The sequence below is a fragment of the Sarcophilus harrisii genome, chromosome 3 (genome assembly GCF_902635505.1).
Source record: "Sarcophilus harrisii chromosome 3, mSarHar1.11, whole genome shotgun sequence".
Classification (NCBI taxonomy): Eukaryota; Metazoa; Chordata; class Mammalia; order Dasyuromorphia; family Dasyuridae; genus Sarcophilus; species Sarcophilus harrisii.
This window is the reverse complement of record NC_045428.1, coordinates 453,665,392-453,792,206: the sequence shown is the minus strand read 5'-3', so window position 1 is coordinate 453,792,206 and position 126,815 is coordinate 453,665,392. Positions and strand designations below refer to the sequence as shown.

The window sequence follows — 126,815 nt, the reverse complement described above, 5'->3', positions numbered from 1 at the left end:
TTCCTTACTATGGGGTGAGTTAGGGTGAGGAACAGCTCATAGGCTAGTATGCTGAAAGAGCATTAAATAGGTCAGACTTGAGTCCTAAATTCATATATTAGCCAGCTTAATCGCCTTGAGTAAATAGTGGGAACTTTCTAGACCTCATCTTCCTTATTAAAATTGGGGGGAGGGTATGCTCTGTGTGGACTACGGTTTCTCATTCTTAGTAGCTCCCAAGTGTTAGGCAGTCACCATGGATTCTTGTCCCAACTAACAATCTCCTGAATGAGCCTTCCTTCCCCTATACATGGGCCAATTCTGCTGAATAACTACCTTCATACTCAAATTAACGGCTTTTTGTATCTAATTAGACAGTCACTATGTAAAAAAAAAATATTGCACATCCTTCAGGAAAATCTGATTGCTTTATCTTATTAAGCCAGTTGCTATCCTGAAACCCCATAGCACAGCTGCCTTATCTTCTGCCCCCCCAAATCTGGTATTGCGAGTTTTTTCATTCACTGGGCGTTTCTGTTTCTATGACTCATTCCCTGACCTCAAAAGAATGTGGTCCTGCCACCTTCTTCCAGTCTCAGTTGCCTACAGATTTTTCAGGTAAGTTTTCCTGTCTGTAATTGATAACAAGCCAGAATTCTAACAGGTGTTCAAATCAGATCATGTGCATCAACAGAACTCTGGTAGAGGTCAAATCCTTAGGTTTCAATTACCATAACAGGAAACTTTAGTAAACTAAAGATTGAGATGTTGAGTTAGAACATAAATGTGCACTTTTGATGGAACAAGCTCAAGGATCCGTGGAAATGGTCCCTATTTCAAGCTATGCTAAAATAGTGGTTAGCTGATAGGAAAAAAGAATAAGGGGATACAAAATTCATACAATTTTAGACCTAGAAGGAATTCAGGATATCATTTATTTGCCTAGTTTTGAAGGTAGAATTTTTTGGCCCGCATTTTCTTTAAACTTGCCCCTGATATGATTAGAATTATGCTGTAAATCACCCTGAAAAACAGTAATTTCCCCCTTAATTCCAAGTTCTAGAACTGGAAAGGATCATCTTTCTTTTCTCCCTAGCTTTCAGGGCTTGGAGTGAACCAATGTGCTGATTTAGTTTAATGCCACCCTGAAATTTACCCACCGCTGCTCAATGTCCTAGGCTGATTGGTTGAGAGCAGACACATTTTCACTTTTATCTTTCAGTGTCTGAGATAAAAATGTTTGATTGGTTCCTTAGGAGAGAGAAATAAAAGATGGTAAATATGTAGGCGAAACAAAAATAGTAGCAAGTTGGGAAAAATAGGGAAATTAGGTGACCATTGGTGAGTATATTTAGATGACATATATATCCTATGTGCAAACTGGGGAAAATGCAGTAGCAAACAACTGCTGGGCCAAGTAGTTTTGTTCATAAGAATCTCCAGAAGAAGTTTAGGAAATTGAAATGCTAGGTTTTATGGAGAAATGGATTGAGTCCTATCATTGAAGGATCGCGTTGTACTTGATTTCAATCAATTGATCAGTTTGTTTTAGGGCATAAATAGATATGGGGATAAAGAAAAATTGCAAAGCCAGATTTATTTTTACTTTGAAAAATTGGATTGTCATGTATTCAGAGAAGAAAAATTTAATTAATGTACAACAAAAGTAGGAATAAAAGATTCTTTCTCCCTGCACCTGCAGGTCCCACCCTTCTCTTTCCCCCACCCACCCTTCCCACTTACTTTCAGTCCTTATGTTCTTCACTAGATCTACTTTTGCTTTGAAATCTTCCAAATCCTTTCTAAGCTGCCCTACCCTGTTGTAGATATAATTACAATACAGCAATAATTCACTTTCGTGTTTCCATTCCTTCTGTTCTGTATTAGAGTATCATTTTTTTTTTTTTAAGTCCCTTTGGCTTCCTCTTTATGAATCTGCTTCAAATTACCAAATGCTTTCCCCCTCAGCTATCAGTATAGCTGAGAAGACTATAATAAAAAAGGCTTATACAACATCCTCCTGGGTAGGATGGTACAACCAAGATGGGAGCATAGTTTGAGAGCTAGAAGGGAATGTGGAGATTAGGTAGTCAGATCCCTTTTATTTTACAAATGAGTAATTGGGAAGCCCAAAGAATGTAAGTAACTGTTTAAGTCTCAGATATAGGGAGCATCAGAAGCAGTCTCTGCCCTTAAGGAACTTGCACTCTATTGGGGATAGAACAGGTACATAGATATGTAAATATGAGATACTTTGAAGAAAAAATACTAACTAGTAGATCTCGGAGGCTTTGCATGGGAGGGACAGCATCTGGGTTGAGCCTTGGAGGAATCTAAAGATCATAGGAAAAGATTACATTCCAAGCATATGAGATAGTTGTGCAAAGTAAGAAACAGAAGATGGGAATTTCTCTTTTTTTAAAGTAGTCAGGGTTAAGTGACTTGCTCAGGATCATATAGCTAGTAAGTGTCTGAACTCAGATCTTCCTCACCCCAAGGCTAGTGCTCCATCCATTGCACCACCTTGCCGACGCAGAAGCGGGAATTGCCAACTTCAGAGAGTAGCATAGGCCAGTTTAGCTGTAATGTCAAGTATTGGAAAGAGGTTCAAATGAAATAACCAGAGAGAGCTGCTGACACCAAATTGTGAAGAACTTTATGTGCAAACATCTAAGGAATTGTATCCTAGTGGTGACAGTAAGCTACAGAATAATTTTGAACAGGAGAATGGCAAACAGGGTCAAATATAAAATATGGGGTGAAGTGTAGTGAAAGGATCAGATCTGTGCTTTAAGAAAATTGTCTTGGTAGGTATGTAAAAGATGAAATAGAGGTAGGAGAGATTTGGAAGAAAGAACAATTAAAAAGCTGTTAAAAAAAAAAAAATCCAGGTGAAAGTGATGGGGTAGCTATGTTAGTGGAGAATGGGATAGATAGAAGAGAGTTGAAGTGATAAGGTCCTGCATTGAGGTTCAACAAAGCAACTTGCAAGTACCGGATGGGGAAATATGCCTAGATAATAGTTCATATGAAAATGATCTGCAGGTCAGAGTATACTTGCAAGCTCAACATCAGTCAGTACTGTGTTGAGAAATGTTGGGAAAGTTCATGCAATCTTTAGCTCTGTTTGTAGATGTATATAAATTGAAGGGTGATTATTTGGTTGGTTTTTATACTAGCTCTAGTCAGACCACACTTGCAGCAGTATTGTGTTCAGTTCTGTGGCCACATTTTAGGAGTGACAAATTGGAATTGATAATGTTACAGAATGTGTAAAGGACTGCACTCAGTTGTTAGGAAAACTTTTGTTCCCAGGGTGATCCTGACTAAGTCACAACTTCTCAATATTTCAGTCAGCTTTTATAGGTATGTTTGCCAGATTGCATTAATAATAGGTAGCATATATATAACATTCAAAGTTTGCAGAGTGCTTTATGAATATTTTCTCATACAATAAAACTGAGAGATACCACTATAATTTATCTCATTTTATAGATGAGGAAACTAAGCTGAGGCTCTGGGCTTCTTGACTTCAGTTCCAGGTGCTATCCATCTAGTTACTTAGTTTCCAAATCTGTTCCAAAAAATGGTGAAATGCATTCGGAAAAAGTTTGCATGAATGGAGAGGGAATACGATACAATGAGGATACAAAACTTGACACATTCAAAATTTTTTGGCTTTTTTTGTCATAGAAAATACTTGAAAACAGAATTGGGTACCCATCGATTGGAAAAAGGCTAACAAAAATTACATGAAAGTGTCATATTCATGTATCATAAGAAATAACAATTATGAGGAATTTAGGAGACATGGAAAAACTATGAACTGATGTGAAGCAAAAAAAAAAAAGAATCAATAACAGTAACAATAGGTAATATTTATATAACACTATGTGTGCAGTACTCTGCTAAGCCTTGACAATTTTTGATTTCCATTTGATCCTCAAAACAACCCTGGCATGAAGATGATGTTATTTCCCTCGTTTTGCCAAGGCAAATGAGGGCTTCCACAACTGGCAAGGGCCTGAAGCCAACTCAGTGTTCTAGGCAGTATAATGCCATCTAGCTGTAATAATAGAATAGAATAACTATAAAACAAATGAGAAGAATAAAAGGCAGCTAGTTGTAGATTAACTGAATTGATCAAATCAAGATCTTGGAGGACAAGTGATATAATGCCCTTTTCTCCACTCAGTAGAAAGGCAGGGATCTGTGAATATAAAAATAGACAGCTTTGTTGTTGGTTAGTTTTACTTACTTGGTTTTTCTTTGTTATAAGAAAAGGTTTTATGCAGTGGCCGGGGGTGGGGGGGGCGGAGGGAGTATATTGAAATGGAGTATAGCTCTCTTTCTTTCCCTCCCTCCCCTTCAGGAAAAAAAAAAAGTTATAAGTTATCATGTTCAAAACAGGATTCCTTTTCTTTCTCTCTTAAATCAACCTTCTTACTGCCCTTCCCTTTTACTGTAAAAGACTGCACTATCCTCCCAATCCCTCAGGTTCAATTTAGGAGGCATCCTGGATTCTTCATTATCTCTCTCATCCATTCTGTTGCCAAGACTTAATATGCTCCCTTGCTACACTGCCACTGCCATCACATCTCCTCACACAAAAACCTAATAGTGGGCCAGCCTCCCTCAAGTCTCCCTGCTCTAATCCACCTTCCATTCAGCCACCAAAGTGATATTCTTTTATTTTTTTGAATTTTATTTTTTGAATTTCTCTTTTTATTTTATTTATTTTTTTTTATTAAAGCTTTTTATTTTCAAAACCTATTCATGGATAATTTTTCAACATTCACCCTTGCAAATCCTTGTGTTCCAAATTCCCACCCCCCTTCCTCCACTGCTTCCCCTCCAGCCCCTTCCTTAGATGGCAAGTAGTCCAATATATGTAAAATACATGTAAAAAGTATGTTCAATATATGCAAACATTTATACAATTATCTTGCTGCACAAGAAAAATCAGATCAAAAAGGAAAAAATAAGAAAACAATGTAAGCAAACAACAATAGAAAGAGTGACAATGTCATCTTGTGGTCCATGCTCGGGTCCCACAGTCCTCTCTCTAGGTGTAGACGGCTCTCTTCATCACAAGATTATTGGAACTGGTCTGAATTACCTCATTGTTGAAAAAAGCCACACCCATCAGAATTGATCATCATTTAGTCTCGCTGTTTCAGTGTACAATGATCTCCTGTTTCTTCACACTTCACTCAGCATCAGTTTATGTAAGTCTCTGCAGATCTTTTTGAAATCATCCTGCTGATCATTTCTTATAGAACATTAATATTCCATAACATTCATATACCATAACTTATTCAGCTATTCTCCAACTGATAAATATCCACTCAATTCCCAGTTTCTTGTCACTACAAAAAGGGCTGCCACAAACATTTGCACATGTGGGTCCTTTTCTCTCTTTAATGATCCCTTTGGTAGACAGGCCCAGTAGAAACAATGCTGGATCAGAGTATGCAGTTTGATAGCCCTTTGAGCACAGTTCAGAATTGTTCTCCACAATGGTTGGATCCATCCACAATTTCACCAACAATGCACCAATGTCCCATTTTTCCCATATCCCCTCCAATAGTCATCATTATCTTTTCTTGTCATCTTACCCAATCTGAGATGTGTGTAGTGGTATCTTACAGTTCTCTTAATTTACATTTTTCTGATCAAGAGTGATTTAAAGCACCTTTTCATATGGCTAGAAATGGTTCCAATTTCTTTATCTGAAAAGTGTCTGGTCATATCCTTTGACTATTTATCAGTTGGAGAATGGCTTCAATTCTTATAAATTTGAGTCAGTTCTCTATATATTATTTTAGAATTGAGGCCTTTATCAGAACCCAGGAATGTAAAAATGTTTTCCCAGTTTATTGCTTCCCTTCTAATTTTGTCTGCATTAGTTTTGTTTGTACAAAACTTTTTAACTTAATATAATCAAAATTATCTATTTTGTATTCTTGTATTTGAGTTCTTTTTTGGCCACAAATTCCTTCCTTATTCACAAATCTGTTAGGTAAACTATCCTTTGTTCTACTAATTTGTTTATAAAGTCACTGTATGTCTAAATCACGAATTCTTATCCCAAAAGCTGGGGTCTTTGGGTTTGTCAAACACTAGATTGCTATAGTTATTGACTATTTTCTCCTGTGAATCTAACCTATTCCACTGATTGACTACTCTATTTCTTAGCCAGTACCAAACGGTTTTGATGACCACTGCTTTATAATATAGTTTTAGGTCTGGCACAGCTGGGCCACCTTCATTGGCATTTTTTTTTCATTAATTCCCTTGAGATTCTTGACCTTTTGTTCTTCCAGATGAACTTTGTTATTATATTTTCTAGATCTATAAAATAATTTCTTGGGAGTTTGATATAGCACTAAATAAGTAGATTAATTTATTGTTATTTTTATTATATTCCTTCAGCCTACCCATGCACACTTAATATTTTTCCAATTGATTAGATCACAGTGATGTTCCTACAGCACAGTTCAACCCTACTCAACAAATTCCAGTGGTTACCTATTGCCTCCAAGAACAAATCAACAAATATAGTCCACACTACGTCCCAGTTAAAAGTCCCACATTTCACAGGAAGTCTTTCCTAACTCTTTTTAATTACAGTGCCTTCCCTCTTTAACTTATTTTCTATTTATCATATATATAGCTTGCTTTGTACATATTTGATATTATCTTTGTTTCTCCCATTAATTTGTGAGTTTCTTGAGGACAAGGACTGTCTTTTGCCTCTTTTTGTATCTCTAGTGTTTAGCATAGTGCCAAACATATAAGTACTTAATAGATTAGTTTTGATTGATAACTTTTTTTAAGTACCCTTATCTCCAAGAAGAAAGGTATAGAAATGATTAAGATATAGGCCTTCCTCTTAGAGTAGGGCTTCTTAAACTTTTTTTCCCCACTCCTGACACTTTTTTGCCCAAGAAATTTTGATATGACTCTGGATAGATAGATAAGTATATAAAATAGATATACAAATCAAACAATTATTGATGATAAATCAAATTTATTTTTAAAAATTCTTTGGTATATGTTTAATTTTATAATTTGTTAAAAATGAAAGCAAATGGGCATACTAATGAAATGGATATGCTTGTTTATATTTACTTAAAGAATTAAATTTTGGTGAAATATTTGACACTTTTTACTGTTGCTAAGTTTTTCATGACTCCCTATAGGGTTATACAAACCCTATTTGGGGCTGAGACCCACAGTTTAAGAAACTATGTTCTAGAGAAAAGAGCTTACAATAAAATACATAAAGACATTAGTGAAACCAGCAGGAAGGACGTCAGAAGTGATGAAGCATAAGTACTAGAGGGCAAGGCCAAAAACAACAACAACAGAAACCAGGAAATCCAACTGGACAAGACAGGGAAATGGGTAAGGCACCCTGTATAAGGTACCAATCCCATGGAGACCTTTGAAACTGAGGCAGTCTGTGGTTAAGGAGTGTGTATATGTGTGTGTGGAGTGGGAAGGGTGGTGAGTCACATTTATTCTCCTTGGCCCCAAGGGTAGAAGCAGGAGCAAAGTGTGCAAGTTATAAGGAAGTAAATTTCAGTTCGATGTAAAGAATTCCCTAATAATTACAGCTGTTCAGTTGGCTCTGACTCCCACTTGTCCCTGAGTAATTTAGGTACTGGAACAAAATGAGACACTCCGATTGTTCAGCAGTTAAGAAAGGGGGAGATTTACTTAGCTGTGGGAGAAGATGGATACTTAACAAGAATAGATATTGAATACATTTCTGATTGATTTGACTGAGCATATCTCCCTTGTCTATAAATTACTTATTATTTTAGAACATTCAAGCATTAGAGAGCTCTTGGAGTGTTTTTGTGACCAGGAAACTATGTCAACTGAAGGCCAATCAAGTTTCTAGGATGGTCTCAATATATTTTTAAAGAAAAACTAGCCTCATTTGCATGGACAAGAATTTGAATATTTTTAGTAGTATACTAGTAAATATTTAGCAACAGATTCTATTTTTTAAAAAGTGTTAAAGGAAACACACATGTGCAAAAATGTTTGTAACAGTTTGTAGGGCAAGGAACTGGAAACTGAATGGATGCCCATCGGTTGAGAAATGGCTGAATAAGTTATAGTATATAATTGTAAGGGAATATTATTATTCTATAAGAAATGATCAGCAGAATGATTTTAGAGAGGTCTGGAGAGACTTACATGAACTGATGTGAAGTGAAATGAGCAGAACCAGGAGATCATTATACATGGCAACAGCAAGATTACATGATGATCAGTTCTGATGGACGAGGGTCTTTTAATTAGTGAGGCAATTCAATCCAGTTCTGATAGACTTGTGTTGGAGAGAGCCATTTACACCCAGAGAAAGGACTGTGGGAACTGAGTGTGGATCACAACATAGTATTTTCAGTTATTTTGTTGTTTACTTGCTTTTTTTTTCCCTTTTTGATCTGATTTTTCTTGTATAGCATGGTAAATGTGGAAATATGCATAGAAGAATTACACATGTTTAACACATATTGGCTTATTTGCTGTCTAGGGGAGGGGAATGGAGGAAGGGAGGGAGAAAAATTTGAAATATAAGGTTTTGCAAGGGTAAATGTTAAACTACCTTTGCATGTATTTTGAAAATAAAAAGCTAATTTTTAAAAAATATGTTGACACATTTTAAAGTTATATCTGCATTACTTGCATTTTCTCTATCACTTTCTTAAATCTAGCTGATCAATAGCACAATAAATCAGGTTCCAAATTATGGTATTTACCGATTTCTAAGGTGTGAATACTCCCAGTTTAAAATTTAACAAAGGGTTTTTGAAAGCTGAGATGAACTGACTCTAGTATTCCACTGCTGTCACTTCTATCACAAATGGATAGGATTTGGATAGGTGGAAAGAAGGGAAATATTCCATAGAAAATTGAAGTTGCCATTAAGAACTTTTCCACCTATCTTCGGCAATGAGAAGATCCAACTCAGTTCCAATTGATCGATGATGAGCAGAACCAGCTACACCCAGAGAAAGAACACTGGGAAATGAATGTGGACTACTTGCATTTTTGTTTTTCTTCCCAGGTTATTTTTACTTTCTGAATCCGATTGTTCTTGTGCAACAACTGTACAAATATGTACACATATGTTGTATTTAAGATATACTTTAACATGTTTAACATGTATGAGACTGCCTGCCATCTAGGGGAGGGGATGGTGGAGGGAAGGAAGGGAAAAGTTGGAACAGAAGTGAGTGTAAGGGACAATGTTGAAAAATGACCCGTGTATATGTTCTGTCAATAAAAATCTATAATTTAAAAAAAGAACCTTTCCACTTCATATTCTACAATTCTATGAAATATAATAACACAAGGCAGAGCCAAAATTGTCTTCACCTGTTGTTCAAGACTCCTTATAATCTATCCCCAACTTGTATTTCAGCTTTATCTTCTACTTGTCCTTCATGTAACACCTCCCTTTGACCAAACTGCTTTGATTACTGGGCCTCCCCTCTAATTTCACTCAAGTCATTGCCTTTCCTATGATATCCTTCTTTCCAGCTCCTCAAAATCTTGTCCCTCCTTTTAAGACCCAACTCCTTGTGGTTTCTCCCACCTTTGAATTCAGAGCACTCTTTATCTAGAGTAGTTATTTGGGAATTAATCCCATATAATTTTGTGGCAGCTCTTTTGGGAATTAATCCCATATAATTTTGTGGCAGCTCTTATATTGTTTGTATTCTTAATAATTCTTTCCTTGCTTATGTATTTTATATTAGATATTAAGATTCTTCAGGTCAGTGAAGTGACCTCCCCTCACAGGGTTCCATGTTTCATCTTTTGATCTACATGCTCCCTTGCTACAATTGCCCTCCCATATTTTCTAGCGGGGTTGTCCCCATTTTCATCCCTACCCTCTAGTCTAAATTTAAAAAAAATTTAGGTCTGATATTCTTTCTTCTTCCCTCTCTCCCTTTCTTTGTCTTTTTCTTTCTTTTTTTTCCTTAACAATATTTTTTTTTCTAATTATATGTAAAGATAGCTTTCAACATTCATTTTTGTAAGATTGTGAATTCCCAAAGGTTTTTTTCCCCTCTCTCTTAACCACCCTTTTCCTCCCAAGACAGCAAGAAATCTGATATAAGTTATACATGTATTATTATTTTGAACACATTTCCATATTAATCATATTATGAAAGAAAAATCAGAACGAAAGGGGGAAAACCACAAGAAAGAAAAAGCTAACAACAACAACAACAACAAAAAAAAGGTGGGGGGGAATAGTATGCTTCTATCAGTTGCTATAGTTTTCCTTCCAGATGTGGATGGTATTTTCCATCCCAAGAATATTGGAATTGGCTTATATTGCTAAAAAGAGCTAAGGCTATTGTAGTTGATGATTATACAATCTTGCTGTTGCTGTGTACAGTTTTCTCTTGCTTCTTCTTACTTCACTCAGCATCTGTTCATATAAGTCTTTCTAGGCTTTTCTGAAATCAACCTATAGAACAATAATTACATTCATGTACCATAACTTACTCAGCCATTTCCCAGCTGATGGGCAAACAGAATAAGACCAAAACAGAATGTGCCATTCCCCTATATCTGTTCCTTTCCTAAACTTTCTGTCTCACCATTGTGGGTATCACCATCTATCCAGTCCCTTAGATTCTCAAGATAAAAATTATCTTCAACTCTTCACTTTGTTTTACACATAGAGCCAGTCAGTGGCCAGGCCACATCACTATTACTTCTATCCCATTTCCCATTTCTACTCCACTCCAACCAGCCTCCCAATCCCAGCCTCACACCTATCATCCTAATTCAGGTTCTGATTACCTCTGACCTGGACTATAACAATAAGCTTCTAATTAATCTTCCTGCCTCAAGTTTCTCCTCCAGTCCATTCTCGATGGGTTTTGGGGTTTTTTTTCCCCTAAAGCATAAGATTGATTATATCACAGACTTTCCTCCCAACTTAATAAACTCCAGAAGCTTAATATTAGCTCCAGCATCAAATATAATTTTGACATTTGAGTTTTTTTTTTTTTAAAGTGGCTCTTTCCTACCTTTCCAATCTTCTTAAACATTATTCCCCTTCCTCTATTTATAGTTCAGCCATTCCAGCTTAATTGTTATGCCTCATATATGATCTTCCATCTCCTATTTCTATACCTTTGTCCTCCATGTTTGAATTGTTCTCTCCTACTTTTTAGAATCCCTGGTTTCCTTAAAGTCTCTGTTTAAATGCAACATTCTGCAGGAAGCCATTCCAGATTTCCCTAGTAGCCAAAATGCTCTCGATATTTCCATTGTCTATTCTGCTTATTCATGTATATAACAACCCATTTGGGGCTATTCCCCCATTTTGTGAACTCTAGTTGAGTCTCTAGGGTCCAATTCATCAAACTATATGCCAATGAAACTGACAATATAAAGAATAAATGTTTATAAAAATATTAATTGCCCAGGAAATAGAGTCCTTAAACAGCCTTACTGCAGAAAAAGAAATTGGACAAATCATAAATAAACTGCTAAAGGGAAAAAACTCGGACTTAGATGTTTTTCCAATTGAATTCCATCAAACATTTAAAGAAATATTTATTCCCATGCTTTGTAAACTGTTTGGGAGGAAAATAGATAAAGAAAGGCTAAATTCCTTCTAAAAATTTTGATATTTAAACCACAGTGAGTCCAAAGAAAAAGAAGACTGTGGACCAATTCCCCTAATATATACCACTGCATGAACAAGAAGACTGTAGCAATGTATCACCCAAGATGACCAGGCTGGATGTGTGTTAGACCTATTGAAGACCTTAGCCTAGAAAGGCCAAGATCTCCCATTGTGTTCAGGGCCATTTGCAGCTGTTTGATCTCTATCTGGCCCCTGGACCCTGATAGCTGTGAATGGGAAAGTGAGATGGGTGACCTTGCAGAGATGGTCCTTTTTGAAAACAAGGACAAACAACAATAAAAAGCAAATGGGCACACTAACCTGGTTTTTGATAAATCTAAGGATCCCAGCTACTGCACACACACACACACACACACATATATATATGCAATTTTTTACCTTCTCAATGAGTGATGAACAGTGAAGGAGAGAATTTGAATTTAACAAACCCTATCAGAAAACTGGATAAAGTGGTATGGCCAAAACTATGTATAGAACAACATCTGATACCATATATCAATATAAGCTCAAAATGAGTACATGATTTAAACATAAAGAGTGATATCATAGACAGATTCAGTGGTGGGGAAATTCAGATCTGTGGGGGAAGACATGCAAGAGGTAAAAGTGGATAATTCTAATTACATAAAATTGAAAAACTGTACATAAAACCAAATGCAGCTAAAAATTAAAGGAAAGCTAGGAAATATCTGCTATAAGTTTCTCTGATAAAGGTCTCACTTCTCATATATATAGGGAATTGAGTCATATTTACAAGAAGAAGAGCCATACTCTAGTTGATAAAATAGTCAAAGGATATTAATAGGCAGTTTGCAGAGAAAGAAATCCAAGTTATTAATAGCCATATAAAAATGTTTAAAAACACTGGTGAAAGTGAAAATTAAAACAACTCTGAGGTACCATTTCACATTATATTGTCTTAAATGACAAAAAAGCAAAATAACATGAAGAAGATGTGGGAAAATAGATACACTGATGCTTTGTTGATGGGGACTAGTTTAACCAGTCCAGAAAACAATTTGGAACTGATCAAAAAAAGTTAAACTGTTGAAATTCTTTGACTCAGCAATAGATGGTTGGTGTTTATCTCAAAGAGGAAATGGACCTATATGGACAAAAATATTTATAGCAATTTTTTTGGTGTGACAAAGAATTGGAAACAAGGGATGCCCCTCAATTGGAGAATAGCTATAGAAGTTGTGATATCTGAATGCTATTGAATACTATTGTTTTTTAAATGTTGTATAGGAGATGGTTTCAGAAAAATCTAAGAAGATTGATATGATTTGATGCAAAGTAAAGTGAGTAATACCAGGATAATAGCAATACTGTAACAATAATCAGTTTCAAAAGATTAGTAACTTTGATCAATAAGATGACGAATCACAGTTCCAAAAAACTGATCTTGAAATATACCTAAAATAGAGAACTGATTGAATTAGAGTGGAGATTGAAGCATATTTTTTCTTTTGGACATGGTTAATGTGAGAATTTGTTTTTGTTGATTTTATATATATGCAATTTTTTACCTTCTCAATGAGTGATGAACAGTGAAGAAGAGAATTTGAAAATGCAAATAAAATTGATTTAGTATTTTATTTTTCCCACAGTTAGTAAAAAGAAATTTTAACATTTGTTTTTAAAGCTCTGCATTCCAAATTCTCTCCCTCTCTCCCCACCCCCTTTCATTGAGAAGGTAAGCAATCTGATACAGGTTATACATATATAGTAATTGCAAAACATTTCCATAACAGTAATATTGTGAAAGAAACAGGAATACAAAAAAAAAAAAAAGCCTCAAGAAAAAATAATTTTTTTTTAATTATGCTTCAATTTATTTTTAGACACCATCAGTTCTTTCTTTGGTTGTGGATAGCATTTTTCATCATGAGTCTTTCAGAGTTGTCTTTGATCATCACTATATTGCTGAAAATAGATACCTGAGTCATTCATAGCTGATCATCTTACAATATGCTGTTACTTTGTACATAGTACATTTGACTTCACATCAATTTGTGGAAGTTTTCCCAATTTTTTTTGAGAGCATCCTGCTCATCATTTCTTATATAGCACAATATCTCATCATAATCACATACCATAGTTTGTTCAGCCATTACCCAATTGATGGGCATCTTCTTCTCAATTTCTAGTTCTTTGTCCCCAGAAAAGAGCTTGCAATCAATATTTTTGTACATATAGATTTTTTTCCTTCTTGGTTTTTTACGTCTTTTGGGATACAGACTTAGTAGTGATATTGCTAGGTCAAAGAGTATACCTGGTTTTATAGTCTCTTGGGATAGTTCCAAATTTTTCTATAGAATGGTTGAATTAATCCACAACTATACCAACAATGCATTGATGTCTCATTTTTCCTGGATCCCTTCTACTATTTATCATTTTCTTTTTCTGTCCTATTAGCCAATCTAAGAAGTTTAAGATAGTACCTCAGGATTGTTTTTAATTTGTATATATTTGGTAAAGATTATCAAAATGCAAGGGATGTAGAAGACCCTTACCCAAAATGACTACTCAGAGATCCTTCAATAGAAAGCAGAAAGGTTGTTTATTAAAACCTCTGAGGGATGAGCTGTCCCATCCCATCACGAGATAAGAAAGATAAAGCTCCTGGTAGGAGGACTAAAGAAATAGTAAAGATACACAGCTTTTTATACAAGAGATTACCTCACAAGTAAAAGAGCATTGAGAAGGGGAGGGGGAGGCATCTAATTGGTTATTGCTATCCAGAGAGACTGGAGTGGAAAGTTTCTGTTTCCCCAAAATCACCTGATTTCTAGGAAACAGAAAATCAGGCCTTCAGCCTTAAGCAAGCAGATAGTGGTCAAACTAATACACTAAATATTGGTAAATGTCAAATACTGATAATGTCATCAGCTCAGGTTAAGTAAATATGTTTATAAATGGCCAAGGCTCAAGTAAATATGGTTCTGCACATATTATACAAGTCATAGGGGAAACACAGAAATAATGAAAATAAAATACAAAAAAAGAATTCATACATTCCTGCAAGTTCACCTTATCTCTCTATTCCACACAATAGTGAGGTAGAGCATTTTTTCCATATGGCTATAGCTAGCTTTGTTTCATATTCATATCTTTTGATCATTTATCAATTGGGAAATGGCTCTTTTTTTTATAAATTTGATTCAGTTTTCCATATGTTTGAGAAATGAAGCCTTTATCAGATAAACTTGCTTCAAAATTTGTTCCCAGTTACTATTACTAACTGTATTTCCCACCATCCTATTCCTTCCACCCTATTTTATTCTCCTTTTCCTTTTAGCCTGCTCCTCCTCAAAAGTGTTTTACTTCTGACTATCCCTTTCCTCAATCTGCTCTCTCTTCTCTCATCCCCTCCCTTTTCTTTTATTTCCTTCCCCTCTTTTTTCTTATAGGTAAGATAAATTTTTATTCCTAATTGAGTATGTATGTTATTCCTTCTTTGAGCCAATTCTGATGAGAATAAGTTTCACTCAATTCTCCCTGACTTCCCTCCTCTTCCTCTCTACTGTAAAAGCTTTTTCTTGCCTCTCTTATGTGAGGTAAATTACCCTATTGCATCTCTCCCTTTCTCTTTCCCATAGTCCATTTCCCCTCTCACCTCTCAAATTTTATTTTTTAAAATATAGCATACCATCATATTCATACCTGTGCCCTTTGTCTATACTCCTATTTTAATAATAAGAAAGTTCTTATGAGTTATAAGTATTGCCTTCTGGGATAGGAGTGTAAATAGTTTAATCTTTTTAAGTCTTTTATGTTTTCCCTTTCCTTTCAACCTTTTTATGCTTGTCTTGAGTCTCATACTTGAAAGTCAGCTTTTCTTTCCAGCTCTAGTCTTTTTGTCAAGAATACTTGAAAGTGCTCTATTTCATTGAATAGCCATTTTTCCCCCTGAATGATTGCATTCAGTTTTGCTGAATAGGTGATTTTGATTGTAATTCTACCTCCTTGAAAGTAATATTCCAAGCCTTCTGATTCTCTAATGTGGAAGCCACTAAATCTTATGTTATACTGGCTGAGGTTCTATGATACGATGATACTTCTATGATAATTGTTTCTTTCTGGTTGCTTGCAATATTTTCTCCTTGACCTGGGAGCTCTTGAATTTGGCTATAGAATTCCTGGGAGTTTTCATTTTGGGATCTCTTTCAAGAGGTAATGATTGGTGGATTCTTTCCCTTTATTTATTTATTTTTTAGTTGTTTTTATTTTATTTTATTTTTAATAATTATAACTTCTTATTGGCAGAGCCCATGCCTGGGTAACTTTTTACATTATCTCTTGCACTCACTTCTGTTCCGACTTTTCCTCTCCCTCCCTCCACCTCCTCCTCCACAGAGCAAGCAGTCCTATACATGTTAAATATGTCATAGTATATCCTAGATACAATATATGTGTGCAGAACCGAACAGTTCTCTTGTTGCACAGGGAGAATTGGATTCAGAAGGTAAAAATAATCCGGGAAGAAAAACAAAACAAAAATGCAAACAGCTTACATTCATTTCCCAGTGTTCTTTCTTTCGGTGTAGCTGCTTTTGTCCATCCTTTATCAATTGAAATTGAGTTACATCTTCTCTTTGTCAAAGAACTTCACTTCCATCAGAGTGCATCCTCATACAGTATCATTATTGAAGTATATAATGATCTCCTGGTTCTGCTCATTTGACTTAGCATCAGTTTATATATATCTCTTCAAGCCTCTCTGTATTCATTCTGCTGGTCATTTCTTACAGAACAATAATATTCCATAACATTCGTGTACCACAATTTACCCAACCATTCTTCAATTGGTGTTTTCCTTTATTTCTATTTTATCCTCTAGTTCTAGAAATCAGGGCAGTTTTCCTTGATAATTAATTTGTTCATTTTTTTCTTTTTTAATATTTTAAAAGGGTTATTCTTTTTAATAAGTTTTTTTTTAAGATTGAGTTCTTGGTTCTCTTCCTTATCCCCACCTACAAATAACTACATATAGTTTACATAACTACATAAACTACATATAGTTTATATGTGAGGTTATACAAAATATTTCCACAAAAATAAAGTGTTGAAAGAAAACATAAATCTCTCACCCTAATGAAAATAAAAACTCTCAAGAAAAATTAAGTTAAAAATAGAGAAATGGAGAGTGCTTCAATCTATATTCAGACACAATCAGTTCCTTTTCTGGGTCTGGATAACATTTTTCATCATAAGTCCTTCAGAGTAGTTTGGATGATTGTACTACTGAGAATAACCATGATTTACAACTGGTCATCCCAGAACTTTGTTATTACTTTGTATACAGTACATTTCACTTTGTTCATAAAGGACTTTCCAGGTTTTGTTTTTTTTTTTTTTTTTTTTTTTTTCCTGAGAGCATCCTGTTCATCATTTCCCAGAGAACAATAATTTTACATCAGAGAAATTTGCTTTGAAAAAAATTTTTTTAGAATGACTATTGCTAAGTGTATTTTCTCCCATTTATTCTCTCTCCTTTCACCTTGTCCCTTTTTAAAAGTGTTTTGCTACCAATCATTCCCTCCCCTAATATGCCCTCTCTTTTATCACCTTCCACCCTTCCTATATCCCATTCTTCTCCTATTTTCCTGCAGGGTAAAATAGAGTTCTATATCCCTATTGAGTATGTATGCTATTTCCTATTTGAGCCAATTCTGATGAGACAAAGGTTCACTCACTACCTCTCCAGAGTCCTCTACTTGAAAATTAAATTTTCCATTCAGCTCTGATCTTTTCATCATGGATGCTTGAAAATCTTCTGTTTCTTTGAATGACCACCTTTTCCTCTGAAGGATTATACTCAGTTTAGCTGGATAGGTTATCCTTAGTTGCAATCCTAGCTCTATTGCTCTCCAGAATATCACATTCCAAGCACTTTAGTCCTTTAATGTAGAAGTTGCTAAATCTTGTGTTATCCTGATGGTGGCTCCACTATACTTGAATTGTTTCTGGATGCTTGCAATATTTTCTCCTTGACCTGGGAGTTCCAGAATTTGGTTATAACATTTCTGGAAGTTTTTATTTTGAGATCTCTTTCAGTAGGTGATCAATTTCTATTTTAACTACTGGTTCTAGAATTTCTTAAATATCAAGAATTTCTTGAAAGATGATGTCCAGGTTCTTTTTTTTTTTTTTTTTTTTTTTTTTTTTTTTTTTTTTTTTTTAACATGACTTTGAGGTAGACCAATAATTTTAAAATCATCTCTCCTGGATCTATTTTCCAGCTCAGTTGTTTTTCCATTGAGATATTTCACATTGTTTTCTATTTTTTTATTCTTTTTGTTTTGTTTTAATGTTTCTTGACTTCATTAGTTTCCATTTTCTCAATTCTAATTTTTAAGGATTTTTTTCCTTCAGTAAATTTTTGTTCTTCTCTTTCCATTTGGCTAATTCTGCTTTTTTTCTTCAGTGGATTTTCGTACATCCTTTACCATATGGGCCTTGTCTGATTTTTAAGCTATTATTTTCTACAGTATTTTTTTGTGTCTCCTTTATGAGCTGTTGACTTGTTTTTTGTAATTTTATTGAATCACTCTCATTTCTCTTCCCATTTTTTCCTCTGTCACTCTTTCTTGATTTTCAAAATCCTTTTTGAGGTCTTCTGTGGCCTAAGACCCATTCATATTATTCTTGAAGACTTTGAATATATGAGCTTTGACTTTATCTTCTTTTGAATGTGTGTTTTGATCTTCCTTGTTACCATACTAAATTTCTATGGTCAGAATTTTTTTCTGTTGTTTGCTCATTTTCCCAGCTTATTACTTTTAACTTTTTGTTAAAGTCAGGCTCTGTTTTCAGAGTAGAGGGTGCACTGTCCCAAGTCCAGGATTTTGTGCATTTGTTTTCAGGGATGTTTTTAGAGGGTGTTTACCACCGTGAGGGACCAAAAGCACTCTTTTTCCACCCTGGAACTGTGAGGAGGGTTCCTGCTCCAATGTGGCTGCAAACTCTACTGTGTTAATGCTCTTCCTCACCCTGGGAGTGTCACCCATGACTGTGACCTGGATCTAAGCATGGGCAAAGCAACTTCAGCGCTAGTAAAGAGATGCCCTGTAATCCCCTCCTGACTAGCTGTTGGACCGTTTTACTATCTGTGGGGTGAGACCTCTGGAAGGAGGTCTGCTGATGATGATGTAGTGGCTCCTAAGGCTTATTCGCTGAACAGGAAAATTGTTTTAATCCATCTTTTTGTGGGTTTTGTGGGTCTAGCATTTCTTTAGATTTATTATTTAATATATGTGAGTGGAGTTTGGAGGAAGAGTTCAGGCAAGTCCTTGCCTTTACTCCACCATTTTGACCCAAAAAAATTGAATTTAAAAAAAAATGTCAATAGTGGGGAAGATTGAAGATGGTGCAAGAGAAGATAAGAAAAAGAGGAAGGGAGATAAGAGCCTCTCCCTTGTGAGAGTAAGATCCTATCTTCAGCTCTCAAAATGAAAATTTCCAGTGCTGCACTGCCCCACTGTGGAAGTATTTTCAGCTTTTTAGTTTACAGAAATGTGGTTAGCTTATTTGGTTATCTAATTAGCTGTTCCTTTCCTGATTCAATAAAAAAATTCAAAAGACTTTGACTCATCTTGTATATATATATTTAAAATTTCATATGTGTTACTATATTTTGTGAATACATTAACTGATCTGAGGGAAAATCATATCCTCATTCCTTCCATACATGGTTTCTTCATTAGAATGTGAGCTCCTTGAGTCAGGGTCTGTTTTTGTTTTTGTATCCTCAGTTCTTAGAGCAGTGCCTTACAATGTTTCATTTAATGCAGCGCTTACTGATTGATCAAATACTCCACGTGAGGTTTATAATGGTCTGTAATCTCTGCTAAGTCTGATATTGATCATTTTCCTACTTTTTGAAATTCCTGAAGTGTTTTAAAGGTTTTTCTTTCTCTATTTGGTCCTCATTTTTTCTAACTGGTCTTTTTTTTTTTTTTTTCTTCCTATTTCCACTGTGGATATTTCTCCTGCTGCATTTATTCATTCCTTCAGAAGATTTATCCACTCACTTCTACTTTCCCCCATATACTATTCATTCCTAAATCTACATGTCTAGATTCCTACTTTCCATCCTTAGTTCATCTTGCCTAGATGACCCAAATTTTCCTTATCCCCACTTCCAAATCTGAAGTATATGTTGCTGCCATATTAATCTTCCTAACAGAATGCTGAAGTATTTTATTTCCATTACTATTAAAATGTAACATAAAACATGTAACCTCCTGTTGCACATTGGTTTTGTCAAAGAATCATAGGATTAAGAGCTGGAAAGTTCCAAGGCCAGTAATGCAAAGTCCTCCAACAAGTGAAACCACTGTACATATTCTGTTATCTTCCACTATACCATACTTTTTTCCATTAGATAGATTGCCAGTCTGTGCCCCTGACAAACATTCAACACACACACACACACACACACACACACACACACACATACACACACAGCTCATTCCTCTGTGTTTTCAAGCTATTCCCCATCTAGAGTTCTTTCCCCTCTACCTTTCCTCTCTTCTCTGTCAATCATAGAATCATAGATTTAATACTGGCTATTCCAATCCCCTCATTAAACTGAGGCTCAGTAATCCCTTTTTTTTATTAAAGCTTTTTATCTTCAAAATATATGCATGGAGAGTTTTTTTTAACCATTGACCTTTACAAAACTATGTGGTCCAATTTTCCCTTCCTTCACCCTTATCCTCTCCCCCAGACAGCAAGTAATCCAATATATGTTAAACATGGTAAAAAAAAAATATGTTAAATCCAATATATACATACTTACTTTATGATCTATCTTGAGTCTTACCTATTTCCCTGAGAAACCCACAAGAAGGAAAATTATATTGTCCCCTGCGGAATTCCTGTACTTTAGATGGTAAGATTAGATAAGACATTTATTAAAGCCTTAACTATGGGAGGCGGGGAAGATGGGCGGGGAGAGATAGACAGAGATTTAAGAGGAGAGAACACATGTTGTTCTTCCTACATTTTTGAAGAGGAATGTTTAGGTCAAGGTACAGTGTGTTTGGTTGTGGCTGATCAGGCCAATACAGATTCAGAAGGCTCTACCACAAGTAGTCCCTCAGAACAATCAGCTCAGCTTGAGCAAGAACCTCAGTGTCCAGTCAGTACCGCATTCTGCCAGGTGATCTTCAGAATTTTCCTTAGACACTTCATTTGGAAGTGCTTCAGTTTTCTGCCACGGTGCTGGTAGTAAAATGCCCAGGTTTCAGGCACACAAAATTGAAGTTACACAACGTCTCTGAAGGCCTTCCGTTTGGTAAGTGACCAAATACCCCGCTGCTTTCTTACCCTTTTCTTTTGGAGCCTCCCAAACAGTGAGCTAGGGCTAGCACTGTAAGTCAACTTCATTATCTATTTGTACATCCCTGCTGCCAAGTAAATAACTTATCCATCATTTACTGAGGCCAATGGCTCCACATCTGGACAGTGATGCTGGTTGGTGGGGATGCTGGCCGGTGGGGATGCTGGCTGGTGGAGAACTTCTGAACTCCTGAAGTTGTCAGGCCAAAACCAGCACCAGCAACAGAGAATCATTTCAGGGGGTGGGCAGCATCTCAGCCTCAGAGGCTGCATCGAATGCACACTCCTCTGCCAACCACAAGTCCAGCCCCCATCTCCTCTCCATTCAGTCCTGGCCTGCAGCCTATCACTCTCCTCCCACCCAGGACTCCAAGAAAGGATGGCATGGGCTGAGCACCACACCTCAGTAACACGTCTTGGCAGACAGGCTCAGCTAGACTGAGGTAACTGTTGGTGAGTTAGGGAGACATCATATAAAAAGGGAGATGAAAAGGGAAGGCACTTGCCCGGTAGAAAAGTCGTGTCATATGATCTGCCGTGCCCAGCTCTCCCTGACCCCATTTGGGGTTTTCTTGGCAAAGACACTAGAGCGCTTTGCCATTCCTTCTCTGGCTCATCTTTACAAACGAGGAAATAGGAAGAGTTAAGGGTCATATAACTAGTAAGTGAATGAAGCTGCATTTTAGCTTAGTGAGGTAGAGTCTTTCCTGATTAAAAGCCCAAGGCTGTCTCCTGCACCACCTTGCTGTCTCTTAGAAAAGTAGTTCAGAGAGTAAGCTCTGGGGTTAGCATGGGGGCTCTCCCAAACTGAAGTTCAGACAAAGACCTCACCCACCAGTGGAGGGAGCTGCAGGAGCTTCTCCAAGAAGAGAAGGCAGCAGGGTTGTGCCTCACAATCTGGATTTTTGATTATGCCTTTGGGTCATTCTTTGTTTGTTTTTTCCCCACTGGGTCTTTTTGATCCTCTAGGAATATAAAGTCCCAGAGTATGGACTTTTATCTTCTATATCTTGTGCTTTCCCAAGACTTTTGAATAATACCGGACTTGATAGACATGCATTTACTTATGGAATTTACAAATTGGTAAGATTTTAGAGGATGTGTCAAATTGATTGGTTAATCTATGAAGAAACTTACTGAGCCTCCCTGTGGACATAAATCACTGTGCTTCCTTCTTTTAGGCACTTCTTCCAACAACATAGATTATAGATGTCCCCTCTGCCCCTGCTTCCAACTATGCCTTCTCATCTTGAGTGAGTTTTTCCCAAATATTCTAAGTGTAAGTGTCTCACCTCAGTCTAAATTTGCAAAGTTAGTAATGCAGTCTAAATTTAACAAAGTTCAAAGCCAAGAAATAGGCTGAAAAAAAAAAAAAGAGCAAACAACAAAAAAAGAACCTGATCATAAAAAATGTCTGTGGTGATAGGGAATATCAAGACACCTTCTCAGAAGAATATGTCAGGCTCCCCATTCCTCTCTTTTTACTATTTTACTGCTGGGGTACTATTAGGAGATACCTGTTTTTCAGAGCTAAGACAGCAAGAAAGCTTAGCATAACAACAATCCTTTGCGCTCACTATCTGGATGAGCTCCGCTCCAGCAGTATCACAGAATTGTTTCCTGCCCAGCCCAGGTAGTCCCTGAGCTTGGACAAGGAACTACAATTCAGTTGTGAAGCCCTGCTATGAATCAAAATGGTCTCCTTGTTGCTGTTCAACAGGGCTGCATTTCAGCATGTTTGTCTAGCCACTAATATGTGTATCAAAGTGTCTCCCCTCCGTGGGGAGAGTTGACCTCACTGCATGTGTGTTTGCTCTCCCTCCTCCAATGGAATAAAGAATGCCTTTTGCTCATAATCACTGTTAGCTTTTTGGTTTGGTTTGGTTTCATTTTGCATAGTTAACAAGGTATTAATTCTGGGTGATCTTTGGTATTTTTTCAGAGTTCTGTGGTCATATATTGTCAGGGTTTGACAAAGACAGAGATTCCAAAATAGCTACAAGCAAAGTTTCAAATAAAAAAAAAAAACTGAATTGGACACAAGTCAAACAAGAAGTCCTGGAAGAGGTAAAAAAAAAAAATGATTAAAAAAATCAAATAAGAATGGTAGAAGAAAGATTGAGAAAATTAGAGCAATAAAAGAAAATTTGAAAAGGTGTAAGACTATAGCAGAGAACAAAAGAATAACCTGCAAGGGAGCAAAGAAAAATGAATAGTCGTGAATATATAATCATTTCCTATTGTTATATATACTTCTTTGAAATAGAAATTTATTGTTAATATTTTGAATCCTCCCTGATGTTCTCCTGGGCACATGGAAATGTTTTGTTTTGGTTTTATTTTCCTTTTCTCTTTTGTTTTATTTTGGACTTAATTTTAAATATTTTTTTTAAAAAGAAAGAAAAGTCATGACACCAAATTCACCCATAAATTCTACATAGCATATTTTCCCAAAGTTTTTTTTGTTTGTTTGTTTTGGAGTGTGAGAGAAAGAATTGATGAGGCCTTTCTTCAGATATCTTGATTTTATGTGGTTATAAATGGGAATGTTTCAACTTAGCCATCAATAATCTTTCAAGGCAATCAGATAATACAGTGGATAAAAGCATTGTGTCTTGAGTTAGGAAGATCTAGGTCAGAATATTTCCTCAGACCCTCACTAGTTGTGTGACCCCAAGCAAGTCATTTAACTGTTGGCTACTTCAGTGTCCTCATCTGTTAAATGGATTTAATAATAATACCTACCTCCCAGGGTTTTTGTGAAGATCAAATGAGATATTTGTAAAGCATTTAGCACAGTGCCTGACATGTTTTAGCTGCTCAGTAAATGCTTTTTCCTTCCTTCATTCTTCTTTTTACACTTTGTGAAAAACACTACTGTTGTTTTTTTCTTCAGTTCATATCTAATGATACTCTTTATTTTTGCTGTGCAATGACTAATTGGCATTATGCTTCATCCTACAATTATGTCTATCATGCAACTTATTCTTTTAAGAACATAGCATTCTTTCTTCCCTCCAATTTTTAAAACATTTTTAATTTAAATTTTTGAATTCCAAATTCTATCCTTTCCTCCCTCCTACCTGAGATGGTAAGCAAGCATATATAGGTTATAAAAATGCAATTATGTAAAACATTTCCATGTTAGTCATTTTGTACAAGAAGACTAGATAAAAAAAAAAAAATAAAAGAAGGTAACAAGATAGCATGATTCAGCCTGTACTCAGTATCAGTTCTTTCTCTGGAGGTAGATAATATGTGCTTTATCAGGAATCTTTTGAAATTGTCTTGAATCATTTTATTGCATATTTATTACAAGGAAGTAAAGATGGACACTCATGAATATAATTTGTTCTAACTACTATATTTGTGTGTGTACGTATACATATACACACACACACATACATATATATATACTTTTTTGAACTGGTAATTAGTATATATTTTGAATCCTCTGATGTTCTGCCAGGCACATGAGAATGTCCTCTTTTGTTTTGTATTCCTTTTCTGTTTTTCTTTTTATTTTTTTCTTATTCTGTTTTTTAAAATAAAATAAAACTAAATAAATTTGACTCCGTTCTCTATACATTTGAGAAATGAAGTCTTTATTTCTCTTTTTTTTTTTTTTTTTTAATTTAATAGCCTTTAATTTACAGGATATATACATGGTAACTTTACAGCATTAACAATTGCCAAACCTCTTGTTCCAATTTTTCACCTCTTACCCCCACCCCTCCCTAAATGGCAGGATGACCAGTAGATGTTAAATATATTAAAATATAACTTAGATACACAATAAGTATACATGACCAAAACATTATTTTGCTGTACAAAAGAATCAGACTCTGAATTATTGTACAATTAGCTTGTGAAGGAAATCAAAGATGCAGGTGTGCATAAATATAGGGACTGGGAATTCAATGTAATGGTTTTAGTCATCTCCCAGAGTTCTTTTTCTGGGTATAGCTAGTTCAGTTCATTACTGCTCCATTAGAAATGATTTGGTTGATCTCAGTTGCTGAGGATGGCCTGATCTATCAGGACTGGTCATCATCTAGTATTGTTGTTGAAGTATATAATGATCTCCTGGTCCTGCTCATTTCACTTAGCATCAGTTCGTGTAAGTCTCTCAGGCCTTTCTGAAATCATCCTGTTGGTCATTTCTTACAGAACAGTAATATTCCATAATTTTCATATACCACAATTTATTCAGCCATTCTCCAACTGATGGACATCCATTCAGTTTCCAGTTTCTAGCCACTACAAAAGGGCTGCCACAAACATTCGTGCACATACAGGTCCCTTTCCTTCTTTATAATCTCTTTGGGATATAATCCCAGTAGTAACACTGCTGGATCAAAGGGTATGCACAGTTTGATAACTTTTTGAGCATAGTTCCAAACTACTCTCCAAAATGGTTGGATTGTTCACAACTCCACCAACAATGAATCAATGTCCCAGTTTTCCCACATCCCCTCCAACAATCATCATTATTTTTTCCTGTCATCTTAGCCAATCTGACAGGTGTGTAGTGGTATCTTAGAGTTGTCTTAATTTGCATAGAGAAATGAAGTCTTTATCAGAATCATATTACTATGACTTTATAGCTAAGTCATCATTCATAGTTCTTTACTGAACAACAGCTCTATTTCTCTGTATAATGTTCTCCTGTTTCTGTTTATTTCACTATCAACTTAATGTAAATCTTTCCAGGTTTTTCTGAAATCATCCTACTTGTCATTTCTTCTAGCACAATAATATTTTATTACAACCATATAACACAACTTCTTTAGCTATTCCCCAATTAATAAGCATCCCTTTGATTTCCAACTCTTAGCCACTACAAAAAAAATTGCTATTAATATTTTTGTACAAAAAGGTCCTTTCCTCCTTTTTTTGGAAGCCTTTGGAATATAGACCTCGGACAGTATTGCTGGATCAAAGGGTATGCAATTTATAGCTGTTAGGTCATAGTTCCAAACTGCTCTTCAGAATGGCTGGATCAGTTTACCATTCCATCATCAGTGCAGTATTAATGTCCCCAGTTTTCCCACATTCCCTCCAACATCCAACGTTTCCCCCCCTTTTTTTTTATTAGCTACTTTCTATAGGTGAGGTAGTACCTCAGAGATGTATTAATTTGCATTTCTCTGATTAGTAGTGATTTAGAGCATTTTTTCATCTAACTAAAGATAATTTTGATTTCTTTGTCTCAAAACTGCCTGTTCATATCCTTTGAACCTTGTATTTTTTACAACTTTGACTCTGTGGAGGAAGATTCTGAGAAAATGGTGGAGTAGGTTGGTAAATTTCAAGATCTCCACATTTCCCCCAAAATAAAACAACTCTGCACCTCAAGATGAACATAAACTACTGAAAAATCAAGAAGACTTAGGGTACAGAACAGTATGAAATGCATATACCTCCAGGCTAGCCCCACAGAAACACCAAGTGGGAACCCCTCGGGCTAGCTGGGTTTGGCTGAGCCTCAGTCAGAACCACAGAAACTTTCACCTACAAACTGGGTTCGGAGTGGGAGTTGTAAGTCAGGGAAGCTGGGCGAACCTCGGCTGACTAGCAGCTGTGCTGCAGAGATGTGTAGGGCAGGGACTCTGCTGATTGCAGGCACTTGCAGGAGGTGATTTGGGGTTCCAGGTCAGAGGAGAAAACTGAAGTGGAGCTAGAGACACCTCTTCCACCTCCCCTAACTGGGGGTTACACTATGGGGGTTACACACTGGGGGTTACACTATTAGTGCTTACACTAATACCTCTTATTTAAAAATAATAAACCAAGCAAAGAAGAAAGAACTCCACCACAGAAACTTACTATGGTAACAGAAGACTGGGGTTCATCTTCAGAGGAAGACACTAAAGTAATAAAAGCTTCTACCTCAAAGAGTAACATGAAATGGCTCCATGCCCAGAGACAATTTATAGAAAAACTCAAAAAAGATTTTAAAAATCAAATGAGAGGCATTGAGAAAAGAATAAAATAAAATAAAATAAATATTCAAGAAAAACAAGATTATGCAAAAAAATTAACCAATTAGAAAAGAATATACAGAGTCCCAAAGACAAAAATAACTCTTTGAAAATCAGAATTGGGCAAGGGGAAGTCAGTGAAGCCATAAGAGACCAAGAAATAACAAAACAGATTATAAAGAATTAAAAAATAGAATGTGAAACAACTTATAAGAAAAAACAACAGATCAGGAGAACAGATCAAGAAGAGAAAATATAAAAGAAAATTGTTCTGGAGTGATAGAATATGAGGAGGAAGTAGAAATAGAAAAAAAATCCACCAATCACCACCTCAATAAGATCCTTATGGAAAACACACAGGAATATTATTGCCAAATTTTGAAACCCCTAGATCAAAGAAAAAATTTTGCAAGAAACAAGAAAAAAAACTATTTAAATATGCTGAAGCTATAATTATAATTGTAATTATATCAGCAGCCACAATAAAAGACCACAGGTCCTGGAATCATATCAACCAACAATCAAAAGAACTAGGCCTGCAGCCAAAAATATCTTATCTGGCAAAATTATCCATAATATTGATTGACAAAAAATGGACATTTAATGAACTTAGATTTTTTCAGGACTTACTTTCTTTGAAACAAACCTGAACTCAAAAGAAAATTTAACATGTAAGAGCCAATATCAAGGATCAGTTTCAAGGAACTTAATATGGACAAATTGCTTATGTTTTTTACATGGGAAAAGTATAACCATACATTTATATAGATACATATATATATATAGAGAGAGAGATATCGATATATATATATATATTTTTGCTGTTAAGTGATTTACCCAATCACACAGGTAGGAAGTATTAAGTGTCTGAGGCTTAATTTAAACTCAGGTCCTCTAGCTTCAGGACTGGTGCGCTAGCTGCCCCATGTACCATATATTTAAGATTGACATCAGTAATAGGTTAGCTCAAAAGAAAGATTGGGGTGAGATTTTAGATAAAAATAATTATGTTATACAAATGAGGTACAGAGGAAGAGTAGACATAAAGGCAATAGAGGGGATAGGAGGGCTTGTAATTCTGAAAACCTAACCCACATTGGGTTTGGGTTAAATAGGCAGCACTACATAAAGGAATATAGCACCCTCAAAAATCTATAAAGCAATGGGGGGGAGGGATGGGTACAAAAGGAAGCAAAGGATTCAAGAAGAAAACAAAGGAGGGATCTGGGTTGGAGGAAGTAAAGTAATAGCAAGGCAAATTAAGGAGTAGAATTAAAGCAAAGAGTCAGCAGGGATAGGAGATAATTTGTGTGTATATGTGTGTGTGGGGGTGTCAGTGTGTATGTTTTTATCTACATATGTGTACATAAATATATCCTTTTTTAATTATAGTCTGCTTGGGGAAGATGGAAGATAGCAGCAGAGAACAAAAGAACAATTTACAAGGAAGTAAAGATGGGCACTCATGAATATAATTTCTTCTACTACTATATATTTTTTGTATATATATATATCTATATATATACTTTCTTGTACTGGTAATTAGTAGTTATATATTTTGAATCCTGATGTTCTGCTGGGTACATGACAATATTCTCTTTTGTATTCCTTTTCTGTTTTTTTTTTTTTTTCTTGTTCTGTTTTTTAAAATAAAATTAAAAAAAAAATTAAATAAATTTGACTCCGTTCTCTATATATTTAAGAAATGAGGTCTTTATCAGAGACATTTGTTGCAAATTCTCTTCCCTTCATTTTCTTCTTTCCTTATAATTTTGGTTGCATTAATTTTATTTGTGCAAAAAGTTTTTAATTTAAATAAGCAAAATGATCTACTTTACATTTTATAGTGCTCTCTACATCATCTTTGATCCTAAATTCTTCCTTCACCTATAAATTTGATAAGTAAACTCTCCATGTTCTTTTAATTGCATTATATCATCCTTTATGTGTAAATCATGTACTCATTTTGGTCTTCTCTTGGTATATGATAATGAGATAGATGTTGGTCTATGTGTGGTTTCTGCCATATTGTTTTCCAAGAATGCAGCATTCTATGACTTAAGATAATACATTATACTTGGAAGAATATTGATGCTGAAAAGGTGGAACTTGGTTCCAGAAAGAAATTTAGAGACTGAAAAATGCTGCACAACCTCCCAAAGGCAATTCAACTTGCTTTCTTCTTCCTCCTCTCCAGTTCTTACCCAGGTGACATTGTCCACACCCACTGGACTGGGTCAAGAAGCATAAGCATGTGTAGTGACCACACCCTAGTAAAACGTCTTAGCAAATTCTCTAAAGCAGCTTGAAGGTAACCAACAAACCTCAAACCTGAAGACCCCCCAAAGGTGAAGACTTTCCCAGGCAGAATGGGTGGATGAGAACAATCTGTTCCAAGGGCCACAGCTGAAGCAGGTGCTGTGCAATTTGGTGAATGTGCTGAGATAAAATTACTTAAGGTCATCTGCTGCAGCCCAGGACGTGGCCAGTCATGCTGAGCTTTGTCTTGCTATTGGACTTTAGTGACTCTGGAAGAGACTGATGATATTGTGCAAATCTGCTTTACTTCAAATCAATTTGTGAGCAACAATAATGTCATTGGTCCTCACAAGAGGAAGGACAAAGAAGATCTCAGATCCATTTGAGTATTGTGAGCATATATCTTCTTTGAGGAAATCCATGAAAATAGATTTATAATATGAAGGGACAACCTGGTCCAGTGCTCTGATTTTAATCCCACTAAAATGTAAGCACCTTTAAGGTAGGGTTTTGTTTGTTTTTTGCTTTTTTAAAAAACTTTCAGCATTTATTACAGTGACAATGATAGTTGACTGATTTAGAATACCATTTTCAAACCAGTGACAGCTACATTGTGATGATATTTTTTGGATGGTATTATCACACCATCTGAATGTTCTTGGACACTCTCAGGAGCTTAGAGGGGTGAGTGATAGGGGTTAGCTGACTGTGGTCCCAGAAAGATGGTCCTAGTTTTTGAGCTTACAGTTCTTCACAGTTCTTAATTTTTAAAGAAAATAACCTCACACCTAGTCTTCTATTCAAACACAATCTAGCACTTCTATTCAAGAGACCAGAGGTCAAAGGTTTTGGAGTACTAAGGAAACAGGAGGGTCAGGAACAGACTAGTTTATGAAACATCATTGCTGAAGGTCAGTGTCACAAATCTTGGGTTCAAATTCTCCTTCCACTGGTGATTTTGAGCAAAGCATTCTTTACCCCCCCATCTCTAAAATGGGATTACATTTTCCCCCACTATGTATCAACATTCATTAAAAGTCTAACATAAAGAGCAGCTAGGTGGTGCAGTGGATAGCACCAGCCCTGAAGTGAGGAGGACCTGAATTCAAATGTGATCTCACTCATTTAATACTTCCTAGCTATATAACCCTGGGCAAGTCACCTAACCCCAATTGCCTCAGGGAAAAAAAAGTCTAACCTATTCAGAAAGAATAAGTACAATGGTGAGGCAATATGATACATGGGGAAAACACTGATGAATCAGGAGAGTGGAATTCCAATCTTGATCTAGCATTAACATTTGTGACTTTGGTTAAATCATTATATCCATCCTTGGTTTCATTTTGTTTATATTGGACTTGGTGGTTCAGTTTTAGATCTTTGATCCTAAAAACTTGAACTTTCATTAAACACTGTCATCTCACCATGCACCTCTTTCTTTAAAAAAATGTTTTTTTATTTTTTCCAGTTCCATGTAAAAGCAATATATGTTTTATATATATATATATATATATATATATTCTTTTTTCTTTTCTTTTTACATATTTCTTTATGAATCATATTGAGAGAGAAGAATTCAAAGAAAAGGGAAAGCCACAAGAGAGAGAGAAAAACAAGAAAAAGGAAAAAATGTGGACATAGCATGTGTTGATTTACATTCAGTCTCCATAGTTCTTTCTCTGGATAAGGATGGTCTTTTTCATCCAAAATTTATTGTCTTAAGTCACTGAACCTCTGAGAAGAACCTCTGTCTGAGGTCCTTATTACCTTATTACCTGGGTCACTTTAACTCTATAGACCTTATTCTTCTCATTTGTAAAATACAGTTTTGGATGCCAGAATGTTAGGACCCAGCTCTAAATCCTGTAATATATATATATATATATATATATATATATATATATATATATATATATATTTCAGATTGGTTACTTCCTCCATAGTAGACTTAAGTGCAAAAGTAGGCTATTCTGGTGAATGTTAACCTACATGTACAACGAAAAGTGTCCTGGGTATACCACCACTGACACAGGGGATAAATAACCTCCAATTAAGTGTGCTGAATTATTGGAACAAGCCAGGATGCTGTTGCTACGTATAATCCACGGTGGATAAATGAGAATCATTTAATAAGCAATTCACTTTTGAACCAAAAATCTTTAAAAAAAAAGTTCTCTATTTGTAAAGTTCTCATTTCTAAGATATAGAAGGAACTGACTTAAAATTATAAGAATAATATTCTTATATTCCCTAACTGAAAAATGGGTGAATTTATAAAATAATTCTCAAAGGAAAAATAGAAGCTATTAATTACCATAAGAAAAAATGCTCCAGGTCACTAATAATTAGAGAAATGAAAATTAAAGCAATTCTCAGAGTCTACTTCCCTCATCAAATTGATGAAGTTAAAGGAAAATAAGAAACATGACAAATGTTAGAGGGGCTATGGGAAAATAGGTGCATTGATGAATTGTTAATGGGGGTACACATTTTGGTTTAGTTTCCTGGAAAGCAATTATGTCCCTAAAGTTATTAAACTAGGCCTACCCTTTGACCTAGCTATAACACTAATAAACATATCCCAATCAGAGAAAAAGGACCTATTTATTTAGAACTGCTTATATTTGTGGTGGAATTTAATGTTGCCCATCAACTGAGGAATGACTAAATACCTTATGGTAGATAGATAAAATAGAGAGTCCTAGACAGGACTGTCTTCCAGACAGAGTCAGGAAGATCTTAGTTCAAATCTAACCACAGACTTGATTCACGAGTTGTGTGACCTGGGCAAGTCATACACATTTTGTTTGCCAATCTACTGGAGAAAGAAAAGGTAAACCACTCCAGTTTTTTGCCAAGAAAATCCCTATAACAGGATCACAAAGAATTGGCTGTGACTGAACGGCAAGAAGAAGCAATATATGGATTATTTGCTGTGTAGGGGATGGAAGAGAGAAAAATTTGGAATACAAGGTTTTGCAGGGGTTAATGTTAAAAACTATCTTTGCATATATTTTGAAAATAAAAAAAAAGTTATTTAAAAAGAAGCACTTTGATTCATTTTCTTAACAGCGTGTACAACATGTATAATAGCCTGGCAAACATTTTCAACCTAGTAGAGCAAACACCAGAAGATCCAATTTTTTTCCTTTTCAAAGGAAATTATTTTGCAGAAAGCCTACAAGAAAAACCCTAAATAAAACTATTTAAAAGTTTAAAAGAGTTGCATTCTTATTATGAAGGATGATTTTAACATTTTTTTTTTTAAAGAAGCAATATTGTAAAAACAATTTTGAAAGATTTAATTCCGGTCAATGCAGTGATCAATCATCATTTCTGAGGATTAGTGATGATTGCTACTACTTCTTGACGGAGATGATAGAGAATGAAACACAGTTCCTTACATGGCCAATGTGGGAAAATGTCTTGCTTAACTACATGTATTTGTTACAAGCCTTTTCTTTTTTCTTTATTATTTTTCGCTTTGGGAGAGGGAAAAGTAGGAGAAAGAGAAAATAAAGTTAATTTTTTTTAAGTAGGTTTGGAGTCAGTTCCAATTGCTAGGACAGAACTGGTAAAATTTTTCTTTGGTTATTACTAAAAAAGGATCTGCTCAGTGTTAGAGTTATTAATTATATAAAATAATGCAATTTGACATTAAAGGATAAAACTGAATCAAATAATTGATTGGCAGGTTCCTAGTTTAATCTATAATCTTCCGAGTTTCTTAGTCAGGAAATTCTGGGTATGTCGTCTATCTCTTGTACTTTTTAGTCCTATTGATAAGTCCTACAGATAAGTCATCTGGCCATTCTAGGAGTCCAGTTTCCTCATCTATAAGATGGGAATAATAAAAATAACATTTGTATATTATTTTCCACTTATCCAATCTCGTCATGTTATCGTTTAGATCTTCTAATTGGCCCTAAAAGCTTCAAGGCGTTCACGTTCCAAAACCATCTTCTACTCGGCTACTAAATCGATTTTCCTAAAGCCTCAGGTTTGACCATGTGATCCCTCACTCTTAGAATTATCCCTTCATCTCTGTCTGCCTTCCCTCGAATTCCTTCAAGATGCAGCTCAAATCTTATCTCCCACAGGAGGCGTGTCCCAATTCTTTTTATGCCCAGCGCCTCCTTTCTGAGTTATGTTTTGTGTCGTCTCCCTCCCTAGGAATTTTGCATATTGTTTCCCCTTTCTTGAGGCCAGGGGCTGTGTTTTTGCCTTTCTTTGTCTCCTCGGCACTTAAACTCGGTTCCGGGGACGGAGTAAAGGCTTAACAAAAGCTTGTTGACTTGTTAGCTGACCTGTTGCATTTAGAGGGTTGTTGAGAAAATTAAATTAGGCTATGGAATGTAAAGTACTTTCAGAAACTGAAATCTCTATACAAATGTTGGTCCTTATTAGCATTTCTGCCACCTGAGTCACACATCACCATCGGTTCCCAGTTACAAAATGCTTCGTTTATAACGCTGACGTTCATAACTTGTGAGATGGGTGACAACTGAAGAACTCTGAGACTGAGAAAGGGCTTGCCCCTCAAAGTCGCACTCCTGGTTAGTTAGCAGCGGAGTTGCTGGGTCGGGTCTTTCGCATCCCGAGCCCTGGTTCTTCCCACGGGATCACAGAACCTGGTCCCCAGGCTCGAGATCCAGTCCTGGCTTCAGGTCTCGCTCTGGTCCTCGGGGGCAGGCGACGGGAGGCCGGACTGGGGGCGCGGCTGAGCCGGGCAAAGTTTGCCAGCGAGCAGCCCCGAGGAGGCGGAGCCGGCCAAGCCCGGGCCAAAGAGGAGGCCCCACCCTGAAACTACCTGAGTCCTGGAGGAAGAGTAAGAGTGAGACCGAGAGCGAGAGTGAGAGAGGACTGACTCCCGGCCGGATTTAGGATTGAGAGCGGATCCCGCGCAGCACAGCGCCGGCGTCCGGGCAGGAGAGCCGAGCCGAGGGGGACCACGGACCCACCAAGCGGAGCAGGGATCCTCGGAGCGCCCCTTTCCCTCCTCTTCTCCGTCCCCGGCTCGGTTTCTGCAAAGCCGCAGCCCCGGCTGCGATGGGAACCGGCTACCTGCTAGGAGCGCACTGCTGAGACCCGGGCCTGGTTCCATTGGGGGGACGACTGTTCCTCATAACTTTCCATCAGGAACTATGAAGAGCAACCGAGCCCAGAAGGGCGGAGGCGGCAAAAAGGACCTCAGCGCCGGGCTTAAGTACAGCCACCAATCTCAGGTGAGAGTGGGCCTAGAGTCCGGTCCCCGGGCGGTTCCGAGCCGTCGGGAGCATCTCCGTGATCCCTCGGGACGGTGGGGACTTGAACAAATGGGTGCCGAGGCTGCTGCTTTTTCCGATTTTTGGGAGCTGCAGGTTTTAGTTCCAATTCTGGGGGCTGCTTCCTGCTTAGGCTGAAAACCCCCTTTTAGCAGGTCTGGATAACAATAGCTCCCCTCCCCCAGGCCGACGCCGCTCTAACCTTGCTTCGCCTTCCCTCCCTGGCTCTCCAGACCCCGCAGGGGAAGGAGTCTTGCACTAAGCTTCCCCTTTAAGGATCAGAAAGTGCTTTCTCCCCCCCCCCCCCCCCCCCCCCCCCCCCCCCCCCGTTCTCTCCATCCCACTCCTGCCCACTGGAGGCTACCGAAACCGAGGCGGGAGGAGTTGAGGAAGTTTCTTGTTACTTTGTCCTTGTCCCTTCCTGGCCTGGGCTGAGACCACCTCTTTTTGTCCCCGTCCCGGGCCTCGCCAGCCCAGGACGGGGGTCTTCCGAAAAGGATCCCCACTGCCTCTTCCCCCCTTTGTTTGCGGCGGCCCCTTGCCGGACAGGTGGAATTTCCGGTTTGGCAGGTGCCTGGCCTCTTACCTGAAGGAGGGCTGGGAGGAAGGACTGAGGCTGTGGGATTGTGGATACACGCCAGATCTCTGAGGAGCGAAACCCAGCTTTCGGAGGTCAACGGAAAGAAAGCGGGGCGTTTCGTGCCATCTGTAGGGTTGCAAATAAATGAGAAATGGTTAAAAATCTCCGGGGCTGCCTGTAGAAAGGACCTTTCGACCTGTACGCACTTTTCGGGCTTTGCATCTTCCCCCCATCCTAGCCTCCCAACTATTCAGCCCGGCTGCCTGAAGCTCCATTAGCATCACTGAGCCACGCTTTAGTATCTGAATAATGGAAGCCCTGATCTTTAAACTAAACCCAGATTGGGTTTGGATGGGAGGGAAGAAGGAAGGAAAAGAGACACTTTTATTTCGGATCTTACCTGGGGGCTTTGCTTTGATGCAGTTGAGAGGAAGTAGAATTGGTTAGTGCAGGTGGAGGCCTAGGCTTGGACCTTTGCAGGACTTCTCTTTGGTGCAGATGATCCCAGAATAGTATTATTGGGTTTTCTGGTCAGATTGTTTTAGTGCAATTTAAGTATGGATTCCCACAGCTAATCTCCATCCCCATCCCGGAATCCACAAACCTGTGTTGGTAGGAAACTTCCTGTGTAAAAATTGATACAGATCTGAAACTTTTTTTGTAACTCAAAGCCTTAGATTACCATTGACCATTACTGAGAGTTTAGGAGACCAGCTACTGTGTGTCAAAGGAAGAATTCCCCTTAAAGCTGAACATCCTACATCATGAAGGCAAAATAAAGATTGAAGGCAAAAAGTTCAAGCAAAGATGATCATGTAAAGATAAATGTCTCTTTCACAGATCTCTAAACAGAATCATAGAATTTCAGAATTTCAGCAACCATCTCATTCAGCCTATATATAAAAGCCTATTTAGCATATCCAGCTCTGCTGGAAGGCCACTTTATGAGGGGCAAATCAGCTTTTACAAAGCAGCCCATTCCTTGTTTGGGTATGCCTAATGGTTAAGGACATTTTCCTGACTCCAAACCAAAATTTATTTCTTTACAGCCTCCATTTGTTGCTTCTGGTTTTTTCCTCTAGGATCAATAGTTCTATATAACTACCTTTTAAATAACTGATATTTGATATATACATGCATTTCTCACTCTCCCCTCCTCCTCCTCCAAGCTAAACATGCTCAGTTCCTTCAGCCAATACTCATATATACTTTTTGTCCTCCTGGTAGGGGACATGTAGCAGTTTCTATTCTGCTTTTCCCTCTCTCCCCCAAACTTTACACTGACTTGTACTTCAATATATAGATCTCCTGGCAGGAAAAAATTCTTTAGAAATTCAGGCAGGCATTTATTCTGCAATAGTCTTTGATGCTTGGGACCCGAAAGAAAAAGCAGGTTCTCTCTGGTCACAAAACCAACATGTGGCTGGCTGGACTTGAACCTAGGTCTTCCTGATGTCAGCTTTTTACCCATTATTCCATGATACCTTTCTAATGCTATAGAAAGGGAGAAAAACTGTCTTACATTATCCTATATTCTCAGTGTAGACACAGCACTTTCATTCCCAGTGCTGAGTGATAGCCAAGTAACAGCCAGGTAACAGAAGCTAACATTTCTTTTTCTTCCTAAGATGATGAGTAAGAACTCTGGAAAAGAAACATTCTTCAATAGTATTTTATTTTTCCAAATACATGCAAAGATAGTTTTTTAACATTCATCTTTGCAGAACTTTATGTTCCAAGCTCTTCTCCTTTCCTTCCTCCTCTCTAAGACATCAAATAATCTGATATCAGTTAAACATGTGCAATCCTTCTAAATATATTTCCTTATATAACATGCTGCACAAGAAAAATAAGATCAAAAAGGGGGAAAAAAACACAAGAAAGAAAAAAGCAAAAAGGTAAAAATACTATGCTTTGATTCAAATTCAGTCTCTATAGTTCTCTCTCTCTGGATGTGATTGGCATTTTCCATCCAAGTCTATTGGAATTGCCTTGAATCATCCCATATTGTTGAGAAAAGCCAAGTTCATGACAGTTGATCATGACAGAATCTTACTGTTCCTGTGCACAATATTCTTCTGCTTCTGCTCATTTCGTTCAACATCAGTCCATGTGAGTCTTTCCAGGATTTTTTAAAATCAGCCTGCTCATCAGTTCTTATAATTATATTCTATTACTTTCAAATACTATAATTTATTTAGCCATTCCCCAACTGATAGGCATTCACTCCATTTCTAGTTCTTTGCCACTACAAAAAGAGCTGTTGCAAATATTTTTGTACATGTATCTTTCCCCCTTTTTATGATATTATCTTTTTATTTTTCAAAATACATGCAAAGATAATTTTCAACATTTGCCCTTGCAAAAACCTTGTGTTTGAAAAATTTTTCCCTCCTTTCCCCCCCTTCTCCTCCCCTAGACGGCAAGTAATTCAATATATGTTAAACATGTGTGCAATTTGGGGCAGCTAGATGATGCAGTGGATAGAATACCAGCCGTGAAGTCAGGAGGACCTGAGTTCAGATCTGGTCTCAGACACTTAACACTTCCTAGCTGTGTAACCCTGGACAAGTCACTTTACTCCAATTGCTTCAGCAATAATAATAATAATAATAATAATAATAAACATGTACAATTCTTCTAAACATATTTCCACATTTATCATATCGCACAAGAAAAATCATATCAAAAGTGGAAAAAATGAGAAAGAAAAAAACAAGCAAGCAAACAACAAAAAAGATATAAAAGTATTATATTGTGCTTCACATTCAATCCCCATAGCTCTCTCTCTGGATACAGATGGCTCTCTCCATCACAAGTCTATTAGAATTGGCCTGAATCCACCTTTTATAATCTCTTTGGTATACAGAACCCAGTAGAGACATTGCTAGATCAAAGAATATGCACAGTTTGATAGCCTTTTGGACATAGTTCCAAATTGGGGAAAGAAATATTTTAGGCACTGATAGATTGGGATCCTTTATTACAATGTACCGTCAAACAATTTTTCCTTTGCTTTCTTGGAATATGTTTCCTCTCTGTGGTGGAGAATATACGTGCTGTTCTGAGCTGCAGATTTCTGTGGCAGATTTCTGGAACATTTCTGATCTTCTTTCCTTTCTTCCCTTCCTTATATCCTAAGGCATGAGCATATGGAGGGGTATGTTACCTTAGCTACACAATTTTTAAGGGATAATTGAAATCTTGAGTTCTGTGGTTTTCTTTCCTTTCTCATTCATTGAGAAAGGAAGTGTGATTAAAGCAGATGCCCTGAGAGACTTAGCCTGTCTGTTTTGTCTGATTTTCCACCCTTGCAATGGGACACAAATACTCATTTATCTTTCCTTTTTCCTTATGGTAATTGTGGTGTTTATGATTTTCTGGTAATTGCTTACTTGGGTCTTAACCTCCTCTTCTCAGCAGAGGCCCAGTTATTTGTTATTTTAAAGTTGTTTTTCTCCTGTGCCTATAAGTCACCTGTCTTCCTATCTTTCTTTCCTCTGGGCATGGTTTCCTGCTGACTGTGGAAACCTTGGTCTCACTTATTCTCTCCTCACCCCCAATCTTTTATTTATTTGTTTGTTTTTTTCATATAACCAAGTACCTTTTGTTTTAGTTAATATTTTTCTCCAGTTACTTTCAAAACAAGATTTTTTTACCTAGGTTTTCTCCCTCATCCCTACCCACAGTTAAGAAACTGTATGTGAAGTTAAAAACATTTCCATAAAAATTAAATTCTTATTTGTTCTTTATAATCTCTCAGTTAAATTCTTTTTCTTGTGGTTGGGACTAAGTGACTTGTCCAGAGTCACACTGTCACCTAGCTGGCCCCAGTTCAATTCACAATACACTTCAGCATTTGCTTTTTTCAAAGAACCTTTCTTGATGCTGAGGGATATGTAACGTTCTATAATCAAACAAAACATACAATAAATAAAATATAAAAACAAAAGAAATTAAATACATAAGAGATACAGCATAAAAGAAAAAAAATACCATTATGTGTTATGGTAGGTGAGGTGGGGGGGGTTGGGAAGTTCTCAGAAAAATTTATGGAGAAAGTAATATTTGAAATGGGACTTGAAGAAGTGGGAATTCCTTGGGTATGGGGTGGGGTTTACAATTGAAAGTTTTAAAATATATTTAAAGAACATTTTTTGTTTTTATTTTTATATGATCTACCTTTGTCAGCATATCTTTGTACATACTTTACACTGTATTATCGTGAGAAATACATAAGATAATAGATGTAAAACACTCCAGAGAGCTGTGATACAAAGAATCCAAAAAAGAAAAAAGTTGTTTAACATAACTAATACTTCCAAAAATAATGTAGCATTTGTACTGTTCCATACCCATAGTCCCCAATTTCTAACCTAACTACTCATTCACATTCAGACATGTCAAAAAAGGATAAGAGACACCTTTTCACATATCTTCTTTGGGATCAAATTTGGTCATAATTTAAGACCATTTGTTTTCAATTGCTTTGTTGTTCTTTCTATTTACATTGTTGTAGTCATTGTGTATATTGCTTCCTGGTTTTCCTTCTACTTCTCTGTATTTATTGTCATAGTGTTTTTTTTTTTCCCATTTGTTTTACAGCATACTGATAACATTCATTACATCCATGTACTACAACTGCTTTAGCTGTTGATAAGTAGGATTTCAGTAGGTGGAGACAGGTATATTGGGGATGATATTTCAGGTGTAAGAATAACTATGAGCAAAGGCTTATTTAGCTGGAATATGTATGCATGCATGCATGCATGTAGGAAAGAGTGAAATGAGATTGAAAAAGGATTGTGGCACCAGACTTTATAGAGCCTGGAAAGTCGGGCTAAAGGGTTTATATTCTTTGTTAGGCAACAAGAAATAACTAAAAAATGTTGAGAAGAGGAATGGCATGAGAGGTAATACTCTGAACAAGTCATTTCTCCTCTATCTCATGTCTAAAATGGGAATAATGATGTTCCCCCTTTCCCCCCTTCTTTCCCTCAGGGTTGTTGTGAGGATCAAATGATATATTTTTGAAGCACTTTGCAAGTCTTAAAGTGTAATGTAAGTGTTAATTATGTAGTTATTATTGATGCATTTGCCCTTTCTGAGCCTTAGTTTCTTCCTCTGTAAAATGGAGATAAGGATATATCTAGTGTCTGATTGTTGTCAGGATCAAATGAAATAATGTATATAAGGCATTTTGTAAACCTTGAAGTGATATATATATATATATATATATAAAAGCTAATGCTTATTATTGTTATGTTCATCATCAGGTTTGTGCATAACAAAGACTAATCTGCCTTTGTATGAAGGCTGGCTTGGAATGGGATGAAAACTAGTTTGGAGGATATTCTAATAGTTTAAGTGGGAGGTAGTGAAGGTCTGAACTAGGGTGATAGGGAGAATAGAAAGGAAGCAGCCATCAAAAAGGAGTAGTGGGAATACTTTTTTTTTTTTTTTTTTAATACATGACCAAACTGTTATTTTGCTGTACAAATAGAATCAGACTCTGAAATATTGTACAATTAGCCTGTGAAGGAAATCAAAAATCCAGGTGGGCATAAATATAGGGATTGGGAATTCAATGTAATGGTTTTTAGTCATCTCCCAGAGTTCTTTCTCTGGGCGTAGCTGGTTCAGTTCATTACTGCTCCATTGGAAATGATTTGGTTGATCTCGTTGCTGAGGATGGCCAGGTCCATCATATAGTATTATTGTATAGTATAGTATAATATTGTATACTATATTGTATATAGTATATATTGTATAGTATAGAACTGGTCATCATATAGTATTATTGTTGAAGTATATAATGATCTCTTGGCCTTGCTCGTTTCACTCAGCATCAGTTCGTGTAAGTCTCTCCAGGCCTTTCTGAAATCATCCTGTTGGTCATTTCTTACAGAACAATAATATTCCATAATATTCATATACCACAATTTATTCAGCCATTCTCCAACTGATGGGCATCCACTCAGTTTCCAGTTTCTAGCCAAGTAGTGGGAATACTGCATTTGGAGCTAGAAGACAGCTTGAAATCTAAGCTCTGTTAATTATCGATGCCTGTGTTTGCTCATTGAGTCTTTTTCTTCATTTGTGAAAATAAGGCCATTGGACTAAATAATCATTCAAGCTATATCTACATATGTGTTTTGTATGTGTATATATATATGTGTGTGTGTCATACATATGCTCATATACATTTACTCCTAATGGCTCTGAAGGGACAGATTCAAGAGATTTTGGGGGGTGCAGAATATAACTTGTCAACTGATAATTATAATAGCTCTTAAAAATTTTATTTTTTTATAATAAATTTATAGTCCTTCAAGTTGTACAAAAGTATTTTTTGCTCGTTATCTTATTTGTTTCTTACAACTGTGGGAAAACTGAGGAAACTGAGATTGCAAGGTCAAGTGACTTATCTATGGTTACATGGCTAGGAAATGTCTAATCAGGAATTCTGAAAAATGAGAAAGTTGGGTGTTGGTTCCAAATCTCTGTCATTGATCATCACTACCACCACCACCCACCATCATCATCATATTTGTGGATAGCAAAGACTAATCCACCATTTGCATGGAGGTTGAAATCATGCTTCTTTCTGTCACTAACTTTCCCCTTAGTTCCCTTTTCTCAAATAGTATATTAGCATGGAAGCTTGTATTTGTCATCCAAGGTCATCATTAAACTGCCTTAGATTACCGAACCTCTTTAATTATGCTTAGCTTTTCTTACCTACTGGTGCATCTTGTCTCATATTGTCTATTCCACTGAAGTTGAGTCCATTTATTCAGTTACTCAGCCAGCACTCTTGGTTGAGCACCTACTGGTCCAAAGATATTGTGAGAAATAAAAAGAAAGATTGCAGTTTTGTGTGCAATCACTTTTTCTTTTTCTGTCCTACTATGTTATGGAAATGCTTGTTTTATTTCTTAAATTCAGAAAAAAATTTTAAAAAGTTCTTTTCTCTTCCACTTCTTATTGTCTAGAAGTGATATAGTTGAAAAGGCACTAATTAGCTGTGGCAAGTGATTTTTGTAACTTGGTTTCCCCATTTGTAAAGTGGGAATAATAATATACTAGCTAATTTATAGGTTTGTTTCTGAATAAAATGTTTCAAAATTGAAGATTTTAAAAATATGAGTATTAGTGGTGGTGGGGGGGATGATTTCTAATGCATGTGAAAATCTAAAATTGGAATTAGAATGTTAGAAACTTAGTTTAGACCTCTATCTCATACCCCATAACAAAATAAGGTCAAAATGGTACATGATTTTGGGCATAAAGGATTATACCATAACTAAATTAGGAGAGCAAGGGATAGTTTATTAAATCTTTGAAGAAGGAAGGAATTTATGGTGAAAGAAGAACTAAAAAGAACATTATGAAATGCAAAATGGGCAACTCTGATTACATTAAATTAAAAAGGTTTTGTACAACAAGATTAAAAGGAAAGCACAAAGGTGGGAAAAAAATTTATAGCCAGTATTTATGATAAAGATGTCATCCCTAAAAATATGTAAAGAACGGTGTCAAATTTATAAGAATATGTCATTCTCCAATTGATAGTCAAAGGATAGGAACAATTTTCAGGTGAAGAAATTAAAGTTATATATAGTCATATAAAAATGCTCTAAATCACTATTGATTTGAGAAATGCAAATTAAAACAACTCTGAGGTATCACCTCACACATCTTATATTGGCTAAGATGGTAGGAAAAGATAATGACAAATATTGGAGGGGATATAGGAAAACTGGGACACTAATGCATCGTTGGTAGAGTTGTGAAATGATCTAACCATTTTGGAGAACAATGTGGAACTATGCCCAAAGGATTATAAAGAGTCTGCATATCCTTTGATACTTTTTCACTCAGCATTATCTCTCCTGGGTCTATATCCCAAAGAAATCATAAAAGAAGGGAAAGGGCCCACATGTGCAAAAATGTCTGTGGCAGCCCTTTTTATAGTGGCAAGGAATTAGAAACTGAGTGGATGCCCATCATTTGGGGAATGGCTGAGTAAGTCAAGGTATGTGAATGTTATGGAATATTATTGTCCTATAAAAATGATGACAAGCTGATTTTATAAAGGCCTGGAACGATTTATCCGAACTGATGCTGAGTGAAATAGGAATACATTGTACACAGTAATGGCGAGATTGTGCATTGATCAATTATGAAAGATTTGTTTCTTCTCAGTGATTCGGTGATCCAAGGCACTCCCAATAAATTTTGAATGGAAAATGCCATCTGCAATCAGAGAGAAAAATATGGAGATTGACTGTAAATCAACACATACTATGTTCATTTTTTTTTCCTTTTTCTTCTGTTTTTTTTCCCTCTCATGCTTTTTCCCTTTTGTTCTGATTTTTCTGTCAACTTTATTCATAAGGAAATGTGATTTAAAAAAAAAAAGTGAATGTACATGTATAACAGAAAAAAATTAAAATAAAATAATTGTAATTAAATAGGTACAAAGTGCTGAGGAAGGTTCTTCCATCTTGGGTAAAGAAGGGTCTGCTTCAATGAGAGGACACTTGAGCTGGGTAGGCTTTGGAGGATGGATAAGAATTAGGTGGAGCTGGAGAGAAAGTTTTTTCAGGTGAAAGGAATAACATGAACAAAAGTACAGAAGTGGAAATGCTTTGAGCATATATTGGGATGATCCCATTTGACTATAGTTTGGAGTTTGTGCAAGAAAGTATTGGGAGTTAAAGAATAGAATTAGGACCATCAAAAATCCTAAATATCAGGTGAAAGAGCTTAGACTTTTCCCTGTACACAAAGAGAAACTGTTGAACATTGTTCAATGAAGTTTGATCTGATTAAAAGTCCTTTGAAATTCTCTTCCTTATCCATCCATTTATCCATTTAAAATCTCATAATGTGCCATCTTTGTGAAACTATTCCTGCTAGCCTTTTCAACTCTACTTCTTAGCTTCCCTGGCTTTCTTCAAGTGCTAGCAACAATCCCACCTTCTTTTGGAAAGTTTTTCTATTTTCCCTTAATGCTAGTATCTTCCCTCTGTAGATTTTCTCCACTTTTCCTGTGTAACTTGTTTATATGTAGTTATTATATTTTAATTAATAGTATTATTATATTAAATTGCATTAAACTGTGAGCATCTTAGGAGCAGGGACCTTTTTGCCTTTTGCCTTTTTATTTCCAGTGCTTAGCACAGTGCCTGACACATAGTAGACACATTAAATAGTAGGCATTGATCGTGATCTCTACCTCATCTAGACTCTCAAAACATAACCCTTTTATTATTCTAACTCCTCCCCCCCCCTTTTTTTTTAATCCTTGTCCTGTCTTGCACTACTACCTTCTGAGGGAAGATAGTCATAGAATCCAGTTTTACTTCTCTTTCTTCTTTTGCATCTCCCACAGTGTCTTGTGTGTAGTGTGGTACTTGGAAATATTTGTTAAAATGATTTGAATATCATTATCTTAGGCATTGTGAGAAGGGAATGGCAAATAAAGAATTATTATATAGACTTGGATAATGTCAAATGACTTCAGGTCATCTGAGCTAACATGTTTACAGATGAGGAAATAAATCTAGAGGGTTTAAGGAACTTGCCTACCTGTTACTAAATAAGAGAGCTGGAATTTGAACCCACATCCTCTGATTCCGAATACATCTTTTTATACTGTACTGACTATTTTGTCTAATGCATAACAAATTGAATAAATGATAATTCAGAGGATGGTCCCAAATACTTTTCACAAGATCACACATAATTGAAAAACTTAAAGTTTGTAAACTACTTGATAAAGGATTAGATGCTTAAAACAACATAGTGGATAGCAAAATATTTGCATAGAATAATCAGTAGTTATAATTAGTACTGGAGGGGAGAGTGAATCTTTAATTTTATTAGGCATAATGAACACCCATTGTGGAAAATTGGCACCTTCAATTTATCTTAAAAGTTAAAAATCTTGCCTAGGCTATGTATGATAGGCCATACTTGAACAACCCATATAGTATGCTTCTACAGTAAGTATAATGAGAGAGCATAAAAGTTCTTATCAAAAAATCTGTCTTCAAATCTGCTTTTTGGAGAGTGATTTGAAGACATAACCATCCCCACCTTTCTTCTCGAAAATTGAGTCATTAGTCCCACTTTTCTGTTTCTATATTATAACAAATAAAAAGCCCTCCCCCCCCCCACAAAATTAATGCTTACGCATATTATGTACTCTTTAACCTTATGTACTCACCTGTTCTGATGATGACCCAGCTGCTCTTGTGTCATGGGTGTGGTTTTTTTGCATTTAGTACTACCTGTGCTAAACATTTACATGATTGTCACTGGATCAGATCTACTTGCTACAGAATTCTTTGAATTCTGCTTTGCCCAGAGTTGTTCTAATCATCTAGGAGCGTATGACTTAAAAATCACAGAATTTCAGGGCCTCGGCAAGGGGCTGAGCAAGGGACCGAGCAAGGGACCTCAGAAACTATTTAAGCCAACTCAGTATGAAAAAGAACCCCCCTCCCCCATTTCAGCATTGTTTATAAGTGATTGTCCAAACTTAGGAGGAGAGGACCCTACCACATTTGGAGGCAACCCATTCTACTTTGGGGCATCACTTAGTGTTAGAAGGCTTTTTCTAACATCAAATCCAAATATTCCTCTTTGCAACTCAGCTGAATAGCTGAACAATAAATGAAATAGAATACAGTGGCACCCTGGGTACTTTTTAATTCCCAAAGGCGCGATGAGTGTCAAAAACAAGGAGTAGGAATTTTCTCCATAAGGAGTACATCTCCAGTCCACAGCCTAACCATCCCTCGGCACCCAGTTCTCCAAAGAGGCAAGTGGAGTTTTCAACTTTGGAGAGAAAAGCCTGCCCAACCTAGCACAGCTGGACTCCTCCCTTTTTGACCTAATTCACTTTCTCAAAGTAACCTGGACCTTTATTACTTTCCCCCCAACCCCCATTCACACATTCCAGGCTTGGAGGGGGTGGGGGCTAGATGTCGAGTCGTCTGTTCCCTCTGCTGCCTAGGGCTCTGGCTGCTCTATGGAGCTTGGGGCTGGCAGGAGCCCTTGGTCCTCTGCCACTGCTTCTGTGGGCTGCTCTGTGCCCCTTAGTGGGCTCCAGCCTCACAGTCCTGCCCACAGCAGAGGACTGCAGTGGCAGGGACTGAGCAATATATCAAGTCAACCTCATGTCCCTACTGCTCAACCCAGACTGATGAGTGCAGAGAAATGTGGAAAGACTTGCATGAACTGATGCATAGTGAAGCAAGCAAAGCCAAAGAAACAACATACATCATGACTTCAATGTCATAAATGGAAAGAACCACCCACATAATAATCCAAAATGAGAATTGCAAGATTTCAAAGAGCAAACATGTTCTCAAAGTTGATCTATGAGAAAACACCTTCTTTTACTTCCTTGTGGAAATGGGAGAGTCTGTGAATGTTAATTAGATTTCTTTTTCAATGTATTAATCAATGTATTGATCATTTTTCCTCCTTTTTTTTCTCTTCAAAAAAAATGATTTGCTACCAGTTATATAGGTTTTTACCAAATGCTTTTCAGAAAGGTTGGAACATTTCACATTTTCAAAGAAAGCAATTTTAAAATTAAAAATTAAATTAAAAATTAAAATTAAAATGATTAAAATGGCTTGCTAAGAAAAGGGGGAAGAGAAAGAGAAGGGATACTGGGAGAAATCTGAGTGATATAATAAAAATAAGAGACTAATAAATGATTAAAATAAAATATTCCTACATCCTATAACTGATCCATAAATGGAATGGATGATATGATTCTGAAGTTTCCAGAAAAACCAGTGGATGTCCCTATGCAAAAAACAATCTGAAGTGTGTCCTAAAGTAAATATAGGGCCATCCTTCTGTCATGTGCATGTATAGATTTCTCTCCCTCATTTAATAGTATTTTATTTCCCCCCCAATTACTGTAAAGATAGCTTTCAATATTCATTTTTGTAATATTTTGAATTCTAAATTTTTCTCCTTCTTTATCTTTTCTCCTCCCTCCCCAAGACATATATAGGTTATACACATACAATCATGTTAAATATATTTCCACATTAATCATGTTGTGAAAGAAGACATAAGGGAAAAACCATGAGAAAGAAAAAGCAAAATAAAAATAGTATACTTCAATCTGCATTCAGACTTTTCTAGATATGGTTAACATTTTCCATCACATGTATAGATTTCTATTGAAGGTCCGGGAATCAAGCTGCCTTAGGCTCCTTGTCTTCTGCCTTTGACCCCATTTGGAATATTGGTCCTTTTTCATTTGTCTTGTGTCTTGGGTTTCCTCAGCCATTTAACTTTTTCAAGATAACTTTAGTGCTCTTATTTTCAGTCTTTCTTTTTCCTGGCCCTTAAAAAGCAGTTAAGAAATCCTTATTCAAAAATCTTAGATTTGTAGCCTTTTAGAGTTAGAAAGAAACTAAGAGACTACACTAAATGGCAAGAGGATCAGACTTGGAGGTCAAGAGAGCTAGATTTGAATCTGGTTGGCTACTTCCTAGCTATGTAGACTCAGATGACTCACCTCATCCTCTGTGCTTCAGTTTTCTCATTTGTAAAACAGGAATAGCAATACATTCACTATTTAACTCTTTGAGATAGGAAGTGAGAAAAACATTTGGTGTGCATTTTTTTTAAATATTTTGTTTACAAAATTTTTATTGTTTTTGTTTTTATATTACCTTATTATTATATTATATATATATTATATTATATTATATTACCTTAATCTCCAAATATATCTCTCCTCCATCACCCGGAGAACCTTATAACAAAGAATAAAAAAGAAAAAGGGAAAAAGAAAAACTAACAATGTGAGTATATGTAGTGTTCCATATCCATAATCCTTTACCTCCAATGAAGAGAGGGCATTGTATTTTTTTTCCATCTGTTCTATAGGAACAAATTTGGCCATAATTAGACAGTTTCCTTTCTTTATTCATTCCTTCGTTCCTTCCTCTCCTGTCTTCTCTTTTCTCTTCCATCCTTTCCTCCCTGCCACTTATACTTTTGTAGTCATTGTCTATTTCTTTTTTGGTTCTCCTTTGACTTTGCATAAATCTACCCAAGTTTTCTTTGTAGTCTTTATATTCATATTCATTGTTTCTTATGGTAAAGTAATATTTTATTACATTTCTGTACCACAGTTTGCATATTATTTCTGCAATATATGGACATATACTTTGTTTCCATTTCTTTGATTAAAAGGTGCTGCTGAGAATATTCTGGTGAATATGGGACTCTTCTATCATTGATTTTCTATGGGTATATATCTGGCACTAGGATCTCTGACTAGAGGTTGAAGATATTTTATTTACTTATAATTCTAAATTATTTTGGTTGAAATTATGAATTTTTCAACTTTTCTGAAAAACACTTGGTAAAACCTACATAAATGAGAATTGTAATCTTTTACAGACTCCTCATTTAACCTGTACTTAGTTATATTATCTCATTAAGCCTCAGTTTTCTCATCTGTAAAATGAGTATAATAATGCTTGCCCCATTTGTTTTTCAGAAAGTTGTGAGCTTCAAATGTCAGAACTTAATAAAATACTTCTAAATCTTCAAGTACCTTCCCCCCCTCTCCTTTAAATACCTTTTTGCTCCCTTCCTGAGGTGCTTCCTCACACCTAAGCTATTCAAATCCTGGACTTACCCTTTCTTCCTGTCTTCACACAGATACTAAAAGACTTGACCACCTTGGGGCTTGACTCATACTGAGTGTTGTGTAGTAGATTTATACATGTCAATCAATACACTTTTTAAGGAGACATATATATATATATATATATATATATATTTTTTTTTTTTTTTTTTTTTAAGAAGCCTTATAAAACAGCCTGGAATCCTGTGAGTCATTTGATTATAGAGACAAGTTTTCTTTCCATTTCCCTTGAGTCTTTCCCAAACCAGAGACCTGGATTCTACCTGACAATGGCCAGAGCTAAACTTTCTCCATGAAAATTTGCTGCAGTCTTAGGCTCAGAGCTTAGATGAAATATTACCAGATACGGAAATAGGCATTGGTAATCAGAGTTTTAATGTAGGAGTAAAAGGAGAAGCCGTTAACTCCACAAATAAAACACAAACCTGAGCTCTGAGATAGAGGAGGTCATTTTGTTAAGATCTCCTCTGTAGAGAAGTTGAATACCAAATATATTGACTGCTTTGGGATAAACTAGAGAGAGTATTCTGATGATTAGGCTGGGGGTGGGCTATAGTGGGCTCACATCTTATTAAAAATTTTCTTTTTTGGAGCCCACTAGGAAAACATCTCTCCTTAGAAATCTTGCTTGAAGATTTCCTCTTGAAAGGAAACCTACTACCCCTCAAGACAATCCATTCCACTTTTGCATACCTCTGTCAGGAATTTTTCCATATATCAAAACTAACACTACTTCTTTGTACCTTCTGCCCACCGTTTTCCCCCTCTTCTTGGGAGCATGCAGAACAAATTTAATTCCACTTTTATATGAATAACCCTTGAAGAATTCGAAGGTAACTATATTTCCTCATCTTCCTATGGTATGAGCTGAAGGTTCTTCAGCTTTCTCACTTATCACTGAATGATTTTCTTAAAAATGTCACTTAAGGTAGAGCCCAGTACTCTAAATATGATTTAATAGAGGCAGTCACCTCAGAACTGCCAGCTGTTTATCCTTGAAAAGAGGGAGGCTTGGGAGCCCATTGTCTGTTGTGATGGAGGAGACATGAATATTTATTTTTGTGGCTGGATTCAACAATCAGAGCTGCTATTCAGCACACGTTGGGTTTAGATTGGGTCTTTGCTTTCTCTGGAAGCCTTTTAGACTTTCCTCCCTTCATTTCATAGCTGGAATAACAATAACAATAATAGCTAATATTTAGACAACACTTTAAGGCTTATAAAACATTTTGTTTTAATATATTATATATATATATATATTATATTATAATTATATAATTATAGTTATAATATATTATATATATATAATATATATATAACTATAATATATAATATATTATAAATTTTGATTCTTACAAGTGCCCTGAGAGGCACTATGGGTATCCTAATTTTACAGATGATAAATCTGAGAGAGACAAAGATTAAGTGACTTGACCTGGATCTGAGACTGGATTTGAACTCAGATCTTGATTCCAGCTCTAACATTCTACTATACTTGCTGATGAGGAGTAAGGAGAGAAAGGATTATCATACCTATTGAGGAAAACCTGAGAAGAGAAGGAACAAACTTATTGAAATCCAGGAGTCTTGATTTTCAGCTCACTACCCCATAGACTACAGCTGCTTCTGCCTTGCCACCCAAACTCCACGGAAGATACGTTGTATGATTGGGATAGAATGCCATCGTGTTATAAGAAACGATGAGCTTTTGGTTTAACTCATCAGTGACCACAACTTCTGTTGTGGGCACTGTACTTGTGGCTGTCTGTGAGTCAGGATGTTGTGGTCTCTGTTTGTCTGTCTTAGGTTTGTGGTTCAGCCTAAACAGCTGGCTCGCCTCTTGCCTAAGGACACATTATGTCAGAGTAAGACATGTCTGCTTCTTCTTACATGCCGTGGAGCCTGGGACCTCTGTCTTTCAGTGACTTCCAAGGGTTCTGTACAAGTTCACTTGAAGATCTCAAGTATTAGCAAGGGAATAGCTTACCGAATCATAGATTTAGGTCTAGAAGGGATTGTAGAAGTCAATCCAATACTCTTATTTTACAGTAAAGGAAAATTAAGCCCATGGAATTGATATAGACTGCCTAAGGTCATGCAAATAGTTCCTGGGGATGCCAAGATTCGAATCCTTTGTCCTTTCCACCTTTTCCCATCCCCCAACCATCTCTCACAGTTGACTTAAATCATCACCATCAAGGAGAGAGGAATGTATTACCAAGTCTTGAGATTTCGAGGGGATTCCCAAGAACTGTATTTATTTTGTCGACATGTTTCTGTGAAGTGTGAGGTTAACAGAAAACAGTACTGTTTGATAATATGTGAACTCCTGTTCTCAATATTTCCCAGATAGCACTAATGTGCAAATTACACTTTGGGTCAATTGGGAGTTGTCCCAGTAAACCATAGGATAGTCTGCTCATTTTATATTTTATTGAAAGTTTTGGGTAGGAGTTTCAAAATAGTCTGAAACACTTTGTGATTGTCTAGTGGGATGGAATTGAAAAGGAACTGACTAGGTGGAGGATTTCCCCTTTGCTATCCAACATTGTCTTCTTTCTCTCTTCTTTGACCTCAGATACTTAAGGGATACTTTATTTTATTTTATGTTTTTGTGTTTTTCTTTTTATTAATTTAGTATCTTGTTTTACTCAACTGAAAAACATGTAAAAACAATGTTCAACTCTTGCTTTTAAAATTGAGTTCCAAATTCTCTCCCTCCTTCCACACTCCCCTCATTGAGAAGACAATTTGATATAAGTTATACATGTGTAGTCATGCAAAACATGTTTCCATATTGGTTGTGTTGTAAAAGAAAACATAGATCAAAATTAAAACTCAAGAAAAATAAAGTTTAAAAAAGTATGCTTTAAAAAAAAAAGTAACTCATCAGTTCTTTCCCTGGGGATGGGTAGAATTTTTCATCATAAGTCCTTCAGATTTGTCTTAGATTATTATATTGCTGAGAATAGCCAAGTCATTTATAGTTAATCATTATATGATATTGCTATTATTGTGTACAATGTTCTCCTGGTTCTACTCATTTTACTTTGTATCAGTTCATGTAAGTCTCTCCAGGTTTTTCTAAGAGCATCTAGCTCATCATTTCTTATAGTACAATAGCATTCCATCACAATCATGTGCCACAAATTGTTCAGCCATACCCCCACTGATGGACAGCTCAATTTCCAATTCCCTGCCATCAGAAAATAGTTGCTCTAATTATTTGGGCACAGTTCCAAATTATTCTACATAATGGTTCAATCAGTTTAACAATTCATTAGTATCTCAATTTTTTCACATCTCCAACTTCATTTTCTGTCCTATTAACCAATCTAATAGGTGTAAATTAGTAACTCAAAATTGTTTCATTTTACATCTCTCCAATCAATAGTGATTTAGAGCACCTTTTCATATGAGTATAGATAGCTTTGGTTACTTCATCTGAAAACTGACTTCATATTTTTTGATCATTTCTCATTTGGGAAGTGGCTCTTATTATAAATTTGACTCATTTCTCCACATATTTGAGAGATATGCAGCCTTTATTAGAGAAACTTGTTTCAATTTTTTTCAGTTATGATTGCTAACTGTATTTTCCTCAATCTTATTTGTTTATTCTATTCTCTGTCTCCTTTTATCTTTTCCTTCCTCAAAAGTGTTTTGCTTCCTACTTTCCTGTAGGGTAAGAGAATCAAGGGTGTATTTTTCCCTCTTTGAGCCAATTCTTACAGAGTAAGATTTAAGCATTGCTTACAAGTTACCCCATCTTCCCCAACTTCCCTTTTCCTGTAAAAATTCTTTTTTGTCTTTTATATGACATAATTTCTCCATCTACCTCTCCTTAATGGATACTTTACAAAACTGCATGTGATAGATAAGTTGAAGACTCGAGCAAGGCTTGACTAAAGTATCAGTCAAGTACAAGGCTGAATCAGGCTTAATATTGATCATTGGAAAAGTCCTAGGATAGCTTATTAAGCAGATGAATTATGAAAACTGAAAAAGGAATGTTTAAGGGCTAACAAATCATGCCAGACTAACTTCATTCCTCATTGATAAAAGTTATTATATTGGTAGAACACTATAGATGTTTATTTTGATTTTAGCAAAGGTTTTATAATATTCTTCATGTGGGCAGGAGGAAAAAAATGGAATTATCCCTTCCACATTGAGGAAGTTATGGGTCTGGTAGCCCTGCAACTTGAAAAAGCCATGTAAAATTTTTTTGCCTCTTCCTTAGTACCAGAGAAGAAATCTAAATTTTTTTTTTCTTTTATGGGGTGTTTATAGTACCTTATTGTAAAATCTGGGGTAAGTATTTGATCATAGGCTATATGTAGGTCAATGTTAAGTAAAAATATTGTGTGAAAAAGAACTTTTTGTGTGTTGTTTGCTGGCCTTCATGTGTTGGCTGTGGCGTCAAAATTCCCATTTAATTTTTTATACTGACCTGTGATATGTTGGAACTGCAATAAGTTTGCAATGTGGAAGGAAAACTATATAATTTGATGAATTCTTAGTTGATTCATGGATCTCCCAATTCTGGAAAAAGAAATGGCACATCAGAACACCTCTTCCTAGGGAGAAAGTTCAGGAACTACTTCCCTTGTCCCTGTATACACCTGGTATTAGTACTCTGGGACAAAGCCTTGTTGGTCCCATGTTAGTTATAGCCCTGGAGAGAGAATTGAGGGATCTCACATCAGAAAACCTCAGTCATCTGAGGGAAGTAGGAGACTAGGTCATTTGCTCTGACTCTTGGGGTAGAGTTTCTTGAGAGGAGAGAAGAAAAGGATTGGAATGATAGCGCTGGGGAACCAGATAGGTAGTCGGAAAGGAAAAAGCAGAAGGATTGTCAAGAAGCAGGAAGAACCCAGCTAAAGTTATGTAGCATGAATATGTAGTGGGTGAAGTCAGCTCAGTTCTGTGACTTTCTCTTGGGATATTCTCCAGCCCTGGAAAAAGAGCAAAGCAATGATGATGGGGTTACTTGGGGATAAAGACTTACTGATCAGCAGTGGCAGAAGATTAGGGGAAAGGGGATTCTAGACTAGTACTCTGAAAAATATTAAAGTTCCAGACCTAGGGGGAGCAGGTCAAGGTTGATTAAGAAAAGGAGAGCTAGATAGTTGGAGAAATTGGGAGAGTATTGGGAAAATTCAAATGATTTGAGAGGCCAGGAGTCATAGTTTCTAATCAGGGCAGAGCACAGATTGGTGTCTATACTTGTCTAATTATAAGAGATTATAAATGGCAAGTATGATTTCAAAATTCTGGATATTAGAAGTGGTAAAATTATGAATTAGAATGGTGGTAGTTAGAGGAGGGCTGATTGTAGAATCAGGATTGTGAGACAGACAGACACAGACAGGTGCGTGGGCACCTCCCTCCCCCCAACTCATATGTAACTATGGAGAAATCAACCTCACAGGGCCTCTGGGTGGCTTTCCTTTTATTCATTCATCCATTCCTTACTTACTTACTTACTTACTTACTTTTCCAGTAACTACTAAGTGGTAAGTATCTGAGTTCACATTTGAATCCAGGTCCTCCTGATTCGCTCAGTGCTCTATCCCACTGCACCATCTAGCTGTTTCTAGGTAACTTTCTAAGACAAACTTCCAAATAATTACAGCTCTATCTTGGTAGAGTTTTCCTTATGCAGATTTCAACATCAGTCTTAGATCCAGATTAAAAAAAATTCCTGGCCAAAAAAAGTGAATCCCAAAATGCATTTGTACTGGTGTGCATCCTTTAGATGGAGGAAGGTACTTGCATTTAGTTTGTGGGATTGTATGGTCAATGAGTTAGAACATGAGTCCTGGCACCTCCAGGCTTTTTGCTAAGGGATCATAATATGATGCCATCCTCTCATTTTATTCATATCGCTCCCACTTTGTAATCAGCTACAGCTAACTAGAGTGCTCTCTCCCCCCAGAAATAATATTTTCGCTCCCACTTTGTAATCAACTACAGCTAACTAGAGTGCTCTCTCCCCCCAGAAATAATATTTTTAAAGTACTTAGCACATCGTAGATACTTACTAAATGCTTATTTCCTTCCCTGCACTGTTGTGTATTATAGCCATCTGTATTAATGTCTCATCTTTCTACTAAACTATGAGCTCCATGGAGAGAGCAACCCTTCCTCATGCAAAGTTTTTTTCTCAATACCTTCATAGTACTCTGCACACAGTAGACCTTAACAAATGCTTTTAAAAAAAATTAATTTGAGTAAAATCAATAATATTTTATTTTTTCCAATTACATGTAAAGATAGCTTTTAGTTAAAAGCTTTTTATTTTCAAAATATATGCATAGATAATTTTCAACATTCACCCCTGCAAAATATTGTGTTTCAAAGTTTTTCTCCCTCCCTTCCCCCCATCTCCTGCCCTAGATGGCAAGTAATCCAATTTATGTTAAACATGTGCAGTTCTTTTATACATATTTCTACAATTCCCATGCTGCACAAGAAAAATCGGATCAAAAAGAAAAAAAAAAATGAGAAAGAAAACAAAAATCAAACAAACAACAAAAAAAGTGAAACTATTATGTTGTGATCCACACTCAGTCCCCACAGTCTCTCTGGGTGCAGATGGCTCTCTCTGTCACAAGACTATTGGAGCTGAATCACCTCATCATTGAAAAGAGCCATGTGATCAGAATTGATCATCACATAATCTTGCTATTGCTGGGTACACTGTTCACCTGGTTCTATTCACTTCACGTAGCATCAGTTTATGTAAGCCTTCCCGAAATCATCCTGCTAATTTCAACGTTCATTTTTGTAAGATTTTGATTTCCAAATTTTTTTTCTCTCTCTCTCCCTCCTTCACCAAGATAGCAAGCAATTTGGGATAAGTTTTACTTATACAACCATTTTATTTATTTAAAGTGGAAGCTTGTTTAATATTGCTCCTCCATCATCCTGAAAGACATAATAATTTGTGTTACATATCTGAACTGGTTGGAGTTAAAAAGTATATCTCCTGTTTGCATTTAACAATATGTACAATATCAAATAAATAACATTTACATAAATGGACATCTGTTGGAGCACACATTATGATACATATTACAAAAATATGCAATTGATTGCTTTACAGATATGAAGTCCACTTACATCTATAGACATGGTTTTTGTGTTTGTTTCATTTTGTTTTTTAACCACTGGCTATTATGCAACTCCAGGATTATTATAAGCAGTTTAAATTTTTTGTCCTTTTATGATTTTTGCAAATAAGACTATCATAAATTGTTATCTTAGGTAGAGATGCTTAAATAATTAAAATACAATCATCAACACCCATTGTACAGTCATTTTAAAGATATCTCCATATTACAAATGCTTTTTGAAAGAATAAGTGAACAATGATATTTATAGAGAGATGATGTCATCTTGGCCTTAGTAAACCTGACCTTTCCTGTTTCAACATTTTTTTTTTTTACAATTTCAGGGAAGTCAGAGATGATACAATATACTTATTATATTTGCTAAGGATACAAAACTGGTAGGTATCATTTGTAGGTTTGATTTTAGAATTGTAAAGGACATGAGAGATCATCTAGTTAAAATTCCTTTTTTTTAATGGGTAAGATTGAGGTTGAGGGAGGTTAAATGACTTGTTCAGATTCATACAAGTAATAAGTTATCAAAGATTTAGGGATTTTAACTCAGATCTTTTGACTTTATAACCACTGTTGTTTCCAAGGTACTACATTTAGTTTATATTTAAGTCAAATAAACAAGTTTTTATTAAAGGCCTACTATGTGTTAAGTACTGTTCTAAGCAATGGAAATACAAAGAAAGGTAAAAGACAAGGAGCTTACTCTGAAATACTTTGGAGTATCAATATTCTAAATCAATAGAATCAACTACTTGCTGTTTTCAGAATATAACCTTGGACCCTATGGCCTCTGACTCACACAATCCTTTATATATACACACACATATATATATGATACATGTCTCCCTCTCCCTCCAGTCCATTGCCTTGAAATACAGCCCAGCTCCATTGTTTCCTCTTTCCTTAAACTTCCCTGCCCATGCTAGCCAAGTCTCCTCTGAACTCTCATTATACCTTCCTTCTACCTTTCCTATGCACTTCACTTACCACATTTTGTTTTGTTTTTTAGTTGTATGTTTTCCTTCTTTACTAGACTTCTATTAAGTTCCTCAAGGACATTTGCTTTTGCTCCCTCAGTGCCTAGGACTATGCTTGTACATAGTTGTCATTCAATAAATAAAAAATTGAATCTTGTAGAATTACAATTTGCTGAGGGTTGATGGGTCAGAATGAAAATGATAAAATTTTATAGGGTGAAATATATATTATATAGAGATTTAAAACAGTGTGCTGTGCAAGCACAAGCTAGGGAACATTTTATTTCACAATTGTTCATAGAGAAAAGACCGAGATGTTGTAGCTGAATTTACTCAGCAGTAGGTTGACCTAATTAATCTCATTGCTGGTTAACCTAACCAGCAGTTGGTTAGAATGTGGCTGCCAAAAAAAACTAATGTGGAGGTTGTAAAATATTCAAATGATAAACAGAACAAGGAATCTCAAAGCTCTACTCTACTCTGCCCTTGTGAGAGCTCCCACAGGAACCTGTGTTCAGATCTTAGGCTCTGTTTTTTAGGAGGAACATTGATTGATAAGCTGGAGTCTAGAAAAGGCTGCCCAGAACAGGGAAGGCTCCATATGCTGGGCCATAAAAGCGGTTCTTGAAGAAGCTGGTGATGTTAGACTTGGAAATGACTAAGCATGGATATTTGGAGGGCTGTCACATGGCAGAGAAATTAAAGTAATCCTGTTTAACTCTATGGGACATAAGAAAGGGGGAAGAAAAGGGAAATAAGCTTTCATTAAATGCCTACTGTGTGCCAGGGTGTGTGTGTGTGTGTGTGTGTGTGTGTGTGTGTGTGTAATTTCATTGATCTTCACAGCACCTTGTAAAGCAGGAAATTTTATTAATCTCCCTTTTACAACTGAGGGAGATAGTGGTTCGGTGACTTGTATTGAGTCACACTGCTAGTAAGTGTCTGAGGCTAGATTTGAACTTAAGGTTTCCTGATTCTAGACCCAGGATTCTGTCAACTGTGTCCCATAGCCCCTCCAGTGGTTAAAAATTTTAGGGAGGCAAATTTCAGTTCCAAATAAGCAGGAACTTTCTAACAATAAAAGCTATTTTGATCCAACCATTCTGGAGAGTAGTTTGTAACTATGTTCAAAAAGTTATCAAACTTCATACCCTTTGATCTAGCAGTGTTACTACTGGGCTTTTATCCCAAAGAGATCATAAAGAAGGGAAAGGGACCCACATGTGCAAAAATGTTTGTGGCAGCCCTCTTTGTAGTGGCCAGAAACTGGAAACTGAATGGATGCCCATCAGTTGGAGAATGGCTGAATAAGTTATGATATATGAATGTAATAGAATATTATTGTTCTGTAAGAAATGATCAGGAAGATGATTTGAGAGAGGTCTGGAGAGAGTTACATGAACTTACAATGCTGAGTGAAGTGAGAAAAACCAGGAAACCATTATACACTTCAACAACAAGATTATACAATGATCAATTCTGATGGAAGTGGCTCTCTTCACCAATGAGATGATTGAGGCCAGTTCCAGTGATCTTGTGATGAAGAGAGACACCTACACCCAGGGAGAGAGCTGTGGGAAATGAATGTGGATCACAACATAACATTCTCACTCTTTTTGTTGTTGTTCACTTGCATTTTGTTTTCTTTTCATTTTCTTTCCTTCTTGATCTGATTTTTCTTGTTCAGCAAGAGCATTGTATAAATATGTTTACACATATTGGATTTAACATGTATTTTAACATGTATAACATATATTGAATTGCTTGCCATCTGGGAAGTGGGTGGGGGGAAGGAAGGGAAAATCTGGAACATAAGGCTATGCAAGGGTCAATGTTGAAAAATTATCTGTGTGTATGTTTTGAAAATAAAAAAGCTTTAAAAAGAAAAAAATGAGGGGAGAAAACAATAAAGGGAATGTTTTGTTTGTTCAGTGGAATTATATAGTAGGTAGCTTCTCATTACTAAAGGTACTCAAGAAGAAGCTAAGTAGTTACTTACATCACTTGAGAAGTTGGGTTAAGTGACCTTGAAGGTACCTCATAAACAGAATTTTCTGGCCTTCTAATATAATTCAGCAGTTCTGGCTCTGGCACTAATCTGTTTACATTTCTGAGGCAGGCACAGGACTGAAGGCTTCCCAAACTCTGTGCTGAATGAACTAACAAAGGAATGAGTGAATGAATGAATGTTGAGCTGGTTGCTTGCAGGGAGGGATTTCTGTTTAGGTACAGGTAGCTTCTGAGGGCCTTTCACATCTAAGTACTTGTGACTTCCCCAGTAACTTGCCTCACTTTTGCATTTTATGCCTTTGAGGTAGTTGTGAAAATAAACATTGGCCCATAATCATGCTGTCTATCTTTCTTTCTGTCTTGTCTATTTATCTACCTACTTACTTACCTACAAGCAGATAGAGGAAAGGAAACTGCTGAAAATTCATCATGGTTTTTCCTCCTCTTTTTCTCTTGTGTTTGGTTTCCATGGGAATCCACTGGTATAAGAACCCCGCGCAGTTTCTATTGGTTCAGGCTTCTGTTCTGGGTCTGGCAATAGGTCAGCAAGAGCTGAGATGAAGGATGACTTCAGAAAGAGGGGCCAGGGCAGAGTATATTTACTGGGTATTCCTTTGCCCCTGCAAACCAGGCTGGTGAACCTCACGTTCTCCTAAAGGTGGAAATCAAATTCTAAGACAGTCTTCAGCAAAACAAGGTTGAATTCCATGGGATTCTCAGGAATAAGCTTCACAGTTTGGGAAATCAGATGGAGAGAGAAGCCTGCATGGTGGGGCTGGATGGGAGGAAAAGGATGTAGGAAAATAGTCCTAGAGATTGGAGCCTAAAGGAAACTTTTACCCTACCTCTAAGGAACAAAGCGGGTTATTACTGCAGAACAGGTGGATCTCAGATTAACCCCTGGGTAGCCAGATTGGGCTGGGCTATGTCTCTGGGGGCAGTGACCCCAGGATGGAGGTGCTGGGCAGCATGTGTATGGTGGGGACTTTGAACATTTTGCTTTCGTCCAAGAGATAGCTGGCGGGAAGGGAGGAAGAAAGGGTATACCTTTAATCTGTGTTACTGAAAACTGCCCAGTGACCTTGCAATGTGTGAATTTGCTTGCTTTAGAACATCTAAAGCTGTTTGTCAGTTAGCAAATCCATACGGAATGTCTCTCAGTGTGCTAGGCTCTGTGAGCAGGGCAAAGATGTATTAGATTTTGGTCCTACCTTCTAGATGTTAGCATTTTATTCAGCAATAAAAAATTAAATTCTGGCATTTACTACCCAGGTGACTTTGGGCAGATGATTTAATCTCTTTGTCTTTTAGTAACCCACATATGTAAATCGGGGGTGAAATAAGTGTACTAAGTATAAAATGAGGTGTTGAGTTTAAGGTTCTGTCTAGCTATCAATTTGTTATCAGTAATATTATTGTTGATCAATAAATGTCAGTTGTGTTCCAAGCACTCTACTAGCACTGGAGATGTAAAGAAAAAGTTGAAAGATTCCCTGCCTTCAGGGAGCTTATGTTTATTTAAAAAATTTTAATATAAATGCCATTATTTATATTTAACTATTAAAAATGCTAAAATAAACTTCTTTTTTTAAAGATTGTCATTTTTATTAAAGCTTTTTATTTTCAAAATATATACATGAATGATTTTCAACATTTACCCTAACAAAACCTTGTGTTCTAAATTTTTTCCCTCCCTTCCCTCTACTTCTCCTAGATGGTAAGTTTTCCAATTTATGTTAAATATATGCAATTCTTCTATCCGTTTCCAACAAATATCATGCTGCACAAGAAAAATCAGATCAAAAAGGAAAAAAAATGAGAACGAAAACAAAATGCAAAGAAACAACAACAAAAAGAGTGAAAATACTATGTTGTGGTCCACATACACTCAGTTCCTACCATCCTCTCTCTGAGTGGAGTTTATGTCTTAGGGGATCTTATTATCATAAGAAATAATGAATGATGTAGACAATTAGTGCTATAGGTCGTGAGAGGATGGAGAGAATGGAAATATTAAAGTAAACTTCATTTTTCCAGACTTTTTTCCCTGGACTAAGCCCCCAGCTGCTCCTCTCCTCTTCTGTCTCTCAGCAAAGGCTGTCGTCTCCTTTTTTATTGAAACAAGTTGATCTTGTCCACCTTTCAAAAATCTCTTTTCATCTTCATCCATCTAACTCTCCTTTGCACTAGGCTCAGAGAATATAGATGGACTTTCTTCATCTAGCCACCTTTTATGGGCTAGACCAGGCTAATGGTTCATATTTGCGACTGCAATGAAGTAGATACTTTTAGATCATCTAACAACGAACAAAAAAGCTTATTTAAGTCATAGTATAGAAAAAGATGGGCAGCAAGCATATGGCATCAATTCTACTGGGAACCACTCCTGTCTAATCTAAGGTAGGAGCCAGTGATTTTGTTTTGTCCTTGGTTTTGTGTTTAGATGACCATAAAACTTCACCAAAGGTTAAGTCTTCTGGGCCAAAAATGTCTCAAGGACTGTTTCACTGTTTTTAGGGGAGAATTAGCATAACTTACATGATAGGATATGCAATTACCACTCCATCTCATCTATTATGTTTTTGTTCTACAATACATTCAATTCAAGGCTGGATTTGAACTCAGGTCCTGTTGACTCCAAGGCTGGTGCTCTATCCACTGTGCCATCTAGTTGCCCCTCTCTTACATTTCATAATTACTAATATATTCTCATTTCTAATACTCAATCCAGTGGTCTTTTTTTGCTTATCCTTCTTGATATGACTGATCATTCATTCTTGCAGGATACGCTTTTCTTTCCTGAGGGTCTATCATATTGTGACTTTCTGATTCTTTTCATATATGTTTGACCAGTATTTCTTGGTTTCTTTCACTGATTCATCATTTTCCTACTCTCCTAAGTGTGGGTGTTTTTTAAGGGCCCTCTTCTCTATTTTCTCTCACTTGATGATTTAATCTACTCCCATGAGTTTAATTATACTTTGTGGATGACTGCCAGATCTATATATCAAGTTCTAATCTTTCTCCTCCACTTCAGGAAAGCATTTCCAACCCAGATATTCTATCATACGGCGTCTAAAACTTAACTCTTCATCTCTTCCCGGATCCACCCTCAAGTCTGTCTTTCCAACTTCCTTGTTTCAGTTAGATGATCAACAACCACCTTTTAAGCACATACAATGTGCCAAGCATTGTGCTAAGTCACTCAAAACTCATTCATATTTTTGACTCTTTTTCAGCTTCTTCCCCATAATATTCTCCCCCCCCCCAACATCTAGTAAATGGTTAAATTCTACTGATTCTACTCCTGACATCTATTGCATCTTTCCCTCTCTCTCTCAGTTCATATTTATCAGTTATGTCTAGCCCTTAGCACTTTTTCCCTGAAATATTATACTAGTTATCTAACTTCTCTATCAACAGTTTTCACCCTTTCTAACCCATCCTTTTAACAACTTTAAAAGTAATCTTCCTAATACATGTCTGATCATGTTGCTTTCCTGGTAAAACAAGCAAATAAGCAAACTCAGCAAGCTTTTACAACTTTTCATTGCCTATAGGATTAAAAAAAAAACTCATTAAGGTTCTTTTAAGGTCCTTTGCAGTTCAGCCCTAACCTATTTTTTGTCTTAATTATTTCAAATTATTTCTCTTCACAAACATCACATTTAGCTACATTTAGACTGGCAAGTGTTTTTTGAACTCAACATGCTGTCTCCTGTTCTGGCATTTGTATAGACCATACACCACATCTCTTCCATCTCCAGTTTTCAGAATCCTTCTTTCTTCAAGACTCAACTTGAATATTGCCGCTTTTTCCCATGGAGTCAAGTTGAAAGCACTTCTTCCATTCTCAACTCTTTCTAAGTCACTTTGTCTGGATTTCTCCCTTATCCTTATTACATTCCACTTCCTATTATATATATATATCATTGCTAAAACTCCCCTACAGAATGAAAACTCGAGATTAGAGCCTGTCACTTTTTAATTTTCATTTCTGTAGCACTTAGTTCTGTGCCTTTCTTATAATAGGTTCTTAGTCAATGTTTGTTGAATGAAATTGGTTAGTGAAAGCTTTACAAAGGAGTGAGACTTGATATGAGATTTAGAAGATGAGTTGATAAAGGTAGACATAGTAGAAGGGGTATGAATTCTGTAATCTAGAATAGGTCTAATCTACCAGTTATTTTGGGATTTGTAGGTGGACTGGAAGGAGAGATGTTGAGACAGTCTCTCAGGGCAAACTGACTAAGTGGCTGAACTCCAGGTGTTATGTTACATAATAAGGGCCATCCATCAAATCTAGGCAAAGGAGTTTGTGATTAGAGGAAAGTCAGTGAGAGATTTTAGTGCTTAGGACTGAGGAAAGATGCTACACTTATGGGATTCAGAAGGAACTTTCCTACCCTCAGTCGACTTTCTGATCACAAATTACAAGGGTTTAGAAGAGTTTACCCCTAGGATTCTGGGTTATTTATTTTTATCTCCAGTTTGATTATGTATTCAGCACATTGGCTTTTGGGGGTATCAGGACAGGGTGAGCAGGAACTAAACAGAAGGTTTCCTTTTCTTTCCCATTGATGTATACAGTCCATCTTGAATCTTCGTTCTCCAAGGATAGACACAGTTTCTTCCATGTAGATGAATTATGATTTACATGAGTTCTGATGAGGAGGGTGATGTCTTTTCATACATTATTGGTTGTGTCTTTTTTAAGGGAAGGTTAATTTTCCTATTTATGGGCCAGGAATATGGTTGGTACTTATTGCCTAGTCTGAGTAGAAGAATCATTCTACATTTATGAGCCTAATGGATTTGAGCTATCTTGGGTTTAAGTGAATTCAATAATTATCTGTTAAGATTCTGTGCTAGGTGATGGAGATACAAAGACCAAAAACGAAATTTTGCTTTCAGGGAGCTTACATTCTACTCAGGAACATGTTACAACATGTCAGAGATAATTGAAGATTTCTCTCTGGATAGTGTCACAGCTTTTGCTGTGTCATTTTTTTTTTTTTGGGGGGGGGGGAGATTGTTTTAAAAACAGCATTCTTGACTTCTGGCTGTGTCTGCCATTTCCTCTGCCCCCCAAAAGAAGATTGGGTTTTGTTCTAGGTTAGGGGACACAGGAGATGCCATTACTAGTGACAGTAATAAGCAACTCCTTTAGAGAACAGTTATATAATAAATCTTTGTATCATCTCTGCAAGGAAGGTCACAGGGAATCATTAAGTTCATTTTACAGATGAGATCACTAAAATTCTAGAGAGCTGAGAAACATCGACCCTAGCTAGCTCAGAGCTCTCCGCTCTTTCTTCTCCCTTGTTACACCCATTATCTTCTAATTAAGAGGATGAAGAAAATGGATGTGCAATATCCTATCTTTCACACTGTTCTTTGTCTTTCTTTTAATTTTCCTGCTATTGTTCTTCCCTTTCTTTCCTCCCCAGTAGTGCTTAGTTGTGAATGGTAGGTCCCTGATTTATGGCTGGCAATGTGATTATGTAAGTATCCCTGGCAATCTATATGGGTAGGGCCATCTCTGGCAAGAGAAGGGAGGGGGGAGTTAACTCAAGTTGTAAAAACCTATTGTTTGCTGAAAGCAGCAGCAGGACTGGAGTGGATGTGTGAAGTCTCCCTGCTTTCTGTGGGCTGATTTAAACAAAGTATTGTCTTTTGCTGGGCCGGGCCCCCTGGGGACCTTCCCTGCTGAGCTAGATGCATATGTAAGAATGCCTGTATGTATTTGTGGTGGTAGTTGTGGTTATTTGTTTCATTAACTGTGAGCCAAAATCCACTTTTAGTTGGCCTGGATGCCCCAGTGCCGATAAGCATTTGGCTCATTAGAATCCACAAATAATACAGATTTGAGTCCAGTAGCTGTATCTTCTTCCCAGGGCAGGCTTTTGAATGAAGAGTAAAAATACTTTTCTTCTGTCTCTGTGCCTCCTAACTCATCCTTTGGTGGAGGGGCTGAGGAGCAGCCACATAAACAAAGGGTTGGCTGTCAGTAGGAGGTAGGAAAGGACTGTGTTAGTCCATGAATTGGATAAGGAAGTGACAAGTAGGGTGAGTTTTGTATGTGTGTATCTCGGGGGGATGTATGTGGTATTTGGGAGAGACAGAGAGACACAGAGAGGCAGAGAGAGAGACAGAGAGACAGAGAGAGAGAGAGAGAGAGAGACAGAGAGAGAGACAGAGACAGAGAGAGAGAGACAGAGGAGACAGAGAGACAAAGAGACAGAGAGACAGACACACACAGAGACAGAGAGAGAGAGAGAGAGACAGACATACAGAGAAAGAGATAAAGATAGACAGAGACAGAGAAGAGACAAAGAGACAGAGAGACAGACACACAGAGACAGAGACATACAGAGAAAGAGATAGAGAGAGAAAGATAGACAGAGAGACAGGCAGAGAGAGAGACAGACAGAGAAAAAGAGACACAGACAGACAGACACACATAGAGACAGAAAGAGAGAGAGAGAGAGGAGAGAGCATTTATTGAGGGTTATATTCTAATGGGGGAAGATCAGAGGTAAATAAAGGGAGCAGCAAAGAAGTTGAGAGGGAGGGATATTGTATGGAGATAGCTAAGAAGTCCTTCAGAGGCCTGATTTTGGTCAAGATAAGGTATAAGGTTGTCTAACACAGCTCAGGATTGGTTGGAGTAGGAGAGATGATGGTTGGAACATGGTGTAGAGATGACTGGAAAATGTATAAATGTTTGTTGAATAGATGAATGAATGAATCAGTGTACATCTCCAGAAAAACAGTGAGCCTGAAGAAACCCTTGAGATTGCTGTCTCAGGACTCCTAAGGATGCTTTATGGTCTACTGAATTGGTAGTTTCTCAGACTATCGAAAGCAAGTCTGACATCATTTTCCAGTCGCTTATTGCGCCATTGAATGTGAGTGCCTAAAATAGGATGATGGAATCTCCTATATAACCAGTTCTTTGCACAGATGAGAGGAGGTAGGTCAGACAGGGCACCATCCCTTTGGCACACACACCCAGTGATACCATTCCAAGGGAACCTTAATTTCTCAAGGAACTTCCTGTTACATCCATATAATCACAGCCATAGTCCAAGTCTGCTGATGATATCTGATCATAGAAATAATATTGCCAAATGACTCCTGAAGCACAAGGAATGTACTGAAAGTCAGGAGCTTCTCCTCCCTGATAGAGACTTGATTTTTTTTTTTTTTTTTTTTTTAAGAATTAGCAAAAATCAAGTGGAGACTGAAAGAATTGAAACCAAGTAAATCAACTGGAGAATGACTGAACAAATTAGGATATGTGGATGTAATGTCATGTCGTGCTATAGAAAGTGTAGAAAGACAGTTGCAGAAAAAAACTGGGAAGATTTCTTTGTACTGATACAAGAGTGAAATGAGCAGAACCAAGAGGAAAACTTATACTATCAGCATTGCTAAATGAACAATTTTGGACTACTCAACTTTGAGTTATACAATCATCCATCATGATTCTAGAGGACTGATGATGAAGAAAGTTACCTAACTCTTGAAAGAGGAAGATGATGGACAAGTATACACAATGTAACACACATTTTGGGACATGGTCAATATGGGAATTTGATTATTGTTACTATTTCTTTTTTGGGGGGGGGTGAGGAGAAAATAAATTCTTGATAATTAAAAAACAATTTAAAAAAGCAATCTAGAGCTTTCTGAGTTTTTGGTTTGGGGACCTCAGGTGTAAATTTCTCTAGAGATCTTGTGAAAGAAGATCAATGTTTTAAAGTCACTCCCTGTTGTTCTCATGTCTCTGTCTTTTGTGATCTCATGCTCCATTATGTTTCTGGGAACTCAGGAACAGATCCCAAATTCAGAACCCTTGTCAGAATTTTACTAGCAGAAATAAACAGAGAAATGTTCTACCTTCTCCTGCAGTCAGCTTTATCTCCTCTTCTTTGGAAAAGAATAATGATATAAGTATCCTAGAAATGTCAGAGACTTGTGTACAATCTAGCCTAGGTTGGGTCCAGGGAACCCCTTCCTTCCTCCTTTACAAGCTCAGCAGATTTGGGGACATTATGGTATTTGGTGACTGCTGAAGGTGATAGTTCATCTTTTTTAGAATCCTCTGTTGCATCCCATTGCATACATACATAAACTCAGTCATTGAAAGGGGAAGTGTATAGAAGCCTCAGTAGGTGAGAGAGAGTGTTAGCAGTGGAGGCTGAGTTGAGGTACTCTTGTCCAAAGTCCCAGAGATAGCCAATCTCTAGAGCAGATGAGATCATTCTGCTTCTCAGCCTCTGTCTAAAGCACCAGTTGCAGTGGGATATCAATTAGCACATGATAGTCTTTAATTATCTTTTCTGGGCCATTTTTACAGATCATTTAAGTTAATACCTAACCCAGCCAGTCCTGCGACTTAATGACCAGACCTAAGTTATACAGAGATTTGAATCCATCATTATCAACATCATATCCTCCTCATCATCCTATCTTTCTCTGTCTCTGTCTCTCTGCCTTTCTCTGCCTCTCTCTGTCTCTGTCTCTGTCTCTCTGTCTCTGCCTTTCTCTCTCTGTCTTTGTCTTCTGTCTCACTTTTCCCCCTATAGCTTTCTCTGTCTGTCTCTTTCTGTCTCTCTGAATCTGTCTCTCTTCTGTCTCTTTTTTCCCCCTCTGTCTCTCTCTGTCTCTTTCTTTCCCCTGTGGCTTTTTCTCTCTGTCTGTCTGTCTGTCTCTCTCTCTCTCTCTCTCTCTCTCTCTCTGTCTCTGTCTCTTGCCTCTTTCTGTGTGTCTCTGTCTCTACCCACCACTTTCTTCATTTCTTCCATTTCTTCTTTTTTGAAATTTTTGGGGCATCTATGCACAGTAGGATTGTGGGGGGTGAAAGGGTGTGAAAGTCAGCGTAATGTATTGAGAGAAAGGCATTACCCTTGAAATCAAGAAGGGCTGGATTCAAATCCTGACTCAGACACTTTCTGGTGAATGATCACAGATTAGTCACAACTTCTTGATGATGAGTTTTCTCATCCTCAGAAAGAGGAATCAGACTCACCGATTTCGAAATCTGTAATACTATGAATAGTTTAATTACTTTTCTTGTCACAATTCCAATTGTTTTTCAGATTACTTATAGAAAGCCCAAGCTCCAATAACAGTGTATTAGTGAGCCAGTCTTCTCAGATAGCCCTTCCAACATTGACTTTCTGTTTTTTGGTCTGTTTTGCCAATTTGTACCTGTGCAGAGTAGTTTTAATTTGCACTTCTTTTATTAATAATAATTTGATAGTTTTTTTTTTTTTGCTTTGTTTTGTTTTGTTTTATTTTTTTCAGGTCATTTGGGATTAAATGACTTGTTTAGGATCAACAGCTAGTAACTGTTAAAGATATGATGCTGAATTTGAACTCAGGTTCTCCTGAGGGCTGGTGCTCTGTCTACTCTGACATCTCACCATCCCAATAGTGATTTGTTTGGAGCATCTTTTTCTATGATTTGTATTTATTCATAATTGGGGATTGGTTAGCACAGTTACTAGAATGCTGAATCAAAAAGACCTGAGTATGAATCCTATCTTTGACACTTAGCTGTGTGACTGTGGGCTTCTTTCTGCCTTAGTTTCTTCATCTGTAAAACAGAGCTAATAAAGTACATAACACAGGATTGTTGTGAGGAGGATCAAATGATATATCTTATCTAAAGTGCTTACAAATTTTAAAGAACTATATAAAAAATAGCTATTATTATGATTACTACTCTATATAAATTCCCTGTTTATCCTTGAAATATCTATAATGATAATATGCATTGATTTTGTTTATGCAAATTCTTTAAAATTTTGTGTAATTTAAATGGCCTATTTTGTCTTTTAGGATCATTTCTAACCCTTTTTTTTTTTTTTTTTTTTTTTTGATACAGAACACTTGACTTAGTTGTTGCTATGAAAGGAACCTCCTTCTGTTCTCTATTTTTAAAAATTAAGTGACTTTAAAGAAAAATTCAGGTTGTGTATTCATTGCTGTATTTTGGTTGATCCACTGTTTTTAATTGCTTCTCATTCTTGCTTATCTAGTCTTTTCTACTGAACTGCTTTCCTATTTTTTATCCAAAATAGAAAATAGTACTGATCAGTTTTTATGAATTACTACTTTATGATATATTTCAAGATCTGGTAATGCTATGCTCTTTTTATTCCTACTTTCTCCCCCATTTATTTCCATTGGGATTTTAGACCTATTGTTCTCCCAAATGAAGTTTGTTATTATTTTGTTTAATTCCATAAAGCATTTCATTAGTAGTTTGGTGTAGCACTAAATCTGTACGTTAATTTAGATAATATCATTTACATCTTATTGGCATAGACCAATCATGGGGATTGAATATTCCTGAATTTATCTTTATTTCTGTAGTGTAATTTAATATAGTTTGTGTAATAGTTATATGTCAACAAGCATTTATTATTAATAATTCCTATTTGTCAGACACTGTGCTAAGCACTGGGGATACAGATATAAACAAAAATGGGAAAGACAGCACATAAAAGGAAAGCAGGGAGGGAGAGGGGAGAGGTACAGTAAAAGCAACGTGACAGTCTGGATGATGAAAATAATTGGTCTGGGCTTCTCCTCAGAAGGGAGGTTCCAAGAAGAATTTAATAATGGGAAAAGGACACTGCAGAGTTAGAGGGAGCAGGTAGCTAAAACATGGCTGCAGAGTATGAAGAATGAGTTGCTATAAGTACTGTATGTGTCTTGGTGGGTCAATAGCCAGATATTTCATGTAAGTTTTAGTTATTTTTGGTTTCTCTATTTCACAGATGCCAAATTTATTTTTTTAAAGCACAGGTCTAACTGTGACCCTCCTTGTTGCCTCCAGAATTAAATATAAGATACTCTGCTTGGCTTTTAAAACCTTTAACTACCTGGCCACAGTCTATCTGTCCGAACTGGTCTTCTTTCTGGTTTTTACACATAATACTTTATCTCTTATGTAAAGATAGTTAGATGGTGCAATGGATAGAGTACTGGGCTTGGAGTTAGACAATTACTAACTGTGTGACCTCTGTTTGCCTCAATTTCTTCATCTGTAAAATGGGGATAATGATAGCATCTATCTCCTAGTATTGTTGTGAAGATTGAGATAGTATTTATAAAACAGCACATTACCTGGCCCATAGTAGGCATTATATAAATGCAGGGTAATTATTATCATCCTGTTTCTGTGACTCCCAATTGCTTATCTTCCATGTTTAGAATTCACTTCCATCTCACATCAACCTCTTAGAACTTTTTCCCTTTAACATTTTGATCAACTGTCACCTTCTACATAAAGCCTTTCCTGATTTTTCCTAACAGCTAGAACCATTCCCTCCAAAAATGACATTCTATTTTGTGTCTTTTTTTGTGAGGTCCTAGAAGAGAATAGATTTCCTTCTTAGTATGTTTTCTCTAATATAGGTGATAACAAATTCTTGTTTGATTAATTAATTAATAATCATTCCATCTCAGTTGTTTCTCATACTATCAGCCCATACAATGGTTACATTTGCCTTTCTTTCTTATCTTAATGAATCCTTTAATTAATGTGTTCAACTTTAAGCTGTCCTTTCCCTTGAGTCCATTTTGCCCTTATCCTATTGCCAATCATGCCTTGCCAAATGCCAGCCTTGGATGTGCTCTCCTTCCACTGACTTAATTCTCATTCACATGTTGAACAAAGCTAGAGAAATTAATGAAACCATGCAGACTAGGGCCACAGCCAGTTTATATTACATAATCTCAACTGGGTTTCCCCATTGCAGCAAAGCAATTGTTTAAAATTTCCCTAATCAATTCACAAACTTACCACATCAGCTATTTAAAAACTTTTCATGTTTTCTCATGCCTCCTATGATACCTCCTTATTTTACTTCTCAGTTGAGGATCTTGCCTCATGCTTCACTGAAAAAAATGAAGCCATTCACCAAGAACTTCCTCTTTCCCTTTCATATCACTCAGTTGTCTTTTCCCGATCTCCTCCTTTGCTCATGTCTCACACAAAGAATTGCCCTTCTTGCCAAGGACAATAGTCCTCAACATGCCCTACTGATTTCCATTCCATCTCATCTTCTCTAGCAGATTGTTCTTCCCTTTATATTCTCTGTCTCTGTCTCTCTGTGTCTCTCTGTTTCTCTGTCTCTGTCTCTGTCTCTCTCCTCTTTCCCTTCCTCCCTCTTTCTCTCTGTCTCTGTCTCTCCTCTCACTCTCTCTCATAATCTTCAGTTTTTGCTTCTATCTACTAGCTGGTTCTTACACCTACTGGTTACTTCTTATAAACACACTTAAGCCCCCCTTCTTCTTAAAAAATTCTCACTTGATCTATTCATCTCCACTAGCTATCATCTTCTCTCTTTCTTCCCTTTTGTTTCTCTAACGTTGAGAAAACTATCTAGAATTGGTGTTTTAACTTCCCCTCATTCACTCATTTCAAAACCCTCTTCACCCTGATTTTCACTGATATCACTTAACTGAAACTGCTTTCTCCAAAGTTATTGATGATTTCTTACTTGTCAAGTATTATGACCTCTTCTCATTCCTCATCCTTCTGAACTTTTTGGTAGCCTTTGACACAGGCATCTTCTTCTTCTGGATACTCTGTCCTTTATTTTCATGAGACTTTTCATACTTGGTTCTTCTATCTTCAGACCTTCTCTATCTCCTTTCTGGATTTTCACCCAGATTGTGCCCATTAATGGTGGATATCTCCCATCCTGGGCCCTCTTTTCTTTTTTCTGTATCCTATTTTAGCTGAGGTAAATGGGTATATAAGAGGGTTTGTTGAGATTTATAACTTTCCTTTGGTTAAGGAGACACAAATGGATAAAGAATTCAATATGTTGTCATCCTCATCCTAAAAGTGGGCAAAACCACAATAAAGTGACCAGAAAGTTAAGGATTTATCAAATAAAATCAATATATATATTTATTAAACAACAGACACTATTCTAAGGCTGGAGATAAAAAGTACAAAGAATGAAATGATTCCTACTGAAACCATGCCATCATAAAACAATATTTATTAAACACCTACTATGTGTCAGGCACTGTGCTAAGCATTGGAAATGTGAAAAAGAGGCAAAGACAGTGCTTCCTTTAAGGAGATTACATTTTAATGGGGGAAAAAGCAAGTACATATGAAAATATATACAGAATTTAAGTGTAAAGTGTGTGTATGTGTGTGTCCGTATATAAAATAAGTACATACAAAAATATATGCAGAATAAGTATAAAGTTTATATATATGTATAAATACAAATACTAAATACATACAGTAGAGTCCCTTTGTTCCTTTAGAATGTAGCTTAATCTTCTTCATCAAGCTTTTCTGATCCTCTTCCACCTGATAGGGGTTTCTCTCTCAACAGTGTATATATATGTGTATGTGTGTGTGTGTGTGTGTGTGTGTGTGTATAAACATTGTAGACTGTATATATTTGTATATATACTTGTATTGCCAAATAACATATTAGCCATTGTGATTTTTTTTTTTTAATATTTATATCCCTAGCTCCTTGACACTAAGTAATAGCTGGTTAATTGATTGATTGATTGTTTTACATTGTTTTGTTGATAAGTCTAGCCTGACTGTGACCCACTTTGGGGTTTTGTTGGCAAAGATACTGGGGTGATTTGTCACTTCCTTCTCTAGTTCATTTTATAGATGAGGAAATAGACCAAAAAGGGTTAAGTGACTTGCCCAGAGTCACACAATTAGTACATGCCTGAAGTTGGATTTGAGCTCAGAAAGATGTATTCCTGACTCCTGACTGATTCTGTGCACTATGCGCTACCCAGCGGCCTCTAGTTGCTCCACATTCCCTTTCCTCAACTTTCTAATCATTTCCTTCAACTATAACTATTCTCATCTAATTTGGAAGTTGGATGGCAATGGTAATGTATTGACTTTTCTGCTCATCTTCTCTTTTACTGGTGAAGAATCTCAGTCAGACTTATAAAACTTCCTCTTAGAGACTCCCTAGCCCCCAGTATTCTTCAGAGTGTTATTTTTGTTTATTTATGGGAGGTAAACATATGAACATGAGTGCAGTATCTCTCCTCTCAGTTTTTGGTAGTGGGTGAAATTGTTCCAAATGAACTATGGAGCAGAATTAGATGAGAAGTACCCAGTCTGTCCCTTCCTCCAGAGGGGGTGTGTGGAGATGGAATGAGTGATGTGCTAAAAAGAACCAAGTTTGCTTTCTTATCAATAAAAGGAAGAGGTAGAATCTGTAAAGGCCTCTCCAGGTTGTTTTAGGTTAAATTTTAAAAGGGGCTTATGTTGTATGGGGAGGCAATTTAGTTATTAATTAAACAGATCTTCACAGTCCAGTGCAGATACAGAAGTCAAGTAAAGGTACTTTGAAGTCTCGAGCTCAGGCATCAAAGCAGAGAAGCAGTGTCCTAAATCTGAGGGATTTACAGAGTTCTGCTATGGGTGTGTGTGTGTGTGATACCTGAAACACAGCTTTGCTTCCTAGAATCCCATCCTTTCTCTTGGAGCCTGTTGGGGGAATATGTTTTTTTCCGCTGTGTGCTGTACTATAAAGAGCACCAAATGAATATTTTGATTTTAGTACTATCCACATAACTTTATATTTAAAAAAAAAGTTTTTCAATAGTATTTTATTTTCCCCAAATACATGTAAATGTTGTTTTCAATATTCATTTTTTAAAGTTATGTTCTAAATTTTTTCTCCCTACCTGCCTTACCTTCCTTCTCCCCAAGCAACTAATCTGATGTAGGTTAAATATGTACAATTCTTTTAAACAAATTTCCATATTTGTCATGTTATGCAAGAAAAATCAGAACAAAAGGGAAAAACATGAGAAAGAAAACAAACAAAAAAGATGAAAATGCTATGCTTCAACCTACATCCATTCGCCATAATTCTCTCTCAAATGGGGATGATATCCCAACTCTATTGGAATTGGCTTGAATTACAACATTGTTGAGAAGGCTCAAGTCCATCACAGTTGATCATCCCATAATCTTCTTGTTCCTGTGTGCAACGTTTTCTTGGTTCTGATCACTTCATTCAGCATCAGTTCATGCAGGTCTTTCCATGCTTTTCTGACATCAGCCTGCTCATCATTACTTATAAAATAATAATATTCCATAAGATTCATATACCATAACTTATTCAGCCATTCTCCAACTGATAGCATCCACTCAATTTCCAGTTCCTTGCCATTATAAAAAGGGCTGCTAGAAATATTTTCACATATGTGGGTCCATTCCCCCATATCCTTGGGATACAAACCAGTAGTGACACTATTGGATCAGAGGGTATGCACAACAGATTTACTTTCTGAGCAAGGCAAGTTACTGGGTAACTTATTGTATGCAAAACCTAAGTCTCTGATTTCTTCTGATTCTGGCAAGTCTGTCCACCTCACAGGTTGTTGTGGGGATCAAATGAGATAATATCGTAATGTGCTTAACAGTGCCTGGCCACATAGAAGGAACTTAATAAATGTTCCCTTTTCTGCTTTCCAATACGTAATTCTTTCCATTGACTTTCCTTGTACCACATGTGACAATTTGAGCATTTCTAAGGCTTCCTGACCTTGGCTTTATGAGACAGTCTACATACGTCCTTGCCTTCCAGTTCAGTTTTATTATGCCTTTGCAAGGGTCTGGAGTAGGTGCCCCCAGTCAGTGTTTTTTGTTTTTTTTTTCAAAGTGTTTTCATTTTTATATTTACTGCTTCTTAGTATTCTTTCAGATGGGAGCCTGTGGTTATGAATGGATTGCAACAGAGCTCTGTACTACGTCCCAAGCTAAAATCTATTGGGACAGTGGGGGTTAAAATCAACAGAGGTTGTTCCTAAACAGGATAATCAGAACAGCCGGTCTGTTGCCATAAAACCTTTTTTCTCTTGGCTTGTTAAATGTTGGCTGGGATTCACCTCTCCCTACATGGTTCACCTACAGTGTAAATAGGAGCTGAGAACTTGAATTTCTGAGGGTGAGAAAATTTGTTTCTGAGGATGATACATTTTGTTCTTCTTCTTCTCAGCAGATGGGAACATAGATGAGAGAGAAAATTGTTCAACAACTTCAGAGACAAATCTCTTTCTTACTTTTCTATGCCCCTTGCTCAGATCCTTGCCTCTTTGTTCAAATGAGTATTCAGATTCATTTTAATGAATATTTATGCATCAGGCATTGTGCTAAGGTGCAGGGGGCAACAAAGACAAAAATAAACCACCTCTAAGGTCAAAGAATTACATTTTTTCTGGTGCATGACAGGAGACATAGGACAGTCCCTATAATGATCTGATAAAGGATATATATATATATATATATATATATATATACACACATATGTATGTACAGGTAAATAAATAGATAAGTACAATATAATTTAAAGTAATTTCAAAAGGGAGAAAATCTTAATGCATAGAACAATCAGCAAAAGCCCTGAGTGGGTGCATCATCCAAGCTGTGCTTTGATGAAGTTACAGATTCTGAGCTCAAGAAAAGGTGTTAATTGTGTTCCAGACATTGGGAATCTGCAGAGTTAGAACATGAAATTTCATGTGTGGAACTTGGCAAATAGACTATTTTGGCTGTAAAGGAGGGTGTGTAAATGGAAGTAATATGAAATTAAATTGCAGAGGTAAGTGGGAACTAGATTGTGAAGGTTTTGTATTTTGTATTCTATCCTATATGAATAGGAATGCATTGGAAATTTTTGAGTTAGGGACTGACATGGTTTAAACATGTTTAGAAAATACCCTTTGTTTTCTTCTCCCCTTCCCCCCATAGAGAGTATGTTATTTTTTGCATGTTAAAACAATTTTTAAACTTTTTTATATAAAATTTTGAGTTCCAAATTTTCTTCCTCCCTCTTTCCCCTTTCCTTAAGATGGTAAGCAATTTCATATAGGTTATATTTGTGTAATAGTGCAAAATATATGTTCATATTAATCATGTTATGAAAAAAGAAATAGAACAAAAGGAAAAAATACAAAAAATGAAGTGAAAATAGTGTTTTGATCTGTATTCAGACTCTATCAGTTCTTTCTCTAGATGTGGATAGCATTTTTTTTTTTTAATAGCCTTTTATTTACAGGATATATACATGGGTAACTTTACAGCATTAACAATTGCCAAACCTCTTGTTCCAATTTTTCACCTCTTACCCCCCCACCCTCTCCCCTAAATGGCAGGATGACCAGTAGATGTTAAATATATTAAAATATAACTTAGATACACAATAAGTATACATGACCAAAACATTATTTTGCTGTACAAAAAGAATCAGACTCTGAATTATTGTACAATTAGCTTGTGAAGGAAATCAGAAATGCATGTGTGCATAAATATAGGGATTGGGAATTTAATGTAATGGTTTTTAGTCATCTCCCAGAGTTATTTTTCTGGGTATAGCTAGTTCAGTTCATTACTGCTCCATTAGAAATGATTTGGTTGATCTCGTTGCTGAGGATGGCCTGATCCATCAGAACTGGTCATCATCTAGTATTGTTGTTGAAGTATATAATGATCTCCTGGTCCTGCTCATTTCACTCAGCATCAGTTCGTGTAAGTCTCTCCAGGCCTTTCTGAAATCATCCTGTTGGTCATTTCTTACAGAACAGTAATATTCCATAATTTTCATATACCACAATTTATTCAGCCATTCTCCAACTGATGGACATCCATTCAGTTTCCAGTTTCTAGCCACTACAAAAAGGGCTGCCACAAACATTCGTGCACATACAGGTCCCTTTCCCTTCTTTATAATCTCTTTGGGATATAATCCCAGTAGTAACACTGCTGGATCAAAGGGTATGCACAGTTTGATAACTTTTTGAGCATAGATCCAAACTACTCTCCAAAATGGTTGGATTCGTTCACAACTTGTGGATAGCATTTTTCATCATGAGTCTTTTGGACTTGTCTTAGAAAATGGTATTGCTGAGAAGAACTAAGTCTATCACAGTTGATCATTGCACAATGTTGCTGATATTGTGTATTGTGTTTTCCTGAGAGAACAACAATTTTGAACCCATATGGAGGATGGATTGGAGAGGGTAGAGACTGGTAGCAAGAGGATGAATCAGGAAGCTATTATAGTCTATCAGCAAGCCAAGAATCACTTATTAAGCATGATACAAGTAATTACATATATACAAAATTTGTACAGTATAATTGACTTGGTAATATGTAACATATAATAAATAAAAGAAGATAATTTCAGATGGTGACACTAGAGGAGGTTGTAGAGAATGGGAAAGGAATCTTTCAGAAAATGGAATTTGAGTTGATTCTTAAAGGAAGGTAAAAGTGGGAGGGAAAATATCTGTAGGCATGGAGGACAACCAATGGAATTTATTGAATAGAGAGGAGTGACATAGAACCTTTAGGAAATTCCTTTGGCAATTGAGTAGAATGGAAGAGACTTGAGATAGGGAAGTCAATCAGGTGACTATTCCAATAGTCTAGGTAAGGATGAGGGCTGTGTAAGTGGAGAGAAGGGAAATAGAAATATTGTGCAGGTAGAAATAACAGAACTTGTCAACAGATGGGATTTGTGAGATGAGTCTGAGTGAGAAGTTGAGGATGACATCAAGGTTTTGAGCTTAGGTGATTAGGAGGATGATGATACCTTTGACACTAATAGGGAAATTTGGAGAATAAAGATTTGAAAGGAAAGATAAGTTCTGTTTTGGACATTTTGAGTTTGAGATATCTACCAGACATTGAATTCTATAAGTCCAAAAGGCAGGTGGTGATGTGAGAGTTCAGAAGAGAATCTCAAGTAAGGCAGAGAATGCAGAGAAGCTGATAGATGTCAGAGATGGGGTAGAAATAGAATCAATAGTGACTGATGGGATAGTTGGGAAGAAGGAAAAGTCAAGTGGAAACCTGGGGGACTGGAAGGATAGGGGTAGCCTGAGCAGAAATTGGGAAGTTTAGAGAGGGGTTGGAGGGAAATATAATACTTCTACTTTGGACATGTTGATTTTGATTACAGTACATCCAAGTGGAGATGTCTAACAGCTACTTCTCTTGCTCCTGAACATTTTTGCATTCTGGCTTCCTGCTGAAATTGCCCTCTCCAAAGTTACTAGTGATTTCTTAATTGCTACATATGTTTTCTCACACCTAATCCTTCTTAACCCATTAATCAGTTCCATTTCAGAGTGTTAATCACCTTCCTCTTGGTATCCCTCCTCTCTCGGTTCACTTTTCTGACTCACCTCTCACCTGTTGTATTGCACCTACTCAGTCTCTTTTCCTTGCCCCATCATCCTCATCACATCCTTCTCTAATTGTGGGTATTCTCCAAAGTTCTGACTTGGGCCCTATTTTTCCTTTACGTTTTCTTTCTTGGAAAACTTTCTGCTTCTCATGGAGCTGCTGCCATCCGGTCATTTGCATATCATCTCTCTGTGAATGACTCCCAGATCTGTATTTATATACCCAGTCTTTCCTTTGAGTTTCAGTAAGATAATGTTTGTACATTTCAAACTGAATGTCCCAAAGACAATAAATCAACATGTTTACAATGGAGTTTTCTCCCTAAACCCTTCTGTCTACCAAAACATCCTACTGATGGCTAGATGTGCAATGGCTAAAGCACTGGATCTGGACTCAGAAAAATCTAAGTTCAAATCTGGCCTTTGGATGCTTATTAACTGAGCAGATGACTTAACTCTGTCTCGGTTTCCTCATCTGTACAATGAGCTTGGAGAAGTAAATAGAAAATCTCACCAATATCTTTGCCAAGAAAAACCCCAAAGAAGTCACAAAGAGACATGGCTGAAAAATAACTAAACAATATTATAATAATTTCTGTCTAAGATACTATAATTTTTCATTTTTTCAGGTTTTCATAATTTGGGCATTATCCTAGACTCCTTGCTTTCCCTTACTCTGCATATGTGATCAATTGCCAAATTTTGATTGTTTTGACCTTCACATTTCTCAAATATGACTCCTTTCTACTCAAACAAGTTCCACCTTTGTTCAGGAGCTCATTGAACCTCTAGCCCAGAATATTGATTGCAACAGCCTCCTAATTGGTTTTCTTATGTCAAATCTTGCACCACTCAAGTCTGTTCCATATGTTGCTGCCAAAGTAATTTTCTTTAAGTGCGAGCTGATTGTCTGCCCCCTTTACTTATTCAACTCTAATGGCTTTTTGTTGTCTATAGAAGAAAAAAATAAACTCCCCTGTTTAGCTTCTAAGTTTCTTAATAACCTGGTCCCAAACTATCTTTCCATCCTCATTGGGTAAACTTTGTAAACTAGGCAAACGATGATATTCTCATATGATATTCTCTCCTACTTAACAATTTTGTATACATTTTTTAGTTTTATATTTTTACTATAAGTATTTTTATATGCACTTGTCTTTTCTATTAGAACATAAGCTTCTTCTGAGTAGGAATTGTTTCAGTCTTTGTACTTATATCCCCAATACCTAGAACTGTGTCTGGCACAGAGGCATTAAAGTATTTGTTGATTAAAAGTAGGAATGAGAATTCAGAAGAGAGATCAGCATTAGTTATAGCTGTTTGAGAATCATCTGTTTAAAGATGGCAGCTGCACCCATGGGAAGTGAGAAGATCCCTAAGAGAGAAGAGATATATAGAAAATAGGGATTCAGAGCAGAGTCCAGGAGAAGCTCAGGGGATGGGACACAAATCAGAAGGAATGGTTGGGAAGGTGGAGAACCAAGAGTGACTAATGTCCCAAGACCAGTGGAGGTCAAACCAGGGGATTGGTCAGCTATGTCACAGGGATCAGAAGGGTCATGACTGACAAAGACTGAGGGGAGAATTTTTTGATTTAGCAGTTAAGAGGTTGCTGCTGACATTTAGGAGAGCAGTTTTCATTTAGTGCTAACCACGTCTTGTGGTCTTTTCTTAGCCTTCATTCTTCTTGACCTCTGTAGCTTTGAACACTTCTGATCCTCCTCTTCTCCTTGAAGCTTTCTCTCTAGGTTTTTGTAAGATCTCTTCTGCTTCTTTTCTTACCTGTCTGAATTGGGCTTTAGTGCTGTTGCTAGATCCAGTCCCACCCACTAATTATGGATGTAATCTGAGGTTCTGTCCTTGACCTCACTGTAAAGTCCTTGAAAGCAAGGATTCTTACCTAGCACATAGTGTTCTTTCAGGCACACTTAATTCTTCATGACTCCATTTGAGGCTTTCTTGACAAAAATACTGGAGTGGTTTGTAATTTCCTTCTCCAGCTCATTGTACAGACGGGGAAACTGAGGCATACAGGATTAAGTGACTTGCCTAGGTCACAAAGCTAGTAAGTGCTTGAGACTGAATTTGAACTCAGGAAGATGAGTCCTCCCAACTTCAGGTCCTACACTCTATCCACTGTACCATCTAACTGGCTAGAGTCAAAGAAGCTGGATTCAAATTTTGGTGCTGCCACTTATTTCTTGGATAAACTCCCTTTACCCTTCTGGGTCCCAGTTTTGTTATTTGTTAATTTGATGGCCTTGATTTAGAAGACCTTAAATCTTTCAGATTTAAACAGATGATTCTACGGTTTTCTTCCTCCTAGAATATAAATGTCTTTGAAGAAGGAGTGGAATTCTTGCCAGCTAACAATTCAAGGAAGGTGGAAAAAAGAGGACCGAAGCGCTGGATTGTGCTGCTTGCATTGGTGATCTTCTTCATCCTTCTTTCCCTTATGGTTGGAATTCTGGTGTGGCATTTTAATTGTGAGTATAAGAAAAAGTGCCATTAATATACTAATAGGTAGGAGTGGTCTCTGGGTGGGGTGAATTGAAAGCCTGAATGGTGGTCTGAAGGAAGGATAATGATTGAGATTGAGCGGATTATAATTATTTGTATCTAAAACAGCTATCTCAAACTCAAATAGAGGAGAGGCAACTAACTTAGGTGTTAGACAGAAGGATCCCTGTGAGTTGTATATTGACTTAGAAAATCACACATTAATATTATCTATGTTTAATTGTATTTCCATTTATTTTATTCAAAACTTCCCAAATACATTTTAATCTGGTTTGAGCTTCATTTGGGAATCACATTTGACACGCCTGGTTGAGGGCTCTGTCCTTCTCCATGGATTCCTCTGGACTCTGTAGTCTAAGTTGAGAGATCCCAGAGAGCTGGTGTAATAGGATACAGGATGTGGGCAGAGATATAGGTATATTATTTTGCAGTATCTTCTGGCATTGCCTCAGTGGAGGCAGATGGCCTAGGTTTTAGAGCTAAAACTGGAAAGGACTTTAGAATCCATCTAGTCCCACTCTCTTTATTTTATGATGTTGGGACATTGGCAAAGAGATATTCTATGACAGTGTCTGGTGGAAAGTGGGCACAGCCCTCATCTTCTCATTTGTTTTACTTTTTGGTTTCTTATAGATCAAAATGCATGGGTGCAGAAGATCTTCAATGGCTACCTGAGGATTACAAATGAGAACTTTATAGATGCCTATGAGAATTCCAACTCCACAGAATTTGCACACCTGGCCAACAAGGTTAAGGAAGCGGTAAGCTTTCTTGTAATAAAGTTCTCTAGACAAGAAAGCATAGCTGCCTTGCTGTTCTATTTCCACTTCAATTAATGACACTGGGGTTGAGTATTGGTCTGTCAAAAAACATTTGGGTGGGAAGATATCTTAGACTAGAAAGAGTTCTTGGGTTTGGTGGGTATGAAATGCAGGACAAGTGCAAGCCAGTTGATAGGATATATTGTGACCTTCTCTTCTTCAATTTTCTATGTCCATCTTGTGCTCCTTGGCAGCTAAAGGTTTTATACAATGGAATCCCAGCCCTTGGGCCCTTCTATAAGGAATCTGGAATAACGGCCTTCAGGTAAGGTAGTGGGATTAGAGGCTAGATGGGATATGGGGCAAGAGGATTAAATGGAAAAAAGCCAAGAACTTCTTTACTTGGGTGTGACCTGGCCCCCTTTGGAAATGGACTGGGATAGTGGGAGTTATCTGGAATTCCAGTTTAGGTGACCTGAGGAAAATCAGCAGTATAGGCTTTATGAGACAAAGGGGAACCCTGATCATTGTTCTCATTTGGAGATACCATGGGTCATTGTGAACCTGAATTAGCCCTAGGCTGGGCTCTGGTATGAGTTAACATCAGATGGCTAAACACTGAGGAACAGGGAAGCAATCTTCTACATGGAAACGAAAGGTATAGTGGAAAGAGTTCCAGAGTTTTGATCTCTAGCTTTTTTCAGCCATGTCATTATGAGATCATTATGACTCTCTCAGAGAGTCTGTTATGAAGATTATTGAAATGCAAACACTTTAAAAAATTAATAGTATTTTATTTTTCTAAATATATGCAAAGATAGTTTTTAACATTCACCTTTGTAAAAGCTTTTGTTCTAAATTTTTCTCCCTTCCTCTCCCCACCCCAACCCTCAAGACAGCAGGCAATCTGATATAAGTTAAACATGTGCAATTCTTCTAAACATATTTCCATATTTGTCATGCTATGCAAAAAAAAAAAAAAATCAGATCAAAAGAGAAAAAAAAATGAGAAAGAAAAAACAAGCAAACAAATAAACAAACAACAACAAAAGTGAAAATACTATGTTGTGATCCATATCTAGTCCCCACAGTCCTCTCTCTGGATGAGATGACTCTCTTCATCACAAGACTATTAGAATTGACTTAAATCACCTCATTGTTGAAAAAAGTCACATTTATCACAGTTGGTCTTCACATAATCTTGTTACTGTATACACTGGTTCTGCTCACTTCAATTAGTATCAGTTCATGCAAGTTTTTCCAGGCTTTTCTGAAATCGCCTTGCTCATCATTAAAGAAGACACTTAGTAAGCTTCAAAACTCTACATAAATGCAAGTGGCTGTTAGTATTTAATAAAGAACCTAGAATATTAATAGTAATAACAATAGCTGACATTTGCTTAGCCCCATAAGATTTTTTTTCTTTCTTTCTTTCTTTCTTTTTTTTTTGGCTGAGGCAACTGGGGTTAAGTGACTTGCCTAGAGTTACATAGCTAGGAAGTGTTAAGTGTCTGAGACCAGATTTGAGCTCAGGTCCTCCTGACTTCACAGCTGGTGCTCTATCCACTGTGCCACCTAGCTGTCCTGACCCCATAAGATTTGCAAAGTGCTTTACAAATGTTATCTCATTTGATCTTCACAACAATCCTATGAGGTGGGTATTACTGTTATCCCCATTTTACTGATAAGAAAACTGAGGCTGAGAGAAGTTAAGTAAAATGCCCATTGACCTAGTCAATGTTTGAGGCACAATTCAAACCCAGGTATGAATCTATGTCTGAAGTTTTATTCACTGCCACTCTTTCTTGGGGTCATAGATACTTTTCCCATCGAGAGAGTTGGGAAGAAAAGATAGGAGGTTCTAACTCGGGCCATGAATCTCTAGTTTGTGTGGGTCCAGAGCCCATGTTTGTAAGGAAGGACCCTACCTCCCCTCCCTGCAGATAGAGACCTAAATTCTAGTGACTTCCCTCTGTTGATTACCTTTAGTTTGCCCTGTATACACCTTGTTTGTACATAGTGGTTCATATGCCATCTCCCCCACCAGACAGTGAGTTCCTTGAGAACAAAGACCGTCCTTGCCTTTCCTTGTGTGCTTAGTGCTTAGCCCAGTGCCTGGCAGAGAGTAGGTGTTTAATCCATTGATTGACAAACCTGATTCCATATCCTTCTTTCTTTTCAGTGAGGGCAGTGTCATTGCCTACTACTGGTCAGAATTCAGTGTCCCCCAGTATAAGGCAGAGGAAGTTGAGCGAGCCATATCAAAAGAATATGTCCTGTCCCTGCCTCCCAGGTCCCGAGCTCTGCAGTCCTTCAACGTGGCTTCCATTGTGGCTTTCCGTGAGTTCTGGGTTTAGAGGTGAATGGATGAGCCAGAGTGAGTTGGAGCCAAGAAGAGGGAAAGAAGGGTTAGGAGGAGGGATGGGGGAAAATGAGGGCTGAGTCATAGCCCGGCAGGCTTGGAGCTGTCCTTAAAGGATCTCTCAGTAGAGTCTTTTTCTTTTTTAAAAAATAGAATAGACAGATCCATCAGTCTTGCATTGGGGATCAGAGTTCTTGGCTTATTGATAGAGCTCCTCCCTTTGGGGTAATAAGGAAGCAGGAGAGAAGGAAATACACAAACCTCATAAATAGTCTGTACTTTCTCTTCCTTTTTTAGCCACTGATGCCAGAACACTACAAACAACACGAGACAGTAAGTAATATTTCCTGGAATGCTTTCCCTCTTCTTCCCCACTTCCTTATTTCCCAGGTGCCTTCAGGTCTCAGCTAGAATCTCCCCTTCTACAGGAAGTCTTTCCTCAATCCTCCTTAATGCTAGTGCCTTCCCTCTGTTGATTATTTTCAACTTATCCTATATTTAGCTTATTTGTACATAGTTGTTTCCCTGTTGTCCCCTATTAGATAGTGTGAGCTCCTTGAGAGCAGACATCCTTTTTGTCTATTTTTGTATCTCCAGATAGCACAGAGTAGATGCTGAATGAATGTTTTTCACTTCTGGATTGTATTTACTGTTTGGAAATCTTTGCTACTATCGTTTTTTGTTTTTTTTTTAAGGCAAAACATTTTCACTAAAGCCACGCTGCAAAAGAAAGCAGAGAGCTCTCACCTTAATTTAAAAAAAAAAAAGAGAGAGAGAGAGAGAGAGAGAGTGAGAGGAGCATTTAGACCCAATCAACCTTCCCTCTGGGTATAGACAGGAAACCCCCCACCCATTCCTTCTATCAATTTTATTAAAATCTACCTCTGCATATTGTACCTATTGTTTTTGTTAAAATTTTCTTTCTTTTTTACCCATTCACATACTTCATGATAGCTGCTATATATACCTCACTTCTCTTTCAGACTGAACATTTCTAACTTCTAGTTATTCTTCCTTTTTAAAAAATTAATAGCTTTTAACTTTTCTAAATACATGTAAAAATAGTTTTTAACATTCACCTTCAAAACCTTGCGTTCCATTTTTTTCCTCCCTCACTCCCCTAGACAGCAAACAGTCCACTATAGATTAAATATGTGTACTTCTTCTAAACATATTTCCATATTCATTATATTGTGTGAGAAAAATCAGATCAAAAGGGGGATGAGAGAAAAAAACACACAACCAAACAACTAGTTATTCTTTTGTGGCATGGTCTTTAGTTCTCACTCCACCCTAGTCACACTTGTCTAGACTTGCTCTTGTTTGTCCATGTACTTCCTAAAATGTGGTGCCAAGAAGCAGACCCACAACTTCAGATGTGGTCTGGCCAACGTGCACAGAATAGCTATGAGGATCATATATTTCTAGATGGTATATTTTGATGATTGCAGCCTAAGATTACATCAGTTTTATTTGGTCTACTTTGTGATTCATAGTGAGCTTGCAAACTTCATAAAACTGTTTTCCAGTCATATTTTCTCATCTTGTACAGTTGAACTCAAGTGTAAATCTTGATGATTATTAAATTTCATCATATTTTATTTGGCTATTCTAGCCTATCATTTTGGATCTCAGTTCTTTCATTCATCATGTAATGGTCTTTTCTAGCTTTCTGTCATCTATCAATTTGATAACTCTCTGTTTTTATACAAGGCACTGATAAAAATGTTAAGAAAGACAGCATCTAAGAGAGATCCTTGTAGGATTTTGTGGGACAGCTTCCCTTCTCTCCTCACTCCTAATTAATATAGATTCATTAATAACTAATCTATAGGCATATTTATTTAACCAGTTCTGAATTTATGTAACTTATACCAACATCTAGCATACATCTTTCCATCTTGTCCGCAAAATCATCAAGAGAGATTTTTTTAAATTATTTTCTAAAACACCAGTGAATTATATCTAGGACTTCCCACTGACCTATTAGTCTACAAACTCCATCAAAAAAGAAAATTAGTTTGGCACAATCTGTTCTTGATGCAGTTATGTTGGTACTTTGTGATCATTGCTTCCCTTTCTCAGTGCTCATATTCCATCTCTCTCCTTTTAAAAATTATAGTATTTTATTTTTCCAAATCCATGTAAAGATAGTTTTCAACCTTTTTTTTTCTGAGACAGTTGAGGTTAAGTTGTTCAAGGTCACATAGCTAGGAAGTGTTAAATATTTGAGGTCTGATTTGAACTCAGGTTCTCCTGACTTTAGGACTGGTGCTCTATCCACTCTATCCAACATTCATTTTTGTAACAATTTGCGTTTCAAATTTTTTCCCTCATCTCCTTTCTCTCCAAGACAGTAAGCTATCTGATATAGGTTTAAAACATGCAATCTTTTTTTTTTTTTTTTTTTATTATAGTAACTTTTTATTGGACAAAGCCGAAAAACCCAAGGGAAAAACCCCCCCCCCCCCCCCCCCCCCCCCCAGATGGCAAGCAGTCCTATACATGTTAAATAAATTACAGTATATCCTAGATACAATATATGTGTGCAGATCCAAACAGTTTTCTTGTTGCACAGGGAGAATTGGATTCAGAAGGTAAAAACAGCCCAGGAAGAAAAACCAAAATGCAAACAGTTTACATTCATTTCCCAGTGTTTTTTCTTTGGGTGTAGCTGCTTCTGTCCATCATTGATCAATTGAAACTGAATTAGGTCTCTTTTTCAAAGAAACCCACTTCCATCAAATTACATCTTCATACAGTATCGTTGTTGAAGTTTATAATGATTTCTTGGTTCTGCTCATTTCACTTAGCATCAGTTCATGTAATTCTCTCCAAGCCTCTCTGTATTCATCCTGCTGGTCATTTCTTAACATGAAATCCTTTTAAGTACATTTCCATATTCATTATGTGCAAGAAAAATCAGACCAAAAGGGAAAAAACCACGAGAAAGAAAAAAAAATGAGCAAAAAAAGAGGGGAGAAAATGCTACGCTTTCATCCATATTCAGTCTTCATAGTTCTCTCTCTGGATGCGGGTGGCGCTCTCCATCACAAATCTACTGGGATTGTCTTGAATCAGAAGAGCCAAGACCATCACAATTGATCATCACAATTTTCTTGTTACTGTAAATTGTTCTATTGTTTCTGCTCATTTCACTCAGCATCAGTTCATGTAAGTTTTTCCAGGCTTTTCTGAAATCAGCCTGCTCATCATTTCTTATAGAACAATAATATTCCATAACATTCATGTAACATAATTTATTCAAGCATTCCCCAACTGATGGGCTCCATTTCCAGTTCCTTCTCACTACAGAAAGGGCTGCTACAAACATTTTTTATACAAGTGGGTCTTTTCCCCTTTTTTATGATCTCATTGGGATAATGATCTAGTAGAGATGCTGGTGAATCAAACGGTCTGCACAGTTTGATAGTCCTTTGGGCATAGTTCCAAATTGTTCTCCTGAATGTTTGGATCAGTTCACAATTCCACCAACAATGCATTAGCGTCCCAGTTTTCCCCATGTTCCCTCTGATATTTATCATTATCTTTTTCTGTTACCTTAGCCAATCTAATAAATTTGAAGTGCTATCTCAGAGTTGTCTTAATTTACATTTCTCTAACTAATAGTGATTTGGAGCATTTTTTAAAAAATATAACTAGAAATGCTTTAGTTTCTTCATCTGAAAATTTCTATTCATATTCTTTAACCATACCCCATCTCTTTTATAATATTTTCTAGAATCGTAAAAGTAATTGCACTCGAGATTATTAGCTTTTAGTTTAAAAACTACTTTATTGTGTTTTTGTTTTGAAATTTGGATGGGGATGTTGAGGGAAATTTTCTGTCTCCAGAACTGCAATACTTCTTTTCTTTTCAGCTTTTAAAATTTTGTTATTAATAGAGACTCAGCATTTGTATTTACTGGTTCTTTCAGTTCTCTCAGATGTGGCTCATCTGGTGATGAGCTTTAATGAGCTTATCATTTAGTTGCTCTTTTAGAATCTCCTCACTTATCTTTGATTTCAACCCTTTGTTAGTTATTTCCACTCTATCCTTCCTAATCATATTTCTTGGTAGGGAGAAAAAAAAAAAAACTAGAAGTAAAGTAAGCATCAAATAATTCTGTTTATTTGCCCATAATCATTAATCTATTTACCAGTCTTAGTCACTTGTTTGTGGTTTTTCTCTCATCCTTTGTTTAGCTTTTCTAAAAAGCAGCCCTTCTTACTGTTCTTAATATTTATTTATTGACAACTTCAACTCATTCTTCATATTAACACTCCTTATTCTATTCTTACAGCACATGTTCCTCTTATGTATTCATCCATGGCTATTTATGATTGTATCATAGGATTACATCCTTGGAAATGGAAGGGACCTTCCAAGTCAACTACACTAACTGCTTCATTTTACTGATGAGCATTTGGGAGCCAGAGAAATTAATCACTTTGAGCACAGGGAGCCTGAGTTCAAATCCAGTATTCTTTTCACTGTATCACACTGCTCTTGCTCACTTGTTCTTGACTTTTCTTGTGTTCTCTCTCTCTCTCTTTCTCTCTCTCTCTCTCATTTAATTTTTAAATATTTATTTCAATTATTTTCTTTTATGAATATATCCCTTCTCCCACCCCAGGTCATCTCTTGTAATAAAAGAGAAAGAGGAAAGAAGACAGTTTAGCAAATCCAGTCAACACATTATTTGTGCACGACAGTTTATACTATGTATTCCATACCCATTATATCCCATCCCTGTAAAGGAGAGCATTTTCCCAACAGGATCAGACTTCTTTATTATAATTTATATAGAAGCCAGTGTGTTTTTTGTTTTTTCCCTATACATTGTTGTGTTCATTGTGTGTTTTGTTTTTCTGGTTCTGCTTATTACATTCTGTATCAGTGTATACATCTTTCTATGCTTCTGAATTTTTCACATTCATTATTTGTTAGAGTGTGGTAATGTTCCTTTACATTCATGTGCCACAGTTTGTTCAGCCATTTCCCAGTCAATGTGCAACTACTTTGTATTTAGTTCTTTGTTTCTATGTACTCAAAGTACTGCTTTGCATATTTTGATGTATTTGGAATGTTGTTCTCCTTTGTATACATGATTGTTTGTTTTTAAATTAAATTGGTCACTGAGTTCCCTGCAAATCCACATTGATCTCTTTAAAGACTGATACACTTTCTGTTTCTCAATAGAGTTGCCAAATTTTGTCCTTTCTACAAACACTTTTTACAGCTCTCTTTTCTCTACTCATATAGCCACACTACCTCACTCTTAATATGTTTTCTCTTGAGTTATGAGCTGTTGATTTTTCTCCCTGGCTTAAGTTTGTCCACACGTTAATCCATTCTCCACAAAGTTATTAAAGGTGATTTTCCCATACTACAGGTCTGATTATATCTCTCCCTTTCTCAGCAAATGCCAATGACTTTCTGTTGATTCTACTTTTAGGATCAAAGATGAACTTTTTTTGGCTTTTAAATTCTTTCTTGACCTGCCACTAGTTTACTTTAATTCTCTTCCCTCATATCTTGTTTTGTCTTAAAATTTTATTTTCAATTCCAAATTTTCTCTCTCCCTCTTGGGAGATAAGAGATGTGATACTATCTATAGGAAGTTGTACAAAACATATTTTCACATTAGCCATGGAAAAGCTAATGGGGGGGGGGGGGGGAGAAAGCAAGAAAATAAAGAGAAAAACATATGCTTCAGATATGCTTCAGTCTGCACCTCTCTGGAGATAGATAGCATTTTGTTTCTTGTGACCTTTGGAATTGTCATGGATTACTGTATTAGTCAGTGTTACTAAGTCTTTCGCAGTTATGATTATTGTTACAATGTGCTGTTACTATGTACTTTGTTCTCCTGGTTAGTCTAATTTCATTTTGCAACAGTTCCTACAAGTCTTCCCAGGTTTTTCTGAAACTATCCCCTTCATCATTTTTTATAGTACAATACTATTCCTTCACATTCATACATCATAACTTGTTCAGCTATTCCTTAATTTATGGGCATCTTCTCAGTTTCCAATTCTTTGCCACCACAAAAAGAGCTTTTATAAATAGTTTTGTATGTAGTTTATGACTTTAAAAAATATTTTTCATTATAAAAATAAAAAATTCAAACATTTCTTTTTTTGAACTTTAATTTTTATTCAGTTAGCAAGTATTTACTTTCTCTTTCCACCCCAAGAAAAGTAAAGTAAAACAAAAACTTTGTAACAAATATGCATAGTCAGGTAAAACAGAGTCCCACATTGACCCAGTATAAAAATGTATCTTTCATCTGTACCTTGAATCCATCTCCTCTCTGTCAGGAGTGAAGAATGATATGGTTCATCAATAGTCCTCTGGAATTGTGATTAGTCACTATGCTGATTAGGGCTCTTTTTTTCAAAAAAATTATTATTTTTTTTTAATAAACAAAAATTTATTTTCTTTTCCATTTTCCTCCATTAGGAAAAAAAAAAAAGCAAAACCCTTGTAACATATATGGAAAATTAAGCAAAGCTAATTCCTTCATTGGTCAAGTCTAAAAACATGTCTCTTTCCATACTAGAAGCTCTTATCATCCCTCTGTCAGGAGTTTGTAGGATGCCTCATTATCAGTCTTTTGGAATTGTGGTTGGTTATTAAATTGCACCGATCAGAGTTCTTATGTCTTTCAAAATAAACACAGATCTTTCATTGTACAAAGAACAAGAAAGAGAATTGTGTTTGGAAATCAAACTTCTTTTTTGTAAAATATATAAAATTTAATAAAATTGTTTGGTTTATGTCCCTATTTGCACTTTTTATCTTCAGGCTTTTAAAAATGTTTAATTGAGGCTCTTTCTTTTTTTCCCCATGTGTGTCAGTACCCACTAACTCACCCTCTTCCCCAGATAAAAGCCCTTCCCTATAACAAATTTACATATTCAAGCAAGAAAGTGAGCACACGGTCCATGTCTGAGACTACAAGTCTCTTTCTGTAACTAATTTATGAGCTTTTGACCAGAAGGTGGGTGGTGCGTTTCATCATCAATCTTTTGAAGGTACAATTATTTGGTTGATCCTTTGATCAGAGTACTGAAGTCTTTTAAAGTTGTTTTTCCTCACATCATTATTGTACCAATCTACCTTTCCGACAATCCATTTATTACTCCCTTTCCCACAGTCAGCTGTTCCACCAGACCTACTTTCTTGCCATTCCTTATGTGTGAGACCCTCCATCTTCCAAGCATCTCCCACTTTCTCCTCACTGTTGCCTCTTAGAATCATGTTTCTTTCAAGACTCTGCTCATAGTCTTTTGCCATTAAACTTTTCCTGATTTGTGATTCTCTCATTTTAAATGCTCTTCTCTGCAGACAGCTGCAGCTTTTCCCTACATGCCCGGGATAATGAGGTGATCAGCTTCACCACCCCCGGATTCCCAGACAGCCCCTATCCAGCCCGTGCCCGCTGCCAGTGGGCACTGCGTGGAGATGTTGGCCAGGTGCTGAGCCTTACCTTCCAAACTTTTGATGTTGCACCGTGTGATGATGATGGGAGTGATTTGGTCATGGTGTATGACTCCCTGAGCCCTGTGGAACCTCGTGCTGTGGTACAGTGAGTATGCTGGGGCTCAAGCCCCTTGCAACACTTTGTTGGAAAGGTAACAAACAGGCAAGGAGAACAGGGCAGCATAAGGAGAATTGGAAGGGAGAGGATGGGATGTAATGATCACATTAGCGAACATTTATGTGGAATTTTAAGGGCTCCAAAGAACTTTACACAGGTCCTTTCATTTGCTGTGTTGAGATAATATTTGCCGGCTAAGCTTGAGGCACTGATCTTTTTTTTTTTTTTTTTTTTTTTTTTTTTTTTTTTAATTTAACAGTCTTTTATTTACAGGTTATATGCATGGGTAACTTTACAGCATTAACAATTGCCAAACCTCTTGTTCCAATTTTTCACCTCTTACCCCTCTACCTCCTCCCCTAGATGGCAGGATGACCAGTAGATGTTAAATATATTAAAATATAAATTAGATACACAATAAGTATACATGACCAAACTGTTATTTTGCTGTACAAAAAGAATCAGACACTGAAATATTGTACAATTAGCTTGTGCAGGAAATCAAAAATGCAGGTGTGCATAAATATAGGGATTGGGAATTCAATGTAATGGTTTTTAGTCATCACCCAGAGTTCTTTCTCTGGGCGTAGCTGGTTCAGTTCATTACTGCTCCATTGGAAATGATTTGGTTGATCTCATTGCTGAGGATGGCCAGGTCCATCAAAATTGGTCATCATATAGTATATATGTATATAAGTATATATGTATATATGTATATAGTATATATGTATATATGTATATAAGTATATAATGATCTCCTGGTCCTGCTCATTTCACTCAGCATCAGTTTGTGTAAGTCTCTCCAGGCCTTTCTGAAATCATCCTGTTGGTCATTTCTTATAGAACAATAATATTCCATAATATTCATATACCATAATTTATTCAGCCATTCTCCAGTTAATGAGCATCCACTCAGTTTCCAGTTTCTGGCCACTACAAACAGGGCTGCCACAAACATTCATGCAAATACAGGTCCCTTTCCCTTCTTTATGATCTCTTTGGGATATAAGCCCAGTAGTAACACTGCTGGATCAAAGGGTATGTACAGTTTGATAACTTTTTGAGCATAGTTCCAAACTACTCTCCAGAACGGTTGGATTCGTTCACAACTCCACCAACAATGCATCAATGTCCCAGTTTTCCCGCATCCCCTCCAACAATCATCATTATTTTTTTCTGTCATCTTAGCCAATCTGACAGGTGTGTAGTGGTATCTTAGAATTGCCTTTATTTGCATTTCTCTGATTAATAATGACTTGGAGCATCTTTTCATATGACTAGAAATAGTTTCAATTTCTTCATCTGAGAATTGTCTGTTCATATCCTTTGACCATTTTTCAACTGGAGAATGGCTTGATTTTTTATAAATTAGTTAATTCTCTACATATTTTGGAAATGAGGCCTTTATCAGAACCTTTGACTGTAAAAATATTTTCCCAGTTTATTGAGGCACTGATCTCATAGTGTAGAAGGCTATGCGTTGCTTTTAGTTAAAAGCCATTCAATAGGAACAGCTGGGTGGTGCAGTGGGTAGAGCACCAGCCCTGAAGTTAGGAGGACCTGAGTTCAAATCTGCTCTCAGACACTTAATACTTCCTGGCTGTGTGACCCTGGGCAAGTCATTTAACCCCAATTGCATCAGCAAAAAAACACACAAACAAACAAGAAAAGTCATTTAATAACTTCTAAATTGGGGCTTTTTTTTTTTTTTTTTTAAAGACAGTCAGGATTAGGTGACTTGCTCAGGGTCACATAACTACTGCTGAAGCTGATGAACCCAGATCCTTCTGACTGCAGACCTGGTGCTCTATCCAGTGTGCTGATTATGTTTAGGGGGCTTTGCTTGTGGTCACTTTCCAGATCCGACTCCTGAAATACGGGCAGTTGCAGCAGGGTTAAGATCCGGGTCTAAAGTGGGGAGGAGGCCTCGGGGGCTTGCCTGCCCCTTCTTCCCTCAGGCTCTTCCTCCTTCCTTCCCAGGCTGTGCGGCGTTTACCCTCCGTCCTACAACCTGACCTTCCTCTCCTCTCAGAATGTCATGCTCGTCACGCTCATCACCAACACTGTGCGGCGTCATCCCGGTTTTAAGGCCGAATTCTTCCAGTTGTCCAAGATGATGGGTAAGGAAAGGGTTTAAGGTGGGGTTGGGGAATGGGACAGGCACCTGGGTGGTACAGTGTATACAGTACTGGCTCTGATTCCACCTCAGACACTTAATAGTTGTGTGACTGAGCAAGTCGCTTAACCCTGTTTGCCAGAACACAAATGATTTTGTTCAAACTTCTTTGCTCTCTAATCTACTTTGCACATGGCTACCAAACTTTGATATTTCTAAAAAATCATTTCTGCCCACATCCCTCCCCTGCTCAAGAAGCTGCAGTGACTCCTATTGTAGCTAGGATAAAGCACAAACTGCTTTGGGTAGCACTCAAAGCTTTTTGGCTTCCTGGATAGAGATGCAAAATATGACCTTCCTTGATTATGGAATCAGATTCATTGGTCCTGCTTAGAAGAGCCTCCTTATTATTTCTTGTTGCTTTTCCCTATAACTTTCCATGAGTTGTCTTACATGGCTAATTTACTTTCTCCTCACCTCAGCCCCTTGGAATATTAAGCTCTTTCTTCAAGGTAGTTTTCATCTTCTATATAAGGCCTTTCCTGATATTCCCAATTGTTTTTGCTTCCCTTCCTCAAAACAACTTTTTACTTTGTAGATTTTCTTTTGATCATATATATATGTATACATTCTCTTTCTCTCTCTTCCCCATTTCTCTTCCCCCATTAAAATGTGAGCCCCTCAGAGGGAAGAGAATATTTTTGTGTTTATAACTTGACTCCCAACAGTGCCCAAATTTTAATAAATACTTACTGAATTCAGTCGAAATCCTCAGCAGTAAGGATGCTTGGGAAAGTGGAGGCTGGTGTGCCAGCTAAGGGACAGGTTGGATCATTTGAAACATATAATACTGGAGCCTCTATGGCAGGGGTCCTTAATTTGGAGTATATGAACTTTTTTTTTAAGAAAATATTTTGAAAACTGCATTTTAACATAATTGTGTTTGTAAGCATATGTCTTTTATGCATTTTAAGAACTTTATTCTGAAATGGGCTTCACCAGACTGTCAGAGGGATCCATTGCACACAAAGGTTAACAACTTCAGCCTTTATCTGCTGACTGTGAGGTTGAATCAGCAGCTTGGGTTTTGAGGATTATCTTAAAGGAAGCCCATGAAGGCCTTGGTGAATCCAACCATCACAGAATTTTTAGATCCTCATTACTGTTCCTCCCACCCCAGAAATAAGGTAGAAATATAGCAGTATCTTTGGCTTCTCACCTGGAAGCTCCCATTAAAAAGAATCCATCTGATCTGTCTCTTCTTATGTCTTTCATCCAAACTCTGTTTATGGATGTCTCACACTGCTTCTCATGTTTTTTGACTTTCAGAATGTGGAGGTCACCTAACTGGAGTGCAGGGGACATTCAGTACTCCCTACTACCCAGGCCACTACCCCCCAAATATTGACTGCACGTGGGATATTGAGGTAGGAGTTAGGTGTGTCTAATTATGTACCTAGTACAATAAAGTAGGAGACAAGGAAGAAGGGACGGGGAAAAGGCTATGTGGTGTTACAACATGACCTTAAAAAAAGGGCTTCAAGAGATGGCAAGAGGCTCCTAGGGCTGATCTCCCTTTAATTCTAGTTTCTTTCTTCTCTAATGACCCTCCAGTGTTGGAAATGCTAATCTTCCCTAGCAACAGTTTCTGGTGTCTCACTAAAATCTTGTTAACCATCTAATCTATGACCTTTCTGGTGCAATTTAAACCAAATGTTGTTAGACTTGTTCACCATCAAAAGCCCTGGGCTTCCAAGTCTCTGCCTTGGTCTGTGACCATGGGCAAATCACAGTATCTCTTTGACCCTTGGGTTCATCATATGTTAAACAGGAATAATCATTCTCTCTCAGGGTCATTGGGAAGAAAGGACTTTGTGAACTTGAAAACACTAGACAGGATGACCCCCAATCTTAGTGTAATTCTGAGCTGCTTAAGATATTAAAGCCAAAATTGCTCTGAAATCTTTGGCCCATTGTTATAAATTTGAATTATCTGTGTTTTCAGTATCTTTAGTGTCACTAATATTGGGTGAAATGTCAGGGGAAGGAAATGAGAGACAATGAAGAATTTGAAGAAAGGAATAAAACAATTTAGATTCTTTTTAGGAACAAGAATGGTGAGAGAAAGACTTTCCTTTCCAAGATCTTGGGATAAGGGCTTAGGGGAAAGAGTGGCTGAGTATCACTTCCCTTTGCAGGTCCCTGCTGACCAAAATGTCAAGATTCGTTTCAAAATTTTCTATCTGGTGGAGCCTCACAAAACCTTGGGGACCTGCACCAAGGACTATGTGGAAATCAATGGGGAAAAGTAAGTGTTCTGGGAGAAATGGAGAGAATTCTCAACGATGCTTTCTATTAGAATCGTGTGTGGTGGAGGAGATTGGGGTGACCTTCCCTCCCCTGGGTGGCTCGCTCCTAACCCCTTATCCCCAGCTTTGTCCCCTCCATAGGGGTCTCCGTTCACTCTGACTGACCAGTGGGGATTTTCCCAGCCTGTTTAATGGACTTGATTCCCCCCCTCCACTTCCTGACCCCATAATCCCTTCCCTCCCTCTGGCTGAGGTTCAGTAACGGTCACAAGAATGCACATCATTTTTCCTCTCCTATCCCCTTCAGGATCTGTGGAGAGAAGCTACAGTTTGTTGTGTCCAGCAATAGCAACAAGATCACTGTCCATTTCCACTCAGACGAGTCCTATACTGACACAGGTTTCTTGGCCGAGTACCTCTCTTATGACTCCAGTGATCGTGAGTAATTGGGGGGGGGGGGGGGGGGGGGGGGGGAGAAGGTGGCTTTGGAAAGTTAGCCTGTTTGGAAATTGGTCCAAACACAAGGTTTTGCAAGGATCAGCGGTGAAAAATTATCCTTGCATTTATTTTGAAAATAAAAAACTTCAATTAAAAAAAAAAGGAAATTGGTTCAAGATAAGCTTCTAACTTTTTTCATATTTATAAAGCATATAGCCATCAGTTTATTTGATTCTTACAACATTATAATAAGGCAAGCACATTAACCCTCATTTTGCAGATGAGAAAACCTCTAGTCCAGAAAGGTTGTGTGTACATGTAGCAAGTGACATAATCAAGATTGAAACTAGGATCTCCTGATGCTCAGCCTTTGGCTCTTTCTAGTTTAGCATTGAACTTTCCAAAGAGATTTCACTAGAGTTTTCTGATCCACATCCACTGGTGTCCAGGGCTCTCTCTTCTTACAGTCCTTGCCCTTAGGTATCGAGTAGGAGGTTTTCAAATTAATTAAATTAATAAATGAGAACTACAGGCCTAATAGGGGCCCCCCACTTTTCTCCCTCTACCCTTTCCCCCACAGCCTGTCCTGGCATGTTCACCTGCAAAACGGGGCGCTGTATCAATAACGCTTTGCGCTGCGATGGCTGGGCAGACTGCACAGACTTCAGTGATGAGCTTGAGTGTGGTAAGTCGAGGAGTCTGCCATGGGATAGACTTGGTCTCAGGATGGTGGCCCTGGGCCTGGGCCTCCTGCTCAGCTGCCCATTCCCTGCCTTTTGCCCTGCCTGTGTGGGCACACAGTGCCCCCATGACTCCTTTATCCCATGGATACTTCTGAGCCCTCCCCATTTCCTACCCCCAAGCGGCTACCCTGTGCCTTTCATAAGATGAATCCAGAGCTGGTTGGGAACCTCATATTGAAATTGTTACTCTTCCACATCGTGGTTCCAATATATCATACGTGGATCGGCATAAGATATGAGATGGTATTTTGGGGGAACTTTGTGGAAGTTGCAGATGACCAGCGGATGACTTTAGTTATTGAGGACTCTGAATTCAGTATACACTTCATACCTTGTGTGCAAGTGAGAAATAAAAAAGGGAACACTTTGTGTGGCTCCAGCCTTCAGGGAAACATGCATTTTACATAGTATATAGGACACATAAGATCTAAGATCAACATATGTACCATGATAATTCAGAGTTCTTCTCTGGTATGAAGGGAGAACTAAAAAATTTTATACCTATTTTCCAGGTCACAGAGTCATTATGTCTTTAACCCCCATGATGTGGAAGGGATAACCTAGTCCAGGTTCTCCTCACTCTTGAAGCCCAAATTTAAATCTTTTTTAGTCTTTTGCCTGAATTGGACATGAAGCATTTCTGTAGCATTTGCCCGGTAGCCCCTGAACACTCTAGGTATTCCTTTTTCCTTCTAAGTATGTTGTTATTGTCTAAGCCAGATGAGTTATCTGAGATTCAGGCCCCCTGACTCTTCTGTTTGCAAGTGCCCTCATTTCTCCATCACTTTGCTGCTCACACCTCTTCTCATTTCATCCCTCCAACAGTGTGCAACTCAACCTTCCAGTTCACTTGCAAGAACAAATTTTGTAAGCCCCTCTATTGGGTCTGCGATGGCCTGAATGACTGTGGGGATAACAGTGATGAGCTTCAGTGCAGTGAGTAATTTCCTCAGCATTTAGGGTTCCTGGGGAAGGGCCCTGGGGTTCTTTTCTCTGAGGCAAAGCTGTTGCCTATTCCATTTACCCCTTTTCAGCATCCTAGGGGAGAGGTGTCAAACTTGCATTTGAACCACAAGTGACTTGTCAAATTCTGTACAGCCCAAACTAGATTAAAATAACTGGGAAATGCTTAATTAGATCAATAAAATTGCAATAAATTAGATGATGTTAATTTGTGGTTTTCCAAGTCAATATGTGACCCACTGAGATCTGTTTCTGTTTGGGTTTGTCCCCTTAGGACAGTGGTGGCTTGTCTTGGGACAGGGGGATGTCATGGAATAGAGAGAAACAGTTAGCTGTTTGTTGAGGCTGTGTGCTTTTTCAGGTTGCCCAGAAGGGAACTTCAGGTGTGGCAATGGAAAATGCATCCCTGAGAGCCAGAAATGTGATAAGCAGGATAACTGTGGAGATGGGAGTGATGAAGCCGAGTGTGATAGTGGTAAGAGCTGAAAAAATAGGTGTCCTGAGACCGCTCATGGTTCTAGGCTCATTGCAGAGATTGGGGACCTCTTGTGGGACTTTGGGGTTCAAGGTATCAGAGATTACCCCTAGATCTGACAAAAATTCCTCTGGGGTTGAGCACTAGGAATATTCCACTCCATTTTTTCCCCCTCAGTCATTGAGGACTCTGAACTGAGTATATACCTCAAACTTTGTGTGCAAGTGAGAAATAAAAAGGGAACACTTTGTGTGGCTCCAGCCTTCAGGGAAACGTGTATTTTACATGGAATTTAGGACCCATTCAAAGACATTCAGATATAGACAAAACAATGTTTCTACAAATATTCTTTAATAAATGCAGACAGCCCTACATACTATTTGGTGAAAGCACAGCAGAAGGAGTGGGAAGTTAGGAAAGACTTCTCGAAATCTTGGGAAGTTTTTTGAAGCATGGTAGAGATATGAGTTGGTGGTCCTAGGCAGGGAGGGCTGCAACTGTGTTAGAAGTTAATGGATTGGGCATGGTGGTTCATACTACAGTCCCTGCTGTCAGAAAAGCTGAATCTGATGGATAGCCTGATAAACTCAGGAGTTCTCAACTGCAGAAGGACCAAAGCCGAATGAGTGCTGCACTAATATAGTAAACCTTAGGGGTAGGGGGCCACCAGCCTGCCCAGGGGGACCAGGCCCAAGTCAGAAAAGCAACATCTTAAAACTTCCCTGCTGATTAATAGTGGGATTGGGCCTGTGAAGAGCTGCTGCATGTCCGGCCTTAGTGAGAAAGGGGATCCAGTCTTATAAAAAAAGGCACAAAAATTTCGAGATGGAGTAATTTTTGTGTGGGTTTGGCAAGGATGCTTCAGCTTGGTGCTGACTTCCTAGCCCTGACAACCTGTACTCCAGGAGGAAACTGAGTGTTATTCCCCAACCCCAGCTTTGACCTTTTCTCCCCCTTTGCTGTCAGTCTGGACCGTCCCCTGCACCAAATACACATACAAGTGCCTCAGTGGAGTGTGTCTGAGCAAAAAGAACCCGGAGTGTGATGGGAAGAAAGACTGCAGCGATGGCTCGGATGAGAAGAACTGTGGTATGGACATCAAGGGCAGGACCAGGCGTGGCCCCTTTATTTTGGGTTTCTCTTTGTCCCTGGCTTGTAGGAAACAGCTAAGGGAAGTCCCCCTACTACATTAGCCTCTGTGTCCATCAGGAAGGGAGAAAAACAACTCTTAGAGGCCCATTCTCCCTGTTCCTTCTTATCAGCACGGTGGTTGGGAACCTGGGCTGCTTTTCAGCCCTGGATATTTTATGAATTTATCTTTCTTTCTAGAGCTTCTTAAAATGCTACATGTAAATATATGCAAAGGAGGAAACTAAAAAGCAATTAAAAACCAGAAATCCTCCTAGCTTAATTTTGAGTCAGAGGAAAAGAGGGCTAAAAGAGATAACTAGCTTCAAAAGGGTCTCCTTGGGTAGACATGGAGATGGGGTTTAAAGTTCCTTGGGAGCTGACCTGGCAGTTGGGAATGTGCTCCAAAGGACCCCTGATGGTCATAGCTTTATTGCAACCTTAGTCCTTATCAGAGATGGCTCATAAAGAAAAGTCTCCATTTTAGTTCTCTGGGGCCAGCAGAATGGATCCTGGGCAGTGGGGAGCCTCCCTTTCCCAGCTCACACACTCCACCTGAGTTCTCTCCCATTGTTCTATAGATTGTGGACTCCGGTCCTTCAGCAGACACGCGAGGATTGTTGGAGGCCAGAACTCAGACGAAGGAGAGTGGCCGTGGCAGGTGAGCCTCCATGCAGAGGGTGAGGGTCACCTCTGTGGGGCGTCAGTAATCTCCTCCACCTGGCTTGTCTCTGCAGCCCACTGCTTCGTTGATACGCCAAGAAAAAGGTAGGTGTTGTGTCCTCTGAGAGGCTCTACCTGGGATTGGAAAGTCTGGGGTTGGAGGGAATGGGAGAAGGGAAACTTCCTTGGATCATCTATGAGTTTCTCTCATCCCCTGCAAGATAGGACAGGTATCTCTGCTTTGTGTTTTATGAAATACTTTACAAAGCATCTCTTGGTCTTTTCATCTCTGGAGTGATGCTAACTCAGGGGCAGGGCAGGGCTTTTTAGGAGGGCCAGAATGGAGAGTCTGGGCAGGTAGATACCCTAACATTATGGAGACCACAGGGAGACTTGCTGATTTAATGTCCGAGATCACATGCAGGCAATGATGATGTAGGACTGAGTCAGGAAACGACATGGTCAGGTCAGACCTGTACCGTAGGAAGAGTATATTGACAAGCGTGGATTGGAAAGAGAGATGCAAGAAGGATGTTGTTCCAGTAATCTAGGCAAAAAGGAAAAAGGCTTTATCATAGACTTAGGATTGCAAAGGACTTGAGAAATCATGTGGTCCAAAGCCCCTCATTTTACAGACAGGGAAACTGAAGCCCAGATTATTTGTCTAAGGAGAACAAGAATTGGAACCTTAACTAAGGTTGGTAGCATTTGAGTGGAGACGAGGAGACAAGTGAAAAAGATACTGTAGAGAGAGAACCAACGATCAACTGGCTATGGGGAGATGCGAAGACATTTGCAGGTGCCAGGAAAGGTTTAGTTATTTGTCTGTCCTTTGTTCTCCAAGAGGACCAAGGACATCAGGAGGATGATGTCTTCACTTGAAAATGAATTGGATTTAGGGAGGCAGGGCTGTGTAAAGCCATCAGCCCCACTCTCTCCTCTGGAGTGAAGAGGCAGAGATTGAGAGGGAGGTCAGGGAAGATGATGGACAGAATGGAGACAGATACAGTCAGGAGGGGAGAACTAGGGAGCATGGGGAGGTTTTTCTTTTCTGTGACGAGAGGGAAGGTGGGGAGAAGAAGTAACGAAGCTGAGAAGATCTGAGGAATGGTGGTCAGGAGGATGAAGAATCTGGCTTGTCTCCTTGTGAATGGTCCCCGTAGAGCCCTGGCGTCTGGGTGGGTGGGGAGATAACAGAAGCCCATGCTTAGCAGGCTTTTCAGCACTGGAGGCAGTATTTGTGCCCAGGTATTTCCTGATTCCAAGCCCAGAGTTTCTCCTATAGCAGCACACTGCCTTTCCATAGCAAGAATTAACATTTGTTGAAACAACGAATATCTGTGTTCCCATTTGGAAGCCCAGGGAGAGCGTGTTGTGTGCCCCCACTGAGAAAGTCAGCGAGAGAATTAAGTCTGGCCCTCGGAGCCCCCTCTCCTTGTCCCCAGGATGACCGTGCTGTTGAATGTGTGGTTCCCTCTTTGTCTTTCCCAGATACTCTCAGCCCACCCAATGGAAAGCCTTCCTGGGTCTGCATGACCAGAGCAAGCGCAGCGTCAAGGGGGTGCAGGAGAGGGGCTTCAAGCAGATCATCCGCCACGCTGCCTTCAACGACTTCACCTTCGACTATGACATTGCTGTCCTGGAGCTGGACAAGCCCGTCGAGTTCAGCTCTGTAATTCGGCCCATCTGCCTGCCTGACTCGTCCCACACTTTCCCCGCGGGCAAGGCCATCTGGGTGACGGGCTGGGGGCACACGAAGGAGGGAGGTAAGAGGCTCCTGGAGAGCTTTCCCTCTGGGTCCCCCGTTTGTGAAGGCACCTGAGCCCCCCATTCCCCCACTCTCATTCCCCTTAGATCTCTTTGGGGCTCACTTCCTTGAACACGGGACTCCTGTTCTGGGGGGGAGGGGGGGTTGACTGATTTCTTCCTCCTCGAGAGGAGGCTGGACGGGGTGGGAGGAGGCTGTCTGCGTGTGGGGCAGAGCCCGCTGCAGGAGGCCCAGGCCCAGGGGCTCCTCCTGAGAGCTTTCTGCTGCTTCTTCCCAACTGCTAGGCACGGGGGCACTGATCCTCCAGAAGGGGGAGATCCGAGTGATTAATCAGACCACGTGCGAGTCCCTGCTGCCCAATCAGGTGACCCCCCGCATGATGTGCGTCGGTTTCCTCAATGGGGGTGTTGACTCTTGCCAGGTAGGCAGCTGCCAGCTGTGGGTGGGGGGAGACCAGAGGGACTGATGTGCTGATAAAGGGGGGAAGGGGGAGGGGAGGGAAGGAGAAAAGGGAGCGGGAGGGGAGAGGGAGAGAGAGGAAAAGTAGAGAGAGACAGAGGCAGAGACAGAGAGAGAAAGAAAGAAAGAAAGAGAGAGACAGACAGAGAGAGGAGAGGAAGAGAGACAGAGAGAGACAAAGAGAGGAGAGGGAGAGAGAGAGACAGACAGAGAGAGACAAAGAGAGGAGAGGGAGAGAGAGAGAGAGACAGAGACAGAGAGAAAGAAAGAAAGAGAGAAACAGAGGAGAGGAAGAGAGACAAAGGCAGAGACAGAGAGAGAGATAGAGAGAGAGACAGAGACAGAGAGAGAGACAGAGAGAGACAAAGAGAGGAGAGGTAGAGAGAGAGAGAGACAGAGAGAGAGAGAAAGAGAAAGAGAAGGGAGGGAGAGGGAAGGGAGAGACACAGAATGAGAGACTATGAACATGGATGTGGTTTTATAAAATGGTATGATCAGATGGGTGAGGAAGTTTGGGAAGCGAGTCCAGTGGTGGCTGGAATCTAGGAGATGGAGTGTGATCTTCACATGGTTTGGGATTTCTTTTCTTTTAGGGTGACTCGGGGGGCCCTCTCTCCAGTGTGGAAAATGATGGACGAATGTTCCTGGCTGGGGTGGTGAGCTGGGGTGACGGCTGCGCTCGGCGGAATAAGCCAGGGGTCTACACGAGAACCCCCATTCTCCGGGACTGGATTAAAGAGCAGACGGGAGTATAGGGCTTGTAAATGTGCTGGCCTCTTCTCACACATTCACAGGAATATGGAGAGTAGACCAATGGACTCATCCCTCCTTTGAGATCCCTCCAGGATATGAACTCTATCCTCTTGTCTCCGAGGGTCACAAATCTACCTGGGGAACCTCAAACTTGCCTCTGGTCCAGCCCAGCCTCACCCCCCAAACTCCCAGGACTGTGTCTCAGCTGACTGTTTGATTTCCCTCTGACCCCGTCCCTGAGCCTGGACCTGAGAGACGTCCCTCAGCCTTCTCCTTTCTCCCCAAGGAGAACTCTGGGAGTCTCCCCCTTTGCTGAGACGGGGGATATCCCATGTGAGCAGTGCCCATGGCCAGGGGGCTCTGGGCTGGGGAGCTAGAGTCTTGCCTGGAACTGAAGAAAATGAGTTCCAGGAAGCTGAACATTTTCCCCGACTCCCAGTTGTTATGTGTCTGTGTATAGTTTTTAATACTTTTAAATTAATAATTTTATACCAGAGTTGATTTTCCTCCTCTACTCCAGTTGAGAAATGCTTTTCTTAGACCTATGCACTCTTGGGGGGTGAGGTTGGGGGTGCACAGCAGGGCTGGATTGTGTGATTCACATGGAGAAGATCCCCAGGCTTCCCTTATTCTCCAAGCTCTGCAATCTCTCTTGCGGTACCTTAGAAGATCAGAAATTCTGTAGGCTTCAGAGAATAAAAGGGTGCTTGGGGGGGGCACCTGCCTGGAGCTTGGTCACACACTCAGAAGTTTCTCTAGGAAGCACTGGGCCATCTGCTTCTTGAGGCTTTTGTTTGAGAAGGGGAGGTCCCTGCTCTGAGAAGGGATAAATAATGGTACATTTGGGTGCTGGCTGCTGTCCTGCATGGGAATGGGCCATTGGTTCCATTCACAGACTAAGTGATGTTCTTGGACCAAAGAGAAGCAATATCTTCTTGTTGGAATTTTGACACCCTCAGCCTCCTTTGCCCCCACCCTTTGGATTTTCTCTGTTTCCTTATTTTAAAACTTTCTCGGCTTTTGTGCTGGGATGGCCCACTGAAGGTGTGTGTTGGCCGATGCTCCTCAGAGCCAGAGAAGAGTTCAATTCAATTAAAATCAACAGATGTTTTTAAAGGAATTGATGTGTGGAGAACACAGTGCTTGGGACTAGGGGAGGTATATAGTTTAAATTAAACAATCCATGATCTCCTGGAGCTTACAGATGTAGCAGAGACTGGGTGGCCCTTGTACCCAAGGGTCTGGAAACAACCTCCTGTTTTTCTTCTCAGCTCAGTCCGACCCCTTGTTCTTTTTCTGCTGGGTCTGGGGGAAAGGGAGATGGCCATGGTTCTGTCCACACCAGACCCCACAAAGCACCTGGGTTGATAAATGTGTATGAATGGGGCCCAGGATAAGGAGGGGACTTTGCTCTGCAATAGCAGGGAGAGAGGGTGGATAATAGGAAGAATCAGAAAATTATTTCCAAAGAAATGACTTAATATGTACAGTTTATTGCAATTGTTGCTTTGTTCTTGATAAAGGCCCTATTCAAATGTATTTAAGGTACCAGAACCCCAGGGAAGTTAATGGGGACCAAATGTACATTAAAGGGGGAAAGTTTTATATGATTCAGTCTTGGTGTGGTTGCTAAGTATTCAATAATGAATTAGTGGCCAGAGTGAATGCACCCCATTCCTAAGCAAAGGAGAGAAGTCTTTGAGCATGGAAGAATGGCACCAGCAATCCCTGGGCAGCCAGGGACTTATACCCATAGAGAACAGCTTGGGATTGAAAGGCCTGGGTCAATTTGGCAAGTGGAAAGGTTGTAAGGGACAGAGAAGATCCATGTGTGGAGTATTAAAGGGTGAATCTTTGTTTTTTTAGGTGGTAAAGAATGGGTAGGGCAGAAAGTGGGCAGGGATACATGTACACACACATACATTTTTATCTCTCTGCCTTTCTGTTTGTCTCTCCCTCTATCCTTCCCTCCCTTCTCCTTTTTTTCTTCCATCCTTCTCTTATTCCTTACTCCCCTTTCTCTCTGTCTCTTTCTCTGTGTCTCTCACTCTCTCCCCTTCTCTCATCTCTTTATATCTCTCTATATCTCTGTTTCTTACATATCCATACCCAAACACACCCACATATTCATTTTTCACTTTTGCTTGAGAAAGCTACCCCTTTGATTCAATCATGTGAGTTATTTTTGAGTTATATTGCCTGAAAATTTGGTGTGTAGAGGAAAGAAGACATATATTGGTACATATGTACTCAGAAAACCAGAAACATACACAGGTGTATACAAATATATCTGGTCAGTTTTCTTAGATGAGAGCTAAATTTTGGTCACTTTCAGAAAAGTGAATGTAAAACCTATCAAAACCTAGCACTTTTTTTTCTCAGACTAATGGAAAGTTCCCTGTGACTTGAGCTGAACAATAGAAAATATCATGTCATATTATTAATAGTTTTCTAAGGTACTAATACTCTTAATGAATCCTGCACAATGGTTTAAGCAAACATTATTTCTAGTTGGATCCTAGTTGACAAATTTGTTAATTATTCTCCTTTGCTGGAGGTATTAGCCCTAGAGTAACTATGACATATGAACTAATTATATTGGGGAGGGGGAAAGATTGCTGAAGAGAGGAGAGTGAGGGAGTAGAGGAGGCTGCATAGGTTTGGAAGCAGTAATACTTGTCTGCTTTTCCTTTGCTCTTTACTCCATATCAGAGTAGGGCTGATTGAAAAAAATTTTTTTTCAATTTCATATAAAGTCACAGTTTAATGTTTGCCTATTTGGCATAAATTTGCATGTTGAATCCAAAAACTTCACTCAAAGCATGTAAACTAAAACAATTCAATTATTGCAGCCTCCTTCAGCTGTAGCCAAATGCAGTATTTAGGGCATGAAATGAATTATGTATTTTAAATCCAATTAATCTGAGGTTTTCCTCCCTACCATGCCCACCCCTCAGGCAGTAGTATGGCCAGCCTCTATCATTCCATCTGGCCACTCTTATCATTCCCTACCAGCAAAGGCCAGCTTACAATGGGTCAGTCCCCTATTAATTGGGGTTGATGAAATGGACTGTGGATAAGCAGCCAAGCACAGAGGTGTTTGGGAAGAAAAGGGGCAAAAAGTTAGGGAGGGGAATGACCTTTTCTGCTATTTATGCTATAAGAGCATACCTGCTGGTAGTAACTGCAGAAGCAAATTGTAGACAGGGACCCAGGAAGGAACTTTTAGGGGATTGGTGCTCCTTGTTTGCAGGAGGCTCATCTGCACTGATGGTCAGTTATCAGAATCTACACGAATGAAATCCACAGTTGGATGATGGTATTCATTAGGTGGCCCATACATACCCCAGAAGAAAAACTGGAAAATTGAATCAAAGATACTTCCCTGATACCTGGATTATTTCTGATCCTGGAAGTAATCAAAGGAAGCTTCCAAAGGATCATCTTTAAGGCCTGCTTTGGATCCCAGGAATGTCTTCCAACAGTCAAACTTTAATTAACGACCTACTTATTAATGTCTTACATAGACCACATAGGTGAAATCTGCTTTTTTGCATTTTGCAACCTAATAGACCAGGGGTCCTCAAACTACGGCCGTGGGCCAGATGCAGCAGCTGAGGACGTTTATCCCCCTCACCCTAGGCTATGAAGTTTATTTAAAGGCCCACAAAACAAAGTTTTTGTTTTTACTATAGTCTGGCCCTCCAATAGTCTGAGGGACAGTGAACCGGCCCCCTATTTAAAAAGTTTGAGGACCCCTGTAATAGACACTGATCCAGAAAATTAACTTGTATATACTAATGGCGTCAAGGACCAATGTCAAGTGTGGAGGGTAGAAAGCAATAATAAAACATGGTCTGTTTCCTTAAGGAATTTACCAGTGAGTCCAGGACAGTGCACTGCAAAATGACAGCTTTACATAAACATTTACACAGGAAAATATGCTTATGAACATGGCATTTATGTGTTTGAGCTGAGGGTTAAGTGATTTCTGGGCTACATGGGATTTCAGGAGCGGGGCCCAGCTGGAAGCTTCAGATATGATTTGTTTCTTCCGGTCTCTACTCACTCCCACAGCCTCTGTCTCCCAGGCAATTCACCTGCCCCCCTCCTCGGGATGACTTCTTCAGTCTAGGTTGACGCTGTGAGATTACCCTTGGAGAGGAGAGTACCTACTCAGAAGGAGCTTAGGACAGATGGGCAGTCACAGCAGAGTGGTTTCTCATTTGAGTGTAGAATTTAACCAGAATTCCTCTGTCCATCCCATCCCCGACCCTTAACTCCAAGTGGGAGGTTTCACTATTTTCACAGCCAAGTTTACCCAAGTAAATGTGCACAATTCGGACATTTCTCCTAGGAGAGGCCATGAGATTTTCAATGTCAGAGCTGGAAGTGACCTCAGAAGCCAAATCATTGAAACTTCCCCTTTGTTTTTTTTTGTTTTTTTTTTTAAATGAGGAAACTGAAGCCCAAAGAGGTTACATTACTTGTCTAAAGTCACATAGACCACCCAGAGGATTTGGATCTCAAGGTATAAAAGTGCAAAGGTAAGGAAGATTCCAATATGAAAAATTTTCCAGCTAAAAGCTGACCCTGGCAGGTGTGGTAGAGCCTTTAAGAACAGCAGGAATGTTTTCAAATCTTTTTGGTCACTTTTATTTCTGCATTACCTTAGGGGGAAAGAATCTCAGGATCTATTACTTCAATCAAAAATGCATACTTGGCCACCTCTGCATGGCTTATTCCACTTGGTTCATAGATGTTATGAGTTAGAGGTGAAAGTAGAGAGCCCCAAACTTTGAGTCAGTGTGCAGTGGGAGGAGACTGGATTGGAAATCAGGAAACTTGGCTTTGAATCTTGGCTTAGACAGTTACCAGAGGGCACAGCCTGATAGGGAAGAAAGAGTGGGGTACCCCAGAAAGCCTAGGGTAATATCCTAACTCTGTTACTACCTGTGTGATCTTGGGCAAGTCACTTTACATTCTGAAGGCTGAGTGGGTTGGAACCTACAGTCAATTCAATAGACATTTATTGTCTACCTTGTGTCAGATGGTATTAGATACATAAAGGTAGTGTCTGCCCTTGGAGAGCTCACATTATTCTGGAAAGTGGACAACACCAAAATGGTACGTGTGTAAGTAAATATATGATAGGTAGAAAGCAATCACAGAATGTGATCCAACTCTAAATCAATCCTAGATTGTATGATTATAAGTATTGTGAGATTGTAAGAAACCTAAACTATATGTTTCTTTATAAAATGGGCATGATAATATATATATACACACTCACTAAGCTGTTATTCAGAAGATAGTATTTTTTTTTAAGGCAATTGGGGTTAAATGACTTACCCAGAGTCACACAGCTAATAAGTGTCTGAGGCTGGATTTGAATTCATCTGGCTGCTCCTCAGAAAATAGTTTGTAAGCCTTAAAGTGCTACATAAATGTGAGTTTCTGGGGGACAATTATTTTCCATTTTTCTGCAGCTTTGAGATGGAGGGAAAGGGGGATGCTGAGAATAAAATCCTAAAAACTAGCTGATTTTTTCCCCAGTGGGAATCCTGATGGAGACATTTTATTATAGCCACAAGTCTAGAGAACTAAATTTGGGTACATTTGTTAAGATTCTCTACAACAAGCCACTTGTGTCTTTAAATTTGTTTGATTCAGGAGATGCAAACTGTGTTTCTACCTTCTCTCCAACCTCTTTGGGCCCAGGCAGAGGAAGCAAGGAATGCCACCTGATTATTGGATAATTAATAGTTAATAGGGACTTCAGAGGTTACCTAGTCTAAACCTTATTTTACAAATGAAGAAGCTGAGACCTAGACAAGTGAACTGACTTACTCAATGTAATAGCTGGTAAAATCTGGGATTTGGACCTAAGGGACCTCTCATTCCAAATTCAACACAATAAAAATTGGCAAACTTTGGAGGTGGAAATGGGGATTGGGAGTTGCAGGACAGGCAGGCAACACACATTTGTTAAGCAATTATTCCTTATGGTGAAATAGTTTGAAATTATTTTTTGTCAGACCTCAGGTCCTTGGAAACCAGGGTGAGAACATAGCTTCAATGATCTTTGAATGTCACTCTTCCCTCAGACCTGGACTAGGAGCATGGAATTCCATAGGTTTAACTCTAACCACCATCACAACTCCCCCACTTGTTCCTTAAAATCATTGTCAGGTTCTTTCCAAGGGCCAGTGAAAACAATTCCATTGTCTGTCCATTCCATTGTCTCAGAATCTTCCAGCAGGGGTGATCTGTGCAGAGTTTTCCTGGGATAAAACCTAACTTTCCCTTTCCCCTTGGCTGACCACACTTTCCTTCCACTACTGTTCTTTTGCCTCCGGTTATAGGCTTTTTCCTTGCCCACACCCCTGAAATTGAAACTGTTCTCAATGGTGGGTCAGACCCACGGTCTTTACACCATCCGGGCCCTAATTAGATTGTGGCTTCTTGACCCGGTGTTGAGCAATTGATGCTGGATTCTGAGTCAGAAAAATAACTTTGAGCCCTGTGTTTTCACCCCCTATGTGACCACAGGCAAGTCGCTTCTTTGAGCTTCAGTGTTCTTTTCTGTAAGATGAGGGGGTTGTCGCAGATGATCCTTTTACGATCATCTCCAAAACTCCTGAAGGGAAGGTCTTATATTACCTTATTGCTAGTTTTACAAACTGCTCCAGGTTATAGAGGCAGGTACAATCTAAGGATTCGATCCAGGTTGGTTCCTTATCAAAGTGCACTTAATAAATGAGTTCCCATCTCGAATGCTTCACTGGGCACTACTCTGAATTTCATGACCAGAGAAAGGCCGATGGCGTGGGAGATCATGGACAAGAGGCCGGCGCCTACCGAGCGCAACGCTAGAGGGTCCAATCTGCGATGTCAGGGCATGGGGAGCCGATTTGCGATTTATGATTACAGAGCCGCCGGAGAGCTGGGAGAGAACCGATTTGCCCTCTGTTAAGGGTTCGTTTGGAGTGTCTGAGGGAAAAGGGGGCAGGGAGACGAGGGACAAGGGGGAAGAAACTAGTTGGTCCAAACTTGAGGCTGCCTAACCGTGATAACTCAAATGCATGTAGCTGTTAACTACAAGATGTTGTACATATGGTCTGTGTGGAGAAGCGGGACTGAAGTCAGGAAGCAAGACCTGCTTTTTAGAAAGGAGCACTGAGGAGCCCCGCTGGCGGGGGAGGGGGAGGGGGCTTCCCCCAGTGAGACCACCTGACCAGACACACGTGCACACTGGAGGAGCCCCGCTGGCGGGGGAGGGGGGGGTTCCCCCCGTGGGACCACCTGACCAGACACACGTGCACACTGGAGGAGCCCCGCTGGCGGGGGGGGGGTGAAGCAGCGCGGAGAACGCCGCCAGTGGAACCACCTGGCCTGCAGGGGCCCGTTGCGGGGACTGTGGCCCCTGTGGCGCTGCGGCCGCTTGAGAAGACGGAAGGCCAGACCAGGGCCGGCCTTGGGCCCGGAGTTTGGAAAGTGGGCGCAGACTTTTTTCTCTTTCGGGACCTCAGGAGGAAAGCATTTCGGAGAGCCGGCTAGGGTAAAGGCGGGGGAGAGCGTGCTGGGGGAAGCCCGACGGCTCGCCGCTCGGGCCGGGGGCAGCTGGGTCGGAGCCGGGCTTAGGGGCCAGCGAGCGCCTCTTGCCCGGGCTCGGGCTGACACGCCCCCGCCCCGCGCCGGCTGCGACCCCCGGCCTCCCCCCGCCGGGGTGTCCGGGACACCCGCTTCCTTTTGTGGCTCTGCCCGGGCCGGCGGGACGCGGCGTTCTCCGCGCTGCTTCACGGGGGCCGGCGTCCGCGCCCTTGCTGCTGCCTCCCACAGCGCGCGCCTCTCCGGGCGCTGCTCGCCTCCGAGCCGGGAGCCCGAGGCGGCGCGCGGGAAGGGACCCTCCGGCGGCGCGGCGCGTGGGAGGGGGAGGGGCGCGGTCTGCCGCCCACAGCGCGAGAGGGGGTCCGGGCCCCTGCCAGGGACTCGGCCGGAACTCGGGCTGCCCGCGCGGCCCTTCCCCGCGGACGGGACTCCCGGACGTGTCGCCGGGGCGGCGGTGAACAAACTCAGACGGGGACCGGGGTGATGTGGGGGTGGGGCCAGAGGGCTGTCGGGTTAGCGAGTAAGGAGCCCCGTCCGTTTGGGCTTTCTTGCTGTTTAATTTTTTTTTATAAAACATCAGTGCGGGTACCGGTTCGAACCGGCTCGCTCGGGTGTGCACGCGCCCTTCGAATCTGTTTAAATGGGATTCCCTGAGCTTTGGCCCCCAAAGACTCCGTGAGCACAGCAGGGGGCGCTCAAGCACTTCTGGAAACGCTTCCCGGAGCAGAGGGGGACGGGGGAGCTGGAAGGGCCCGTCCGTCTCCCCGCCTCTCCCCGCCCGCACAGAGGCGCGCGTGCGGGGCCCGGCGCACACCGCAGCCTACGCGGCCACGCAAGCCCGGGCCCCGGAACGCCGTTTCCCGGATGCGGTTCAGAGGCCGGCGTGTCCCAGGTAAGGGGGAAGGCCCGTCCGCATGGCCTCCCTCCGGGAGGGGGCCCGGAGCCCCCGCCCCGCCCGCCGCCCCCGCCCCCACCGCGCAGTCTGGCGGAGGCACGGCTGTTCTCGGCCAGAAATGCCCTCGGAGAAACCGGACGGCGTGCCCGTTTCAGAAACATTCGCTTTTATCTCTGAGCTTGATGGCCGCGGCCAGGTCCCGGCCTTGGCGCCTCAGCTCCGACCCTTTATGGGGCCAGAGGGCGCGTTACGGGACAAGGGTGACTTCCCGAGTCCGTGGCGGAGCCTTCGGAGGAGGTCCCGCGGGAGTCGGGTTATGTGCGAGGTCAGGGCTCGGAGCCCTCCCCCTCCTAAATGGGTAGCAGTCCTTGGGCCGGCTCGTCTTCCGCCTTCCCAGAGAAAGCCGCTAGGACAGCCCTCTTTAACATCTGTCTGTCTTTTTTTCTGTTTTTCCTTAAGTAGCGCTTTTTGGGGAAAAACACCTCTTGCTGTGCCTCAGCAGGCAAGCCCCCCGGAGCTGATGCACCAGTGTCTCAGCCTTGAAGCTAGTGTCCGGGGAGCAGCTAGGGGGCGCGGTGGCTGCAGCACCGGCCCTGAACTCCGGGGAGGGCCTGAGTTCGAATGTGCCCTTGGACACTTAGCGCTTCCCGGCTGTGTGCCCCTGCGCCAGGGGGCCATCACCTAACCCCAACTGCCTCAGCAAAAAAAGCCAATATCTGAGGGATACAATGTATCAGATTTCCTTTCCTAGTTAGCTGGTTCTTGGCCCACTCCCTCTTTTACTTTCAGCAATGAGCCGTTGCAAAGTAGCCAACTCATGAGAACACATTTAGTAAGATGATGTTACATGGTATATTTTAAATTCGTTTTGGTTTTGTGTTTTACCCATAATTTCACAGGGAAGCAGTATGAGAATAAAATGTATGTTTTCTTCTTAGTCTATCAAATTCTCCGAGCACAAATTTCAGTGATTTAAGGGGCATGTAATTTTTTTCTTTATAGGGAAATTTCATTGTGGCAGAACTGGTAGCAATAACATTTTTAGTCCGCAGAGGCTAGAGATAAAAGAGCCCAGCCTTTCTTTCTACAGTGAACTTGAAATATTTAAATGTACTGACAATAGGGCAAAAGGGAGGTTGTTGTGGGCACACTTCTTCCCCCATCCCGTTTCCTCCAAGCTACCCTTGGAGTAGCTTCCTCTTCACACACTCCAAATTTCAAGAAAATGGGCTTCCTTGCTCTGCTTGCCCTACATCCCACTCCCCACATCACAGTTCTTAATTCATATTGTCAACTCTAAATAGAAGGGAATCGATGTCCTTAGCTGTTAATGCTTATTCTCTCCTTCACAAATCACACACATACATGAGCTATATACACCCACACACTTTTTCCATGTCTCACAAGATAGGCAGTTTTATGTTCTATCATACTAGTATTTGTTGTAATGGGATTTTACTTGTCCTTTTCAAAACAGGGTGCTTTTAATAGATGCTTTGTCACAGGATGAATAACTCAAAAGCAAGTTTTTGGCTATCTCAGTTTGTATCACCTCAATAGTAGTACTATACTTGAACTTATGTTCAACATGAGGTCCATTATGACCCTCCCTAGTTATTTTTAGTTGCCCTTGGGTTTGTTGAATCATTCCTAATTTTGTATCTCTGGATTATTTGTGGACAGTATAGGATAACCATTGGGGTGCAAGAACAAAATGTTACTTTCCAATGAGAACATATTGCATAGGCTGACCCATTTTCCACATACCTAGAAGTAGCCCTGGAGACCCCCTCTTCTATGGTTCTGGCCACATTGGTGCTAAACACTGTGCGGTGCTGGCCAGGAAACAAAGGCCCAGATGAGGCATCTGGTTCCCATTGGAGTTGGGGGTTGCTGGCCTGAACCAAGCTAGGAGTCACTTTTTCCTTTGCTCTTGGCTCTGTTGCAGCCCCTCCAACTCTCCCACCCCCAACATACACTTTAGAGTGGGAGAGAACTGGAAAATCCACTGACTCATCCAGGAGCTGGAATAAACCAGTATGTGGTGGAGAAAGGATCCAGGTGGAAAAGGGAAAGAGCTGAGAAAGTGGGAACAGTATCTCCTCACTTACCAATTCTGGACCTAGAGCTCTGTTGGCCCTTGACTAGTAAAGGCAGTTTTGTAAATAGCCAGTGAAACACAAAAAACAATACTTTTCTGGTAAAGAGCTGGAAATTGAGAAAGTTAGGCTCAATGACCAGTGAGAAAAAGGTATGTTCCTCCCAGCTGGGTACCTATTGAGTTTGCATGGGATAAAGGAAGAAGGTGATGACATTTGTTCTTTGCCTTGGAGGGGCAACAAGGAAAATTGGGGCCCCTGTGGGAGCCTCAGTCTCACAGTGGCCTGCAACAGTTCTGAGACTTGGAGCTCATGAGTGGAATAGCAGCCCATTAGAAAAGTCTGGGACTCACTAAAATCCACTTAATTCCAAAGATGCGCATATCAAGAAGGTAAACATTTGGAAGAAAGAGAAGCTCACTTAAAAGGGCATTCAGAGGCCTTTCAATCTTTATCCAACTAAGATTTCCCTCTACAGCATTCCCAACATGGAAGTCTCTTCTACTACAGTCACTATGAGACCAGGAATGAAAATTTGCCACCCCTTTTCAATTTACTTGAAGCATAAAAGCATAAAGCTTTTATTTCTCATTGTTATTCTTCCTTGCTACTAAGTCAAAACAAGGGCCACATCCAAATGATTTAGCATTTTTAACACTGCTCTTTTGAATAAAATATACCCACATATCAATCAAAAACATATAACTGCTGACAATTTCTCAGGTTTTTTATCTTTAAGCTTCCTCAATAAGTGATCAAACTATGCTGGTTCATCTACCTTGAATAACGAAATAGAAGAAATCTGCCATGTGCTAAGGGTCTGTATCTACAGATGTCTGTGTAGATATTACTTGGAACACATACTTGTATAATATATACAGGCAATGTTGCCTACATGTATCCAAATACATAGTCTATAAGCACCTAGATTAGAAAACCTGTCAGGAGAGTGTGTGTGTGAAGGTAAAGGATTAAACTTGTTCTATTGTTAACTCTGCAAATTATTTTTTCATTTCTGGGTCTCATCTATAAAATGAGAGGATTAGTTTAAGATGATCTCTTAAGATGATAAAAATCTATGATTTATCTTTATTTGATTGAAATTCCAAAATTCAACTATGTATATAGTTCTTTGAAGGTAAGGATTTCATCTTGAACTTGTTACAGTAACCCAGCCTCAGCAAATGAAGTATTACCGACTTTTCATTTACCTCACACAGCCAATCTATTGCCAAAGTCAGCCAATTTATTCTGTGACATACCTTATAACACTGCCCCTGCCACCATATACTTCATCGAAAATATAAACTGCTAGTTCGTTCTCTTCTCAAATCTCTACCACAATCCATCCTCCACTCGACTGTGAAATGTGACTCCCCTATTCAATCAACTTCAGTGCCCCTTGCATCACTTAAAAATCAAATAGAAAATGCCATTTGGGATTCAAACATTTCCAATCTTTATACCCAACTTTTTCATGTACCCTGTGATCTAATAATCCTAGCTTTCTTCCATCTCTCAGACTCGAGGCATTTCACCAGGTATTCTCATGTTTCAAATTCTCTCCTCACCTCCTTGTGGTTACTCTGACTTCCTTCAGATCTCAAGTTACAATCAAAGACCCCTCTTCGTGGGCAAAAGTGTCTTCTGTTGGTTCTCTGCAATTTATCTTCCATCCATTGTTCTTGAACATATTTGCATGTCAGCTCCCCATTGTGAGCCCTTGGAAGCAAGGTATATCTTTTGCTTTTTTGTATCTGGAGTGCACAGTATGGTAACTGATCAATAAATGTGTGATGACACACTGAATAATCCTAACAGTAGATCCTTATTGAATACATACATATATTGTGTATTTGTGTGGTTACAAATATGAAGTCCCTGAATGAGGGTCGGATGTGCAGATAGTGCCTGCCTGAACTTGTCATGCTGATTAGAGGTGAAGAGCACAACAAATTTAATATTTTTATCCAAAGTCTATAAAAGGTAAAACTTTGGTTGCAGAGAATGAACCATGTTTGCCAAGTTTTTTTCTTTTCTTTTTAAAAAATAAAAAACCCATAGTTGCTGCCAGTATTTGGCCCAAGACTTTCTAAAGGCTCTCAGTGATGGTTTGTCAGACTGTTTGGCTGGTGCTGGGGAATTTTGCTTCCTACATACTTATCCAACAGTGAACTCTTATTAGACCTGGAAACATCTGGGTGTTAGATTTCATTGCTAGGTATTTATTTAAAAACTTGTCATGGTCTCTGTTAGACCTTGGCCTCTACTCCAGAGAGCCCTGGGCTAGAGCTCCAAAACTCAACCCTTAACATCTACAGCAAGAAACATTTACCTCACCCTGTTGTAGCAGTACTGTGGCAACTAGCCTCCACCAGGTCATTAGTCTGCGGAAGCATAGGAGGGGAACATACCCAAGCCAAAGGAGTTCCAGGATTACCTGGTCCATCCCCTGCACACCAGCGCACACAACCAGCATCCAGCTTCTGCGTGAAGACCTCTAGAGAGGAGCCACTGCTCCTCCAAGGCAGCTCCTTCCACTCTGGGAGGCCAGCTTCGTTCCTGACTTCAAACAGAAATTCTGCCTTAACTTTCTAATATTTACTTTATATTTATCTATGAAAATATGGAAAGCTCTGTGCAAACTTTAACTTATTCTTCAGTTATAATGAATTTAAATTTTTGGATCCTATTCTTCCTAACTTTGTCATGTCATCTATGCCAGCATAGTAAACATGTTAAATAACATAGTTCTTTGGAAATACTGGATGGAAGATCTCTTCCCAAGCTGATTTCAAATCACTAATGGCTAGTCTTTACTCTGGTCATTCAACCAGCTCAGATTTCATATAATGTAGACCTTAATTTTTCATAACAATCATTAACTTTTCAAATACTTTGTTTAGGGTATAGGGTAAACTATTCAGTATTCCAATGATCACTTTAGTAACCCTGTTAAAAAGAAAATAGGGCTGGCCTCAAATTTTTCTTGGAGCCCACCATGGTTTTGTAAATTACTGCTTCCCTTTCTAGAAGTTCACCAATGACTTGAATGATTCATTTTAGAATTTTCACAGGGATCAAAATCAAACTCGCTGGTTTACCACTTTTTTGAAAACTGGGGAAATTGTCTTCAGTCCTAGGATAATTGGTTTCCACCTTTTTCAAATATTGATGGTAGTGCAGTAATATTTAATCTTATCCAAGCAAGGCAACTCAAAGGCAACTAGGTGCTATTTTACAATATCTTTTAATTTTGGTTCTATTTTCTTTCTGCTGTTACTTCTTGACCATTTTATGCAGTCAAATCAGTTTCCTCTCCAAGTTCTATTCCTATCAAGCCATATTGTCTCCCTCTGGAATTTTACCTATCTCCCATTTGGCTTGCATTAGGATCTAATTCTTTTTTGTAGATTTAGCATTGGACATTTGTGGGGGCAAGTCCACAGCAGATTTTGCTGGCTCTTTGAAATGTTTCCTGGTAGTTCAAAGTCCTTTCACTAGTTACCTATTGGTTAATCGTTTTTCCTTTGTACTTTTCATTCTAATGCTCTTTTGATTAATTTTCAAGACACCAGGCAAATTCATTACTATCCTTTGTTAGCTAAATTCCAACCCTGGCCAAGAGTTTGTAATCTAATTCTATGTTGTGGTTTTGAAACCCCATTTCTTTTTCTTCCAGATAATTTCTTAGGTGTTTACTTCGCAAAATTTTCTGCATCCTTTGCCATCAATAGTTGAGGGCTGGTGAGCTGGAGGTTCATTGACACATTTGTCAGCCCTATCAGAAGTTCAATCCCCTGGTAATGTTCCCCTGCTAAGTGGGTGTGCCCAAGCTATTATTTCATTACTTCACATCAGATTGACTAAGATGATAGGAAAAGATAATGTTGGAAGAGATGTGGGGAAACTGAAATAATGCATTGCTGGGGAAAATGTGAACTCACAGCCATCTGGAGAGCAGTTTGAAATTATGCCCAAATGGTATCACAGCATGCATACATACCCTTTGATCCTGCAGTCACCAGTGGATCTGTACCCCAGAGAGATCATAAAAGAGGGCAAAGGACTGACTTGCAAAAATGTTTGCAGCAGTTCTTTTTTGTGGTGGCAAGGAACTGGAAATTCCTCATCAGTTGGGGAATGGCTAAATAAGTTATGGATATATGAGTGTAACAAAATATTCTATAAGAAAAGCAGACTGATTTCAGAAAACCTTACATGAACAGATGTTAAGTGAAAGGAGCAGAACCAAGAGAACACTGTACACGATAACAGTAGGATTATGTGATGATCACTTGTAATAGACTTAGCACTTCTCAGCAATAATGATCCAAGATAATTCCAACAAACTTGGGATGGAAATCTGCATCCAGAGAAAACTATGGAGACTGAATATGGATCAAAGTATAGTTTTTTCACTTGTTTGCTTTTTCTCAAATGATTTTCCCTTTTGTTCTGATTTTTCACATGACTAATGTTTAAAATGATTACACATATGTAATTTATATCAAATTGCTTCCTGAATTGGGGAGGTGTGGGAGAAAAATTTGGAACTAGTAAAAATAAAATATTAAGTGTGTATGTGTGTGAATGAGGAAAAAGAGTCCTTTTAGTTTTTAATTTCCTCTTCTGGTCTTGATTTCCTAATATTATCTTGGGGTACTCCACCCTCCACCCCCATTTTTAATAATGTTGATAACAGGGCATTGGCCCATTAAGACTTGATTCAGATTTTACTCGAGTATAAATTTTAGGTAGGTAGAACTTTTTCTGTAGTATGACATTTAACAGGCTTAGGAATCTTATCCTCTTAGTGCCCTCTTAATTTTGGAGTGCAGTAATTTGGACACAATCATCTTTTGCCATTTTGGACAAGCAAGCAAAATTTCCCATTTAAATTTGACACGGACATCTTTGTGTATTTTCTTGTTGCTATCCAACTTATTTCCTTTTCTTAGGATTTATTGTTCCCAGACTCCAGTCAGTTTTTTGACAATTTTTCCTTTATTCCTGCCCCATCATTTTTTGTCTAGTTGGGTAAATGCACTGTTAAAAAAAAAAAAAAAAAAAAAAAAAAAAAAGGCAGCTTACCAATTTTGTGAACCATGCAGCAATTCATATGAGCAGAAACTTCATAGCTTGGAGTAAACTTTGTTTCAAAGCTGAATAAGAATCCCCTTTACAATATACCAATTAAGATCTCCAAGGAAAAGAAACCCATTATCCCGATATATCCAGTTCTGCTTTTGTATAGCTATTAGCAAGTTTTTTCTTTGTCAGACCTAAATGTGCCTTTTTGCAACTTCTATCCGTTGCTATCATACTTGGCCCCAAAGGGAAGAATCTTATTCTCTTCCACATGACAGTCCTCCATATATTCAAAATAAATTATGCTGTGACGCGCCCCCCTTCCCATTTCTCCTCAAAATAGTTTGAAACATTCCTAGTTCCTTTAGCTAATCTTTATTTTATTTTTTGGGTTCTTACATTATCCTGGTTGCCTTTTGAATGTTCTCTAGTTTATCAGCATCCTTCCTAATTATGTGATGGTGCTGATTCATAAACATACTCACCCAAACTCCTATAAACTTTCAGTTATGTCTTTCTTCTCTCCATCTTGTACTTGGAAAGCTGGTGTCCCTTTTATTCTAATCTGAACATATTCATTTTAATCAATGTCTCAATAGTCTAAAATAAACTCCAGTAGTTCCTTATTGCATTCAGGAATACAAAATGCTGTTTTGCATTCACCTAGACCCCTTCTATCTTTCTATATCACACCCCTACCATATAGTCTGATCTAGTGATACTGGCCTCAACTATTCCAATCTCCACTTCTCAGCTCTGGGAATTGTGCGTGTGTAGCACAGTACTTGGAATATATTAGATGATTAATGTTTACTGACTTATCAGATCTTGATTCTGTCATTCAAGTATTGACTCTTCTAGCTTTTTCTTACAAGCTCTTTACTCTTTACCTAACAATTGCCTTTCAGAGCTAACTTTTTTTTTTTTTAAATCAAGCTTAGCTTAAAAATATTTTTGTTTGGTTTGATCTTTGAGTCATTGTAATTTTTTGGACATTTTTACTTTTTAGGCATTTTTATTTAGGATCTGAACCTGTCTGGGACCAAATTTTATGTCTTAACTTGTTTTTTAGGTCCTTTTGCAACTGAAACGAGATTAAATTACTTAGCTGTAGCTGAACAAAGCAATTAATATTAAACTGTAAATGCTAACTCAATAAGAATAAGATTTAAATAGCAACAGGTGTCAGGAGTAAGTCAGAGATACATATATTAAAGTATATCACTCTAACAGGAACCAAAAACTTATTAAATAAAAAAATGATCAGTTCTAGCCTTTCAACAGAATCACTTTGCCCATCTTCTGATCCTCTTACTTTTGTCTAGGCCCATTCCCCTTATTCTGCATGAGGAAAATGAGGCTGAGATTAAATGATTTTCTGAAAATTATACAGTTGAATAGTGATATAGTTGGAGCTCCCAATCCAGATAGAAATCCATGCTGTAAGATAAAGAACTCATCTGTAAAATAGGTGTGTACTTAACTATTTGCATGGATTAAAGAAGATGTAGTTAATCAGAAATTAAAGAACTGGATCTTCTGCAACTTCTTGCTCATTTTAAGGAAAACAAGATGGGCTGGCTGGGATGAATAAAGAACAGAGGAATGTCAGATGAAATGGAAAAATAAAATAGCAAAAGGGCAGATTTCTAAAGCCTGAGATATTTTGGGGTAACTCCCCCCCAAAATGAAATTGCTGCCAGGATGGGACGGACGGACGGACACACACGTATACACATTGCAGGGGATTTCTGGAGCAGAAATTTGCTTATGGATATGTACGCATAAATGCATGTGTGTCTCTCTCTCAATAGACCTGTGTTACCCTTTAACTCAGCAGTGCTTCTACTGGGCTTGTATCCCAAAGAGATCCTAAAGGAGGGAAAGGGACCCACACGTGCAAAAATATTTGTAGTGGTAAGGAACCGGAAATTGAGTGGATATCCATCAGTTGGAGAATGGCTGAATAAGTTATGGTATAACAATGATATGGAATATTACTGTTCTGTAAGAAATGACCAGCAGGATGGTTTCAGAGAGGCTTGGAGAGAGCTACAGGAACCGATGCTAAATGAAAGGAGCAGAACCAGGAGATCATTATACACAGCAACAAAATGACTATATGACAATCAATTCTAATGGACATGGCATCTCAACAATGAGATGATGCAAACCAGTTCCAATTGTTCAGTGATGAAGAGAGCCATCTACACCCAGAAAGAAGACCGTGGGAGCTGAGTGTGGAACACAACGTAGCATTCTCACACTTTCTATTGTTATTTGCTTGCATTTTGTTTTCTTTCTCAGTTTTTCTTTTTCTTTGATCTGATTTTTCTTGTGCAACAAGATAACTGTATAAATATGTATACATATGTTGAATCAAAATGCATTTCAATATAATGTATTGGGCTACCTGCCAGCTAAGGGAGGGGGTGAGAGAGGAGGGGAAAATTTTCAACAAAAGGTTATGCAAGGGTCAATGTTGGAAAAATTATTCATGCATATGTTTTGTAAATAAAAAGCTTTAATAATAAAAAATTGAACTATAGACATATGTATGTATGTGTGTGTGTAGAAAGGTAAAGAGAGAGAGGGAGGGAGGGAGGGAGAAGAAAGAAAAGATGCTACATTCAAATAGATTACTTTAGGTAAGGGAAATCTGATAGTTCCAGGATCAGTTTCCCTCACAGGATTCCTTTCCATTACTGAGGGTATATAAAACACTAGGAAGAATTGTGCAATTCTCTGTACATTTTCCCAAGAAACTGAGGCACAGCATCTTGCAAAATGCTTTTACATAGAATATGTTCAATAAATGTTTCTTCAAGCAAAGTCCTTCCTTTTTAGAGAGAAAGGTTAGGAACAATGCTTTTATTTCACTATTCACTACTTAATTGTTTAGCCAAAGAGGTGAGAAATATATGGTTAAATAACAATAAAAAAGTTTACACCATAAAACATTAATAATATATTTTAATGAAAAAATTTTAACCTCTTGTTTCTCTATCCAAAGACACTCAAAACTAGTGTTTCCCTGCCTTTCTTTCTTTTTTTTTTTTTTTTTTGCCCAACTGCACCTCAATTTTGGACCTCAACAAGGACCAGTTTGGAGAAATTTTTTTCTTTTTGTATTTTAAAACTTTTTTTTAAAGATTAAACAATCAAGCTAGCAAAAAAGTACTCAATACATAACTCTCCTTATATCAAACAAGCTAGTATTTCGGTACAATGTTACTATACAGAATATATACAGTACATGTAGGATCACAAAGCAAACACTACAGGCTCAGAACAGATTTGAAAAAACATGATATTCACATTGATTACAATAACTCTAAAAATGATTGTAACGTTCAAACGGCACTTAGTTTACAAAAAGTCACAAAAATATATATATATATGTATATATACACATATATAGCCACCAAGAACTATGATTCCTGAAAAATACTAATAGCCAGATACTAGTATATAAAATGTGAATTTTTAAACATTGTACACATTTAAAGAAACAAAAGCAAAACAAAAACCATTTCTGTTGTTAAAAGTCAAACATGCCAAGTAATTTAGCTGTGGCCACTGTCACCAAAAGAAGCTATATTTGAATGAGATGACAATCAGATATAAAGCTGGTGATTGGGGACTGGCACAGTTAAACGTTTTACTGTTGTTATGAGCAGGGGAAGGAGGTAAAAAAAGTGGGAGAAAAAACAACAGCCGCCACCCACATAATTCAATTCACATTTTTCCTCCAGCAATATCTTATCTCAAGAGTTTTACAAACTGTCAGTGCCCAGAAAGTCACAAAATGTCGGGGTTAAGAAAATCACCCCCAAATTTCCTTGTTTTTAGGGACATAGGCAAAATATTAAAGCATGCATCAGTTAAACAAAACAATATACTGGAAGACAGTGGAGTATAGTTTTCATCTAGTATTTGTTTTTTGTTGTTTTTTTTTGTTAAGTTGTTTGTTTTGGTGGGGCCAGACTTGTTAGCTCTGTACAACACTGAGCTATTACTATGGCAGCAAATATGAAATTATTAAAAAAAAAGTTTTATATAAAAATCTAGGTCTTGCATTAAAATGATGTATCATTTCCTTCATGTGTCTCTTTAAAGGGTAATTGCTTTTCATAATGTTTTGTATTAACCACCACCATTTTCTTCTATGATAGTCGGGTTATGGCCTTTGACCTCAATTTGACTATCTTTTTATGTTGCTATAGAGAAAGACAATTAGGAAGTCTTGGAAAGTTCATTTTATTCTAAAAAAAGAATTTTAAAAAAAAGGGGTCCATTCTAAAAGTATCTTTCACAAATATATATTTTTAAATATTAAAATACTAGGACTTTTATAAAATGGCTTTTGAAAAGATGGTATATGTGTAACTGACACATATACTATCCTCCAAGTTGGATATAAGGTGCCACAAAGTGCCCTAAAAAGAGGCAGGCAATATCTGATGCACCACGAGGCACCAGAAACAAGAGAAATTAAAAGTCTTGGAAACTTAGATCAAAACCAAGTTTTGGGGGTCCATAGGGTTTTGTTTTGTTTTAAGTTTAAAACAATGTTTTAAAATATCTTGTAATGTAAGCATTGGAAGCTATTACTTGTTAGGGGAAAAAAAATGAACAAAGTTCGTGGTTTTAATCCTTCCAAATACCTGATGTGAACCATTCATATCAGACACCTGAAAGTTGAAAAGCAGTGCAATTTTCAAAACTTTGCTATTCTCTCAGTGTGAGAGACTTTAAGATAAGCATTTATCAACACGAGAATTAAATTGACAATCAGAACAAGCCGCTTAAGGAAAAATAGCATTTATAATTTAACAAGAGATTTTTTTTGCGATAAGTAGTATCTGCTCCTAGGGAGCCTAGAGACAGACTTCTCCTAAAATGAACAAAGTTTCTACTAATGCTAACAGGAACTTAATGTACATCAAGAGGGAAATGATTAATGCTCCCTCAAAGTAGGGAAGAACCATCTTTCTCTCCCTCAGTAGATGTACTTTGGTATGTGAGCATTCATCCACATTTTAAACTTGTCCAGAAACTGATTTTCAATTTATTTGGATACCGAAGCATGAAAGGAAAGAGTTTCCTTAAATTGTACCATCAAATTCAGCTATGGTTAGAAATTGGAGTGTGTGTGTGTGTATGTGAGAGAGAGAAAGTGTGTGTTTGTAGAACCAAGAAACAACCACAAAACTAAAATTTAAATGAACAAAGTGATGGTATATCAAAAGATCAGTTCAAATCGAGACTAAAGGGTTAATCAACAAATGCAATCAATTTAAAAGAGAGTTAGCAATTGAAGAATTTGTTTTAAATCAGGCACTTCAAAATTAAATAACTAAAACAGTATTTTCCTAAAGTTTGAGTTAAAAAATTACATTTGTAATCAGTTATCTGAAATTCTAAGCTCAAATCTTAAGCTCTCTGTAAACTATCATGTACACTAAGAACTTCATTAGAACAATATTTGCTACAGAGTAAAATTTGGTATAAAGTAGATCCTATTTGCAACCTATAGAGAGGAGCTTAGCTATTTAGGAGACATGAAATGAACTTTAATGACAATCTCAAATTATGTACCTCAGCAACATTATAAGGATAAATGCTAAGTGTATATTATTACTTTTACAAACCTGAAAATCCTATCTCAGGAGAATTTAGTGTATAAGGTAGTAAAAGTTTTTCTCTTTTAAAAATGTTACTTTCACAATTCTTTTGTTTTTTTCCCTATCACAATGACTGCATTCATTATGATGTAATAATTTTGTCTAAGAGAATTAGTTTATTACAAAATAGAAAAATGCAGTGATTAGTTCAAGTGTAAAAAGGAACTGATAGGCTGAAGGTACAGTTTTCTTTTGAAAAAGAAAATAAGTACTATTAAAATACTCCCACAAATAGCTGAAGGCTCAAGTAAAACTTAGTCGTATTGAATGTAAAATGATACTCTTAACTGTCAGAAATGCTTTTTCAATGGTTCTGACAATGGTCCAAAAAAAAAAAGTGAATTCAGAGTAATTTATCTTGAATCTTTACTGTCTACTAAATATTAAAGGCTGACTGGGGGACTCCCTAAGGAAATACAAATAACAGTCATACTGTCCAACAATTCTGAAACCAAGAGAGGGAAACAGGTATGAGCTAATTAAGGCTCAATTTAATGTTTTTAAATTTGATAACTTAAGAAGCCTACAGGACTTTTCATAGCTCTATAAACTCCTCAAATTATACGTTCAACAATACCATTTTTGCAAGTGATTCCCAATTTTATTTTATTGTTTAAGGAAAGGAAACTAGTTTTCTTCTTATTCAAATAACTGTCAAAATCTGAAGTTTGTATTTGAGTGCTTAAGTCAAAATAGTCATAGTCATTTTGGTACTTTGTTCCTTTTAAATATCTACTTTATACTGCTCATATTCTCTCAAATTCATTATAATTATTTGAAAAAGTATTTAATTACACCTACGAGGTAGTCTCTGAAAATAAGCCAGAGTTATCAATAACATTAACACCACCCTAAATTCCTCTCAGTTAAAACACAAAATTTTGCAGTTAAAGATAAACTTTATGTACTGAATGATTACTGCAATTAAATTGTAAATGGTAAATACTCTGGGGAAGGGGCTGTATTACAAAGACCAAAGCATTATAAAACAATCTTCAAAATGAAAACCAATAAACAAGATCCTTCTTGGTTACTGCACTAACTCTTAGGCCAATCAGATCTTAATATAGGCAAAAAAAATAATTTAACCATAGCAGACTGAAAAAAGCTAAAATAGTTTCTAAGGAGCTCCTCTAGTCAAGAATGCATATACTAGAAGAATTCAGCTCAGGATGTTTAGCTAAACATTCTATTAGATTTAATGTATTGAAAAAAATAATAGCAATAGTAGCAAGACAGCAGATGTTTGTTTGTTTTAAAGAATTAAAGGACACATATATAACTATATTTACTGTAAACCAGAATTGAATTTGAAATATTTTTGTATAATAAAAGTGTAAGACTGAATAAACTTTGGTTAACCACTCAAACATTTAACCTCAAGTCAACTTGCACTTTAGGAAAAAAAAATACTGGATTAACCATATATCTTATATAAAATTCAAATTAAGGGCAATCCAATAACTCATTAATTTTTTTTTAAATTATAGGTCATCATAATATTTAATAACATTAAGACTCCCCACCTATGACCTATTATTAAAAAATTAAAACATAAAACATAGTAATAAAGGTACCAATTCTACCTTCCCAATATTTAGATGTCACCCTTTCCTATATGATTTACAACTAAAATACAAAAACATCCCATTGGTGATGTTAAATGGCTATGGATAAGGATTAAAAGGATGACTAATACATATTGTTATGCATAATAGCATACAGTGAACTTTTACCATTGCTAATAGAATTAAGAGACTGAAGACAATATCAACTAATGTAGCTGTGATAGCTGGCACCACAGGGTTAGTTATGAGCACCTCTGCTCATTTCTAAAATATATTAGACTTATTTAGTAGCTGAAAGATTGAAAATAAAGGCTTTTCTTATATAAAATGCTTAGTTTAAAAAAAGGCAGTTTATGATACATCCTAAAACTTTAAGCCCTTTAAAATTCAACACTAAGTTCTTGGGGATATAAAAAGATAACTATATTAGATGACCTACATGAAAACATCTGATACTTAAGTACTGTGATGGTAATTTCTGGGGAAAAACAAAATAAGCATAGGTATTTTCATCCATTTGTATTCTTTCTTAGAAATTAGTGGTAAAGATTATTTTCAGGCCTTTTAAAAAAATTACAAATAAACATAATCAAATATTACCTGCAATAATTCTATAGTTTAATTTCCTAAAAACAAAT

The 126,815-nt window shown here is 38.2% G+C and overlaps 1 protein-coding gene and 1 long non-coding RNA gene across 4 annotated transcripts; one reads left to right on the top strand and one right to left on the bottom strand.

Moving 5' to 3' along the window:
* The first annotated feature begins 34,084 nt into the window (after window positions 1–34,084).
* Window positions 34,085–104,836, top strand: ST14 (suppression of tumorigenicity 14). Its single transcript, XM_012545156.3, has 19 exons — window positions 34,085–34,493; window positions 80,488–80,647; window positions 81,315–81,442; window positions 81,697–81,767; window positions 83,625–83,782; window positions 84,102–84,137; window positions 91,159–91,399; window positions 93,392–93,531; window positions 94,857–94,954; window positions 95,726–95,835; window positions 96,144–96,274; window positions 96,855–96,959; window positions 97,843–97,953; window positions 98,342–98,455; window positions 99,422–99,544; window positions 100,165–100,351; window positions 101,738–102,012; window positions 102,299–102,435; window positions 103,067–104,836. The coding sequence occupies exons 1-19, from the start codon at window positions 34,413–34,415 to the stop codon at window positions 103,226–103,228; spliced, it is 2,568 nt and encodes an 855-aa protein (XP_012400610.1). The 5' UTR covers window positions 34,085–34,412; the 3' UTR covers window positions 103,229–104,836.
* LOC116422489 lies at window positions 38,088–59,396 on the bottom strand. Of its 3 annotated transcripts, none has more exons than XR_004233171.1 (4): window positions 59,323–59,396; window positions 53,268–53,359; window positions 47,871–47,911; window positions 38,088–38,249 (listed from the first exon to the last, which is right to left on the bottom strand). It is a non-coding gene; the product is annotated as an uncharacterized LOC116422489 (long non-coding RNA). The 3 variants fall into 3 exon arrangements; XR_004233172.1 differs by lacking the exon at window positions 38,088–38,249 and adding an exon at window positions 43,261–43,371; XR_004233170.1 differs by lacking the exon at window positions 38,088–38,249 and adding an exon at window positions 47,247–47,497.
* Window positions 104,837–126,815: the final 21,979 nt, after the last annotated feature.

Coding starts and splice junctions, on each gene's coding strand:
- ST14 (XM_012545156.3), top strand. CDS start 34,413: ATGAAGAGCAACCGAGCCCAGAAGGGCGGAGGCGGCAAAAAGGACCTC. Junction 91,400..93,391: donor GAACCTCGTGCTGTGGTACA/GTGAGTATGCTG, acceptor CTTCCTTCCCAG/GCTGTGCGGCGTTTACCCTC. Junction 96,960..97,842: donor CAGTGATGAGCTTGAGTGTG/GTAAGTCGAGGA, acceptor TCCCTCCAACAG/TGTGCAACTCAACCTTCCAG.